Here is a 117,481-nt window from a genome sequence, read left to right on the forward strand (position 1 = left end):
ATCAATTGAAATATATATATTGCACTCATAAAGGTTTTACTTAACTATTACTTCGCGTGCTCTGGGTTTTTTAACACACCAGGAAATTATTCAATGTGTAACCTGCAGTTAATTGCAAAACTTATTTGATGTAATATTCAATCATTTTAATTGATATAGCTTGACTTTGGTCTAATTTCTTTCGCTTCTTATGTTCTTGCAATATCGATTACAATGTACATATAAAAAAGAAGATGTGGTATGATTGCCAATGGGATAATTCTCCACAGGAGACCACAACATAACACAGAAATTATTAATTGTAGGACACCGTACGGCCTGCAACAATGAGCAAAGCCCATACTGCATAGTCAGCTATTAAAGGCCCCGACATATGACAATGTAAAACAATCCAAACGAAAAACTAACGGCCTAATTTATGTACACAAAATGAACGAAAACCAAATGTGTAATACATAAACAAACGATAATCACTGAATAACTGGTCTCATTGACAATCATATGAAATCTCCTTATACTTATATGGTATTAGCCTGAGCCTACTGTAACACATAGAAGTCTCAGTATTAGCTAAACCAATATCGACTGCTTCTATGTTTTTCTTTTGTTTGTGTACAGCACATTTAATGTCAGTACCTGCTCAGTTATGCATGCTCATAAGGAAGCTATTAGACCACGAGATCGCAATGGTAAAGTTGAAATCATCCCTTTGTATATTTAATGGACGCCATCATAAGTTGGTTAACCTATATGGAATATCTGTTTCACAGATGATATCGGATATTCCATATTTTGTAACATCATTCCGTTCCCTTTTCATGAATGTGACCTACCGAATTGGACTCTTTACCAGTTTTGTAATGTAATTTAAAAGAGGGACGAAAGATACCATAAATCGAAAATAAACTGACAACGTCATGGCTAAAAATGAAAAAAAGACAAACAGGCAAACAGAAGTACACATGACACAACATAGAAATCTAAAAAATAAACCACACGAACTCCACCAAAAACTAGGGATGATCTCAGGTGCTCCGGAAGGGTGAGCAGATCCTGCTCCACCCTTGGCACCCGTCGTGTTACTTATGTGATAACAAATCCGGTAAACAGTATAATTTTGAGTTCACATTCATGAAAGGGAAGGGGATTGTAGTTATGACGTAATATGAGCACCTGAGATAACCCCAAGTTTTTGGTGCCGTTTGTGATGCTTATTTAGTCTTTAGTTTTCTATGTTGTGTCTTGTGTACTATAAATAAACTCATCTTGATAACAGGAATAAATTTAATACATACGCCGGACGCGCATTTCATCTACAAAAGACTCATTAGTGACGCTCGAATCCAAAAAATTTAAAAAGTTCAAATAAAGTACGAAGTTGAAGAGCATTACAGACCAAAATTCCGAAAAGTTTTGCCAAATACAGTTAAGGTAATCTATGCCTGAGGTAGAAAAGACTTAGTTTTTTCAAAATATTCAAAAAAATTGTAAACAGTAAATCTTTAAATATAACCATATCAATGACAATTCATGTCAGCACAAAAAGTGTTGACTACTGGGCTTATGATACCCTCGGGGAAATAAATCTCCACCAGCAGTGTAATTATTTGTCTTTTTGTCGTTTTCATTTTAGCAATACATGGCGTCCTCAGTTTATGTTCTATTTATGAGTTCGAATGTCTCTCATGTATCTTTCTTCCCTCTTTTACAAGGTGTGTATTGCGTCTTAATTCAAGTAAACAGTATCAAAATTGTAACTGAAAAGAGTGAATAATATCTTCAGGCTCAATACAAAGAAAAAGAAGCAGACACCTCAAAATAATACCACAAATTTAACTTTCCAACTTATAAAATTAAATAACAGATTAATTAGAATAGTTCCAGTTCAAGGCACAGAAGATGCTTCCCCATTATAACCTTCTTATATATTTGCATAATTATTATAGTTTTAATTGCATATTCTATTCTTATACGCAAACACATCATAGTTTATATACGCCCGTTTACGGGACTTATTATAGTATACCTTTTCTTCCATCAACATGTCGGATAAAACTCAAAAACGCCTGAACCAATTCGCATGAAACTTTACTGAATTATTCATTTCTATTGACGTGAGCTCCCTCTTATTTTTGAATAAATCTCAGCTTATAATTTTCCAAGTTATTTTTCTTTTTTAAATATACAGGAGGATTATCTAAGTTTCGACATACAACAATAACTTCCCTTTTGTTTTTCATGCATAATTCATATGAAATTGAGAAGTTATTGAACTTTACTCTTCGATAAAGCGACGAGCGGGTCATGCGCTAAAAGGGAAGTAGCTTTTCATGCATATCTCACATGAAATTGAGAAGTTATTGAACTTTATTCTTCGATAAAGCGACGAGCGGATCATGCGCTAAAAGGGAAGTAGCTTTTCATGCATATCTCATATGAAATTGAGAAGTTATTGAACTTTATTCCTCGATAAAGCGACGGGCGGATCATGTAGAAGTTATTGAACTTTACTCTTCGATAAAGCGACGAGCGGGTCATGCGCTAAAAGGGAAGTAGCTTTTCATGCATATCTCACATGAAATTGAGAAGTTATTGAACTTTATTCTTCGATAAAGCGACGAGCGGATCATGCGCTAAAAGGGAAGTAGCTTTTCATGCATATCTCACATGAAATTGAGAAGTTATTGAACTTTATTCTTCGATAAAGCGACGAGCGGATCATGCGCTAAAAGGGAAGTAGCTTTTCATGCATATCTCACATGAAATTGAGAAGTTATTGAACTTTATTCTTCGATAAAGCGACGAGCGGATCATGCGCTAAAAGGGAAGTAGCTTTTCATGCATATCTCATATGAAATTGAGAAGTTATTGAACTTTATTCCTCGATAAAGCGACGGGCGGATCATGTGCTCATGACGCAGCTGTTTGTTTCTAATATTTTACTCGCTATAGCTTACATGTGCTAACTTTGTAAAATAAATTTGCTCAGTTTATGTTTTTACTGTGTTTTCTTTTGTATACTATAATTGACTAGTTGTCTTTTTCTTTTTTAAATTTTATTTAAGCCGCAGTGAATCTCGAACAAACGTAAATTACATTAATGCCACATGATAGAATTATGTCTTTGAGCAAGGGTTGCGTTCAATATCGTAATATCTACATAGGGCTACGTAGTTGTTTGACTACTGAATTTGTAGATAGCCTAGCTGCTATCTATACATATTTAGCAGCTAGGCTATCTACAATGTACACGTTAAGTAGTCACACATCTACAAAGCCATATGTAGCTGATATGATATTGAACGCTACCTAATAGACAAGACACTGTCAACCTATCAGAAGATGCTTTATATCTAATCTTAAATTATCCAAAAATAAACTGCTTACGTCATTGTTTAATATTTACTAAATGCTTAACTGGGTTGAATTCAATATCGTAGCAGCCCGGTGCGGTCCAGTTTTAAAATATACTGCGCAGGTCATAAATCTCATGCGCAATACTCTCTAACCTGTGCGTGCACCACCTTCAAAACGGTGCCAACGACTTTGAAACTGGTGCTTACGGGTACATTTTTATGTATATTCATCTTGTGGTTACATTTACTTTAGTTCTAGTCTAAAGACTTTGAATTGAATTGTTTATTATATTTCATTATCTCTGTATCTGCTTTATAGTTTATTAGATCTGTTTATATCGAGTAGTTAACATGCAGATAAAAGGTTCTCTCAAATACATTTTGTTTGATAATTATTACAAAATATTACTCTAAAATCTATTTTAGCTTAGTAGACATGCATTAAAAAGAAATTATCTTGTTTATATTTGAGTGACACGCTGAGATAAAAGCAACAACAGCGAACTAAAATATAGGTACAATTGTATCCACATTTTCCAATTAGTATTGCCAAATAATAAACATTTTACAATTATTGTAACAAATTGAAGCATGCACATGAAAAGGCTTTTGACTGTTCGTGTTTTTTTCGTCGTGTTTGTATTGCAGCTAAATGGACAATATTTATGTCTGTTGTTCTCTTTATGTCTTTTATTGTGTTTGCCGCTCGTCTCTGTCTGATTCTCTTTACCCATACTGTAGACCTACTGTACATGTTTTCTGTTCTATATAAAAAGATGCGGAAAATACAAAAAATGAGTAATTCAAACACATAATTGATCGAAGACTAACCGACAACGGCATTGAATCTAAGCATAAGTCATCAGATTTTTAAAAATTACCAGTCCTTTTCAACTAAATGTAATAAAACTATGAAAAGAAAAGTCAGGGTGAGCGGTCAAAATTTTTTAATTGCTCTCAGGGATAAAACTAGAGAATTCCGAATATCTGACAAAAATTAAAAAATTAAACACGAGACTCAGTAAAGAACATCCTTAATATACAAAGGGAGTAGGACCTGTAAGGGCCGACTTTGGCCTCAAATTTCAAGTTCATCAAACGAAAGTTATTGATCTCTTTTAAAACACTCAAGTCTCTATTTCAATTGATTCGATTAATTTTTGCGAAAGATTTTAACTTATTTAGTCATTGAAAACGCTCTGATTCAAGCTTAGATATGAAAAATCTATCAAATATGCCAAAAAACGCCACTTTACAGATGATTTTGTCAAAATTGAAAGTGTTCATCCTCAACCTTTATACATGCTTTGTATTATCATCAAATACAACTTACATTCCAATATTATGAATGAACACGAATGCGGCCACTTTTTTTTTTTACGGAAAGCGTCTAAAAATTAACCAAAATCATAAAATTTTGAAGATTTCATTAATTTAGCATAACTTAATGATGCCAGTACGCACCATTAGTGCATTGTATTGTCAAAAACAGCCCATATTTGTATAGCAGAAGCGTTTTACGTTCCAAAATATAGCTTAAAGATTCAATTTCACAATTTTGTAAAACTGCTATATTTTGGGGCCAAAAAGGTGTCTTACTGAACCTACTCCTTTGCTAAATATATGTACAACAATGATGTAGTACAAACTCAATCACCAGTTTAGTATGTTGAGGAGGATCGATGGTACAAAATGTTCAGCACAAATTTTGTTTTCATTACAAATTTTATTTATTACACTATTATAGTTGTTACTTTATTATGTGGTACAAAAATCAACAAAAACAATCAATTCATGTTGGCCAAATATGCTTTTCAAATGTTTATATCATTGGAAAAGCTCCAAAGTATCTCTTTTGGTGCAAAATATAAATTATAACAAAGGAACCTAAGCAAAATGATAGTGATATATAAATAAAAACATACTACTAGCAGTTACTGACATGCCAGTTCCAATTCTCAATTAAACTGATTGAAAAGATATGTCATCATCATATACAAATCAAGTATAAGCCCTCCTTTTATGGCTTTAGTATCACATACCATCATAAAATATATGAGACGAACATAATCCGTATCATGCAGACAACTGGATTTTGAATCCAATATTTTAGAAAAAGTATTTCCCCAAAATATTGGATACAATTTTTTGGTCAACATATTAAAATTGAGAATGGAAAAGGGGAATGTGTCAAAGAGACAACAACCCGACCAAATAAAAAAACAACAGCAGAAGGTCACCAACAGGTCTTCAATGTAGCGCGAAATTCCCGCACCCGGAGGCGTCCTTCAGCTGCCCCCTTTACAAATATATACCAGTTCAGTGATAATGAACGCCATACTAATTTCCAAATTGTACACAAGAAACTAAAATTAAAATAATACAAGACTAACAAAGGCCAGAGGCTCCTGACTTGGGACAATCGCAAAAATGGGGCGGGGTTAAACATGTTTGTGAGATCTCAACCCTCCCCCCATACCTCTAACTAATGTAGAAAAGTAAACGCATAACAATACGCACATTAAAATTCAGTTCAAGAGAAGTCCGATATTGTTTGGTTCAAATTTTTAGTCAAACATCGTTGAACAGAATTAAATTTTGCCGGAAGATGAAATAAACAAATAATCTCACATTGGTGCCTGCAAACCAAACAACTCAATATCAATCCAAACAAAGAAACCTAAATAAAAAAAATCAACTAATAAGTGTACATACTCTCAACAGAGAATAGAATAAGGGAACACAAAATATATGCACTCAACATAAAATAAATTATTAGTGTCATAATGCTATGATAGAAAATATTGCTTGGAAGATAATTCTTCGAGTATAGTTTCGGTTGTCTTTCTTGTTGCAGAGAATTCGGTTTGAACGAACAAACTTCTCTTTGAGTTGGTTGACTGTTATGGAATATCCATTTCACATATGATATCGGATATTATAAGTTACATAGTGTGTTAGTGATCTAATATGCTAATACAGGGTCAGTAAATTCCATATGGGGTGAGAGCGAAGGTCACTAGCACACTATGTAACGAATTTATCTTACTCACTATCTTTATTTGTTGAACTTAGACTAAAGTTGGGTTTTTTTTGCTGTCATAACACATCTTCTTATTTTTGTATCAAAGTGTTAAATTTTGTAAGAACCTTCTTCAATTGGTCTGCACTAAAAAGGTAATCGTTCTCTTTTCACGCAAATGACATACCGAATTAGACTACTTACCTATTTTGTTTGATTGTTTTGTTCACACATCGTTGTCAATAATGGAATTTGATACGACTGTCAAAACAGTGAGAAGTTCGTCTAGATTTAAAACCAGGTTTAATCGACTATTTTCTACATATGAAAATGTCTGTACCAAGTCAGAAATATGACAGTTGTAATCCATTCGTTTGATGTGTTTGAGCTTTTGAATTTGCCATTTGATAAGGAACTGTAACCTATACAAACTACCTATAATACTATATTTTTCATTGAGCCTCAACTACTCTGAAACCATACAATTCTGACATTTTTGTGATATGACGTAAACATTGTCTTATTCCCCGTTTATGGACATTATGTTTTCTGGTATGTGCGGCCATCGTCCGTCCGGTTGTCCGTTCTTATGTCCCGCTTCAGGTTAAAGATTTTAGTCGAGGTAGTTTTTTATGAAGCTGAAGTCCAATCAACTTGAAATTTAGTACACATATTCCCTAGGACATGATCTATCCTATTTTAATGCCAAATAAGATATTTCCCAAATTAATTTTCACGGTCCACTGAATATAGAAAATGAAAGTGCGGATGGGGCATCCGTGTACTATGGACACATTCTTGTTACTTCCTTTTAGTTATCAAAGGTACCAGGATTATAATTTAGTACGCCAGACGGGCGTTTCGTCTATATAAGACTCACCAGTGACGCTCATATCAAATATTCATAAAGCCAAACAAGTACATAAATGAAGAGCATTGAGGATCCAAAATTCCCCAAAAGTGTGCCAAATACGGCTAAGGTAATCTACGCCTAGGATAAGAAAATCCTAAGTTTTTTCGAAAAATTCAAACTTTGGTAAACATGCAGGAAATTTATGAAAATGACCATATTATTGATATTCATGTCAAGACCGAAGTGTTGATTACTGGGCTGGTGATAACTTCTGGGACGAAACGTCCACCAACAGAGGTATCGACTTAGTGGTGTAAATAGTTATCAAAGGTACCAGGATTATAATTTAGTACGCCAGACGCGCGTTTCGTCTATATAAGACTCATCAGTGATGCTCATATCAAAAAATTATAAAGCCAAACAAGTACAAAGTTGAAGAGCGTTGAGGATCCAAAATTCCAAAAAGTTGTGCCAAATACGGCTAAGGTAATCTATGCTTGGGATAAGAAAATCCTTTTTTTTTTCGAAAATTCAAACTTTTGTCAACAAGAAATTTATGAAAATGACCACATTATCATGATTATTAATATTAATGTCAACATGCACCGAAGTGTTGAATACTGGGCTGGCGATACCCTCGCGACAAAACGTCCACCAGTAGAGCCATCGACCCAGTGGTGTAAATAGTTATCAAACTTGACGTCTTTGTAACAATATCTATCCCATTTCGAATATTGTTACCAATCTGTGTCTTATATATGCTTTATTAAATGTTCAGTCAACGTACTGCCCGCAAAACTTAAAAACTGTTTTGTTTCAACACTTGGCTACAGTGGAGATCACTTCTAACCTCTCATTAAATCTGTCAGAATCTGTCAGGAGAACTGTTTTAGGACAGTACGTAGAACTGTCAGCCTGACACATTTTAGTCAGTTAAAATCTTTGGTCAGTTCTACTTCTAGAACAGTTCTACAGTTAGAATTGATTTATAATAAATTCTACGGCTAGAATTGATTTATAATAAATTCTAAGGCTAGAATTGATCTATTATAAATTCTAAGGCTAGAATTGATTTATAATAAATCTAAATATATTAAGGCTTCGGCAAAATAGCGATTAATATTATATAGAGTTTTTCTTTTTTGCCGGTTTTATTTCAGAATTTTAATGAAGATAACATGTTTAAGCCCGCCATATTCTGCATGTATGTGCCTGTTCCAAGTCAGGAGCCTGCAATATATCAGTGATTACCTTTAGTTAATGTGTTACAATTTTTTTTTTTTTCGTTCATTTTTGTATATAAATTAGGCCGTTAGTATTAAAGGGAGGGGGCGGCGGCATTTTTATTTGAATTGTTTTATATATGTCATTTCAAGAGTCAGGATGAGATGGTTTGTATAACAAAATTATCTGACTTCATTAACCAAATGTAATAACTTGTTTCCCAATCCACTATTATAAATAAATATGTTTTTAAATTAAACTTAAACTGACAATATTTGCTCGTCATCATGTAAATCTTAATTCATTAAGCCGCACATTGCAGAAATGCAGTTATATTTTTAGGCAAAGAACTAAACACATTTATTATAAAACCAGTTGTTGGCATGACACGGGTTATGTTCTTCTCATATTGTTATGATGGTATGATACTAAACCCCTAACGGGAAGGATTGTGCCTGATATTCATATGATGAAACCATAATCTTTCAATTAGTTTAATTGAAGTCTGGAGCTGGCATGTCAGTTAACTGCTAGTAGTCTGTTGTTATTTATGTATAATTGTCATTTTGTTTAATTTTTTTGGTTACATCTTCTGACATCAGACTCGGACTTCTCTTGAATTGAATTTTAAATGTACGTATTGTTATGCGTTTACTTTTCTACATCGGCTACAGGTATAGGAGAGGGTTGAGATCTGATAAACATGTTTAACCCCGCCGCATTTTAGCGCCTGTCCCAAGTCAGGAGCCTCTGGTCTTTGTTAGTCTTGTATTATTTTAATTTTAGTTTCTTGTGTACAATTTTTAAATTAGTATGGCGTTCAATATCACTGAACTAGTATATATTTGTTTAGGGGCCAGCTGAAGGACACCTCCAGGTGCGTGAATTTCTCGTTACATTGAAGACCTGTTGGTGACCTTTCGCTGTTGTTTTTTCTATGGTCGAGTTGTTGTCTCTTTGATACATTCCCCATTTCCATTCTCAATTTTATATTGTACAAATGACAGCAATTATATTGGAAAACAATGCCTTCAAAATTTTGTTTCCTCTCAATTTATAGTACTAGCATTGTCCTTTTTTTATTCAAAATATTGAATCGTTAACAAATATGATATCTGTTTACGAGTAGTTTTCATACCTCGGACAGACCTGTTTAACACAAATCTTTTGACCGCATCAATCTAAACTCACATTATTTTCTCTTTTTTTCTGCAAATCTATTTAGCTGCACAGTAATTCAGTTATAAGTTTAGATCAAGATGGACTGTAAAATACAAGTTACAGCAATATTGGAAAACAATGACCACAAAATTATATTCGCATCAATTTATAGTGCCAGCATGTCTTTTTTTTATTCAAAATTATGAATCGTAACAAATATCAGTAGTTTTCATACTTCAGACTGAGTTGTGTAATACAATCTTTTGACCGCATCAACCAAAACTGACCATATTTTCTTTTTATTAATGTTACTCTATATAGCTGCACAGTAATTCAGTTATAATTTAAGGTCAAGAGGGACTGTAGTATACAAATTACTGCAATATTGAAAATCAATGACTACAAAAGTTTTTTCGCATCAATTGAGAGCGCCAGTATTTCCCATTTTTATTCAAAATATCGCATCAGAAACATATCAATAGTTTTCTTACCTCAGACTGACTCATGTAACAAAATTATTTGTCCACATCAACCAAAAACTGACCATACATGCCATATTTGCACTTTTTTATGTACATGATGTAAATCTTAATAGCCGCAAAGTAAATCACTTATATTTTTATATCAGGACGGATTGTTGAATTTATAAATGAAATCAATATTGGAAAACAATGACCACAAACTTATGCTCGCATCAGTTTATAGTGCCAGCATGTTCTCTTTTTATTCAAAATTTTGAATCGTAAACTAATTTCAGTAGTTTTGATATCTCAGACTGACTCATTTAACAAAATTATGTGTCCGCATCAACCAAAACTGACCATATTTGATAGCATCAACCAAAACTAACCATATGTGACAGCATCAACCAAAACTGACCATATTTTTTATTAAGTAAATCTTAATATGTATATATAATGCCGCATAGTAAATCAGTTATAGTTACATATCAAATGTATCACGATGGATTGTATAATTCAAATGACAGCAATACCAATGAACACATTGACTACAAAAAAAAATCCACATCAATTTAGAGTACCAGCAATGTCCTCTTTTTACTCAAAATATTGAATCGTAAACAAATTCCAGTAGTTTCGATATATCAGACCGAGTCGTTTTAACAGAATTATTTGACCGCATCAACCAAAACTGAACATATTTACACTTTGTCATGTAAATATATATGGCCTCATTGTAAACCAATAATATTTCTATGTCAGGACGGATTATATGATAAAGATAACACCAACTTTGGACACGATGTATATCATATAAAAAAAATGGTCCACATCAATACAGCGTGCCAATTAGTTCCTCTCTGTATCCATAATAATGAACCGTCACTCAAGTGACTTTTAAACAAAATTATTCAACGGCATCATCCAACACTCACATGACTGATTCATATACTTTATTTTAAAAAGAAAAGTACATGTATGAGAAGTTCTCTTCTTGGAATAATATACTGTTCATGCTGTTTATATAATTTGAAGAAGGCAAAGAAAAAATATTGATTTTGTTTGTAGCCTATAAACGTCCAGGGGCAAATGTTTCATTCATGTTGAGATCGAGTATATTTTTGTGACGTTCCAGACTCCCAGATATCATTTATAATCGTTAATCACTTATGGACAAGTCTGGCTAATTTCACGAAATGTCTGTGAAAATGAACATAGTTTTTTATGTTATGCCTGCTATTATTATACTAAAAGTCCAAGGTTATACTACACTTTTTTCATTGATATCCCATAATTCATCCACTGTACAATTTTCGTTTGAACATTTGTCAAAACAGAATCTTAAATCATGAATGTAAAATCGATGACAACAAGGTAAATAACGATTAAAAATTCCATGAATTAAATGCAGAGTTAAATTTAGGAAGAGATTGTTAAAAACGATGAACTAACTTCTACGTAAACCATGATGTTTATTTAGAATCTTATGAAAATATTTCTCCAATTAGTCGGATAACCTTTCTATCCACTCAGATATATGTACATGTAACGTTTGATCAGTAAACAAGAATGTGTCCAAAGTACACGGATGCCCCACTCGCACTATAATTTTCCATGTTAAAAGGACCGTGAAATTGGGTAACAAATCTAATGTGGCATTAAAATTAGAAAGATCATACCATAGGGAACATGTGTTCTAAGTTTCAAATTGATTGGACTTCAACATCATCATAAACTACCTTGACCAAAAACTTTAACCTGAAACTCACACTTTCATTTTCTATGTTCAGTGGAACGTGAAATTGGGGTCGAAAGTCTAATTTGGCTTTAAAGTTAGAAATATCATATCGTAAGGAACATGTGTACTAAGTTTCAAGTTGATTGGGCTTCAGCTTCATCAAAAACTACCTTGACAAAAAACAACAAACTATAGTTAACTTATATCTATGATTCACTGATTTTGATCACATCTCCTCTTGTTATGACTGGTCAGATCTATAAAATATGTTATACAAGAGTGCACACGATGAAATGTCTCGCCACCTTTACTAATCATTGATGTTATGTTGATAGTCCTAAATATAAAGCTTTATTACAACTGTCACATAAACTTAACATTAACCAAGAAAACTTAACATTGACCAATGAACCATAAAAATCAGGTCAAGGTCAGATGAACCATGCCAGACAGACATGAACAACTAACAATTCTTCCATGCAACAAATATAGTTGACCTATTGCTTACAGTTTAAGAAAAACAGACCAAAACACAAAACTTACACTGAGCAATGAACCGAGAAGATGAGGTCAAGGTCAAATAAAACCTGCATGAATGACATATAGATCATAAAATATTTCCATTCACCGTCTAAATATAGTTGACCTATTGCATAAAGTACTAAAAGTATTAAAAAAACAAAACAAAACTGAAAACCTTTACTTTGACCACTGGACCGTGAAAATGAGATCAAGGTCAAGAAAAGCCTGCCAGCTAGACATGTACACCTTCAATCATGCCATACACCAAATATAGTAGACCTATTGCATACAGTATAAGAAAAACAAACCAAAACACAAAAACTTAACTATAACCACTGAACCATGAAAATGAAGTCAAGGTCAGATAACACCTGCCAGTTGGACATATACACCTTACAGTCCTTCCATACACCGAATATACTAGACCTATTGCTTATAGTATCTGAGATAAGGACTTGACAAACAAAACATAACCTTGTTCACTGATCCATAAAATGAGGTCCAAGTCAAGTGAAAACTATCTGGCAGCCATGAGGACCTTGCAAGCTAGGCACATACCAAATATAATTATCTTATTACATGTTTTTGTACTTGTAATAAGAGAGAATTTAACATTACCCAAAAAAATTATTTTTTTCAAGTACATGAGGTCAAGGACATTGGATATGTGACTGACGGAAACTTCGTAACATGAGGCATCTATATACAAAGTATGAAGCATCCAGGTCTTCCACCTTCTAAAGTATAAAGCTTTTAAGAAGTTAGCTAACACTGCAGCCGCCGTAGCCACTGCCGCCAGATCACTATCCCTATGTCAACCTTTCTGCGACAAAAGTCGCAGGCTCAACAAAAACTGCCACAACAAACTATAATACTTTTATTGTAAATACATTATGCATTTATAATTGATTACATTTTTTCACCATTGCTGGCCCCAGTTTCCAAGTAATATAATTTGATAATTTGCTAACAATAAGTCCATGTCCATCTGATGGGTACTTGTCTGTTCAATTATTATGAGTATTTTCATTGATTGAGGTACAATAAACACTTCTTAAAGATGTATACGTTTAATATTACACCTAAGGCTTTTCTACCTCAGGCATAGATTACCTAAGCTGGATTTGGCCAAACTTAAAGGAATTTTGGTCCTGAATGCTCTTCAACTTACTTTATTTGGCCTTTTTTTACTTTTTTGGATTCGAGCGTCACTAGTACTGATGTGTCTTTTTGTAGACGAAACGCGCGTCTGGAGTATATACAAAATTTAGTCCTGGTATCTATGATGAGTTTATTTATACTCAGTATATAGATATAGTCAATTAAAGTGCCTTAACCAATGTCAAAATGTCAGATTCTGGGTGATAAAATCCTGGGCATAATGCTTAACCATCTGACTAAAAACAAATCTGTTGTTTACCGCTAGTATTTTGATTTGTATGTCTTTATTTTCATGTTCCATTTGTGGATAAAAACATCTTTTTTTTTTAATAAACATGATAGAAGGTAAATCCAGTAAAGTGCTTCAAACACTTGAATTTTATAAAGTGCTGTTTTATATTTTTTATATAGACTTGCATGCAAAATTTGTTGTCCTCTATTATCAATAGTGGTATCCAAGAATATGAATAAATCCACATATTGACTTCTTAATCAAAGAGAGCAGTAAAGAGTTTAACAATTAGTGAATGTTAAAAGCACTAGATTCTCAAACATTTTCATTTTTTATCTAGGATATTACGATTTACTGTCTGAATGAGTGTTTTTCAGGTTGTTTAAAAATATTTTATTTTAAAAAATAACAATATTTACCAAAAAATATTATAACATGTTAAATTTATTAAAAAAACTTCTTAAACAAAACAGATTAAAGCTAACCTACCGCATTTTTAAGCGACATCATTCAACACTTTTTTCTAAAAAGTTATTTGTAAAAAATATAGGGAAGTAACTTTGAGCATAAAAAATATTTTAGATAGCAAAAGTGTTTGCTGTTTCTTAAATGACTGATTAATACAAAACAATTGGTACCCAAGACATTGATAACAATTTAAAATTCTAGATTAAGTCCCTTTATCATCTTCCCAGTGTGTTAGCAACAGCTTGCAGTGCTTCATCTAGATAAATCATAAATCTATGGACATCTTCAAACGAGCAATACAGAGGCGCAGGAGAGATTCTTATTACACTTGGTTTACGTTCATCACACTGAAATATAAAAATAAAATATAACAATAACTCCTTTCAAATAAGATTTGACAAAGTTGATGGTGTCTAAAAAACTTTAACCACACACTGAAACTAAATGTTTAAGAGTATACCAGGATGAGAAAGAATCTCACAGGCTCGACAAAAACAACAGATTGATAGAATTATAGTGAATTTGAAGAAGGTAAATCGAGAAATGCGCTTCTGAGGCAAAAAATCATTTAAAAATATGTTGTTTTCAACTTTTTACATTACTGGGACAATACCTCTGCTGGTGGACTATCAGTCCCCACTGGGTATCATCAGCTCAGTAGTCAATATTTTGGTACTGACATGATTACACAAACGTCACTAAAATTGTCAGTTTATAAATTAATAAATTATTAAGAAACTAATGTTTCCAACTCCCTCAGGCAAAGTTGGCTTTAGATGAATTTGGCTATTTAATTCAAATATTTTTGACATATAGCTCTTCAACGGTTTCAGTACTTATACATCTTTGGATTTCAAATGTTTGGCTTTGAGCGTTCCTGATGACAATGTGATCAAGGTAAATCCAGATAAGTGCATCGGACGCAAGAAATTATTAAACATAGTGTTTTCTATTTTTTACTGCAATGTCTTTATTTTCAATTACTTGAATCAAATTCTGGACAGAAAAGAACCAAAAAATTTAAAAAAGCTTAATAAAACAGATTAATTTTTCGACCAATTTCAACACCATATATGGTTTGGACTGAAAGATGTCAAGATCTTACCACAACACCTCTTTTTTCCAATTCCTCAAACACATGGGTGATGTTGATTGAAAACGACAAAGATAACTGAGCACCTCTTCTGTTTATATCTGCTGGAGTAAGAATATCTACATGGACATGTTTCCAATCCGTTGATGTTCCATCAGCAACATGTTTGGGATCCTTTGGATATTTATTTTTGATTCTCATCTCTAAGTAAGCGGTCAAAAGTTTTGATTTTGTTTTAATCTCAGGCATAGATGTTTTGTTAAATATCTGCAATTATGAAATAAATGACTTTATTATAATACAATAATTTAATTTGGGATGTAACACATCTTCTGATTGGCTGGGTTATTTTGTTATCAGCCCATAGACATAATTTAGTCATGTGACTGTGACGTCAGCAACGTTTTTTTCTGGTTTTCAGCATTTTAAAATGGAATTTAGAATTAAATTATAAGAAATGACTGTAATAATTTTTCTGTCTATTTGAAATAACATAAAAAATGTGTTGCACACTGTCAAATAACCCGCTACAGGCGTTATTCAGTGTGAACCAAATTTTTTATGTTATTTCTTCATAGACAGAAAAAATATTAAAGTCATTCCTTAATTACATCATTACCAATATTCATAAATTATGGAACTACTCAAATCAAAAACTATAACATGGTACTTGTACAGAAAAGGAGTAAAGAACACAAAATATATAGATATATTCTAAATTTAGAAAGTATTGGATAGTTTTTATTATTGCAACAAATGTGACAGGGTTAGAATCGCAATCATTTAACAGAATTTTTCTCAACATTGCAAAAATTAAAATTGCATTTTAATCTAATATGACAAATAAGCAATATTAAATGCACACAACAATTTCTGAATTTACAATAAATATTGTATATGGGGCATAAACAATTAATTTAAATACCAAGGGGAAAATCAAAATTTTAAGGTGGTACATAACACTAAAGGGAGATAACTCTGTAAATTCGGCTAAATGTTTTAATTATGTTGTGTTGTAAAAGGAATATTAAACTTCTTCTTTATGTTTTTGTTAAAGGGTCAAAGTAAATACTTTGACAAATTCTATGAAAAGTAAACGAGCCAAATCAATTTTTGTGAAAGTGTTGGGTACCACCTTAAGTTAAAGTAAAACCATGTGACCAACACAAAAACAGAAATACAAATAACAGTCTGAACTCTGAAATACAGATCACAGAACCAAATATTGTACAATGTGATTCCCACGGATAACAGGAAAACAAACAAAAGTACAACAAACAGTCCGCAGAACTAGTGATATTAACATGGTGTGATCCCCACTAAAAACAGGATTGAAAATATAGTGTTTGAGTTAACAATATACTGTGGATTCATTTATTTTTGTGGGTATTAATTTTCGTTGATTAAGGAAAACCTGCATTTTCGTGGGTATTTAATTTCATGGTTTTGATGAAGTCTACATAGAAGCCTTTATTAAATTTGTCAATAGTTGAACGTTTAATTATGTAGTTCACTTGTAACCATGAAATCCCCAAAAATTGGTATTCAACCAAAATTAATGAATCCACAGTATATTTTATGTAAGCAGATATAATGTACATATTTCATTAAGATACAAATGAAAATAACAATAGATATAGGAAGATGTGGTGTCAGTGCCAATGAGACAAATCTCCATCCGAATAACAATTTAAAAAAAAAAGTAAACCATTTTAGGTCAATGTACGGCCTTCAACACAGAGCTTGGCTCACTGAACAACAAGCTATAAAGGGCCCCAAAATAACTAGTGTAAAACCATTCAAATGTGAAAACCAATGGTTTAATCTATATAAAAAAACTAGAAACGAGAAAAATGTATAAATTACATAAACAAACAACAACTGCTGTACATCAGATTCCTGACTTAGGACAGGTGCAAACATTTGCAGCAGGATTAAGAATATAAACAGTTATAGTTTGTGATCATATGTCAAATATATGTTGTACTTAAATTAGAAAACAGCTTTGTTTAAAAAGCTTAAAATAAGGAAGACATCTTAGAATCAAAATTATGTTTCTTTCTCACCAGAAGTCCAGTAGACAGAAATTCTAGTGAGATAAAAAAAGTATTAGTAACTAACCTCTAGACTTGCTTTTAAAGGAGCACATAAAAGGCCTGGTGTATTACTAATCCTATAGTGATATGCACCTGGAATTGGGTCATGTTCTAAAAATAAAACAAAAATTCATAGCAATTAAAACACAGTTTTTATAGTCATGATAGTAATGAATATGAGAAAACTATAGGCTCCTAGGAGCCTGTTTCACTCCCATGAAATTTTTATTTACAATTGATGCATAAAATAATGCAACCGGTATACGTTTGCTCTAGTTTCAAAGAAAAAAGTCAAAAACTGCATTTTTCCTTTCTGTTCTATTTTTAGCCATATCAGCCATATTGGTTGGCAGGCAGGGTCATCGGACACATTTTTAAAAGCTTCCTTAAAATAACCAAATCATGGGCTGCAACCCAATACATCTGAAAATTTCAGCGCAAATAGATCTGGACCTGATAAACAATTTTGCTCTAAATGCTTTGGTTTCAGAGATATAAGCCAAAATTTACATTTTACCCCTATGTTCTATTTTAACCATTTGGGCCATCTTGGTTGGTTGGCCAGGTTACTGGACACATTTCTAGATACCCAAATAATAATTGTGGTCAAATTTGGTTTAATTTGGCTCAGTAGTTTCAGGAGAAGATTTTTGTAAAAGTTAGCAACGACGGATAACGAATTAGGACGACAGACCAGGTGAGCTAAAAATGACAAAGTTCAACTATCTCCCAAAAGATCTAATATAAATAAAAATCAAAACCCTGACCACATGCACACCTTCAATATATGTACAAATATATGCATGGAGGCATTAGGGTGCAATCAACAGTTTTTTTCTATGACGTCATATTTTGAGGGACCATCTATAATTGACCCTTCGTGGTGTTAATGTTAATGAAGATACTTGTATAAAACTAGATATCATTAGAATCAGGATTTTCTCTAGTTTATAATGAAATAAAAATAAATTGTACTTTTAATAGTACCAAAATGTTTTATCCAGAGAAAATGGGAAAAACATTGCCTAATCTATGCATAAAAAACATGAAATCAGGCCATGTGCACACCCATGCAGACATGATACATGCACATTTTTCATATTCAAAACTGTATGAATTTCATAGGTTTTTACCTGGTCTTTCTAAAAATTTATGCTTCAGGCTACGTTCGCCTGCTCCCAAAAGAGCTACAGTGGGTGCAAATAAGTGTTGCACTTTTCACTGCCAAAAAAAACTGGATGTTTACAGTTTGTCTCCCCTTAAAACATGTGTATTTAATCTAATTTTTAAAAATTATTTTAATCATTCCACCTGTTTTAATTGAAGCTATTTAACTTATTTTTACAATCAAATATAAAAAACATGATACTTTTTTACCAATTATGTTGATAAAAAGGGACTTCCCTCCAAGTCTATTTTTAGTCGGGGAATAACCCCTAGTTTTTTTATACGAAACTGTTTATAGCACCCTTATGTGGAATTACTATATACCAATAATGGGGCAGACAGATGGACAAACAGGGGTAAATCAATATCTCTCTAAGTGTTCTATAATAGTTTTGATATATGACAAGTCGATGATGTTATTATACAGCAGTATGACTTTTCTGATCTTCTTTTGTTGCTACATGACAGACATTTCTTGTGCTCATTTCTGACTATATATCCCTATGACGTAAATTTATTGATTTATGTCGGTACCGAACTTGAAATTCAGGAATAATTGTCTGTTCATGGATTTTTAATTCCATGGTCTTTTGAAATTCAGTATACAATAGATATAGGAAGATGTGGTGTGAGTGCCAATGAGACAACTCTCCATCCAAATAACAATTTAAAAATTAAACCATTATAGGTTAAAGTACGGCCTTCAACACGGAGCCTTGGCTCACACCGAACAACAAGCTATAAAGGGCCCCAAAATTACTAGTGTAAAACCATTCAAACGGGAAAACCAACGGTCTAATCTATATAAACAAAACGAGAAACGAGAAACACCGTATATATTACATAAACAAACGACAACTACTGTACATCAGATTCCTGACTTAGGACAGGTGCAAACATTTGCAGCAGGATTAAACGTTTTAATGGGCCCAAACCTTCTCCCTTTTTCTGAAACAATAGCATAACATCACAACATATAAAAACATACGATAAAATATCAAAAAACGTATGATTACACAAAGAACGAATAAATTTGATCTGCGATATCTGAATACAAATGCACAGTTAATTAAATATTAGAGACAAACAGTCATGACCAAAAGGCTATCAAACAAATTCAAACACACTGAGAAATATTTAACCAATCAATGTTCACTTTAGAAAAAAACCGTTTTTTTATAATCTTGAAGTTTATACAAATGTTGTAAGAATAAGTGAAAAATTGAAGATATTACAAATAATCAAAGCTGGTATACAGCCAAGATCCATATAAATAAAAAATGACAAAAAAGCATTATAAACAGTATCAACAGGTCGAATTAACAAGAAAATACGATTTGAGAGTACTCGCAGTTACTGACAGCTAGTTAAAAGCCAAAACCAATTAATAGTAAAAAATCATGCATCAGAGACTAAAATCGACTAAAACACATCACAGGGATTTAGTATTTTAACGTCATTAATAGTCAAAGAAGACATGACTTGTGCAATGCCAAAAATAAATGTATCGACAGGTAGTAGTATAGTGAAGAGCGACTTCTATAGAAATAAAAGTTAACGTGGCTGTGTCCCCTATACATCTCGCCTCAAAAGATAATGAAATTTAGTTATGTTTTAATTTGCTAATGACAAAATCAATATTAGTGCCAATGTGAACTATATTCAGAGATCTAATTACAATATTGGTACGATAACCCTTACTTATAAGTTTGTTTAAAGGTTCGATGAGTTTACAAGGATCACATAGTGATTTCCTCGCTTTAAGTACAATATTACCATAAAATTTAGGATGAGAAATACCATTTTTAATAAGCTTTCTACAGGTATAGCCAAATTTACTAATCAAATCTTTGTATCTATGAAAGAATTTAGTAAAAGTTTTAAGTAATTTATGGTATCGAAATCCCTGACACAACAATTTACCAGTGATGCATTGATTACGTTCGTTAAAATCTATGACATCAGAACACACACGGGCAAACCGAACGAGTTGCGATATATAAACACCGTATGATGGAGCCAAAGGCACATCGCCGTCTAAAAAAGGAAAATTAACAATAGGAAATGAAAAATCGTCTCTTTTGTCGTAAATTTTAGTGTGAAGTTTCCCGTTTGAAATTGAAATGTCTAAATCTAGAAAAGGACAACTGCTGCTGTTTATGTTAGATTTAGTTAAAGTAAGTTCGTTTGGGTAAATTTCTGAAGTATATTTAGAGAACTCTGGATTATTCAACGAAAAAATATCATCCAGATAACGGTAGGTATTTTTGAATGTATCAACCAAATGTAACAATGATGGGTCTTTACTGAGTTTGGTCATAAACTGAGATTCATAGCAATATAGAAATAAATCTGCTATTAAAGGGGCACAGTTGGTGCCCATAGGAATACCTACTACCTGACGATACACTTTATCGCCGAAACGTACATAAATGTTATCAAGCAGAAAGTTTAAAGCTTCAATCATATCCTCACATTTCCAGTAAGTGTATCTAGCATACTTTCCTTTTTCGTTACAGAAAAAGGCCTTAAACGAGTTACAGCAAATAAAATTACAATGAGATTTTTCGAAAGACCATTTTATCTAATACAAAAACTTTTTCTTTATAAGATTGTGTGGAAGTGTAGTGTACAGAGTAGAAAAATCATAACTGTCAACAGAATTGTAAGGACCATTGAAAGCATGTATTTTATCTAAAACCTCTAAAGAATTTTTAACACTCCAAAAATAATTAATACCATTATTTTCATAAGCTTTATTACAAAAGTTAATAACCAGTTCTTTGATAGTAGTTAGGGAGGTGGTTAGAAGCACTGATAGATTAGTAGTAGAACACTTACTCGAAGCGGAGATGAAACGGAATTTAAATGTTTTTTTGTGTAATTTCGGTAACCAGTACATGGTAGGGACTTTCAAATGTTCGGAAGATGCTTTAAGCTGGGCAGTGGCAGTGGTATGCTTGTTAACGATTTGACTCTCTGTGGTGCGCACTGACCTGAATGTAGAGGAATTTATTATTTCGTTTTGAAGAACTTTCGTGTAGTATATGCGTCACACCACCACTACATTATTTGCTGCCTTGTCTGCCGGTACGAACACAAACCGCTCTGCGAGTACCTTGAGTTTGTTTTTTATTCTAGAAATGGGTATATCATGGTTCCTATTATTAATTTCAGAATTGTTTTCTAAATGAGATATTCGAATATCGACAGTATTCATAATTTTATTCAAATAACTGTCTAAAGATTTTTTATCGGATTTTTCACGTTTGCACCAATTTTTACAATAGGCAGACAGAGCGTCTTTAATGACCTGACGACACTGTTTCCAATCTATTGTAGATGGAGGACGGTATTTCGGTCCTTTCTTTAGAAAAGTTATGACTTCACGGTCATCGACTATGTTGAGGTCTCCTGTGATAACATGACCATAGGGAACATATTTAAAACTAGATGTTTCGCAATCTCAAGTGGAAGGAACATTATTTTCTATATTGACGTCTGTTGTAATTGACGTATAATTGAAAATCAAATTTCTGCTCGGTTTTTTATAAGAATACGAAATAATGGGTTGTTCTATATTATCAAAATATGGAGGTATTAAGCTATAGACAGAAGAGTCATTGAATATGCTAGACAAATTAATAAAATCAATACCTCTATTTATATATTTTAATTTGAGAAAATGTCGTTTACGATTTTCAGGTTTATCAATAATAGGAAAAAGCCTGTGATGACAAAAGGCTGTAATAATACGGGTGTATTCATAAAATGGGCTAAAAAAAGAAATTTTATCACACTCAAGAAAAATAGCATATAATTTACTTATAGGTATCTGACCCAGTTTGCATAATACTTGATGTCTGCCATTATTCTTTATTATAGATAACAGATCAGCAAGTGTATAATTTATACGATGTTTAATACGTTGATTGCGGTTCTTGCGTTTACCATGAGACCTATTATTTCTAAGTCGTTTATCAACAATATTAATGACATCGATATGAGTTTTAGATATGTTCCCCTGCCCTAATATTTTATCATTTAGACCGAGAGGATAAGCTGTTTGAAGTCTTTTTATCCAAAACAATTCGCGAACTTCGCGTGATTTTTCAAATTGCTTGTGTGATTCTCCTGGTTGTTTTTGAACGGTTTCGAGCGGTTGGAATTTTATATATTTCAGATTATGATTATGCTTATCTAAATGCTGATATACTAAACTTTTGAATTTTTTGGGTCTACGAAAGCGGTACAGATGTTCTTGATTTCTTCTGAAATACTCTCGTCCCGTCTGTCCCACATATTGAATACCACACTTAGGTTGGGTTCAAGTTACCACATATATTAGGTTTTGAGTTTTTCAGGTAATATCACAGGAAAAGGAGAGCGAAAAGGTTCTCCCGTTCACTGTTGACCTTATAGTATTTTGTATTTTGAGAAGTTAATCTAAAACAAGTTAGTCATTTTTTGGCATTGCACAGGAAAATTTGTGGATATCCACGTGCATTTTTGTTAAATAATCTGGCTGTAGTGGCAAGACTTAAATTCAGCCTTTTTTTCTTGTTTGTAATTGTTTCACAGTTTGAAATGAGTAAATGAAATATAACCCCCACTACATATACACAAAAAGTAAAATCACAAAAATACTGAACTCAGAGGAAAATCAATTTGGAAAGTCCATAATCACATGGCAAAATCAAAAAACAAAACGCATCAAAAATGAATGGACAAGAACTGTCATATTCCTGATTTGGTACAGGCATTTTCAAATGTAGAAAATGGTGGATTAAACGTGGTTCTATAGCGCTAACCCTCTCACTTTAATAACAGTCTCATCAAATTCCGCTACATTTACATGATGCGTTAAATAAACAGTCACAATTAATAAAATAGTCAAAATATGGGTACATCAGTCATCATCGTATAACAATTTTAATTGGAACAATTTAACAGGACACAAAAACATCTACTATCTACAAACACATGGATTGATTTGAGTGTCTGACGTCAGAAAAATTATATACGTCACATAAATTTGTCGTTCAATGTGCATACAAACAATTTTAAAAAACTATGCAAGTGTGGTATAATTTAAATTATTTAATGGTTACCATTATTCATCTGAAATCTTGTAGAGTACTTATGTCCCCACCAGCCCTCCAGCTTCGGTAAATCTGTGTTTTTGTGTTTCTCATGTATAAATATACTTGCTAATCCACCAGCACTTGAATTTATATACTGAAGAAAAAAAATCAGAGTTTTATAGATATAAGAAGATGTGGTATGATTGTCAATGAGACAACTCTCCATCCAAGTTGCAATTTGTAACATTAAACCAATATTGGTCATAGTACAGTCTCCAATACAGAGACTTGTATCACACCAAACAGCAAGCTATAAAGGGCCCCAAAAATGACTAGTGTAAAACCATTTAAACGGGAAAAAACAATGTTCTAATATGTATAAAAAAAACAAGAAACAAATAAGTTTACTTTGCAATAACACATTTAATGATGACTTTATCATAAATACCTATAAACAGTCAATTCTGTAATTATTGTGAAAATTTTATTTAATTCCAATAAGGGGACAGAATGAGGCTTGCTATAATAAGATTCACATTCTGAAAGTTCAATACATACATCTGTATGCAGATTTTTCTGAATTCACAATATTTCTATGGCTGTAGTGAATTTTAGAAGTCTTGATCTAGCCTACATACTTTGTCTATTTCAATGGAATAGCCCTTAGCTGTTCTGTCTTGCTTTGCTTCTAAACATTTGGAAAACAGTGGGTTATTTTAAGACTTAAGGATGTACGTAGGTGAGGTTAGGTGAAAATTAATAAATTAAGAAGTAAAAGTTGATACTATTAGCTGGTAGAGCATCAATTAAGGATAAAAATTTGTAAGGGTTCCGCGGAACCCAGTGTCTCGCCTTCTTTTGCTGTAAATCGCAGGCTCAACATAAAGGAGGAAAAAAAATCATTAAAAATATTCCTTTTGATTGTAAGAAGCATCTGTCCAAGTTTGGTAAAAATGTAGGATAGTTAATGAATCTAATTAATGTTTTGAAAACTTAAACTGCAGACTGTATGTTATGTTAACTGGAAGAAAATGTAAGTCCCTTTAAAAGTAAAATACAGAAAAAATGGAAATATCTTTTAACAAAATTTACTTCTGGATACTATCTTATGATCATAAATAAGCTTCTGTCCAAGTTTGGTACAAACCCAGCTAGTTTAAGAAAGTTATTAAATTTTTAAAAACTTTAACCACAGAGTAAATGTGATGTTTCTCTGTAGAAAAACTAAGTCCATTTAAAAGTAAAATACGGAAATAATAGATTTATTTTTTTACAAAATTTACTTCTGGATACTATCTTATGATCATAAACAAGCTTTTGTCCAAGTTTGGTTCAAACAAAGGATAGTTTAAGAAAGTTATTAAAATTCTAAAAACTTTAACCACAGAGTGAATGTAATGTTTCCCCGCAGAAAAAACTAAGTCCATTTATAAGTAAAATACAGAAAAAATGGAATTTGATTTTTACAACTTTTTCTTCTGGATACTATCTTATGATCATACACAAGCTTCTGTCCAAGTTTGGTAGAAATCCAGTGTAGTTTAAGAAAGTAATTAAAATTTCAAAAACTTTAACCACAGAGTGAATATTTGTGGACGCCGCCGACAACGACGCCGACGGAAAGTAGGATCGCTTAGTCTCGCTTTTTCGACTTAAGTCGAAGGCTCGACAAAAATAAGCTTAAAATATTAATAGGTCATGGACCTCCTTTTCTAGATATTTGAGATTTGAAATATGGCGAGAAAAGGCTGACTCAGACTTTTACCTTATATTGCATTGGTATTATTAGGTCTCAAAAAAAAGGAAAAAAAATTAAGAATCTTCTAAAATTTTGGTAAATGACCTTTCATGAGCCATTAAGTCTTACATAAAAAAATAAATGGGTGTTATGGGGCAAAATATTTTACATTGTATTGTATGGAAAAACACCAAGGAGTCCGAACATTTGACACAAATTCCAAAACCTCACCTAAGTACATCCTTAAGTTACATTTTAGGGAAAAAATCAAACTTGTTACCAAATCATCATTACCTACCCTAATTTTCTGATTTTTATATGCTGTTTGTAGACTTGTATTTTTAAGCTTCAACATCTGATTTTTAGATTTTTTTTTAAATTGTTTTTGTTAATATTTCATTTCCTGTGATAGATCTCATGTACTCAACAGAGTACATATATATGAACTTGTTCTTATTTTGACCATTTCTCATGCCAACATAAATATCTAGTACAAAACCCACCAGGTACAAGCCGGGCTCCAAGTCAAATGAATGTAAAAAAACAATTTGTATACAGTGAATGATATATAAAATACCAACAACCAAAGTCTATATATCATCTTTTAAGACACAAATTCCAAAACCTCACCTAAGTACATCCTTAAGTTACATTTTAGGGAAAAAATCAAACTTGTTACCAAATCATCATTACCTACCCTAATTTTCTGATTTTTATATGCTGTTTGTAGACTTGTATTTTTAAGCTTCAACATCTGATTTTTAGATTTTTTTTTAAATTGTTTTTGTTAATATTTCATTTCCTGTGATAGATCTCATGTACTCAACAGAGTACATATATATGAACTTGTTCTTATTTTGACCATTTCTCATGCCAACATAAATATCTAGTACAAAACCCACCAGGTACAAGCCGGGCTCCAAGTCAAATGAATGTAAAAAAACAATTTGTATACAGTGAATGATATATAAAATACCAACAACCAAAGTCTATATATCATCTTTTAAGAACACTAACATGCAATGTGAGCCAAGGCTCCGTGTTGAAGGCCGTACTTTAACCTATAATGGTTTAATTTTTAAATTGTTATTTGGATGGAGAGTTGTCTCATTGGCATTCACACCACATCTTCCTATATCTAATGTCTATACCTTACCTTGTAAGAACACAAAAAGACAAAGCTTATACTATAATTTATAAGAACAACAACAGGCAAAGTCTTTGCTGGAATACAAACAGACAAAATCTACTACGTATACTTTAATTTACTGTAACCTTGTGGAAACACAATCCGTCAAAGTCTATACATTACATTAAAAGAACACCTATGTTAATTTCTGTTTCATTTAGTCTCTTGTGGAGCTTTGTCGCATTAGCAATCATACTAAATTTTCTTTTTTATACCAACAGGCAGAATCTACTCCTTACCTTGTAAGAACACATACACATGGGGTCTACACCTTCCCTTGATAGAACACCAGCAGGGAAAGTCTACTTCTTTCCTTGAAAGAGCACATACAGAAAAAAACCTACAACTTACCTTGTAAGAATACCAACAGACAAAGTCTACTCCTTACCTTGGAAAAATACCAACCGGCCAAGTCAATGTCTCTCCATTGAAGAACACCTGCAGGCAAATTCACTTTTTGACCTTGTAAGAACAAAAACATGCAATGTCTACTAAAGCCTTTTACCATGTTAGTATACATAATCCAAATATATTATATCTAACCTTGTAGGAACACCAACAGGCAGAGTCTACTTCTTACCTTGTAAGAACACAATTAGTTAAAAATTGATATCTTACCTTATAAGAACACCTACAGGCAAATTCACTTTCTGACCTTTTAAGAATAGGTAAAGTCTACTTCTTACTTTGTAGGAACACAAACAGACAAAGCCTATAACTTACTGTAAATTCAGAAATTATTGCGTGCATTTATTATTGCGATTTTGTCAATATCAACTTCAATGCGATTTTAATTTTTATGATTTTGAAAAAAGTCATGCTTTATTCTGTTAAAATATTACAAAATGCGAGTTTTAATTATTGCGTTTACAACTCTGTCGCATTATTCGCAATAATAAAAACCTCGCAATAATTTCTGAATTTACAGTACCATATAAGAACAACAACAGGCAATGTCTATGTTAGAACCTTGTATGATCACTAACATGCAATGACAAATGCCTACATCTTACCATGCAAGAACACAATTAGGCAAAAATGGATGTCTTACCTGGTAAGAACACATACAGATGGAGTCTATACTTTACCTTGTAGGAACACCAACAGGCAATGACTACATCTTACCATGTAGGAACACAATTCGACAAAAATCAATATCTCACCTTGTAAGAACACATACAGATGGAGGCTATATCTTACCTTGTAAGAACACCAACAGACAAAGTCTACTTCTTTCCTCATAAGAACACAATTCGTCAAAAATCAATATCTCACCTTGTAAGAACACAAACAGATGGAGTCTATATCTTACCTTGTAAGAACACCAACAGGCAAATTCACTTTCTGACCTTGTGAGAACACCAACAGGCAAAGTCAACTTCTTATCAATAGAGAACACAATTAGGCAAAAGCTCATATCTTACCTTGTAAGAACAAATGGAGGTGGAGTCTATACCTTACCTTGTAAGAACACCAACAGGCAAAATCTACTTCCCAGTCATGTAAATGTAACTCTACATTTCCTGCAGCATGTGCCAGATCCCAACCAACATAACACCCCTTCATTCAAAAAGAACATAAAAAACTGTTATCTTTATTGTCTAAATATTTTTTAAAAGCAGTAGCAGTATTGTGGGGGAAAAAATAACATCAATTTAAATCCTGCTCTGCCAAACATGACATGAGCACAATAAACATTGATATACTGTAAATTCAGAAATTATTTCGTGCATTTATTATTGTGATTTTGTCATTTTACACTTAAATGCGATTTTAATTATTACGATTTTGAGAAAAATCCTGTTTCATTCATATGAAATATTTCAAAATGCGTGTTTAAATTATTGCATTTACAATTCTGTCGCATTTTTCGCAAAAAATAAAAACCTAGCAATAATTTCAGAATTTACAGTTATCACTGGGTAGATAAGTCATGCTACAAACAACTACTTCTATTTTGGTACCATTTCAAGATTTTCATATGCAACCGAATGTCATACTACCAGAAATATTACTGTGCAAAAAACTGATGCTCCCTACACTTATCAAATGAGATCAAACATTTTATTTCAAGAGTTCAAAATAAAAAGTATGCTTGGAGGAACAAATTGAATAAAACATTAAAAAAAAGATTTTATTTTACCTTTTGATGACCAGCTTTTGTTATGGTAAGAATGTCAAAGAATTGTCCTGTATAATACTGGACTCCAGAAAAGCAGACGACAGCTATAGAATCTCCTTCTGCTTTTATCTTATCTAAAATGTCTTCTGTTCTTAATGTATATTCTCCCTGTAAATAGAAATATCTGGATCAAAATAAGTATGTTGTACTGTTATACCATGGCCACTGTCCCAGGTTAGGGGAGGGTTGAGATCCAGCTAACATGTTTAACCCCGCCACATTATGTATGCATGTGCCTGTCCCAAGTCAGGAGCCTGTAATTCTGTGGTTGTTTTTGTGTTACATATTTGTTTTTCGTTCATTTTTGTATATAAATGAGGTCGATAGTTTTATATTGTCATTTCAGGGCCTTCTATAGCTGACTATGAGGTATAGGCTTTGCTCATTGGTGAAGGCGATACAGTGATTTATAGTTGTTAAATTCTGTGTCATATTGGTCTCCTGTGGCGAGTTGTCTCATTGGCAATCATACCACATCTTCTTACTTGGGATTTATGAGGTTTACACTAGAAAACTTTACCAATGTATTGGGATTTCCCTGATGCATGTGATGAGAAGGGTAAATTTAAGTCTTGAAATCCATTGTATAAACGGTATTTACCTAATCGCTTTATGTCCATCATTACAGCTAGACATCACAAAAGTTCCCATAAAATGTTTATGTCATACAAAAAAATGTGTGACACCAGAAAGAAAAAGTGATTATTGTATGTTGTCAGTATTTCAAGTGACACAGATTCTCTATTGAAGCATTGCAGATAGTCATATACTAAGAAGAATATACCTTAAAAAGGCGATCCAAAATGTTAAAACATTGTCTTATCGGGGCCTTTTATAGCTGACTATGCGGTATGGGCTTTGCTCATTGTTGAAAGCCCTACAGTGACCAATAGTTTTTTAATGTCTGTGTCATTTTGGTCTTTTGTGGATCATAAGTTGTCTCATAGGCAATCATACCACATCTTCTTTTTTATATATAGCAATACATATTACTAGTTTTAATCCTTAGTTAATATAAGAGAACAACCTGGTGTTCATTGTTTTAGATTTGAAAACAAAATAAAATAACTACAATTTGACCTACTTTCCTGGGTTCTACAAAGATCATTGATGTTTCCGGATCATACCCATGGAGACGCATTTGACTGGCAAAAGCATACTAAAAAATGAAAATATGGCATTTTAGTCTAAAATGACAAATTGCAATAATAAATGTACACAATAATGAAATTTAATAAGTTGATTAATCTTGAAGTTTCATATTAGTTTATACCTTCTTCGTAATAAAGACCAAATATTTACTGAAAATACTGAATTTTTTGTGAGCATTTATTTTTGCCATTTTTGATGGATGGCCAAAAAATGCAAGCTTGATTATATGATTATTGTGATTTCAGAAAAAATCTGAATACAGATAATATACATCAGATAACAGAGTGAGAATACACCTTATTGCTATTTGTCCACCATTACTGGATATTACACAGGTTTCTATAAAATTTTGACATCATAAAACAAAATATCTGACGCTACAATGGAAAAGTGATTGTTGGATGTGTCAAAAAGTCAAGCAGCCGGATCAGCCGGCCAAGTAGAGCTAATAACGATGAGGTGTATTATTTGCATTACCGTTGATAAAACCCTCATAATAATTTCTGAATGTAAAATATTTACTTACATAATCTGAAGGGAATGCTTTACTCTCACATAAAATTTTATGTCGTGATGGAGTTGGTCTGTAGAAGGAAATCTGAATTAATGGAAATTATTTTAAATGTACATTTTGTACAATGATTATCATGATTATAGTTAAACAATGAGAAGGGCAAATTCCTTTCACAGAAGAAAATCTATTTGAATTGCTTAGTCTTGCTGAAATATATTATTCATTTTCAATTTTCTGCATATATTGCCCAAATTATAATAAAAGTATGAACAGTTCTAAAAATGTATTTATTAGAAAACATTTGCTCTGAATACTGTCTTTTATAACATTTAGAAACTTCTTTCAAAGTTGATTAATACATTGTAATATTCCATGATGATGGCCGGATGTTTGGTAAATTTGTTGATGTCTAAAAAATATTTCATATAATACAGTAATATTTCAGATTAAACCGAAACATGGTAAATGTACATTATATTTAAACAAAGATAGAATGTAAAATATAATATATTGTTTCCAAAATAAAATGTTGCAGGCTTGACAAAAAAATTATACATTTTATGATTATATACTAAATATCTATCTAAACTCACCAATAAAAGATGAAGGTTTACTGTTAGTCCATTCATAATAGCAACTTCACCAGGTTGGCCACCTGTGCAAAAAAAAACCAACTTGTACACAACTAACACTCTGTTTTCAACTGTTACAATACAGTGCAATATGAGAACATTTAATTACTGTAAATTCAGAAATTAATGCGAGGTTTTTATTATTGCGAAAAATGCGACGGAGTTGTAAACGCAATAATTTAAACTCGCATTTTGAAATATTTTATATGAATTTAACAGGATTTTTCTCAAAATCGTAAACATTAAAATCGCATATAAGTCTTAAATGACAAAATCGCAATAATAAATGCACGCAATAATTTCTGAATTTACAGTATCAAATTTGCCTACTGTAAATTCAGAAATTATTGTGTGCGTTTATTATTTCGATTTCTTTTTTTAAGACTACAATGTGTTTTTTATCTTGGCAGTATCATAGATATTGAGAAAAAAACTGTTTAAATTATATAAAAAGTTTCAAAATGCGAATTTAAGTTATTGTGATTTTAACCATATAGCATTTTTCGCAATAATAAAAACAACACAATAATTTTTGAAAATACAGTATTTTATTATGTTATAGATTATTGATAAAACTTGGTATTTTATAACATGGTATTTAATATGAGAGTCACTGGTGAGTCTTATGTAAATTAAATGTGCGTCTGGCGTAATAAATTATAAATCCTGGTACCTTGATAACTCTTTCCTCCATAATGACCCCTTTTGACGCCACCCCCTTATCTACATAATGACGCCTTTTGACGCCTATTTAGAACCTCAGTTGAAATGCTTTGACTACAAAATGTCTGCATCAGACCTAATAAAATTTGCATCCAATATGAAAAGGATATTCATACGAATAATTGACTTCAATTTATTTGATGAAATATTTGTTTCTTGCAATGCATAAATACTTTAAACCTGAGGATTTTATTTTAAAGAAAAAATCCTATGCGAATCAAGCATGTAAAAAAAAAATCCATGGAGGAAAGGGTTAATAAATATATGACATCAAATTTTACCCCAAAGGTTTTATCACTAAGATATAAGAAACTTACCAACAAGTTTAGCCATATCTGAGTCCAGCTTCTCATCACAGAATGCCCAAGGGAGATCACCCTTAGTATGACCTTGGACACCCCTGAAAGTTTAATGTATAAAACAGAATAAGTTAAATGGAATGCTTTAAAATAGCAGGCATGAATAACATGAATAATAGAAAATATCAGTACAAAGATTGTGATTGTTTTCAAAATAAGTTTTTGATTGAGATTTGCATACCGGTAATATTGTTCTATAATAAATAAGATGGATACATTTTTACCCACAATCAACAACTCCAATTAAATTCTTATTACTGTCTGAACAAAGAAAAGCTCATTAAATGTGTTTCTATTACCGTATAGCGGGTTATTTTCGCGGGTGTAAAATTTCACGATTTTCATTCAATAAGGTATACGAAATATTTTGGCGGTTATTATTTTGGCGGATTCAACATTTACAACATTACTTTTGCATGTAAACTTTTAAATTGGCGGCATTTATTTTGGCGATTTTATTCTATCCGCGAAAATAAGCGAAAATTTACACCCTGCGAAAATAACCCACTATACGGTATTGCATTTTGCATTACACCAAAGGCCAAACAAATTATTTTTCTAAGCCCTACTGGAAATGAGATGTCTTTTCAACGCTAGGACTAGACACATATTCTGTTGTACTACTTTTGGGACAAATTATATAAAAAAAATAGAAAACCTCATAGGCTCTAACTCAAAATATGGACAATTTTATGTTAAAGGCGTCTTGAAATCTTTTGACAGCTTCCGAAGTGCTAATTTTTAACCTTTTTCAGCTGGACCAAATCACTACTTTCCTTTAAATTCTGGACCCAAATTTTTTTACAGTGTTATTGCGTCTTTGAAACACATGAAACATGCACTGTAACATTCAATATGTTATCACAGTTTTTTTTTATTTTAGCTCACAATAACGACATGTTTGTTATTTTTCTCTAATAACTTTATGTTTAAGTTAGACCCTTGACTGTACATAATACTCACTGTTTTGCCCATTTATCCATTTCTACCTTAACATAATCATGAGCTTTTTTTGGACACAAACCAAGAGAGTTACCACAAAAATATACACATTCTTCCTCAGGGTCAACCAGTTTCAGATCAACTGTAAATAAACAAATTATAAAATAAAATGAGAATTTAGAAAAATATCCACAATGTATGCCAAGGCTCTGTGTTGAAGACTGTACTTTGACTTATAAATTATAAGTTAAAATGGTTTTTTACTTTTATAAATTGTGACCTGGATCATGTGAATTGAGAGTTGTCTCATTGGCACTCATACCACATCTTCTAATACATGTAACATGTCTAATATGACCTACCGAATTAGACGTATGTACCGGATTTGTTATTACATAAGCAACACGATGGGTGCCACATGTGGAACAGGATCTGCTTGTTTATAATAACTTAATTTTTGTCAAACATACATCTCATGCATGTTCAGAATGAGATTAATTCAACAATAAATGCTTACTATGTTGTAATGTTACACTATTGTTTCAGATAAGGGTGAAGGTTGGTACCTATTAAAACGTTTAAACCTGCTGCAACTGTTTGCAACTGTCCTTAGTCAGGAATCTGATGTTCAGTAGTTGTCGTTTGTTTATGTGGTTCTTCGTTTTTTATATAGATTAGACCATTGGTTTTCCCGTTTGAATGGTCTTACGCTAGTAATTTTTGGGGCCCTTCATAGCTTGCTGTTTGGTGTGAGCCAAGGCCCCTTGTTGAAGACCTGCATACTTTGACCTGTAATGGTTTACTTTTATAAATTGTGACTTGGATGGAGAGTTGTCTCATTGGCGCTTAAACCACATATTTTTATATTACACAATATTTACATGTAAGTCCTAAAATAAGTGAATGACCCAGATTAGCCTACTTGGATAGCCAGGAGAAAACAAGGATGTAATGTCACTAGATTTAACGTTCCGGTTCGCATTCTGACCCAATGTAGCTATTGATTTATACATTCTGCACAGCCAATTTCAGAAAGGTTTTTTCTGCCAATGGTAAGAAAACTAATAGATAATCATATTTTTATATCATATTGTTCAACTATTGAGGTTACAGGAGTTTAGTCCGTCAGAGCTCAGACATAAATAAGTCGGAATCTGATTTTGACTCATAGCTAGTCTAGAGGTCTAAATTTGTAAGTTTTAGGATTTGTCTCCCTTTAGTGCAAGACAACATACGACTTTAATAAGTCAAGTGTTGTTAAGCATGAAATAATTTAAACCAGAACCAAAAAGTTGCAAATGTCGACTCTTACAAGTCGATAAGTTATCAAAATTGGTTAATTTCAAGACCCATGCATATTTATGAAAAGGCCATATCCTGCATCTAAATCAAATAATGACAAAATTGAAAGACAAAAAATGCTTAATTTGTCTTCTAATGAAAAATATGAATCAGAGTCTAAAAAATCGGAGGTAATTTTAATTAACTTTACAATACAACCACCTTGAACCACACTTAATGAGGTAAAACACAAATGAAACAAAGGATGTTCAATTAGATAAATAAATATAGATAGATTAGGTCCTTTTGAAATCTCATACAGGTTTTTGCTGTCTTAGTTGGTGTAGACTTTGGCCACCAAGTAAAATTAAGTTTTTTCATCAACATAAATAGACCTAAACAAGTCTGTCATTTCTGACTTAGATAAGTCTAAAATTGAAAACACATTTTTATAATAAATAAAATTGAGAATGGCAATGGGGAATGTTTCAAAGAGACAACAACCCGACCACAGAAAAAACAACAATAGAAGGTCACCAACAGGTTTTCAATGAAGCGAGAAATTCCTGAACCTGTGACAGAGGCGTCCTTCAGCTGACCCCTAAACAAATATATATACATGTTCAGTGATAATGAACGCCATACTAATTTCCAAATCGTACACAAGAAACTAAAATTAAAATAATACAAGACTAACAAAGGCCAGAGGCTCCTGACTTGGGACAGGCGCAAAAATGTGGAAGGGTTAAACATGTTTATGAGATCTCAACCCTCCCCATAATAAATACATGTTTTGACTTCTTTCAGCATGTTAAGTCAAAACAAAATTCTACTTGTTTATGTCTGAGCTTAGACTATTTACCAGTGACTCAAAGGTGTAATGTGTATTTGAAAGGCAATACCTATTACCTCCATGCAATTCTTTCATCTTTGGATAATTGAAATCTTGTCGTAGTTTGCCCAAGGGATCATTTTGGTCCATAAATTTAGCAAACTCCAAGCTCTCTATAGAAAGTCCTTCCTTCTTTGCTAAGGACTGTAGCATTTCCGCAGGATGTTCCTCGTTTTCCATTTTGCTTTTTAATGGAGGTTTATCCATTTATAACCTGCAGTTAAATACAAAAAAAATGTGCAGCTTTCATATTCATACAATTTTTTTACTGAGTTGATTACATAAGAATGATCTATAGACAATGATAGAATGCTGATGCGTTTTTCAGGACTTTTAAACATGTTAAATATATAGCAACATTCTGAAAACAACTACATGTAATAATGTACAATGATGTAAGATCAAGTAAGGACATAACTGGTATGTGATGACCATCATGTGAATTTCTAATAGGGTCTTGTCATGCTTGTTATATAACTTCAACTTTATATGTATTTCTATTTGAATCCATCTTATGAGTTCAGCTGTTTTCAACTTTTTTTTATAATTTCTTCTAATGTTACACCACCATGACCACTGACCCAATTAGTCATTGTTTTCTTGTTTGAATTGTTTTATTTTTGTCATTTCGAGGTCTTTTAGGAGGGGGGATAGGACATTTAACGGTACTCCGAGATTGGGTGTTTTTAAGCTCAGGATTTAGGGATTAACCCTTACTGGATCCAGGAATTCTTTCTTTGAATTTCGGGACCTCAGGATTTCTTGTTTTTAAGCCAGGGATTTCGGGATTTCCTGTTTTTAAGCCTGAGATTTCGGGATCAGGACCCCTCCTATAATCGCCCCTCTTTCATAGCTGACTATGTAGTATGGGCTTTGCTCATTGTTGAAGGTCTTACAATGACCTATAGGTTTTAATTTCTGAGTCTTTTGGTTTCTTATGGAGAGTTGTCTCATTTGCAATCATACCACATCTTCCTTTTTATATTAAAGGATTGTTTTTAAATTTGTAAAATGTACATGTAACAGTTAAGATAAATACATGCAGATTTACTACTGGGTTAATTCCCTTTCTATTAAAATGGATGTGTCTAGTGTTTACAACTCTATTGAAAGTGGGACCCAAAATATATGTTGACATTTCCTGGAACATTAACATGATTAAGGTTCATGTGAACCCTAGGACTAAAATGGCTGTATTTTCCCTCAAAATTTTCTCTGAGTACAGGCAAACCTATGCATCTGGAAAAGTTTTAAGGCATAGCACGCCCTAGATAAATAGAATTCAAATGCATTGTATGAGTTAGAAAATTCATAACTTAACTGGATTTTGCCGTACACTTTTTTTGTCTCTGCAGAAGACGATAAAATTAACACTGATTAACAAACTGTTGAGTTTACCTTGATATGGTCCACTCAGGTACACAGTTTAAATAACCAGTTATTGCCAGGTATCTATTGTCCATGATGAAAAAAAGTGCACAGCAAAATCTGGTAAGTTTTTATAATTCTAAAACATAAAACATACTTAAAATTCTTTTATCTAGCATGTCTAGGGCATGCTATGCCTGAAATTTTTTACAGATGCACAGGTTTGTCTATATTTCGAGTAAATTTTAGCCACAGAGTCCACATGAACCTTAAAATTTTCATTATATATATATCATCCTATGTTATGCAACCCCCCTACAGGGTAAAGACTTATAGCACCATGCATCATTTGAGCATGAAGGTGAATTTTGAAGCAAAAATTAGCACACCCTAAAAAAAGAGCACATAGGTAGAAGGGTGAAAGTGAATCAGACAAAACAGACCTGCATATGTAAAGCAAAATTATATCCGGGTGAAATTTGATCCTGAGGAAAAAATGTCACAGTAGTTGTTGTTATTTTTTTATCCGGAGGAAAATATTTCCCTGGGATATTTTTTCCTTTGCCGTGAAATTCTATCTGGGTAGTTAACTTATTGAATAGTTATTAGAAAAAACTTATCCTTTACACATACTATGAAATAATAAAAGTGTATTTGAATTAAACCTATTTTGTAAAAAAAAAGTATTTTAACGGGAATTATATTTCACAAATTATCATTGAAAAAATTTCATAAAAAAATGTAAGTAAATATCATTCTTTTAAAAGAAAATTATCATTAACATAAGAAAGAAAACCAGAAATAATTTCAAAGATCATAATTGTGAAATAATATCATGATTAAATAAGGTAAGTGAAATACATGTAAAAGTGAGTTGTTTTCAGATCTCAGTACAAATATAAATTAAAACGTAAAGGTAGAAATATAAATGCATTACTACTGTTAACAGTAATGGAAGAATTTGATTATGATAATATTTTCAACTATATATTTTAATAGTCTCACTCTGGGGATAAAGATGTTGTTGTTGATTATATGGAAATCAGATAAATTATAGCTTAACAATATATTGGAACAAAAGCAATGTTAACAGTTGGATAGTATTTACCTGTGAAATAATATCTGTCTTATTAAATATTCATGTTGTAAGTCATCTTGTTATTAAATGAATATATATAAAAAATAAGATTCAAGGAAAAATTTCACTATGAAATAGATTCAGGAATATATTATATTAATATCTTTAAAATATAAATTGTTCATATATAATTACCTCCCTTTGATAAATTATGCAAATTTGTTCTACCTTTGTGAAACATTTTACAATTAAAGTCAGGTATATATTGATTGCGAGTAACTTACATACTAGTTAATGGAAGTATATTTCACAAGGTTCTGTGAAATATGATACGGCAAATATATACCGGTACATACTATCCGCATCACACAGATAGAATTGCACTCCTGTGGAAAAATTCTACCTGTGAAATACCATGCCTGGAAAAAATTTACCGTGACAAATTATCCTCAGGATAAAATATCACAGAGGAAGAAATAAACCGTTACACATACAGCATTCAGTAATTAAAGCAATATAAAAAGGGGGAGGGCTAGCATATTGTCACAGGCACTTGTTTCTATTGATGAGTTAGTATGTTTAATTCTGACGTTATATTATTACCTTTTCCGTTTAAATAGAAGTTGATAACTGGTTAAATTATGTTGTTTTGTCTTGTCATTCACCTTGGCCTTAATTACTTGATCCGTTTGTGTCCCAAAATGTGTACAATATTGAAGGTCAAACTTGTTTCAACATTATTTACTCTGGGATATCGTCCTTGTTCATTTCCCCACTAGTTTATGCTTTAATTACAAAAAAATTTCTGCAATAGAGATGTTTATTCTAATCTTTGTGTGTATATAATATTTTTTCTTAAAGAACCTAAAAACAGATAGTTGAATATCGGAGAAAACCGGTATACTTCTATTGGTCAAAACAAACTTCAACAAAAAAATGATCCGAATTCGTTACTTTCCCCGTACCTCTGAGTAACTTCAAAACAAATTCTTGTCTCAGCCTGTATTAAAAATATTAAATTATGGGTACACCTCAAAGAATACAAACATATATGGAGAAACATAGACTAACACCTTTGTTTGAGGTATTGATATTTAAGCATTTAATATTTTTCTTGATTTACCATTATTTATAAATTTTATACCACTTGCAGTAATCTTGTTAAATTATGCCAATGGGTACATATATATATTCTACACCAAGGATTTGTTTAGTAAAATCTTACTATACAAATCCTAGGGTACATGTTCTCCTGTCTAAGAAAACAAAGATACCAGGTTTATAATTCTGGAAGCCAGACCCAAGTTTTTTTAGTTCTTAATTGTACTGTCAGATTCCATAAACATGATAAACATGATAAAAGTTGGTTATACATACATGTGTAACGGGAGTGGAAGTTTCCACTGGCTTCGTTTACCCGCTGTCTACCCAAGTTCTGGGATATAGGACAAAGTACGTAAAACTACGTAAATATAAACAAGATCGATGTTTATTTAAAGACATATATGGTTGAACATAGTACGATTACATGAATAGATATACAGCGGTGGCTAGTCTACTTGTCGTATAAATAAAGGTTCCATTTGCATGCCAAATCGTATGAGCGTCTGCTCATTTTAAATCCTTCGTGTAGACTGCCCAGGACCCGGTGAGTGACGTCATACTTATAGTCACTTTGTAACTGAATGTCCACTATATATTGATAACAGAAATGATTTTTTTACTGAAATATCTCTAAATTGTAATAATTTTTCAATCGTTAGACAATTTTTCAAAGTTTTTATGGCTATTTACACAAGAAAATTTAAATGTGTATAAATGTTTAGGAAAGTATTTATCTAAAAATCTAGAGATAAGGAGAAGTTCAAAAATAATGAATACAAATTAGCCACAAATATACATATTTTGAGTGGTATATGGTTTTAAATGGTATATTTAAAAGATCTAAATTGTATTGTATTGGTTCTGTCCTGGCTTTTTATACCATTTTTAATAGTACTAAACAATGTTGTTTTCTTATATCATGTATATTATATGTCTCTAATTTATGTCTAATCATATGTACTTGTATGTAATGTCATGAAAGCTCTTTATAGGGCCCTTTAATTGGAAATAAAATATTCTTATTCTTATTCTTATTCTATAGTTCCTAGGGACAAGGAGCCCGGCCGGGCACGTGCCAGAACAGGGAGTCCTGACAAGGCAAGACACATGTTCATCTTTTGACATGATATGTGGTCATTCCGTCCCTAGGTCAATCCGGCCCAAAGTCTATCCGTTCCCTAGTCGATCCATCCCATGTCAATCTGGCCCTATTTAGATTCGGACCCATAATAAAATAATGAATAATCTATACTGCCTTTGGAGGATTTGTTGGCAAATTTAAATCAGTATAAATGGAAATTAAGTATCCATAATTAATGACATTATTATAAATCGATACACAAAAGCGACAAATTTTTTTTTGGCACTCAAACATGTCAAAGGGTTAATCAATTGATAAAAAATTATACCTAGCTATAGCAGAGACATATTTATATATGTCTCTGGCTATAGGCATGTAAGTCCACACTTAAAACTACCTTGGTTTGCCCAAACTTTTCCCAAAGGCAGACAGTGTATGAATGGTGGGTAGGTAGTTACTCGTTAGGTATTTTCTTTGTTTTTAGGCAAAAAGACAATTTAAATTGAAGTGTTGGACGTTTTTTTAAAGTCTTCATACCACATGTACATGTACCAATTGAATTAAAAAAAATATATTTTCACATCATGACAATAAAAAAGTTTAGGTAGGTAGGGTAAGGGCAAACAAACATATTCTTTTTATTGTCTACATTTATATTACTAGTGGGTGAATTTGTATTACTATAAGCTTGAGTTATTTACCATTTTGTTGTAGGAAATGATGAACAAGGTGCTACATGAACAGCCAGAAGATCCTTATCTCTATTTGATTAAAGTTTTATACAGAAAGGCTGGACTGGATATACCTGCTGTAAGTAAATTTATAACATGTTAAATAGAAAAACAAGGGACATCCAACATTGGCGGATCCAGCCATATAAAAAAAGGGTGGTTCAAACCCAGAGTAAACAACAAAAAACACCCACAAAGAACAAGGAACAGTCTATTGCTGTTCTAGATCTTGAAATCACAGTGAGCTTAAACAAAATCTCACCTCACTGCAATTTAAAAACTGCCTCTAGCACCAGCTTGAGTACATGGAATTATATACTTTTGAAAACTATAAAAATAAAGGTATTATGGGACTGGTATGATTACCAGCTATAAGACAACTTTCTGTCATAGACATACATGTAGAAGTTAGAAACCATAGATCACTGAGCAACCTTCCATTCATCAAAGTGTAACTGGAATACAGTACAAAAGAAATGAATTTTCAACAAAGAAACATCAATCTGACCTAGCATGGAAGTATTATATTGACCAGGTCCAATTTGTTTTCATGGAACAACTCAGACTATCATCTCTGTGCACATGTCATACATACAATCTTGTTATGATTCTTGTAGAATTTTATAATACTTGTATTATGAAGAAAATAATATATGAACAGTAGTTATCAAAGGTACCAGGCTTATAATTTGATGTCAGACTCACTTCTTGTCTACATAAGACTCATCACTGATGCTCAAATCAAAATAATTAGAAACTCTAACAATTTTCAAGCTGAAGACCATTGAGGACCCAAAATTCCGAAAAATTGAAATGAAATCAGTTTAAACAAAAAGATTAAGTAGTCTGCTTACGAAATAATAAACAAAATCAAGTGTGATAAACTACATGTACAATCTGACAATATACAATAATCAACTACATGTAGCTTACCTCAGGTAAAACAAACAGTTTGAACCAATAAATAGTACATGTAATATATATACAGAAAGTATTGAAAGTACATTCATTTATGTTTTTGCCTGATTTTAAACTTCAGTGTAAATTTAGTTAACGTCATGCCAAACAATAAAATGATGACATATGATACCAGTTATCATATGTACTTCGGATGTACTTGCAAAATGTAGTCAGAAAAACTAGACACTTGTTTTTTTATTATTATATGGATTGAAACTTTAATTTTCAGGATATCAGACTTGGTGCTGTGAGGAAAAGTTCTCCTGAAAGATTGGGTAAGTAAATACAAAACAATATAATGCTACATTTTTATTCTAATTTGAATTAAAACATTAAAATACTTAGTGCCTCTTAGTCATTACACTGGTGCCCAATATGTCACCTAAAAGTATTTCATTTATTTCCAGCAACCACCATTAATTGTCTCTATATTTTTTTATAGGAAGAAGAACAAAGAGTCCAGAACCCAGCAGAAAATCCAACACCTGGGCAGCATCAGGAACAGGTAATATGTTATTCATCTTCTTTCATCAATTAACCTGGAGGAACATTGTAAAATTTTTCAATGTGGATTTATTTATTTGCATGGGTACCAGTTTTAGTGGATTGAGAAAACAGTGTGTTTTTCATGAAGATTTGATTTCACAGTTTTTCCAAAAGTCTGCATACACATGATACAAGTCTTATTTTGAAATTTCAAAAGAATGGATAACAACTGTCATAATCCTGACTTGGTACAGGCATTTTCTTTTGTATAAAAATTGGTGGATTAAACCTGATTTTTTAGCTTTATTCATTTATTCTAAAAATTCCCCCAAAAATTTACAACATTCAGTCAGTCAGGAAAAATCTCATTTTACTGGTAAAAAAATAATTTTTCGTGCTTTGTTGTCCTACACAACCATGACAACAACTGTAATCATGGTAATAGAAAGAAGGGCGTACCAACTTTGTAAGAAGTCTAACAGCTATTGAAATCCCCCTTAATTATATGTTTATTCATTGTTATTTGGTTTGTTATTGTCTTTATTTGGTTTGTTATTGTCTTTTTAATTGTATAGATGATAGAGGTTATAATAAGCCATGGTTGACACACAGCAAAAAACCCAAACCAAAGAGTCCAGATGAACCAGAACATGCAAGACCAGGTATATCTTAACTACGTTTGAAAGACATGCAATTTGTGAATAATAAAGTTTGAAAATTTTCAGCAACTCATTTGTCATGTATTCAACATGTTCAAAGAACAAGAAAAAAATTTGAGATCTCATTTAATTTTAAAAATTAGATTGAAAAAGCTGTAAAATGTCTTTGTTAGAAAACATTACTCTTATTCTTTACATTTATCACAGTTCAAAACATTTTGTGCTAAATCTGTATAGCTCGTTTAAAATTACCTAAATAAGAGTCAATATTCAAGTTGAGGTTCATAAATTACAGAAAAAAGGGGTAAAACAGGCTAAAACCGAAATTTGTTCATCGTGTTTCTGTTAACATTTCTTTCAGCAGTGACTTCTCCAAAGTCTAATAGAGTGCATAGTGCTCGCCCACATACTGCACAAACCTCTTCATCACCCAGATCACAAGCACAACAAACATTGGCCTCACCTAGATCACATGTAAAGCAAACACATTCTTCACCCAGAACAATGTCAGAGTCACTGCCTTTAAGCTTTGATGATCTTTTGAAAGTGACTCCAATTTCGCCAGGTTGAATTTATATTTTAAGCATGAGGTTTGCAGGACCAATATATTCATGTATATATCTCTATGTGTAATGTACATGTGAAGACCTGCTTGCTTGATGCAGACCATATGTTATTGGTGGTATGATATTTGCATGATCGGCAAATATTTTGTACAAATTGCATGAAGGATTTATCTTTTTGATGGCTTCATTGAAATTTGGATGCTCATAATCCTTGACCCTCCTAACCAATGTAAAAAAGAAAGAGAGGGGGAAAAATCAGTTCAAATAAGAATGATTTGTATCATACTGGATGGGTATTGAGTTACTGTATCATGAGGGGGGATAGGAGGGGTCCTGATCCCAAAATCCCGGAAATGAAAAAAGGAACTCCAGACATGTTCCAGAGACCTCGAATTTAAATAAAGGAAATCCTGACATCCCGAAATCTGAATAAAAAGATTCCCAGATCCTGAAAGGGTCAATCCCGAAATCCCGAGCTTAAAAACACCCAATCCCGGAGTCCCGATAAAGGTCCTATCCCCCCTCTATCATAGAACTATTACACGTTTTGGATTAAATGTTAATCTGTTTTATATTTACTAAGTTCCTTAAGTTGAACCTCTTTATTTGATAATGGATATAGAGTACACATAATTTGATCCATTGAAAGTTTTTTAGTCTAAGGTATCTGCGTTCTAATAGGTCCATTTGATTTTCGTTGTACTAACTGAATGTGTTGCTTGCAACAGTTATATGTGCATCAAAAGAATCAGAATTATTAAAATTTTTAGGATACTTCAATTCCAAAATTTTGATTTTGTTATAGTTTGAAGACATGACTTTTTACATTGTAATCTTAATATACTACTAGAGTGAATATACAGGCTAATCCTGCAATATGATTGGTTACCTTGACAAGCTTAAGGGAAATACAACCCTATGAGCATAGAGTTAGAACAGACTGATAATTTAGAGTTGGAATTATTCCGGATCTTAGTAGAGAGGATGTGGGCCAAGGGTACAGTAAATGTCATATATTTGCCAGTCATGACCTTAACCAAAAGCTATTTGTCCTAAACCAAATATTTGCATTTTGGACACATTTTATTTTTTGACAGAAATGATTTCAGTCATTTCATTCAGATTGGGTTTCATTATGAGCTCAAATTTCCTGTGAAAATTCTGAATAACTTTTAATGTACACTAACAAAATAACAAAATAACAAAATAACAAAATAATGGTGGAAGGATGTATGGGAAATATTTATCTGGAAATAGGTTGCTTTATGTTGTCCCTATAAATGGCATCTAACATGTCTTCTGTCTCTCTAACATAAACATTGTATCTTGTTCAAAAGAATCTTTATTGTCTGTATTTTAATGTGATCACAGTAACATTTTATCCTTGATTAAGCATTTGTTAATTAGCACATACATTATCAAAGTTTGAAAGGTTTTTTTTTGTTGAATTTTTGAATTTTCTATGAATTAACTAATTTTTGTGAGTGATTAATATATTTGTGACTTTCACATGATGGCTTAGTCAAACTGTAATTTGTGATTTACTCTTATATGGGTACATCAGCAGAGTTTTAGATATGTGAAAATTGATTATTGCAAATTGGCTAGAAAGGAGTTAACATGAAATAACTACATAACATCAGAACAACCAAAAGGTTCATTAAATTAGCTTGGTTTTTCATGTTTGCAGTATAAAATGATGAAATTATGAGAATTAAAACCTCTTTTTTTTTAATAAATTTATATGGTTGTAAAACCATAATCATGGGCATGATGGGCACATTTCTAGTATGACACACTTCTGGTGCCTCATACAACATGCTCATCTGTCAAAGCTATCCACTCAGAATTTCAAAATCAATAAGCGTTCAATTCTTTATTATATAGTATCAATGAAAATAAATTGTTTACAAATGTGTCAAGGGAGATTATCACTTATTTCTGCTATTGAATTACAGCAAGCCGTTCCTTTCATTATTTTGAAAAAGATTTTCCATCTATCACAGTCATAATCTGCAAGTTCAATAAGTATAGCATTTAGATATATCAGAGATAGTAAAAACACCCAACAAAATGAGTAGTCAAAAACACAATAGTGTATTGTTTATTTTGTAACCAGATATTAGATAAGAAACTTTCAATTCAGTTTGAGCCTATTGGGAATTTAAATTCTTTATTTTCACTGTCCTATGAAAATTTATAATAAAATCCTTATTTTTTCTAGCTATATTCTTCTGTGGATTCAGTGGTTTGCATATTGGCTTAAATAAAATTTGTACTTCATAAAACATTTAAATTCATCAGTCTCTTATTTCGATGAAAATGTCCCTTAAAAGTAAATTCACATTAAGGGGATAGACCTTGGTTCAGGGAGATAACTCTTTAAATCATTTATGCTTTTGTTAAAGTCAAGTTTTGTCAATGTATTTTAAGCACTTATCTAAAACAGATTGGAAATAATCATTGTAACCTAGAAGCTTAGAATATATTCATAAAAATGGTTGACACAAACGTACTGATGATTTTAAGAGTTATTTCCCTTGCCCTAGGTCTACCTCCTTAAGTTAATTTTTAAAACTATTGTGTTTTTTTGTTTAAAGGACGTAGACAAAAGCAAGGGTGGAATGCAGACAACAAAGTTGCCGCCACCAGTTTTGATGACCTTTTTGAAGGTCAGACCAAATCAGAAGAATCCAAAGGTCACAGACGAACAGAGACATCTAAAGATACAAGAACAGCTTGGGCTTCCTCAGGACTAGGGGTAATATGACTGTTTTTACAAATTATATACAGAAATTATTGCGAAATATTATTTAAGTAAATTAATTAAATTAAATTAAGTAATTATTTAATTCCAATGGGTGAGTATCACAATAATGAAAACTTGTGTTGGTAATTATAGAACCCAAAATATTTGTGAAAATCTCAAACCTAATATAACTGTTGCAGAGCTGTAATAACCCCCACCCCACATTTCATATAGATAACAGAACAGAGGAGGATCCATTCATTTTTTACAGGGGCAATAACTCTATATATATTTTTCTAACAGATGAGAAACAACTATCAATGATCAATAACTGACACAGTGTGAAACTTTTTAGCTGGTTCGCTACGCTCACTGGCCACAAAGGTTCACATTGTGGCTCGCGGCTGATATTTTATGATATCAATGTGTAGAAAACCTGATAATCTATACATATATATTTTTAACAGATGAGGAACAACTATCAATGATCAGTCACTGAAGAGTTTGTACAAGGGCAATAACTCTTTATAATCTTTTTTAACATGATGGTGCCATGTTTAAAAGTAGCAATTTTAAAGTACCAAGCCCTTACAGAACAACTATCAATGACCAATCACTGAAGAGTTTGTACAAGGGCAATAACTCTGTATAATCTTTTTAATAGGATGATGACATATTTCATGTATTTAGAAGAAGCAATTATAAAGGACCAAGGCCTTATAGAACAGCAGTCAATGATGAATCAGTGAAGAGTGTAAAAGCGCAATAACTCTTTATATATTTTTTGAACAGGATGATGACATATTTAGAAGTAGCAATTGATTAAAAAGGACCAAGGCCTTATAGTACAACTCTCAATGATCAATCACTGAAGAGTTTGTACAAGGGCAATAACTGTATAATCTTTTTAACAGGATGATGACATATTTAGAAGTAGCAATTATAAAGGACCAAGGCCTTCAAGAACAGAGGAAGATCCATTAGCTGGAGAATTAATGAATTGTAAAGAAACGGTCAAACAAAATACAAATGCAGATATGAATAGGTATGGCTGTATATTTTTTTGTTTCATTTGAGCTTAATCATGTTTATTATGCATTTTGAGTAATTGTTTGATGTTAATATTTTAAGGATATAAAATTTTAGTGATGTCATATATATTAACATATAATACATGTAGCTTATGTATATGTTGATATGTATATACAATGATATATATCATATTCCTCACTTTTATGCATATGAATAGAATATATATTTTTCGTCACATTTACTTGAATGAATAGAGTTTGAAAAAAAACTCATTAAGTATATTTTTTCTTTATAAGTAAATATGGATACTTTTTATTATTGTTATGGTAGGATACTTAATCACAAGTTTTATAATCTGTTTAAACAGAAGAAGGTGAGTTAAATCACGACAATACGCTAGTGTAGCTCACATTAAACCTGATTTGACTCTAAAACTACATCTGGTATAAGTTTTTAATTTACACAGTAAAGAGTAAATGTACTGTGGATTCATTTATTTTCGTGGGTATCAATTTTCGTGGATTACTAAAAATTTACATATTTGTGGATATTTGATTTCGTGGTTTCACCACTCTCTGTATACAAAGCCTATTAGAAATATGATATTCGTTGGACTTTTAAATTTGTGGTTCAACTGTACCCATGAAAATTAGTATCCAACGAATAATAATGAATCCACAGTATTTAATTTGCGTAGAATATTTAGTTTATTTACTAGAACCAAATTTAAAACATAAATGTTTATCAAGTCCAAATTAATGAGTCCAATGACTATTTAATTTACTGATTATGAATATAATTAAAGGATCCTATTCTATTCATTAAAAAAGAGAAAAAAAATCTAGCAAAATATAATTTTAGAGTCAAATTCAGGATTTATTTTATGGCTTGTTAAAAACTGCTGTACACATTGCTAGTAATAGAACCTTCCAACATGCTTTGTTTATGATTTCATATTGTCGACATCCTTAGATGAACAAGGCATAACTACCAATGCTATTTATACCTTTGGAAAACCCCTTGTATTGGGTTTAAGTAAATTGTGGAGTGCATTTAGAAATATTAAAGTTGAAACCTTTTAATACTTTTCACTTGCATGGATCTAGTTGATAAAACACTTAAATAGCAAAAAAAATCAAAATCACTTTCCGAATTTGATATTAACATGATTAATGAAAAATATCAAGTATTAATTGATTCTATAAATACGTGTATTGTGTTTATACAGAAAAGTGAAAGTACTCAAACATGCACACCCTCTTTACAATTATTATACATTGTTTTCATTAAGGACCAATTTGTACTTCGCACTTGGGCATATGTAAAAAAACAAGTGAACTAGAAAACCATACATACATGTATATAAACCAATTTCCTTGCATGTAGTCATTTACTTTTGCATAAAAATATGTAGTACAATGTACTGTAAATTTACTTTTAGTATTTAGTACTATTTCTTTACTTTAGAATTATTGTAATATTTAAGTACTTGTATTTTACAATACTTCATTTGTACTAAATATTTTGGTACAGAAATAATACAATATTCCATGTTTGAAAATCATAATTTTTAGAGATTTGAAATAGAAAAACTTTCAAAATGCTGAAAATGTAACGGTAGTAACCAAAAATCTGTAGTACCTAAATTTCAACTACAAATTAAGTACTGTAAAATACAGGTACCTAAATATTACAATAATTTAAAGTAACAATTTGAAAATAGTACTGAAGATTAAAAGTAAATTTTCATTACTTCATATTTTTAGTACAGAAATAGTACCTATGCAAAAGTAGCCGTGTAGTCATTTCATTTGAATTTTATGTAAAAATAATTTATAATCCTGAGCAAATATTAGTTTCAACTTTTTTGTTAAAAAAGAAAGGTTTTGATAAAACTATACTGTTTGTAGTTTGACCCCATTAACCTTTAGTCAAGTTGAAAGCAGTGGTGGATCCAGAAATTCATAAGTGGAGGCCACTGACTGACCTAAGAGGGGGCCCGCTCCAGTCACGCTTCAGTGATTCCCTATATAAGCAACCAAATGTTTCCCAAAAAGGGGGAGCCTGGGACCCCCTCCCCCCCCCTAAATCTGCCTCTGGAAGGTTAAGTTTCATATGAGTCAATTATGAACTTTGTCACACAATGTGATGTAGGCTATCAACTGCAACAGGACAAGCTTAATTTAATAGTTATTTGCATGTTGTGGCGCTAAGTAATATATTTTTGTTTTAAAATGCACATTGAATTTGATTTTAAATGGTTGATATATGTTTCTGGTAGAGAACTCACTGGTTGGAATATTGCACAGAAACATCAATTTGATTTTTCGATGTTTAAATATTTAACATTCATTTACCCTAAATAATCATTTATGACAATTTTATAATGATTTTTCAGAGAAAATAGTAATTCTTATTGAAATTTTAAAAACTAAAATAAAATAATTTAATCTGATCAACATAAAGCCCTTTACAAAATTCATTTCCAGTTACAAAAGTTATCTCTATTTCAAAAATCATTTCCAGAATCAAGAAGTTATCTCCCTTTCAAAAATCATTTCGGGAATCAAGAAGTTATCTCCCTTTCAAAAATCATTTCCAGAATCAAGAAGTTATCTCCCTTTCAAAAATCATTTCCAGAATCAAGAATTTATCTCCCTTTCTGAATATTGTTTAGAATCCAGAAGTTATCTCCCTTTCTATGAAGTAGAACTGCTTTAATTTGCTCCAAGAAAATGAAGCTCAAGGAAGTGTCAATATGATAAAAAAAAAAAGAAGATTTAGAATGATTGTCAATGAGAAATCTCTCTAAAAGAGACCAAATAACACAGAAATTAACAGCTATTAGTCACCATAGAGCTTTCAACAATGAGCAAAGCCCATACGGTACCACATAGTCAGCTGTAAAGCTCCCAGAAAAAAGCTATTTTTAATTGATGTGGATTTAAATATAATATTTGGTGTGTATGCATGTAAACATTACTAATGGTATTTTGTCTTCAAACATATTCGTAATAAAACTCTTAAAATGCTGAAACTCTTTTAAAAAAACCTAAAGTAATGCCTTGTTTCCTATTTTACTTTTTAAGGTTGCTCTGCATTGCAGGTTACCAGTATTTGTATCAGTATACTTCCTAACAAGGGAAATAACTATATTTAAAGGTAGTTTTAAAAATCAGATTCAGGCATTCAGAAGTGAGCTCAGTTCCTAGAACGTATCAGTCAAACAAACATAAATTGTTAAAGTTGATAAAAAGGCTTAGTAACTGATGTTTTTCCATACAGACTATATTCCATACAGCAACCACACAATCATGACAATGAAACTAAAAAAACAAAAGATATTAAGCTGTTAATGACATTAACATCATGCACTCTCAGAAGTTATAAATTGAATAAATTCTCATCGGAGCCTGTTGTTTTGTCTTCATGAAGAAGGAAAAAACAAAACAATTAAAATATTTTGTAGATAATTCTATTACAATAGACCCCTGGAATAGTATACCTAAAATGTCAGCAAAAAAAAAGAGTATCTGACATTATTTGATATATTCAATTGGACAATAAATTAATGTAAATTTATTGAATATTCTGCAATATTGAGTTGACTTAATGTATATACTATATTTTTTATGTTCCCAAATATTTTATTCCTTTGATCATGTTAACATTTTACAGTTGTATTTAGATTTCAGCATTTATTACTAAAAGCAAAGGCAAGACCTTGTTTGTTTTTGTCTTTTTATTTTTACAAGTAATTTTGCTTATGGGGGTAAACATAGCATTTTCTGAAACAGCCCTTACAGATTTAACTTAATCATGTTAATTTGAGTATATATATGAATGCCAACTGCACAGACTCATCCCACTTAAAATCTTCATAAAATTCAAGTAGTTTTGGTTTTTTTTAAATAAAAATAAATAATCTTTCTTTTTTTTTTAAATTCATTTATTTCATATAATATACATGTGCCTTTGTAGCATTTTAGGTATAAATTGCATTTTTGAAAGTTTAATTTATATCCTTTTAAATTTTACAGTACTGGACATGTGCGTGGACCAAAAATAGAATCCAAAAAACATAGACAGGAACTGAACCAATATCTTCAAGAAAAAGACAAGCATTCTGATGATTCTGGTTATCTAGATGAACAGGAGGAAGAGGATGATGCTATTGAATTGTTAGGTAACAGTGACCTACTTTAATTTGATGATATTATTTAGGGAAAAAGGGGATGTAAGAGACATTATCTTACATACCTCCTATACATTTCTTAGAATATGATTGGTTAAAAGCAACCATGTGGAGACCATGTATATTTTATAAGGGGTTAGTAAACATGTTTTAATACAATACATGGTTAATAGGGGGGTAACATCCCTTTGTGAAAACAACATGATGTTATGCAAAAATTTGTAAGGTATTACTGTATAGCTGGTTATTTTTGCAGTTGTAAAATTTTGCAATTTTCATTGAATACGTTATTCAAAATATTTTGGCAATTTGTTCTCTTCGCGAAAATAAGCGAATTTTCCAACTTGCGAAAAATTACTGGCTATACAGTAGCAGATGTGAATGACAAATTTGTTCTACACATTGTGATAGTTATGACCTAATATGATATATATGGGTCAGTTAATTTCATACATGGATTTGAGCTTTGCCATCTCCAATGTTCAACAAATTACAAATTGTCTATTGGCTTGTATGCAAAATGTGGTAAAACAATAAAGTAAATACCCATGCAAATGCAAGTTTTCCCTCATTCCATGAATATAAATAAATGCGCAGTAGTAACTCGCAATAATTGTGTTTAAATGTGATAACTACATGTAGATTGTTTTATTCATTAGATATAATGAACCTTTCTGTCTGTTTTTAGAGGATGCTGATGATTTAAGAAGAGAAGGTGTGACCAATATACCAAAATCAGGCTACAAACTAAGTAAGGTAAGGCACACTACAGCTCAGATGGATTCTGCTTTGTCCACCTGAAGAGAAGGTGTGACCAATATACCAAAATCAGGTTGCAAACTAAGTAAGGTAAGGCACACTACAGTTCAGGTAGATTCTGCTTTCTCCACCTGAAGAGAAGGTGTTGTCACGAAATAGAAGTTCCTTCATAATATAACTTCAAAAGGAAAACAATATTCTGGAATATTGTTTCCACCGGAATGAATATTACAGTCTATATGTTCCTAACAGAATAAATGGTATAGAATATTTGTTCCAACAGGAATAGGTATAATGACAATGTTTTTAACAAAGTTGTGACCAATCGATATTTTAAAAAAATGGATAGAATATAGCTTGGACTATGGTTAATAATTATATATTAAATGTCTTATCGGCAATGAATCAAATCACATCTTCCTATTTTTTATACGACCGCAAATTTTGAAAAAATTTTCGTCGTATATTGCTATCACGTTGGCGTCGTCGTCGTCGTCGTCGTCGTCGTCCGAATACTTTTAGTTTTCGCACTCTAACTTTAGTAAAATTGAATAGAAATCTATGAAATTTTAACACAAGGTTTATGACCATAAAAGGAAGGCTGGTATTGATTTTGGGAGTTTTCGTCCCAACATTTTAGGAATTAGGGGCCAAAAAGGGCCCAAATAAGCATTTTCTTGGTTTTCGCACTATAACTTTAGTTTAAGTGAATAGAAATCTATGAAATTTTGAAACAAGGTTTATGACCACAAAAGAAAGGTTGGGATTGATTTTGGGAGTTTTGGTTTCAACAGTTTAGGAATTAGGGGCCAAAAAAGGGCCCAAATAAGCATTATTCTTGATTTTCGCACAATAACTTTAGTTAAAGTAAATAGAAATCAATGAAATTTAAACACAATGTTTACGACCACAAAAGGAAGGTTTGTATTGATTTTGGGAGTTTCGGTCCCAACAGTTTAGGAATTAGGGGCCAAAAAGGGACCCAAATAAGCATTTTTCTTGGTTTTCGCACCATAGCGTTAGTATAAGTAAATAGAAATCTATGAAATTTAAACACAAGGTTTATGACTATAAAAGGAAGGTTGGTATTGATTTTGGGAGTTTTGGTCCCAACAGTTAAGGAAAAAGGGGCCCAAAGGGTCCAAAATTAAACTTTGTTTGATTTCATCAAAATTGAATAATTGGGGTTCTTTAATATGCCGAATCTAACTGTGTATGTAGATTCTTAATTTTTGGTCCCGTTTTCAAATTGGTCTACATTAAGGTCCAAAGGGTCCAAAATTAAACTTAGTTTGATTTTAACAAAAATTGAAACCTTGGGGTTCTTTGATATGCTGAATCTAAAAATGTACTTAGATTTTTGATTATTGGCCCAGTTTTCAAGTTGGCCCAAATCGAGGTCCAAAATTAAACATTGTTTGATTTCATCAAAAATTGAATAATTTAGGGTTCTTTGATATGCCAAATCTAACTGTGTATGTAGATTCTTAATTTTTGATCCAGTTTTAAAATTGGTCTAAATTAAAGTGCAAAGGGTCCAAAATTAAACTAAGTTTGATTTTAACAAAAATTAAATTCTTGGGCCTCTTTGATATGCTGAATCTAAACATGTACTTAGATTTGTGATTATGGGCCCAGTTTTCAAGTTGGTCCAAATCAGGATCTAAAATTATTATATTAAGTATTGTGCAATAGCAAGTCTTATCAATTGCACAGTATTGTGCAATGGCAAGAAATATCTAATTTCACAATATTGTGAAATAGCAATTTTTTTTTTAATTAAGAGTTATCTTTCTTTGTCCAGTATAGTAAGCAAGAAATATCTGCAAGAATTTTTTTTAATTGGAGTTATCTTTCTTTGTCCAGAATCAACTTAAATCTTTGTTATATACAATATACAATGTATATTCACTTTTTACTACCAACTGATAAATTTAAATAATCTTTACCATTCAGTGATAACAAGCAGTTTTTTTACATCTTAATATTTTATGATGTATTTAAATGAGTAGTAATTGTTGCAAACTCCATTAGAATATTTTAATTGAAATTAGTTTTGGAATAAGGGAAAGGGGGATGTGATTAAAAAATTGGGTTCAATTTTTCTCATTTGAAATTTCATAAATAAAAAGAAAATTTCTTCAAACATTTTTTTGAGAGGATTAATATTCAACAGCATAGTGAATTGCTCTAAGAGAAAACAAAAATTTTAAGTTCATTTGAATACATTCATTCTGTGTCAGAAACCTATTCTGTGTCAACTATTTAATCACAATCCAAATTTAGAGCGGAATCCAGCTTGAATGTTGTGTCCATACTTGCCCCAACCGTTCAGGGTTCAACCTCTGCGGTCGTATAAAGCTACGCCCTGCGGAGCATCTGGTAAAACATGAGATGAAAAACTGATTTGTTTACCACTTTTTAAACATGTTGCATTTATTCGAAATTTGTTTATGAGTAGTGTTTTATTGTTTGCAATTATGATTTGTTTCTAAATAATTGTATATTTTAGATTTTAAGACAAAGACATGAAGATGCAAATGTTAAACTTAATATAAAGTAAGTACTGTTAAGATATCTCATTAACAGGGACAAACCCAGCTATTTTCCAACTGTATGTCCCCATTTAAATGCATTGATCATCAATGAAAGGGAGGGGGTTGCCACTCAGGCACTGTATCAATAATGTAAGCTTTGGTTTTTGCAATCAATCCTAGGGTTTATAAGATGAACAGACGTTCATGAAAAAGGTTACCCAAAAAAAACAGCATCTCAAAACGTCACTGTGGAACCTTTAATGAAAATGTGTCCATGTTTTTAGATAGCAAATTTGACAAATGAAGACAATAGAATATAAGTGCGAGCAACACTAACCCAAAAACTATGGTGCCATCAGGTCCTCCTGAGCATGAGCTAATCTTATGAATGTATGGCACCAACCTTGTTGCTCATTTGCATGATAATGCTTGATTTAAGGTGGTACCTAACACTTTCACTAAAATTGATTTGGCTTGTTTAATTTTTAGAATTTTTTTTCAAAGTATTAACTTTGACCCTTTGACAAAAAAATAAAAATTTCAAAAATTTTGAACCAACTGTTATGTCAGAAAAATTACACTGGTTATATAGCAGTTTGATAAACACCAATTTTGATCATTGAGAAGTTTAATATTCCTTTCACAACACAACATAATTTAAACGTTCAGCTGACTTTACAGATTATCGCCCTGTAGTGTTAGGTACCACCTTAAACAGTCAAAAGTGAATTATAATGCTGATGAAATTGAGAATGGAAATGGGGAATTTGTCGAAGAGACAACAATCTAACCAAGAGCCACCAATGTTTCTTCAACACAGTCAAAAAAAATTCTGATATTCTAATATGTAATTTCTTCGTGTTTTAAAAAAAAGTACATTATGATAATAACCTTTTTAGTATTGATGACCAAATGCTGATACCATAACATTGCTTTTATTTATTAACTTGCCTGTTCTAAAGACATTCAAATTTTTGTTGAATTTGGAGGTTACCAATCAATAGTACTTTTTTGGATAAACACCAAACAAAGCAAAATATGACAAGAAAAAAATATCTCAATTTACAGTAGACAAATAAAATTCTTAGAATAAAACTTAAAACTTAAAATCAGAAGTAATGAAAATATTGAAAACATTGTATCTACTCCAGATCCTATGCTAGATAGTAAGGGCTCTTTGATTAAAATGTATGTTGGAGGGTATGACTGGAAGTTTAATTATTAAATGTGAGTCATGTTTTTTTTTTTAGTATGTGTCTATTACCATTACGCAAAAAATGGTTCTTGGTTGTGGAATTTTGAAAGTCCCTTACTACCCTCCCACATACATTTTAATGGAATAGCCTTAAACTGTTGTGAAAAATAAGCTTCAAGTTTAATCAGTTGACCAAATATGGTATTGCAAATTCAGAAATTATTGTGAGGTTTTTATTAATTTGAATAATGCAACTAAAAAATTACCCGGGTCATATATCTGAATATAGCTTTTTCTTGAAATTACTATTATAATTAATCTCAAATATTTTCCCATTCTTCAATATATGTATACAAAAAAAAACTGAATTTACAGTATTACAGCTGAATACATTGAGTGTGTAGGTAAAGATAATATCTTTGGTAAGTTTGCTTGCTAGCTGAACCATGAAATCATTATTAGGTTAGGTAAACTATCCTCTTTTAAGAGTAGACTAGTCTGTTAGAAAACCAATCTGTATATCCATAGGAGTAGACTACTCCAAAAGGAGGGTAGTATACCTAACTTATAATGACTTCACGGTTCAGCAAACAAACAAGCTAACCCAAGATCCTACATTTACCTACACACTCAGTGTATTCTGCTGTAAATGGTATCAGTATTTTCACTTTACCATGATATATACTTTATAATAGGACATACATAGTACCACCAAAGGGTAATTATATACTTGTGCACCAGACAGTTTAGTTACACTTTCCTCAAATGTTGTTGTCTTTAAAAGGATTAATTCTCAAATGGTGTGAAGTTTTGTACTTTATTTATGGTCTTTAAATATTCAGAACAAATTCAAATAGTTTAAGTTTCAGTGCAAGTTAAACCTGATATAAAACTTATCTTACACCATTTTGAGAATTAATCTTCCAAATTTAACTTTCATGATAATTTTGTTCGATTAACATCTAAGATAGGTAGATCCACAATAACAAGAGAAGGACAAAGTGGGATTAGATGGTTGGTGAAATTCTATCATAACCATTTAAAAATTATTTAATATCTGAGAACTGTAGATTTATTTATTTAGGGGAAAATTTGTATTTTGGTTGATATTTGGGGTGTTAAAAAAGTCTACATAATTATTCAACTTCTAAGAAAAACTTCTTTCCATTGAATATTCAACTTCTAAGAAAAACATTTTTCCATTGAATATTCAACTTTTAAGAAAAACGTCTTTCCATTGAATATTCACATTCTAAGAAAAACTTCTATCCATTGAATATTCAACTTCTAAGAAAAGTTTCTTTCCATTGAATATTCAACTTCTAAGAAAAACTTCTTTCCATTGAATATTCAACTTCTAAGAAAAATTTCTTTCCATTGAAAATTCAACTTCTAAGAAAAACTTCTATCCATTGAAAATTCAACTTCTAAGAAAAACTTCTATCCATTGAATATTCAACTTCTAAGAAAAACTTCTATCCATTGAATATTCAACTTCTAAGAAAAACTTCTTTCCATTGAATATTCAACTTCTAAGAAAAATTTCTTTCCATTGAAAATTCAACTTCTAAGAAAAACTTCTATCCATTGAATATTCAACTTCTTAGAAAACTTCTATCCATTGAAAATTCAACTTCTAAGAAAAACTTCTTTCCATTGAATATTCAACTTCTTAGAAAAACTGATATTCAATGAATATTCAACTTCTAAGAAAAACTGCTTTCATTGAATATTCAACCTCTATTAAAGGAAAACTTTATTCCATTGAATTTTCAACTCCGTAGAAAAACTGCTTTTTAATGAATATTCAACTTCTAAGAAAAACTTCTTTCCATTGAATATTCAACATCTGAGAAAAACTTCTTTCCATTGAATATTCAACTTCGTAGAAAAACTTATATTCATTGAATACTCAAATTTTTAGTTGCATTGATATTTATCCATGAAATCCATGAAAATTGCTGTTCTATGCATGACAAAGAATCCACAGTAAGTTTAAAATTGTTCAGAAATTTTCTAAACATTCAAGTAGTTCAGGAATCTAGTCAAAACTTACGTTTTCTTAATCTCAATCAATTTAATTTTGCATATCTTTCCAGTTCATTTCTTGTTACATAATTAAGCATTTTCTACATAAATCATTCTATGAAACCACACAATCCTTCTCTTAAAATAGTGGATCTGCTTATTGCTATGTTTATGTTCATTAACAGCACTGATAGAGAGCATTAGTTTTTATAATCAGAACTATTGTTATATTATTTTTTCTGAATTTCTATCGGTATTTCAGTCTTAATTATGCTGATATTCGCCCCCAGTACAGTTTTACCGGTATGTATTCAATCGAATGTAGATTATTTTATAGATTTGCACTATCTTAAGGATGTATTTAGGTGAAATTAAAACAATCTAGAATTTAGAATTCAGAAGAGCATTAATTATGGAACAAAAAAAGCTTAAAGTCATAAGAAACGAGTGACCGGTGAAAAATAATGTTCTTCCAATTCTTGAACCAATGCATACAAACATCATAAACTTAGTCTTCTGTGCTCGAATTTATCATTTTTTTTCGTGTTAATTTCGTGTAATTGTCAATTTTTTTTCAATCGGTCAGTGTTGTTGTGAAAATATGGCAGGTAATTAAAGTTCGTGTTTTGAAGCCGAAGTTTAACGATTGTCACCTGTTTGTCAACAGTTGACGAAAAATAAACAAAAAGCATGGAAATTGAGCACGTGTTTAACATGTAAATTCAGATAATAGTTTATTTTAAGGACATCCATGCGTATTGTGGTCACCGGATTTTTACGAGATGGGTCACACTGAGGTCACCTTGCATACGGAAAATATGTTGGGGGAATTACTTGCTGGAAGGAAGCTATTCAAATAAAGTAAACTTCTTCTAAATATGAATAAATTAAAGAATTTTCTTCAGAAAAAATTATATGTACATAAGTTTTATAATGAAAACTATCCATTGAGTTATAAAAATCATATGCATTATTTTTTTTGATTTGAGGTTTCTTATGACTTTAAAATATTGATAGAGTATGTAGCTCCTTTTCAAGATATTTTATTTTTAAAAAGCAGCTGGAAAAGGCTGAAAAGGACTTTCACCTTATATTTACATTGGTATTATTTGGGTCTCAAATCAAAAGAAAAGGAATCAAGAATCGACTGCTTTCATTTTGTAAACGAACTTTTCAGCTATTGAAGTCTTATATGAATAAAAAAATAGGTGTAATGGGGCAAATGATTTTTATGTAGGTGGGGTGGGGGGGGGGGGGGGGGGAGATTAAATATTTGACAAAAGTTCCTAGACCTCACCTTAGTACATCCTTAACTTCCCAAACTTCAACAACTCATGATGGTGAAATATATTCTTATTTGAAAATAAGTCATACCGATAAGTGTCATATTTTATTGTACAAAGTGAAATTTAATTAATTTGTTTATGATGTACCATGTTTCATGAAAATTTTAACAATGCTAATTTATTTTCATCTTGCATGTATGTTATTATTTCTATTAATAAATTTTGAAGTGCATGCATGAATATGTTGTCTACAAGTTAAAAAAAATTGTACAAATTATAATTTGTATATTTACTTTGTACAAATTGTAATTTAATTATCAAAATACAAATTATGATTTCTACAAATTTTAATTTGTACAAAATTATAATAAACTTGTACAAAACATATACACACAATTTTAAAAGTCCTTGGTAAACTGTATGCTATAATTCTAACTGGTGAAAATTGTTATAAACTTGGTATTGAACTATTATTGTTTAAAACAAATGCAATTTTTTTTCATTTGATCAGAGATAAACATTGAATTTGACTTTGCCATATGTTAAGAACTCAAGAAACAATGATTGGTAACCATCAGAATAAACAAACCACAGCAAGAAAAATGTTGCAAATTTCTTAATTTGCACAACCTCAAAATAAATGGTCTGAACTTCCATTCAATTTATAAATTTTGTATGCATATTGATTTAGTGTTAACTCCTTTTTGACCTGATAGTATGAAATATTTGCTGAACGACATAATTACAAATTTCTTGCCAATAAAATCAAATCAATCATTATTTTTTCTTAAACAAAATATTCAAATACTCAAAACTTACTGTTCAAGATCATCAAATAATTAAATCATAAATCATGAAATATTTGCTATGGTAAACAAATAATCACTAAAAAATGGGGACGTTATCACATAATCAAAAACCCCATGAGAAGGCTTCATAGTGCAATGGAATGATCTATCAATTTAACCAATTAGCTGTTCTTGTTATTTATGTTATATTTTTTGCTGATAGAAATAGCTTTTAGTTAGTATGGCTTCAAGTAGCTGTATCATATTTTCTTATATCAGACTTCTTTGTGATATAGATATTTATAGAATGTAGCAACTGTATGTCTTGATTCAGAGTTAATTAGAATTAAAATTGAGAATGGAAATGGGGAATGTGTCAAAGAGACAATTGAAAAGTAGTATCCATATAGGAGCATTTGATTCTATATAAAAATAAGGAGATGTGGTTTGATTGCCAATAAGACAAATTTGCACCAGAGTTTAAATGATGATGATATTCGTAATAAAAGGTCACAGTAGAACCTTCAATAATGAGTAAAACCCATTACATATAGTCCATAAAGACTAAGATATTAAAAATATGAAATAATTCCTGGATTTTCCATCATCCAAAATTTTGAGAGCCATACTGTGAGATACAGTTTGATAAATTAGAAACCAATTGGAATCTGAAATGTCAAATGAATGTAAAGCCATTTAAATAGAGCAGATAACATCCTTAAATCCTTTGTTTAATTTTGATTTACTTATTTGGCGATTGATTTCAAGTGTTGCATTTCTTTCTAGACAATGCTAGATCAGCATCAGTACTTAGAATATAATACTTTAAATTTATTTTTTCAAAATTTTTAACCTCACCCTATGATATTTATGATGATTTTCACATCAAAATTTTGTATTTAATTTGATCTGCAAAATTTCACATTTGAAAATTTGAAAAATCAAAAGCCTCAAGTAGAGAAAAACATTTGAAATAACATGATAAACATACCTGCCAAATTTCACGATTTAGGTGTACACCTGTACTACACAATTTTGATCCCTTGTCACAATAGACCACTTTTGAGTTCATCCGTCACCCAAAAAACTCATCAATTATACGCGCCTTTATGACATCATTTACCAGATAAAGGGGGTGGCCTGTATCCCTGCACGACGACGCCCCTAAACGCACAAATGACGTTCACTAAAACCAGAGTTTTTGACGGAAATGCATCGAACTCGAAAGTTGTCTATTGCATTTCTGATACGGTAGAAGAAGACATTATATATACTTTTATTTGACTTACAGATGACAGATATAATAGACAACCAAATAATGGCAGTCCTTATGATTCTGATCCAGATGAAAGACCAAACACAGGTATTGTAAAGTCAATTCACACATTTCCTATTTTATTTTAAGAGTTATCTCCCATTTTATCAGTTTAAACCACAAAAACTATTTGCTAACACTTGTAATTGGTAATTTCACATATTTCCACTTTTTTAAGAGTTATCTCCCCATTTTATCAGTTTTATCCACCAAAACTTTCCCAATAGTTAAAAATCCAAATTCAAATGCATTGTAAGTGTATATAAATTATAACCAGTTTATTTATTTAAGATTAAAGGGTCAGTCCTTAATGAGAGGATATGAGAATAACAAGTATATGTACTGTAAATTCAGAAATTATTGCGAGGTTTTTATTATTTCAAAAAGTGCTAGTTTAGTTTTGCGAAAACAATTCACATTCTGATATCTGATACATATATCTTGTTCTGAAATAGTAATAATAATTCAATCTCACATTTTTGTCAATTCTTCAAAAATCACAATAACAAATGCATGCAATAACTGGAAATTACAAGTATTTGAGAATAGTTTTGACTGTTTTACAGGGTTAGTTTAATTTTGACTATTCTACATTTTATCAATTGAATATTTGAATACAAATTGAGATTCCCATAGAGTTTTGAAGTAAAACCGAGACAGTGCCAGGATGTTTGTAAACATGTATGCATAAATATGTATGCATTTCATGTTCTAACAAAAGTTCCCGTATTTTTCAGGTATGTCTGGTTACCAACCATCCCCAGGAGACAGCGAAGACGATGAATTTGAAAGTGTATCACAAGTTACTGGCCCTGTAAGTCATTTATTGAATTAACAAAAATGAAGATGTAAAAAGTAAAATAACAGAAATACAGAACTCCAAGTAAAATTCAAAGCTGAAAGTCTGTAACCAAATGTCAAAACCAAAAGCTCAAAGACATCAAACAAATGGATAACAACTGTCATATTCCTGACTTGGTACAGGCATTTTCTTATGTAGAAAGTGGTGGATTTAAACCTGGTTTAATAGCTAGCTAAACCTCTCACTTGTATGACAATCATATTACAGTCAATAAGACAACTATGCAACTGAGACAAATAAGCAGATTTTAGCATAGTTTTGTCACTATTTATCCTTCAAAAAGAATCAAAACCTATCTTTTATAGTTGCCTATAAAAGCCCCAACATCAGAAATGTCAAATGAAATGACCAAAGGGCTTATTTAGTACAAATGGTTTACTTTTGCAAATTGTGACTTGGATGGCGAGTTGTCTCACTTGCACCCATGCCACATCTTCTAATACATTTTTATTATATAACAGACAATAACCAATGACATCTATTTCTTGTTTATTACCATTCACACTCTTTTGTGATTTTACTAAAGTCCCTATAAAAATTTGCACTCCCATGAACATTTAAATTGGCAACCATGTGTAACCAAGTTTTTAAAAGTTATGACCATATAACAAAATGGCATAACTGTGACCACAGTAGATTAAAAAAAAAACAGTTATTTTGAAAATAAGGAGATGTCGTATGATTGCAAATGCAATGAGAAAGCTATCAAATGATGTTTGATTGGAAATATATGAACTTTAAAAGTATCTGCATAATATTTTTTTTTATTTCAGAGGAGACCTGTCTGGAATGTAATGGATTCCGATGGTAAGGAATAGTTTCTGATTGTCATTTAGGAAAAAATATTGAAAATTTATTAATGAAAAAAAATAATCTAAAAATTAATTGTTTTCGTGATGGTATGAACACATGATGAAGGGAAGTTTTATAATGAATGTGGGTCTTTTTTTAGTATGTATCTATTACCAATATGCAAAATTATCTAAAAAATGGTTCTTTGTTTTAGAGATATTTTTAAAGTCCCTTTCTAACCTCCCATATACATATTAATGGAATAGCCCTGAGTGAAAAGTATGTTCTTTTTTTATACCCTTGCCATCATGGGAGGGGTCATTTAGTGCTTCCTTGTAGGTTTGTACATACATTCAAAAATTGGTTTCTGTTCTCTTTAGTTTCCCAATACCAAATTTTATAAAGCCTTTTCATAATTCTTATTACCGTTAAACACATAATAAGTCCACTTTTACTGTTCTTGAGCAATGCCCCTTTACAATGTTATATGCAAGCAGTGGCATCATTTGTGTCCATGGCCACCATATGCAATTCTATATTTAGATAAATATTTTTTTTTTTTTTCATCTTTCAGGTGAAACTTACAACCCAAAAATGTCAAGGACATTGCCTGAGCCTACAAGGTCAAGGAAATCTAACAGTCAGAGGTAAATACCACACAACTTTATACAAATAAGGGATTTTTCTTAAAATTAAAAATAAATACAAAACACATATATATGCATTAACAGAGAATCAGGCAATAAAAAGGAATTTCCAGGGGGAAAAAATATAAAGAACTTTAAAAAAGAAGATGTGATATTATTGCCAATGAGACAACTATCCACAAATGACCAAAATGACACAGACATTAACAAGTATACTGTATAGGTCACTGTACGGCCTTCAACAATGAGCAAAGCCCATACCGCATAGTCAGCTATAAAAGGCCCTGATTAGACATTGTAAAACAATTCAAACAAGAAAACTAATGGCCTTCTTTATTTAAAAAAATGAACGAAATACAAATATGTAACACATAAACAAACGACAAACACTGAATTTACAGGCTCCTGATATGGGACAGGCACATACATACATAATGTGGCGGGGTTAAGCATGTTAATGGGATCCCAACCCTCCCCTGACCTGGGACAGTGGTATAACAGTACATAAGAACGAACTATAAAAATCAGTTGAAAACTACACTATTTTAAAGCTTCCCTCATCAAGAGTTAGAATTGTAAGTCTTTCATTTCTGTGTCTTATAATTTGAAAAATATGTAGCTAAGTTTTGGTTAGAATGATAGTAAATTACAGAGTTATCTCCCCTTAGTTTAAAATTTCTAGTGTATTTTAATCAAATCATAGCTGCGGAACCGTAGCTCTTAGGTCCTTATGTTATTTTTTGACTATTTGAATACCAAAGAGCTACGGATTTTTCCTATTTCAAAACGTTCGGAGTTGCGACCCAGGTTCAGGTCGCACTTATTTCTCCAAAAAATATTGTTTATAATCCATGTAAAACTTGTCAATATATATAGTTCATTTCGTAAGATATTTTTCTAGGATATAACGTACCTATTTATGTTTGAATATTCATTTCCTTAACACTATTATCTAATTATTTCCATTTGTATACATTCTCCGCCTATTTTATTCAGCCATATTGAATCTCGTCGTGACGTTAAAAGAAAATTTGCAATTCCTTGAACATTTAAATTCGAAGTTCCCCTGTACAATGAAATTTATGAAAATTAGTATCCAATGAATATTTATGAGCCCGCAGTAATTTTCCTTCCTCTCTTACAGCAGGAAGTTAGCAGCTACAGTACCAGTAAGGTTTGATGACACACCATACCCATCCAGGTCTGTAGAGAGTGCAGATTCCTTTCTACAAGGGAGAGAAACCTGGTCAGGGAGAACAACAGAACCTCAGGTAGGGGTGAAATAAAAGACAAAATGCTTCTTTAATTTGATGAACATAGCTTATAACTTGGCAATTCTTTGGATTCATTATTTAAGGAATGACTGTAACATGTTTTGTGTCTATGAAGAAATTGCATAAAAAAATTGGTGCACACTGAATAACGCCCGTAGGGGGTTATTTAACAGGGTGCACCACATTTTTGTCGAGCCTTCAACTTTAGTCGAAAAAGCGAGACTAAGCGATCCTACATTCCGTCAGCGTCGGCGTCGTCGGCGGCGTCAACAAATATTCACTCTGTGGTTAAAGTTTTTGAAATTTTAATAACTTTCTTAAACTATACTGGATTTCTACCAAACTTTGACAGAAGCTTGTTTATGATCATAAGATAGTATCCAGAAGTAAATTTTGTAAAAATAAAATTCCATTTTTTCCGTATTTTACTATAAATGGACTTAGTTTTTTCTGCGGGGAAACAAAACATTCACTCTGTGGTTAAAGTTTTTAAAATTTTAATAACTTTCTCCAACTATCCTGGGTTTGTATCAAACTTAGACAGAAGCTTGTTTATGATCATAAGATAGTATCCAGAAGTAAATTTTGTAAAAATAAAATTCCATTTTTCCGTATTATACTATATATGGACTTAGTTTTTTTTCTGCGGGGAAACAAAACATTCACTCTGTGGTTAAAGTTTTTAGAACTTTCTTAAACTATCCTGGGTTTGTACCAAAGTTTGACAGAAGCTTGTTTATGATCATAAGATAGTATCCAGAAGTAAATTTTGAAAATAAATAAATCCATTTTTTCTATATTTTACTTTTAAATGGACTTAGTTTTTCTGCGGGGAACCATTACATTCACTCTGTGGTTAAAGTTTTTAAAATTTTAAAAACTTTCTTAAACTATCCTGGGTTTGTACCAAACATGGACAGAAGCTAATTTATGATCATTAGATTGTATCCAGAAGTAAAGTTTGTAAAAAAAATTACTCAGTTTTTTCTGTAATTTACTTTTAAATGGACTTAGATTTTCTTACAATCATACAATAGTAAAAAGAGGAATATTTTTATTGATTTTTTTCCTCATTGTTGTTGAGCCTGCGATTTACAGCAAAAATAGGCGAGACACTGGGTTCCGCGGAACCCTTACACATTTTTATATTATTTCGAATAGACTGAAAAAATATATCAGTCATTTCTTATAATTTAATTCCAAATTCCATTTTAAACCGTAGATAACAGTGAAAAAAATGATGATGACGTCACGCTCACATGACTAAATTATGTCTATGGACTGATAACAAAATAACGGCAGCCAATCAGATGACGTGTTACATCCAAAATTAAATTATTATTCGTTGGATACTGGATTACGTCAATGTTTTTAAAGGTGAACCACTTAAATTTTTTTATACAACTGTAAAAATATTTTTTGGTTTTTATGATGTTGTTGTCTGCATTTTCGTCATTGTTTGAAGATATATTTTGTTTCAGGATAATAACTTTAGTTAAAGTGTATGGATCTCTTTGAAATTTTACAAGAAGGTTCAATAACACAAAAAGAAGGTTGGGACTGATTTGGGGGGAAATAGTACCGACTGTTTAGGGCCATTAGGGGCCATAACAAGCAATTTTGTTATACCTGCCAATAACTTACGTGCAATTGTATGAATCTCTCCAAGGAAATGATTTTATATTGATAATTCTGTAAGAGACCTTAATCAGTAACATCTATCTGAGAGATTAATACCTATAAATAATCATTTTTACAGGATGAAGAAGTAACTGTACGAGGGTCAGTAAGGTCAGAGTCAGGTGGATGGCAGCTACCCAGATATGAATCTGATACCAGTCTGGCTGAATGGCAATATGAAGGTACGTTATTGAGTAAGATATATAAATAGAATAATGGCACATTTTTTAATTGGCTTTATCAGAAAAAAATATCAAGCAAGCCCCTTAGGGGCAACTGCTAATCAAGCTGATGATATAAAATAGAAGATGTGGTATGATTGCCAATGAGACAACTATCCACAAAAGACCAAAATGACAAAAACATTGACAACTATAGGTCACTGTACGGCCTTCAAAAATGAGCAAAGCCCATTGAACTCTGTATAAAAAAAAAAAAATGCTGTTATTCTTTTTATCAGCAATTTATCATCACTGTAAATTTTTTGGTTGAGAATATGAAGTAGGTAGAATGACATTACATGCATTTTATTGATAAATTGACAGGATAGACTTAAGTATGTGACTTTGCTGCACTTATGCACAAAGTCATTGCCTCATATTTTCGAGTAGCATGTCCTGTCTATGATCTTAATAATATGACTGGTAGAAAATATACAAATTGACAATAACAAAACAGTTACACCTGCTGACATAAGACATTTTAAGGTGGTACCCAACACTTTCACTAAAATTAATTTGGCTCGTTTAATTTTCCTAAAATTTTGGCAGAGTATTTACTTTGACATTTTGACAAAAATATAAAAATTTAAAAAAAAATTTAAACCAAGCGTTTTGTCAGAAAAATTACACTGGTTATATAGCAATTTGACAAACACTAATTTTGATCATTGAGAATCTTTAATAAATTTTTTTACAACACAATTTTATTAAATTGACTAAACAGAGTTATCTTCCTGTAGTGTTAGGTACCACCTTAAATCACCTTACATTTCAATGAAAAACATATTATGTGACTTTTTACTTGCATTCAATGCTGTCATCAACAACAGAATACATTTGGGTAAAAATAATGATGACCATCATATTAACTGTTACCTACTAAGCTTAGTATCAATACAGTTCATGTTGTAAATAAAAGATCTTAAAACAAAGCTCCTGTTTAAAGAAAAACAAATGAAAAGAAAAAGATACCTGAACTCTTTTGAAGTTCATACCTACAAGAGAATCATTTCTTTTAACCAGAAAATTAAATCAAATATTTAGTTTAAGGTGTTACCAAACACCTTGACTGAAAACATTTGGTTCTTTTAATTTTCATAAAATTTTTACAAAATATTTACTTTGGCACTTTAACAAAAATATCTAAAAAACACAAACCAGACATATTATGGAAAAATGGTTGAATAGATAGCAGTTCGACAAACACTAATTTTGATTATTTAGGAACTTCATATTTTCTTTACAATATATAGAACATGATTAAAGCGTTCAGCTGTAAAGTTGTGTACCACTTTAAATTTATTCTAATCATATTTTTGTTTCAGGAAAACTAAAGAAAAACCCCCCTCCAAAAGGTAATTATACACAATTTATGTTATGTTAAATAACACATACTGTGAAAGTACTTTTATTCGTGGGGTACCAATTTTCGTGGTTTTCGTGGGTGACTTTATCCACGAATTTAAGTGTCCAACAAATTAAAACAACCTTTGTCCAAATCAAGACATGTCAGATCCCCATCAGTAGGTTTGACTACTGATATGATATACTGGAGAGTATGTTGAATAACGTCAAAACTGAGAATACTTTAATAGCAGTCACAGAACTACAACCACATGCAGGATTATACCCTAAACTGTACAACTTTTGATCTTTTAATTCTCATTAATAAAAAATTCTGATCGATGAAATTCAGCTTTCCGGTATTGATATGCTAGTATGATAAAGTGTTCATTTGATATCCTCATAGTTCTCGTACATATGGGAAATAATAATTTCATGCTAGGCTTGATGTGTTTAAGAATTATTTGACAATTCAAGATACGTTTATAGCATTTGTTTATATTACTGTTTTCTTTAGGTGACATTTTTATAGCCTAATTAACACCTTTGATGATCTATAATCTGGTAATCACTTTATCATGGGTTAATTAGTATTACCACTACGATTTACACCGGTCAATGTTTACTTTGCAATTCCCTTCAGTCCAGATTTTTTTTTACCTTCGTTTCAAAAGGCTTTAGTTTTTTTATTATTTTTTTTATGGAAAACTAAAATCCACGAATTTAAAAACCCACGAACATGTAAATATTGTTCAAACCACGAAAATTGATACCCACGAATTAAAGTACTTTCACAGTATTTATCTTTACTTTGTGATAAATTATGTGAGGTAAAATAACATTTATTGTAAGGCTCAAATGTAATATTGCCCAAAAAAAATAGATTTTTTCATCAATATTATATATTGTAATTGTTTAAAAAGCTGCATACAGATAAACATATTGATATCAAAATGCAAGTTCTTATAATTTCTATACTGAACAATTCACTAGATAAAAATTGTGTAACCATTCAGGATTTACGGTAGCCATATCCTGGGAGCTCACTTCTCAGTTTTAAAGTAATTAACTTTTCAAAACACTAGATTATATTGATAAGGAATTAATAATGGAATCCAGAAAGCAAACAAAATATGTAGGTCACCTTGCTTGTTTTCGCGGGAAAATATTCTCTCTTGACTTTTTATAGCTTCATCATTGACAAGTTAAAGTTCTCAAAAACTGTTAAAAAGTAGTTAAAATCTTATAAGACTTTAACTGATGGCTTATCATTACACATGTTAAAGAATTCTGAAAAGAAAATTGGGGGTCACTGGGCAAATTTTTTTAAGGCATTTAAATGGATAAAACCAGAGGATTCTGAAAATCTGACAAAAAGTCTAAAACAGGACAAGCCAGCTTCCTTAAATGGACATAAAGCTGTTTTATACCATACTTTGAAACTTTGTACTAAGTTCTGAACAAACCCCTTTTGATTTCATTGCATTTCCATCAACAAGTTTGGATTTGGCGACTATCAATTGTGTTTAAAGGGCATCATCACTTCCCTCCGATGTTGAGCAAGCAGATGAAAAAATATAATGCTATAATACCAATCTTAGTTAGTATAGGGGAAATATGATATTTAATGCTCAACAATTACAAATTTTCTAAAGGTAAATTAATATTACATTTTGTATTTATTTTTCAGCATACTAAATTTGGGATAAAGTAGTGTACGGAATTGAACTTTGAACAAACATACTCCAATGGTTCCAGATTTAGCTATATATAGCTTTAGGATAGAGACATAATATATTGTATTACTTGATTAATTTCCATGGCTTCAGTTTTCCATGGAAGTAACGTGTTGTGGATACGCAATTGCTCTGGAGAGCTTTTTTATTCTATAAAAAAAAAACACTCTAAGACACTGATGTGTATGACGATAATAATGTTTGTATATGTAGTAAATATTTCATGTTGAATTTTGATACATTTTTTTTACAGATTTTATGTATTTTGTGTTGAGCTCTCAAGCATGGACACTCAAAAGCTTTGCACAGTTTACATGTTTTAAGATGTTGCCATTTCAATTTCAAAATTTTTATTCTATCAAAAGGGCAAAATACCGTTGGTTTTCCCGTTTGAATGGTTTTACACTAGTAATTTTGGAGCCCTTTATAGCTTGTTGTTCGGTTTGAGCCAAGGCTCCCTGTTGAAGGCCGTACTTTAACCTATAATGGTTTACTTTTTAAATTGTTATTTGGATGGAGAGTTGTCTCATTGGCACTCACACCACATCTTCCTATCTATAATACTAAAATTACGAGGTCCAATTTATCAGCCATCATCATGTAAAAACGACGTATCAAAGAATTCAACTTTATATATAACTAATATAGTACAAAGGTATAGATTAAAAATTACACCACTCCAGGACCTTTTGTTTTCCACGTAATTAATATTGCCAATAATTAAGAAGTTCCGGGTCGAGTCCGATACCGATACCAATAGTATAATTTACCTGTTACCTAATACCTTATCTGTACGTTCCGCATCTGACAGGCGCACCACCAAACGGTGTATTCAGGATTATACACGGGTCATAATCACAGGGTAACGTTGACACAACTAAATTGTCAAATTGTTACCTATTGTAGTGTTTTAATCAGTAAGACTTTCTAAGATAACAATACGAATACTAAAAATCTATACTGAAAATAGGGCGCATAGGTACAGTTTTCAATTTGTTAGTGGGCATTACGTAAAACAGCAAATCAAAGAATTCAACTTTATTTATAACTTATATACGACTATGCTGTTGATTAAAAAATACTCCATTCCGGGACCTTTTGTTTTCCAAATAATTAATATTACCAATAATTGATAAGTTGGTCCGAGTACACAGTTATCGTCCTTTGATTTTCGTTGTCCACAAATATAGTCCTTAATGTGGACAGTGTGTTACTTGCCAATTTATGTTATACCCCTTCCAAATTTAATTCTCCATGTTTTATGCCTCATATAGCAAGTTGGGGGGTGAAATGACACTGTAAAAAAATTTGGGTCATAAATATTTAGGTAAAGTAGTGATTAGGTCCAGCTGAAAAAGGTAAAAAATTAGCACTTCGGAAGCTGTCAAAAGATTTCAAGACCCCCTTAACACAAAATTGTCCATATTTTGAGTTAGAGCTGATGAAGTTTTCTATAATTTTGATATAATTTGTCCCAAAAGTAGTACAACACACTGTAAAAATGTTATTGAGAAAGCGCAGGTGAGATTTTTTTTATTTACATTTATTGTCTAAAAGAAATGCACTACGAAATAACTGTGTACTCGGACCTAAGAGGTGAAATCAGGAAATATAGAATCTGTACTTTGGCAACTTCCCTGAATGATCTGATGGTGTCAATTTGTCAAATAGCATAAAACTAAAGGATTTAAACTTTTATTTGATAGAATTTCTGCAAAAATGACCAATTTTGGCATTATATGGTCAAAATAAGCATTTCATAGCTTTTCCAATTTTGATGCATAAGTGGCATTTTGACTTTCTATCTGACATGTTTTCATGTGTCAATTTTTGTGTTTTTATGCTTTAATCCAGTTGTATTACTCATTTGTGAACTCTGAATCTACAGAAAAGAAGATTATCTCAGACAATATGAGCAAAGTGTGTTGTATAAATGACCCTCATCTAACGCCCTGTTTGGATCAAGTTAAATGTGAGGAGCATGGTACATAAAAGTTGAAGTCCATAATAAAGACCTCACTAAAATTGTATAAAAAGCATTTAACAATGTCTTTTGTACCTGTTTCATTTCACATAATATCTTTCTTTACCTCTGTAGGATACCATGGGGTTCATATATAAGCCTGTTGAGACTAAAATTGATGCAAGTATTTCACTAAAAAGTGAAAAATCTTTGTATCAGACCATACTGTCTGCTCAAAAAGTTGAATGTAATAGGCTTTTTGTGCTCAGATTTATTGTATCATGTCACCTGAGTATAGAAATGATAGAAAAGACACAAATTTTTATTTCCTATAGCTTCAATATGCATTTTTAAATGTAAATATGTGCTACGGCCTAAATTGACCCTAAATTATTTTTAGTCATACTTGGTCTAAGACCCTTTTAAACTAATATGAAATGTTATTTGTTAGTTTTCTTTCCATTTAAAGTACATTAAGTACATATGTAAGGATTATTTATAATCGAAAAGCTTCACAAATTTAAAATTGCTGGAAAATATTACATCTTCATGTAAGGCTCCCCTTCATTGGAAAACCTCCATTTTTAGGCACAGGCTCATATAAATTTGACTTTTGAAAAATTATGCTAAGTCTGATATATAAAATGAGTACTGTATTGCTTTAAATACATGATGTATTATATATTAAGGCATTTTAAAAGTATTTTTTTGCAATATTTTAATTTTAAAAGCCCCAAATGTTGATAGTTGAAATTTCTCAATTTTAACGTCCAAATTTAACACGTAAAGTTGAATATAGAATTAATCATAGTGTCTATAATATATATCCTATTGCTATGAAACTTTGTAAGCAGTCTTATAATATATTAAGCTTTTATCATACCAAGTTTTATAAAGATTGGGCAATTTTTTCTATCCTATTAGGTCCGAGTACACAGTTATCGTCCTTTGATTTTCGTTGTCCACAAATATAGTCCTTAATGTGGACAGTGTGTTACTTGCCAATTTATGTTATACCCCTTCCAAATTTAATTCTCCATGTTTTATGCCTCATATAGCAAGTTGGGGGGTGAAATGACACTGTAAAAAAATTTGGGTCATAAATATTTAGGTAAAGTAGTGATTAGGTCCAGCTGAAAAAGGTAAAAAATTAGCACTTCGGAAGCTGTCAAAAGATTTCAAGACCCCCTTAACACAAAATTGTCCATATTTTGAGTTAGAGCTGATGAAGTTTTCTATAATTTTGATATAATTTGTCCCAAAAGTAGTACAACACACTGTAAAAATGTTATTGAGAAAGCGCAGGTGAGATTTTTTTTATTTACATTTATTGTCTAAAAGAAATGCACCACGAAATAACTGTGTACTCGGACCAGTTCCAGTTCGACGGGTTCAAACAGAAAGATTTGAAAGCAGAGAAAACTGTGTATCTTAAAAACGGCATGACTTTATCAGATGACAAAACTAATACTAAAATAAGGCTTGCGCATAGTTATATACTTTAGTTCAGTCACGGACCTGCGATATCACGGGTATGTTCTAGTATCTATAAAGATGCAACACATATCTCTCTGTCAACAGTTATTTTTTCAATTCAAATATTCAATTATAGAAATTAAGAAATAAGTTAGTTAATTTTGTTTTTTAGGAAAATATTAAATTAAAAGCCTTTTTTCATTGTTGAAAAATAATCTTTATAAAATGAAAGTTAAAACATTGCAGCCTAACATTCTGAACGTAATGAATTGTTACCAGTGAGATTAATCTCAACAAATTTAATTGTAATATTCCAAGTTACTTAAAATGTCCATCTTTTGTCCCACAGACATTATCAAATTTCCGTCCATTATATCTTGTGTTATAGAATAATGAGTTTATTTCATTTACTTTATTATTTTTGCAATGGTTGTAAAGTTATAGATTCATAACTTAAATTGTATATATAAATGTGTATAATATGAGTATACATTTTGCCTCATCTTATATTTTTATCAGTTAAGTAGAGAATAAAGAGGTAGAATACTAATATTTACTTTTGTTTGTATTTCATTAATAAATATAAACTAAAAATCTAGAAATGTTATGTTTTGATTTTCACATACCTCCTTATGCTATCCTCAATCTTAACAATAACCCTAATGTGCACTTTCTATATTTGTTCTATTATAATTTTTATTATTATAATCATGTTTTGTAGGTTTTTTCTTACAAATCATGTTCTGTGCATAATACGATACACATAAATTTACCAGAATTCCTAATCAGATCTTGTTGAAATTGTCTCATAGTTACCTTTTTATAGACAGTCTGCAAATTTTTAAGTTATGATACTACCTCAATTATTTTTGGGGTTTTCCTTTACAAAGCATGACACTTGAGCTATGTCCCCGTATAACGTTGAAGTTGTGCCGTTTCTGTAGACGTCTGTGTTGTCAATGTCAACTGTTTGTTTAGATTTGCTATTTGTTAGTTTAAGGGGGGACCACTAATGGTCACACAGTGATCTTGGTGTGCAGACAGTGTATTTGTTTTATTAACAGCACATTACCTTTCCATGGAGATTTTAAAATGGCTTCTCTCACTGTAATAGTGCATTGACTTTGGCGGCTTGCATTGGTCATATGTTGAAGTAGTAATATTTAGATTCAAAGATTCCAATTTATTATCAAAATTATATACAGGAAAACATTAAACACAGTTATTAATCTTATATAGCTAGAAATGTTTAACACCAACGAGTGCCCACGTTTTGTTTCGTAAATGTACACATTGTCCGCCTTATTCCCACCAGAGGCAAACGCTATGACTGTGTTGAGTCGTATTATATCCAAAACATCTTTGATAGTTAAAGATGCATTATAATTTTTGTATACCAAAGCAGTTGTGTACTGAGTTGAATATCAAGTAATCTGTTTTACTGTAACTTTTCTCCATTCGCTAATATTTTGCTAAAATTGATAATGGGTGCTTCTGTAGGATTATTCAAATGACTGTTAAGGGTGTAGATCACATGGTTTCTTGAACATCTGCCCAGCTTCACGTATCCACTTGTTTCCAACTAAAACAACAAACTATTTTGTAAGGCTTACAATTATATAGTGAACAAGACAGCGTATGGTTTATAAGTTATAAATTTTGTCTTCTTTGTCAAAATAAAAAATCCATTTGTCTTCCTTGATTATTAACGTATAAATTAGCATGAGTAAGGTGGAACGAACGTTTTAAAAGCAAAACTAGGTGCCAATTAGACGCCATGTCCTGCTTAGGCTATTTATTGTCCATGTCAAGCTCCCATGTGTAAATTACTGGTCTGCTTTTGGTGGCAACATTTTTCTTTTTATCTGTAAGCTATTCATCTTTTTCCCTCCCGTTTATTTCATTTGTAAGTCAGTTTGCAATAACTATTCAATTGACATTCTAAAATATTCATTACTGCATTTTTCAAGCAAATAAATAAAATATAACTATAAGAAAAGTATGTCTATCTTAAAACGTGTTTTTTTTAAAGAGTTTACAGAGAATTGAATGCCAATATCAAGCTCAAGACCATTCATATCAATATAATTAGTTATCAAAGGTACCAGGATTATAATTTAGTACGCCAGACGCGCGTTTTGTCTACATAAGACTCACCAGTGACGCTCATATCAAAATATTTATAAAGCCAAACAAGTACAAAGTTAAAGAGCATTGAGGATTCAAAATTGCAAAAAGTTGTGCCAAATATAAACTTACTCCATTTAGATCCAATTACAACAGGACAACCAGCATGTAATGTTCGTTTATCAGTTTCTCCTGTTGGAAGTAAATTATACCAGAATGCTGCAGCTCCCTTCAATAGATACATTAGTTAAAAGTCAACTTGCATATGGTATATTACCAACACTACACTGCAGCACCCTTCAATAGATACATTAGTTAAAAGTCAACATGCATATGCATATAACCAACATTGTCACACTAGTCTATTTACAAGTACTAATATCTTAATTAATATATAATTGTAAAGAATCAAACATGTCAAAGAGCTCGCTTTCATTCACTGTTGAAGATATTCTGTGGATTCATTGTTATTCGTGGGATACCATTTTTTGTGAGTTTCGTGAGTTTAGATAAACCACAAATCTAAATGTTCAATAAATTAACAATTTTTCTATAGGCTTGTATGCAGACTTTTGCAAAAACACGAAATCAATATCCACGAAAATGCAAAAATTCCTACATCTATTAAAATTGGTACGCACGAAAATAAATAAATAAATGATAAGAAAAATGCTTGTACCAAAAAATAAGCCTACCATCTTTGAAGAGTTTTTATAGATTACCTTAGTGTTTACAACTTTAACGAACAACTTATGAATAAAGTTATACATTACGTACATGGCCAACTAGATTTCGTTTTTCTTTAATTGGGAGGTAGTGGGGGTATCAAAGTCAAGAATATGACAGTTGTGTTCCATTTGTGTTTGAGTAGTTAATTTTGCCATTTGATAACGAGACTTATCGTTTTTGAATTATCCGTTTAGTTTGGTATTTTTTTTTTATTTTACTATAAAAATCTTCAGTTGTTGCTAATTATATTGACTTCCTGTAGCAGAAACGTCACTTTGACTTAATAATCCGGCGGCAGCGTCGATGGGTCAATTATTCATAATACCATTATTAATATTCGTCTGATGTGTAGGAGATTTTGATTTTGCCATTTGTTTAGAAGGTGCATTAAAGCTCGGTATTGTTGTTATTTTACTTCTTACTGATCAGTGTGTAATCTATGGTCAGATGAATCAGGCTCGACAGACATATACACTTTAAAATCAATGTTTAACTTATCAAACCTTCTTAACATATTGTTTATAGCATCTAAGGCAACAAATGAAGTCATTTCGTTTGTCTCAGATTCCAGTACTAACATGACCGCACATGTTAAATGTCGATGTATAAGTCTAAAAATGAGACAGAGGAAGCTGTGTCTGTTGTTCCTTTATTTTATAGTTTATGGGGATACTAGTATGTTAATATATCTGAATGTGAAATTAAATGATCTGCCGTCTTTGATCTTTTTGTTTTTTCAAGTGCCTGAAGGACTAAAACAGGTCCAATATTTCTGAATGTGCACTCTTATTGATTTTATGTTCATATTTACGACTTTATGATCTGGACAGGCATACCAATAAGTTTGTGTGCACGTTGAACTATTAAAATCCCACACCTCAACTTTAACCATGATTCATTGGGGAGGAGGTACATGTGCATGATGTAATCGTATATTTCAAAAATTTTCCCGATGATCTTCATTCAATCAAAAGATCAAAATTGACAGACAAACAGTGCACACATTAACATAAGGATAACAGGAACAACTAAACGTATTGTATGATACAGCATATTAAATCAGCTAACACTATAAATCAACTAAATAAAAGTACGTAAGAAAACCTAGTACATAATGTATATAGATATAGGAAGATGTGGTGTGAGTGCCAATGAGACAACTCTCCATCCAAATAACAATTTAAAAATTAAACCATTATAGGTTAAAGTACGGCCTTCAACACGGAGCCTTGGCTCACACCGAACAACAAGCTATAAAGGGCCCCAAAATTACTAGTGTAAAACCATTCAAACGGGAAAACCAACGGTCTAATCTATATAAACAAAACGAGAAACGAGAAACATGTATATATTACATAAACAAACGACAACTACTGTACATCAGATTCCTGACTTAGGACAGGTGCATATACCTGTATAACAGGAACTCTGGTATTTACTTCTGGAAATACTGTAGCGCCACCTATTTTAACATCATTTAACTGAAATATAAAGATACAATCTATATTTTGAACATTTATAAATAAAGGCAACAGTAGTATACCGCTGTTCAAAACTCATGGACAAAAACAAAATCGGGGTAACAAACCAAAACCGAGCGAAACGCATTAAATATAAGAGGAGAACAACGACACAACAGCGAAACGCAACACACACAGAAACGGACCAAGCATCAGACAAAACACCACGAGAATAACAAATATAACATGAAAACCAAATACATGAATTTAAAGTTTTATAAAGTTTAACATGGTTCTTAATATCAAATATCATCTTAAACGAGAAACAAGAAAATAACTCTCCATCCTGGAATAAACATTACTCGATATTTGTATTTTATAAAAACAAATCTTTAAGACAAAAGAGAAAATTTCAGCGCTCCAATTGTGATCTTTTCATTTCTTTGTAACAACGTTCCAACAATGCCTGCATACGGAATATACTTCTCCGAATTGATACAATATTGCCGGGCTTGTATTTCCTACCAGGGTTTCCGTGATAGAGGATTGCAGCTCATCAGGAGGCTAGTAAACAAAGAGATCCAAATGTTGAAGTTCAAATCATCCCTTCGTAAAATTTACAGACCACACAACGAGTTGGTTGGATGTCATAGGACGTTTCACAGATGATATCGGATATGTTCATTATGTCGTTACTACAATATCCTTCCCTTTTCACGGATGTGACCTACCGAATTAGACTATTTACTGGATTTGTTGAAACACAAGTAGCATGACAGGTGCCATATGTGGAGCCGGATCTGCTTATCCTTTTGGAGCACTTGAGATCACCCCCAGTTTTTGGTGGGGCTTGTTTTGCCTAGTCTTTGGTTTATATTTTGTGTCTTGAAACTGTCTTCTGTGATATTATTTGTCTGTTTATCTTTTCATTTTTAGTCATGGCGTTATCAGTTTATTTATCGATTTATGAGTTTGACTCTCCCTCTGATATCTTTTGTCCTTTTTTTGAAATCTATCATTTATACTGTTTCAATAAGAATACATATACAAACTTACGTAATATAACCAGGTTGCAATTCTGTCACCAGCTCCTCTCAGTTCTGGGTATTTGGTTTCATTTAAATCATCTGGTACTCGTTTTTCCTGGAATATATTTTAAAGGCACGTTTCTTTTAACAAGCTCTACATTATGCAATTGAAAAATCCATATTGTGTTTGAAATACAACAAGAATCTTTAAAATGAAAAATCAAAGATGCACCAGTACATTACGTTTATACAGATTATGTAACCGTTTAAATGGAATTTATTTTTTGGTTTAGAAAAAAATATACAGAGAGACGAACGGATGGACGTATACGCACCGCGAATACTATGTATACTCACTTCGTCAAGTTATTATATGCATATTGAAACTTAAATCTTTAAAAGTAATAGTCGCTCATGCTCTCATAATCAATCATTAAGGCAATTGGATTTTAAATCAGGTCAAAAAGAAATAGTTATCCATAGACGGGTTTATAGATATAAAAAGATGTGGTATGAGTGTCAATGAGACAACTATCCATCCAAGTAATAATTTATAAAAGTAAACCATTATAGATCAAGGTACGGACTTAAACACGGAGCCCTGGCTCACACCGAATATCAAGCTATAAAGGGCCCCAAACATTACTTGTGTATAACCATTCAAACTTGAAAACTAACGGTCTAATCTATGTTAATAATAATAGAAACGAGAAACACTGATGAACCACATCAGTTAAAAAGATATCTACTAAACATCAGATTTTGGTAATGAGCATTTATGAAAAACGAGAAACACTAATGAAACCTATAAACGACATCTACTGAACATCACATTCCTGACTTAGGCCAGGTGCAAACAATTGCAGTGGGTTTATACGTCTTAATGGTACAAAGCATTTACCATTATCTGAAACAATAGTGTAGCACCACACCATAGCAAGATATCAATTGAAATGACTAAATTCAATAAAAAGTCATATTTACACAAGTGAACATACTCTTAACGACAAGACATATTTTTTTTTTTAACATTTTTAATAATTTAAGTATTTATTTTATTTCTGAACAAGCTAATTCAAAAGGCATCTGTTGACTTTTTCAAGGCATTTGTTAGTCAGTCTTTTATTTGTATTTAGACCCGAACCCATGTTATCAGGATTGTCACGAATAGTTGTTTTTAATTGAAGGAAAATCTTTTTTCTGAAACGGCTTATTATTTGGGCAATTTTGGGATTTAGAAACTTCAGGCTTCATTTTTATTCCACACACTTACATTACTGTCATAATGTGGATGGTACATTCCTCCTATTCCGTAGTTAACTATTTGGAATGGTTCTGCATTGTGCATGACAGGCGACCATTGTGTTGCCAGACCTGTTAGTAGTCCAACTCTGTGGGTTGCTCTTTTAACTATTCCAGGTTCGTCTTGTAAAACTGCCCTGGAAATACAGGTTCATCAATGCAATAAGTGTGTAACGATATTTCTCGACAAGAAACAATTAACTATTAATATAATTCAAAGCGAGAGGCTGCGATAGAGACTCAGACATAATATGATCTCCGAACCACTGATTTCCAAAGGAATGCTTGCAAACAACCTTTATTTACCTTTTCACACTGTCAGAGTATTTGAATAGGTTTAATGGCGAATTGAACACATGTTTAAGTTGTTTAATATTACTTTTTTTATAATCTTAAATTTATGTTTTATATTTATGCCGAATTTTTATAATTTTCAGGACCTACCCGATAAGACTTGATGCTGGGTTCGTATTAACATAAGTAACACGATGGGTTTCACATATGAATCAGAACCTGCTCATCATCTGGGCACCTGAGATCACCCTAAGTTTTTTTCGTGCGGTGCATGATGCTTAGTCTTTAGTTTCTATGATGTTTTTGTATACTATTATTTCTCTGATTGTCTTTATTCTTCTTTTAGCCATTGTGTTGTCAGTTTATTTTCGACTTTTCGTGTCCCTTTGGTATATTTCGTTTCTCTTTGAATACTGACTTACGTCTGACTTACTCGTGTTGTATCAATATTAAAACCAATGTCTCCCTCGTTGGTTTCAACAGAAGATCTTTCAAACTATTGGGAAAAAAAACATTCAAAAATGTAATCTTTTCAATTAAATACTAGTCGCTCTAAAGAGCAAAACACATAACTGTAACACTTAAATTTGAACAACTCAAAGTTGACCAGCATACTTTTCATTATTGAAATGAATAATATCACTATCTTTATGGAACACATAGTTATATTACAGTTATTTAAAATATTACTAATTGCATACAAGTATAGATACATGGAGTATATGACAACTAAATCAACACAGGGATCAAAATACTGTCTTCAGCAATTACGTGTTAAAAACTAATTTATTAAGCTCTTAATCGCCAAAATTGAAAATCAGGGATGACATATATAAAAAAAAACTATCAAATATCAAATCGAAACATTTCAAATGAAATGAAGATATAGCATATGACAGGCACAGACGCGGTTTCTAATGTGCAACGGTCATATGAACTTTGGGTGGTGTTATTATACTTTCTTTATCTAAATCTGGGTACTAGAAAACTCAAAATAACAAACGCTCGAAAAAGACCAAGCATCGTTTGAGATATTAGATTATTATTATGAAAATAATTTCCAACGTACCCTTTTCTTGGCCTCATTCCTGAAATATGCTGCTTCAGTCTTTGAAATGACGTCGTGGAAGAGATATATTTCTGGCTTTAAATTTACAATTTCTACTTTTGCTTTATAGTACGGTATAGATGTAGGTTTAAAGAAACAATATAGTCTAGATATTTCACTTAGTGGCTAAAATAGACAAGAAGTTGTATAAAAATTATTAACCTCGATTGAAAATTAAATTAGTTTCAAATTTTTCTTAACATTGTTATATTGTAGAGCATACAACAGTACAAGTGGAACTTTAATGTTGCTGCAAGATGTATGAAACCCACCAATTACTTTAAAAAATGTGTAACTCATTTTCATTTTCATCACTTGGCGTCCGTCGTCCGTCGTCGTCGTTGTCGTCGTTAACTTTTTACATTTTGAACCTCTTCTAGAGAACCACGGATGGAATGAAACCATACATGGCACGAATGTTCCTTATGTGGTGCTGACCAAGTGTTGTTACTCTATAGCCGATCCATCATCCAAGATGGCCGCCAGCGGGGGGACTTAGTTTAACATAGGACCCTACGGGAAATGCATACAAATGACTTCTTTAAGAGAACCACTGAATGGAATGAAACCAAACATGGGATAAATGTTCCTTATGAGGTGCTGACCAAGTGTTGTTACTTTGTAGCCGATCCATCATCCAAGATGGCCGCCAGCGGGGGGACTTAGTTTAACATAGGACCCTATGGGAAATGCATACAAATGACTTCTATTAGAGAACCGCTGAATGGAATGAAACCAAACATGGGATAAATGTTCCTTATGAGGTGCTGACCAAGTGTTGTTACTTTGTAGCCGATCCATCCTTCAAAATGGCCGCCAGCGGAGGTTTTAGTTTAACATAGGACCCTATGGAAATTATATACAATTGTCTTCTGTTAGAGAACCACTGAATGGAATGAAACCAAACATGGCATGAATGTTCCTTATGAGGTGTTGACCAAGTGTTGTGACTTTGTAGCCGATCCATTATTCAAGATGGCCGCCAAGGGGGACTTAGTTTAAAATAGCACCGTATGGGAAATGCATACAAAAGTCTTCTACTAGAGAACCACTGATTTGAACAAAATCAAACATAGCCTAAATGCTCCTCTCCTTATGAGGTTGTGTTGTTACTTTTAGCCAAATTTTATATTTTTTTATATGATTTCAAAAACCCAAGTAGAAACAGGTGACCGATACAGGCTCTTGAGAGCCTCTAGTTTTTTGTAAGTTTTGTATATTTGTCTCGATTGCGATCACCCATATATTATTTTGTTTTATTTCCAACTAAACAGACTTCTTGATTTCTTAACACTTAAAACTCGAATTTGTCATAATTGAGCGAAACTATTATTTTAATTAAGTTATTCTAATGGTTTGAATAATGAAAATTCCTAAATGGGAACAACGTTTATATTTTCTATTACCATCGCCAACGCACAGTTTCATAATTCAACTGAAAAAACTGCGTAGCATTTTTCCATTAATACCATAAGATATGCTTGTACTATTTGGAAATGGCGATTTATATAAATGTAGTAACGAATCATACAGGCTTTAATTATGATTCCCCGTCGTGAATTGTTTGGTTTTTACCAGTGTTATTTTTTTTTTGTACATTTGATTTTATTTTGATCTGTTTGATCATAAAGTGAAATACCAGATTAAGGTAATTATAAAGTGCTGATACATACTTTTCTATTATTTCTACATAACTGTTTATAATGGTCATCATACTCATCTATATATAATGGTATGTCCAATTTCTCGTCTGTCTCGTTTATGTTATTCTTGTAGAATTCATACTCTTTGTTTATTACGTTATGACCTGAATAATAAGTTCATATATAATGGGAACATATATTTGTTTCTTCATTATAATACACCATTAAGATGCTATTAATGTTAATCGGATTGAGAATCCAAGCTGTGTTTAACTTGTTAAATGCGCATATGAGCCAGTAACAGATACTTGTTTATAAAATGTCTTTCTAGTGTCGTACGTCACTCTTTCATATGACATAACGGATTCAGTTTTATATCTATCAACTTCAGTGAAAATAGTTTGAACCCATTTTGTTTGGTCATTGTTTTCATGTGTTGCGTTGAGCATGATTGATCACAACTACAAACGGTTTGCAACAATACTATCTGGTTATTTTGACCTACTTTTTCAGTCTTCAGAAGCTGTTAGGTGAACCATTAAAACCAATATATACCCCTATCCTTGTTTTTTTTTTAACCTTAATTAATTTTTCACAAATTAAGTCGTTGACCCTTTTCTTTTATTACTCAATTTAGATTATGATTGTGTCAGCCTCTAGTATAACGTATTTTTGTAGCTTCAACTGTTATTTATTTACTAACCAATTGCAATCTATCTCTCAAAACTTGTATCATGCCAATTTGAAATGTGTAAAGTCTTAATAGTGTCATGGAAATATGTTGTGGTATACATAAAGGTAACAGTAGTATACCGCTGTTCAAAACTCATAAATCCATGGACAAAAAACAAAATCGGGGTAACAAACTAAAACCGAGGGAAGCGCATTAAATATAAGAGGAGAACAAAGACACAACACTGAAATGTAACACACACAGACACGGACCAAGCATCAGACAAAATCCCACGAGAGTAACAAATATAACATCAAAACCAAAAACATGAATTTGGGATAGACAAGTACCGTGACACGTCTTATCGTAATGTGTATTTACACATACATGTCTGTTTGTGAAACATGAATCTATATTAATTGATTTTTCATTGACATTTATAATATCTATACTCGGTAAACTATAATGTTTCACCCTCCTTTCCTCATGCTTTGACGAAAACATTTTGTTGGATGGAAGAGCATTACATGTCTAATAGAGTTATTGACAAGCATATCTAGACAAGAAGACTTGAATAAGATATACATGTATCGAAATTAATGCATCAATTTTTTCAGAGTTCATTATCTTTGAATTTACGTTTCACTAAGGATCTGCCATTCAATTGTACAAAATGAGGATAAATATGTAAAATATTTTTTTTTGTGCTGCACTTTATATTGACAGAAAGGTTGGCGCGAATTTTATTTATTTTATGATTCCAGTCAACAACCCTATACATGCGAAATTAAAGTTGCAATTAAATTTGGCTATATCTTTATGAATTCATGGTCCTTAATGCTTCATTTAGCAAAAGTGGATAAAATGCAAAGCTTTAAACACACACGATATTTACGAATCATCAACATTTAGTAATGTGAGAAATCTTGAATGTACATGTAATTTATTTATGGGTAAGATTTTAGTTCGTAAGAAATAAAGTTATTTTTTCTAATGTATGAAATAATGCACGGAAAGTATGTACGCCAACCCCACAAAAGGTATATTGGACTTACAATGTATGTGTCATGTATTATCTTACGAATGATATTTGATATATTTATAACCTTGGTAATACTTTTATTCTAAATTTTACTGGTATTAGAAATGACTGATCATTCTTATGAAAGTCAAAGGATCATTTTATATATTCATACCTAACTGGGTAAAATCTGATAAGATTTCTGTTGATCGTCGACGCATACCAGCCTACAAGTTAATATGTTTATATAAGGATGTGACTGACATCAAAAACAGTTAAATATTAGAACTCTGATTTCGTTACACTTATCTCAAGTATAATGAAATCAGAGTTATATATTTTAACTAGATAGTAAGACATAAAGACATAGGTCTTAATCTTTTGTAAAATTGATTTGACTTATCTGAGAAAAGGAAATAGAAAAACTATATAAATAAGAATTTGAATTTACCGTCCTTTGTTATGTAAACAAACTTGCAAAAACCAATGACCAACACATCAAATCAATGATAATAATGAACATGACTAACAGTTTTAAAAGTGATTCTAAAGTTAGGACACAAATAATATAAATTATTCCATATTGCTAAACCTTAAGTAGGGTATCTATATGAAAGATATTTTGAATGAATAAGCATATTCACCGCGCAAAACGTTGCGTGCTTTTACGTGTATAATTTTGATAAAAACGTTTAATTTACAAATGATTTTGGTAAATAATTTCCGTTACAAACATTTCTATCGGAATATTGGCCTCAGCGAATATCAGTTTTCAAAAGTCAATAAAACCACATATTTACCTCATCAAAAGACAGTAATTGTATAGAATTTCTATTTACTAAATTTTCCTTTGATCTTACTGACTAGTAATTACATTCCCAGCACAGTAGAGTGATATGAACAATTATCGCTAGAAACTAAGAGTGCACGTGCCGTTGTCAATTAAATTTACAACGTCGTCAGAGGTAAAACAGCGATAAACATATTATCATCTATAAGTATTGCTTACCTTATCATATATAGTTGCGAGAATCCTGAAAATAGCCATTTTATTGATACTTTCGTCCTGGAAAGAAGTAAAAGGAAGTCTAGCTAATAATGCTTCACACCAAAGCCTTGCCTCGTTTAGCATATTGTTGTCGATAGCAACTCGAATAAGCTTCAATACCTGAGACGGACTAAGAGGTTGACAATGCTCACCAAAAAGAAAACCATCAATTGCTCCTTCAATGTCAAAAAAATAAAACGTGCGCAAGCGTAGTAACGCCTGCGCTGATGCTTGTACGTCGTATTCATCTGGCCAATGTTGAATGTTTTGATTAACTGTCTGATATGTCGTGTTTAAATCTGAAATCAAATATAAATTGTTTTCCTGAAATTCACGTTCAGTTACAATTGAAAAAAATACTTTATTGTTCTGAATGTACAAACAAAAATGTATCTAAAATAATCCCAGGTAGAATGAAACAAGTAAAGTTCTTCTTAAACATGTTGTTAAACTGGACGAACACGTTATATTGAATGGGTAAAATCTTTGTCTCAACTTTCTCTAATTCAATGTATCTTTTTCCTGGCCTGTTGACTATGTTTTTTCAATTAGCATGATGAACGTAGTATTTGTTGACCTCGGTTCTTCATTATGGCGTGAAATTTGCTTGCTTTTTCTGTGACGTCACGAACAAAAAGCAAACATGATTGATTGTTTTCCATACATAGAACTCATCGGTGTGTTATTCATCGGAGAAAAAAGATTACGTTCGTCTACATATCGTTTAAAAATCATTGACATTGTACTACCAGCTTTTGTGTCATACAATATTTTTCTACTTTCGACAATTACATTTTAAAAAAAAACGGCGAATCTCGCGTTTTAAATTAGAAAAATATTTGACGGGAGTTGAGAGATATTTTATCTCACTCGATGAAATGCTATAATCCAGTGGTCTTATATATTTAACAACATTTGCAAGCTAGATTACACCCAATCATCTGTATATTGAGTTTGTTATAATCCAATACACAATAATGTTATTTGACCTAAAACTAATCGTACGTGTGACGACGACATATTAGTGTTAGTTTTGCTGAGTGAAATATTTCAAATAGATCGGCGAAAGATACATGTAGGAGAAGGACATTCTTATTAAGATGGTACCTAATACTTTCACTAAAATTAATTTGGTTCGTTTAATTTTCATCAAATTTTGCGAAAGTATTTACTTTGTCCCTTTAACAAAAATTTAAAAAAAATTGACCCAACCGTTTTGTCAGAATAATTACACTGGTTATATAGCAATTTGACAAACACCAATTTTGATCACTGAGAAGCTTTATCCTTTAAAAACATAACGTAATTCAAACGTTTAGCTGACTTTACAGAGTTATCTCCCTGTAGTGTTAGGTACCACATTAACACTGAAAACGCCATGGCAAACGACGAAATAACCATAGTTACGTATACATAATATTACAAAAAAAAACGCAATGTTTTTTAAAGTCGTTGCATTAACATAGTGATATTGTTTTCATTTAAATTTACTGATATCAAAATTACGAAATATCTAGAAATTAAGGGTTGTACTTTCCTTATGCATGCATAATTATGATACCTTACTTTTGACAAAATATTTGATTAAATTTGTCTTTGGTTTAATGCTTTTGATTTGAAATATTTTTGTTTTGTACATTAGTTAGAAAAGTATTTTTTTTCGAACTCCGAATCTTGCTGACTATTAAACTAATACATCTTAATCCTGTATTCTTACGTAATGTAGCTTCATTGATTATACAGTCTTCACACAGTATATTAGCAAACACAACAGGCCATTTATATACAAATCGTCCAATCAGATGGAAGGCGTTAATTGGATTCTCTGCATATCCCGGATCTTGGCTACTTTGTGTTACCGTTGGCTCTAGGTCATTTAATAATCTTAAAAAGAAATGTTGATACGGTATATCTGTTTCTGTCATTTCTGTAATGTTGGCATTTAAACCCAACATTTTTTTTAAAATGCCTTGTACCAAGTCTGGAATATGGCAGTTGTTATCTAATTCTTCGTGTCTATGAACGTTGCATTATTGTTTGTTTTTGGTGCACTTCTGTGTTCTGTTATTTCGTTTGTTTCGCTCTTATAATTGATATGTTTTCCTTGGTTTTACTTTATAACAGGTTTGTTTTTTCTCTCAATCGATTTATGATTTAGAACAGCGGTATATCACTGTTGCCTTTATTTATCATTGTGTATTATTTCATATCTAAAAGAGAAGAACGATGCAAAAGGAATACTAAACATAATCAGTCGAAAAAACTAATAACACAATGGCTAACAAAGAAAAAGACAAACAGACAAACAAAACACAACTTAAAAAATGTGTATGTGTTACTCCTCATTCAACAAGAGTGTGAAGTATAAACTCCATAAAACATTGTTACTTGTATGAAAATAATGCAATAGTTATCAAAAGTACCAGGATTATAATTCAGTACGTCATTAGTGACGCTCATATCAAAAGTTATTAAGCCAAACAAGTACAAAGTTGAAGAGAAAATGCTTCATATTCAAATGTAAAGACTTAGGGTTTTTTTTCCTTCTTTTTTTTTTTTTTTTTTTTTTAAAATGTTAAATTTCAGCAGTTGAAAACGTTAACCTGACATATGAATGAGATATCGATCGTCTCTCTGTTGAAATCACAAATTTCTTAAAACCTTTACTAAATTTTGCCAGAAATAAAAATATTTGGTTGTGTATGTATAATATGGTATATAACTAACGGAGCTAATACAGTAAGTTTAAAGAATATTAAATTTATTGATGATTTGCCTTAACAATATAAAGGTGTTTTGGGAATATTAAATAAAATTTGTAATGAAATAAAAAAACAAAAAATGTGTTTACGGACATAACGTACATATCATTCATATAATTCATATCATTCATAAAATGATGAGTGCGACGTATTACGCTATTATTCTTGGGGTTTTGGGTCTCGTTCATGATATTAAATATACAAGGCAGTAAGCTCAAAGGGAAACTGTACAAATTGTCTGTCGATAGATACGTTTATTCCAAACAATTAGTGTCATGTAAAAAAGACAACTGTTTCAGTAGTATACCGCTGTTTAATTGTTCAATAATCATAAATCGATTCAAAAAAAATAAATCCGTTTCACAAACACTGAATGATACATGTATGAGAGGAAAACAAAGAAACAACACACAAATGTGTCATTATTTAATCTACAGTAAGCAAAATCTGATAAAGCGCAGGATAAAAGCTGGTATAAGAGTTTTGTCTTTTCTTAAAATGCAATGTGGTTCATTCAGAATTTGATCTGTGGAACGGAAATTCAATAACGGTCAACCAACTCGATATGGCATCCATAAAATTTCACGGTTTGGAAGTGGAACATGATATTAAAAGTCTTATTTATATTATACATTTATCGGCATGTGTTATATGTATACTTGTATTTTGTTTTGAACAAATGTCTGTGGCAGGATAATAACTCAAATGTGTCGTGAGGAAAAGGATTTCTAATTTTTTTTGTATTGTCTATTAAAAAAAATCAATATGCTGCTTCACCTTTGTTTCTTTATATCAGTTACTGACTTTACTGTATAGTCATTGCAAATAAAAACAGTACTACACAAGTAACATAATTCTAATAAAATTTAGTAGCAGTAGTTATTTGATTTAGTCACGTTATACACTTGCTACATTGAAGACCATTCGGCAATCCTCGGTAGAATCCGCTACTCTATGAGGGTACGTAATCGGCCGAGTTGAGACGAATGCATTGAAGACCTGTTGGTGACCTTCTGCTGTTGTCTTTTCTATGGTAAGTTGTTGTTTCTTTGCAAATTTCCCATTTCCATTCACAATTCTACACAATAAGTTACCAAAATATTCAGAGCTATTTGTTTTACTATTTCTTAAAGTAAATAATATGCATAGCTGTAGAATAATTTCCTTGACAATTTGATCAAATCACGATACATTAATGTGTTAGATGGTTTTATATTTAACACTTATATTCCATAATGGTTAGCACAGTCTGATTTTCAGATTGAATACAGTGCATTATATTTAAGACTTCCCGAATAATGTCCTACCTTTGAATTTCGAATGAAACTGATCTCTGATCCACGATTTGCATATCTATATAGTTCTTAAAAGCTGTTAACAACTTCCCTTCCTCGTGAGACATAATAGACAGTTTATATACCGATGTAAATATTTCCCCATGTAGAAGGTTAACTAGAATACAGACATAATAAAGAGTATAAACGAATTTCATCACTGTGAATTGAAGGTCTTCAAATATTCTTTATGACCATAGTATGAATATACAAAAACTAATCCACCCACCATCTGTGTAACACATTAGTCTTGCTCTTTTAGATAATGTGCTGTAATCATGCAATAATGTGTATTTAGTTGGTTTGTTCGCTAAATATCAATCTCAAATATTCTACATATGCGAACGTAAAGAGTTAATAATTTATTACAGGAGAAATGCATGTAAAATGTGTCGGAGAGGAACAATTACTTAACTATGGTAAAAAAAAACAAAGAAAGAACAAGATAAGTACACGTCACAAAACAATACTGAGTTATAAAAATGAGAGGATGATGGATGATTGCAAATGAGATAAATTTCAACCAGTGATAAAATGCAATTAGAAATTAAAAACGAAAGCTCATCGTATGACCGTCAACAATGATTAAAACCCATGATACAAGAATTTCAAAATTAAGAAAATCTGCAATATATTCTCTCATATAAATGAAGTTAAATTGCAGGACCGTATTTACAGAGGAGCATGCTACTTTTCAATCTTTTAAGCATTGCTCCTTTGTCTTTTTTTGATGAAATGCTTACGATAACAATTGCAGCACATTTTGAAAAACAAGAAAAAAACAATTTCTCGGAGGAAAAAAAAATTGAGTTAAGATCAAAATCACGAGAAACAGATGAATATGCTATATTCGCACAGTTTACACTTTGGGAAGTTCCATGGCGGTTGAACAACCCAGTTTAGATCCTTTTGGAGTTCCTCATTTTGTTCTATTTTTTTTTAACTTGACTTGCCTCTTCTTTATATATTACGGTATTTGAACATTGCTCAACTCCTAACGTCTCAAATTATAGTTGTCTAATTTCTGATTGTGTTTGATGTCATAGGAAAAACGCATAATATACAGATAGAACTCCGTCACAATCTCGGATCGATTTGTTATTAGTTTACTGGGCCTTTTTTATAAATCTAGCTGTTTGTTTCTCTCGTTTTAATATTGTTATCTGGGTATCTTAAAAGCAGAATAGTTAATTAACAATTAAAGCATATTGTCAACTATAGTTACATAAATTATATACATGTCACTTGGACTCTGGTTGATATGTATCCCAACGGTTATCATACCACATCTCCCTAATTATATGCAAAATAGGAAAACTAAATTTTATCAATTGCATGCGTCCGAGGCGCTATTTTAGATTCACCTTTAAAAACAACGATTAAATACGATATTTTCAAAGCTTAGTATACTACAGAGCAGGAAAATCGGAATACCAAACAGGATTTTCGAATCTATCGATGGTCAAATTATCACGATGCAAATGGAACTAACAAACAAACAATCAAACACAAATACAGTGTATTGATATATCCTTTCGTGACTTGTTTTCTATTAACACACTCAAATGGAAAAGTCCTTCAATAAAATAATGTAGCATCATTCAATTTCTGTACAATCTTTATTCCGGAACATTACACACATGATATGTTTGGATTTGTTTTAGAAAACGGACGGTTTAAGTTACCATAACAACTTGTTCAAAGATCCTATTTATTATTCAGTTGAATAAGTACGTCAAAGCTACATTGTGTATATCAGTAACTTGAAATTTATTTTTAATGCAAGTTTACACTCACTTGACCGTCTGGGTGAATAGAAATACGCACAGTCCGTGTAAATTACATACGTCTCATCACCCAATCACGCATATTTTTTTATTATAAATGTAATTTTCCATGAAATGTCATTTTTTTATATAGAATTAAGATGTGTGTATGGACTTCTTAAAAAAAAGAAAAGAGCTTTTTTTTATTCTGAATCATAGAATGACATTATAATTATTGACTGTTAGTTGTTTAACGCCCAGTAGTGATCTACGTTAGCCCAAATTATGCATTTCACTATCATAAAGTTTTCAGCAAATCATTTAATATTTATATCGATCATGCGTTTCATAATTAACAAAGATTTGTTTATTAGTTAAACGACATCTGTAACACTTAAGCCCTGTAACTTATCGATAAGTATTTATAAGCATTCTTTCTACATATTTAAATGTTTACATGTTTCAATGATTTCATTATGAATGCTTTAATATGAGAAGACATCCACACATGTATCAAGGACACAAAAGTACAATCATAAAAATACTGAACTACGAAGACAATTCAAAGTGGTAAGTCCCTAATAAAATGGCAAAATCAAAAGCTCAAACACATCAAACGAATGTAGAACAACTTTCATATTCCTGACTTAGAAGATGCATTTTCTTGTGTAGAATAAATTCAACATAGATACCAGGACTACATTTTTTTATATTCGCCAGACGTGCGTTTCGTCTACATCAGTGAATTTCCAATCCAATTTAAAAAGGCCATATAAAGTACGCAGTTGAAGAGCACTGAGGACCAAACTGATGGGTTGAACCTGTGTTTTAGCTAGCTATACCTCTCACTTGTATGACAGTCGCATCAAGTTCTTTTTATATTTACAACGTTGCATGAACAAAACGAGCAGAATGTTTACCATTTAAAAACCTGCTGCATGGTCTATTTGCCAATTCTAATTCCTTCATGCACTTGATCTGTTCAAGGCGGCTAATCTATGAATATAAGGAGACGCTTGCAATGTATCCTCACCCTGTCTCACTTTAATACCAAATTTATGCGAATCGGTCAAATATGACATTTGTCTCACTGTTTTGCTGATTAAACTTCATGTGAGCCTTCTCATAAGGTTTATGGTTGTTTTTATGCCCCACCTACGATAGTAGAGGGGCATTATGTTCTCTGGTCTGTGCTTTCGTTCGTCCGTTCGTCCTTCCGTCTGTCCCGCTTCAGGTTAAAGTTTTTGGTCAAGGTAGTTTTTGATGAAGTTGAAGTCTAATCAACTTCAAACTTAGTACACATGTTCCCTATGATATGATCTTTCTAATTGTAATGCCAAATTAGAGTTTTTATCCCAATGTCATGGTCCACTGAACATAGAAAATGATAGTGCGAGTGGGGCATTCGTGTACTGAGGACACATTCTTGTTAGTTAATTGAAGTAAAGATTAACACATTGTGTAGTACTATGTATGTCTTTGACTGGATATCATTTGTTTACTATAATTGTATATTACTTTAATAAAAAGAAGAATTGTGAGAAAAAATTGACATCCTCATTACTATATTCTCTGTTGGATGATTGTCTCATTGGAAAATTAAACATACCCCATCTTTTTATTGCAAATACTTTTAATTTTCAAACTTAAAAAAAACCATAAAATGATATATATATTCATTTGTAAGGTGGCAAATTTATATTTATAGACCATTATTACAACCAGCTGTCTCCATGCAGTGATAAGTACAAAATAAAATAGAGATGTTACAAATGTAAAATATTCAAAAGTAGACTATTTAATATAATTGTCAAACATATATTATGTTTAAATATATAAAAAAATCATATGTCCAAAATTTTCAAACATATGCATTGTTTATATGTAATGTTTATGGATTTAATTTCTTTTGGGGCTATAATGACAGATTTGAATTATTTTAGCAATAACAACTTGTTTATCAGGTAAGCGGATCAGTCAATTATAGTATAAAAAGGTCACCAGGTAAAAAACAATTGTTTATTATTCTTCTTCTTTATAAATAAAAAAAAGCTAAATTATAATATTCTCACATTCATTAAATTAACATGAATTAATTATGAGAAAAAAAGGGTATAATTGACAATGAGAAAACACTTCACAAGAGACTTTGTGTCACAGTACGGCCTTTAACATAGTCACTTTAATAGACAAAATCGTCGAATTAAAGATATTCCATTTCATAATTATCGGTTAATTGAAAAAAATACATTCTTATATTTGCCAGTATGAATGCAAGCAAAGAGCAGTGTTGATAGACATATATCAGAACGGTCTACAAAAACGAAAAAAAAATTTGAATATAAATAATTAAGAAATAAATATCAAAAATTGCCGTTTATCTAATAATGCTGGTTAACCACATGTTGATAAATGATGCTAGGCTATTTATAAACAATCTATAAAACCTCTTATTACAAATTAGTATGAAGGTTGCCATTCACTGAATCGTTTTACACGACTGCACTGCATTATTTTGTTGCTTTTAATATACATGTATTTTTAAAAGATCTCTGAAATTATTAAAAATATGTTTACAACGTTAACGTTATTCGGTTCAGGAAATTTCTTGGAAAGAAAAAAATTACAGGATATTGCTAATTTCGCATTTTATGAGCTTAGAGATAGTTTATCCTGAGGTATTTTGTGAAAATTAATCACACAGAGTCGAATTCCTCAAGGGCAGAAATAAGATCATTTCATAAGAAGAACACTAATAGTCTATATTTGTAATTGCTAGCAAATAACGGAAGGCACCTCATCCCCCTATTGCAATGGTAACGGCAGCCATTTTGAAAATTCCAACGGCAAAAGGGGCATCTTTTCATGTCAATTAACATTATTGCAAAGTTTCATTGATTTTGAAGCATTTTGACTGTTTCCGCCATTTTTGGAAATTCCAAGGTCAATATTTGTGTGAAGTTTGTTTCATTAACTTCGGAGCATATGTATTTTGTTGACTTTTTGCTGTGTTCATGGGAACGACGGACATCTTGAAAATGAAATACCCCAACTGCAAATCTGCACACGCTGGTTAACATTATGGTAAAGTTCCATTACAATTGGCTTATACAATTCCGATATATAAGCTGGTCAACAAAAGAAAAATTAAGAAAAAAAGAAAGTAGAATAACAATATGTCACCCGAGCTCCGTTAATGGTGTCATGAAACATAATTTAAAAGGTTTTTCACTATACATGCTGAAAAATATCTCAAAGACGTTGTTTATTTTGCAGTGCATATTTATCTATGCAATGTATGAACTCTTATACTGGCGATTCATTATATTCGTTAAATACCAATGATCGTGGGTTCTAGGTTAACCATGAACTGAAATGATCAAAGACTGCCAAATTTCTACAAGCCTTATGAGCAGGGATTGGCAAAACCACTAAATCAAATATAAACGAAAATGCAAGTTTTACGGAATTACCGAAAATTGAAAACATAAAATATAAATGAATCCACAGTACTTAAACACGTTGAATTCTGAAATTTAATCAAATACAATTAATGAAGTGAATTGATTGACTGTCAATGGTCAAGTGTTCTACGATTTATTTCTAGACAACAAAGCTTTATTAAATTCAGTTTTTTTTTTATCATTTGAAGCTTAATTAAACTAAAACAGACTTAACTGTGAGAGTCGATTTAAAATTTAAAAATCGTCAATATCGACTATTTTTGGGGTAATTTCTTCCACCAACACCTTAAAACTAAAGCACATTGAACCAATTGGTAATTGATCTTATTCTAATTGTTTCTACTAAAGTACTTAACGAATGCAGACGACGGGTCAAATTAGTGAATCAAACTTGTAGTTAATTAATAACAGTTTTAGCTTACTATGAACCTTTTCAGTGTGACTGCAATTGCAGATGATCATGTATTCATACATAACATTTGTTCATAACAAAATAATGCAGTCTGAATTCTTGATGTAAGGGCTTTCCAACGAGAGAAGAAAATAGTTTACTACTTACATTCTGTTTCAAAAGAGATTGTTTGTAACTGCATTTGCACTGTGCACTATGATGGCATCTTAGCATGACGAACAAGAATTCGATTATATATTATAATCCATGTTATAAAAAATATATAACATATTTAAAAAAAAGATGTTAAAAGGTGGCTCTGCCGCTCATCTCGATCTTCAAAATGGTTATTGATAAATACAGATTTTGATTTGAGTCATGAAATGGTTTCCATCTTATCAGCCTTTTCATAGATCCGCGTGTTGTCAATTATTGTTGTTTGTTTTTTTATACCTATTATAAATCTTATCGATGTCAGACAAATCATGGAATAAGTAATAAGAATTCGCATTTAGTTCTTCCTTTTAAAGTCATCCTTGTTAATAGATCTTTAATTGCTGATCATGATCGCTGTTTATAGCTTCTAACTATTATTAAAAATTTCGAGATTATGTGTTTAATAATGAAAATCATCATTCAAGGATGATATCTCTTTGATGCATTATCAACTGGTTATTTTTCATTTTAGCTGATTTTGAACCGGTGGTAATCTTTGCAATTAACAATTTTATCAAAAATACCAAGCTTATAATTTTAACACCAAATGTGCTTTCGTCTTCGTCAGACTCGCCATTTCATAAGCGCATGAATTAAAACAGTTGGAATGCCATATAAAATATGAAGTGGAGCCTCGAAAACAAAATAAAACGCAAAATATAGCTTTGAGGTCATAGGCAAGCGCACGAAACTCACCCAATAAAATCAAAGCAATACTATTAAAAGAGTAATTGTTCATTTATTTCACCGGATAACTAGTTCAATCATCCAAACTAAGTAAAAAACATAAAAATTGCAAACCAATGTGTATAATATGTTATATTGCAAAATTAAACATATTTAGTTTAAAGGTTCCTTAATATTCCCCCAACATTTAAAATATTTGAGTTTCTTTGACAATGCATCTCTTAACTTTCTGCTCATAGCAATATAGATGACGAAATTAGAAGCACAGGCAAATACAGTGCAGAATTTGAGTACCTCTGTGAGAATCTTTACAGTTTCAAGAGTCAAGTAACTACGTCTCCATGTTATGTTTAGTAAATAGTTCACTGTTTCACTGTATGGCGTAATTCCCAATATAAGAGCAGGGAACTCGTCATGCAAAGCATTTACAACGCTGCCATCACATAAAAGATATTCGTTAATGTAAAGAAACAACACTTGGTCAATAACATTGTTACATATTAAAAAAGTTGCTATTTTTGTAATTCTCTTCCGTAAGTTGTCAATCACTACTGCAGATAGTTGTGTAATGATATTATCCACGATTCTCTGGTAAACTCTAACCAACTTTAAGCTCAATGTCTCTCCATAGTTCTTGTTGATGAATATTAGTCTATCTATTCGTGAATCAATAATTGGTATGTAACTTTGTAATCTGTCAGATGCATTAAAACAAGCTGATTCTGAAAAGTTAAAATCTGACTTTAATTTCATTAAGAAATTATCTTCAACATCGCGATAGCATTCTGATGACTTCTTGTGTATTTCTTGTCTGACCTTGCTCCATGCTATGTTCTTTTCGGCTAAATCGGAATAATATGTCGTAAATATGATAGTGTTGATATACAGTCTTGGTATCTCTGACAATAGAAACACTGTCATCACGAAAACTGTTAATAAGCAAGACATTGTTTCGGATTTTGAGGCAGTTGTATGCATTTTGATTTTTCGTTTTTTACATAGTTTGAATATGATGCAAATAGTAGATACGATCATAGCTAACATACAGAAAAATAGAATAACACTATAAAATATAGGATGAAAAGTCAAAACGTACTTTTCTAAAAATGATACTGGTTTTGACAATATACACGTGCTGTCATTCTTGTCGGAGTAAATACTTACAACGAATAACTTCGGCATGTTAACTACCACTGAAAATATAAAAAGAGAATAACAAAGAAAAGTGGACTTTTTGATAGTGACGGTTGTCCTACACCATACTGGCCAAACAACTGCAATTATTTTTTGAATTCCGATGGAAGCTGTTATCAAAATGGAAACCATGTGAAAAGTTTCGGCCAGTTGGGATAACCAGTAATGTCCTAAGCAATATGGATATTTAAGACTCACTATTTTCTGTACTCCGCTCATCGAAAATGTTTTGTTTGAATTCTCACTGTCCAACCATATCGCAAAATTGCTGCTTTTATTTGAACTTACAATTTCTTCATAAAAATGTTTAAACAGTGGCTCGAAGCCATAAATGCAAATCGATGTTAATCCATCTGCAATTGCTAGTCCTTGTAACAGAATAGTTGAAGGTGTTTTAATTTCTTTATCAAATAGCACAAGTAGTATGACTGTATTCATTAAAAATGCTACGTACGAAAATACCGGCCCAGCAAAAAAATTTAAGGCAAAAGGAATCCTCGAATATATTGCAAAATACATTTTGCAATCACTTTCACGATGTTGTATTACCGTTATAGCTTTTTACTATTTTCAATCTGATTTTATAATTAAAATATTATTTGATATTTCCATTCGTTGTATGTTGTTATATCACTCGGGGATAGTGACATATCACGTAGGATGAAAGAGATATTAGAATAATTAGGAAAGTGCCTTTTAGGTATATTCGTAATATACTGACAAACGTCAATAAAGCAACAATAGAAATGTTAACTTGCGCATTTAAAAAATAAAATTTGTATAGGGGCCTTTAAAAGTGCAACGTGTGACAAACTTTATCTAAGGGCAGTTTAAAAGAATGGTTAGCAAGGAGTTTCCTTTAATAATTCTTGTCTCTGTACAAACGAATAGATGGAATATTCAGATATCACTTGTTTTATTTTATCAAATTTCTATGAAAATTGACTAAAACAAATGTCGTGCGTCCGAAATTTCTTTTACGGAAGTATCTTCATTAAGACTGCTGGAATCAATATATTGTAAGACAATGGTTTGTCTCATTTAATAGGAGTAAATGACTATATGGCAATATGGCATTATGACCAAAAAAGGCCTAAATAAATATCGCACTTTGGCAAAGGTAAGCTTTGCCTACAGTAGTTTGACCCACAGTTTCTGAATACTTTATAAATTTAACAACATATTATTTCAGAAAACTATGTTGTAAATCATGATAGTTCCGGAAAACTGAGTACGAAGAATTAGATATCTCTCGTAGATCAGCGGTATTGAAAAGGCCTCGGTGGTCAAAGTAGTTCTACAACTTTAATCACTAGTCAGTCAACCCTGAGGTTGTGAGTTCGATTCACGCCTGTGTGGGTGTACTCGACACCAATCTTAATTGACTAGGATTGTCAGTTTCTTTCGAAGTTAGTTGGTTTTGTTTAGGCACTATGGCTTCATCTGGCATCAAAAACTGGCGGTCACGAAAAAGCCAAAACGAACGTGGCGCATGAGAGATACGTTAAAACACCAACAATCTATCAAAAAGAGGTATCCAACAAGTTCATTTACAGATACGGCATTTAGTGTTGTTTGTTTTTTAAATGACAACTAGCATAAAATTAGTAGTCATATTCCAAATTTCTAATACTTTAGAAAATAAACATGATAAACAGAAGTGTTGCATCTTTAAAGTCTTTCAGTATTCAAGCTCACTGGAAATTATTCAATTGTTTTGAATAATAATTACATTTTTAAATGATATGACTGGAAATTTGAATGAAGAATTATGAAATAGTATTTACTTTTACGCATATGCATTTTCCCAAGGCCTTAGTTACTGCAAGTTTTAATTTTCTAATGTACAATTCTAATTATACACCTCACCTAATGTGTCATAAAGTTTCTGTAAAACAATAAATCCTTAATTGATTTGTCATGTTGAAACGGCTAATATCAAAACTATTCAACATCACTTATCATTAAAGTAGTCATTAAGAACAATTCAATTGAATCTATTTACACAACCAAAGATTGTACTATCAGGTAGAATTTCGAAATGACACCATTTTATTCATTTGTTTGTACTCTTTGTCATATATCATTGAGCATAAATCTGAGAAATAATAAAAACAAACAAACAAATGATTGTACTCTATAAACACGCAATACATAACTATCTAATAACAAATTCTTTTATATTTGGTACAAACAAACGTAGAAGTAGAAAATCCAATGTAGTAATAAAGTCTTAAGACCGTACTTTGACCTATAATATTTTACTTTTACAAATTGTGACTTGGATGCAGAGGTGTCTCATTGTCCCATTCAGTTTCTTATATCTATTAAAATAAAATATATGTGTATTCCTTTTTCCTTAATCCATACACAGTATCGTTTACTGAAGCGATATTTTTAGATTCAACTTCATCGGAAATGTTCAAACCAAAATAATGTAGAAAGCAAACAAATAAAAGCAACTGAATGAATGATAAGCTATATAAACCAAAATAGCCAAATATATTTTCATTTGTTTCAACATGGTTATAACTTAACTCAACTTGTCTCTGAAATGGTTTGTCGTTTTATTTTTATTTTGTCTTTCTTTTAATATACCTCTTGTAAACAGTTCCTTTTCCAAAATCTTGTTACCAGCAGAAGAATCATAAAGATCTGAACTTGTTTAAAAATACATCGACTCCATTCATTGAAAGTTATCTTTTTTAATATTGTATCCTGTACCAAGTCAGTATAATAGCAGCTATTATCATAAGGGCTGTTTAGATGTATGTTGGAATTTGTTTTTGATGCAGTTTAGTGTTTCTGATGTTCCGTTATTTACCTCTAATGGTGTTTCCCTTGGTTTTATTTTTTTAACACGGATTTGTTTAATCTTAGTCCATTTATGGATTGTTTAAGACGTGTACTACTGTTGCCTTTATTTAAGAAGAAGAACAATTAACATATTCTAACTGCAAAGTTCATCCAACCTTAAAGTTGTAATAAATACGACTCAGTTACTTAATGAACCATGGGTTTCAATTGTAAAACTTCGGAGTACCAAATGTGTGCTCGAATCACAAAATCCAACAATTTGATAAGCTGATTTCTGATTCTGAGTAATATAGTCGTTCCACAATTGCCATTAAGTAACTTATTCTTAAAAATTAAAACGTAGGTATCAGGAGCATGGTCCTTATCCAATTAAAAGGACGTAAACTATCTATCAGTACATCGAATAACAAGTATTTAGGGATAATTCTTATGAAAAAAATTTTAACATGGTAAACACCAAGTACATAAAATAATAAAATAAAACACAAAACAAAACAAAACAAACAGCAAACAAACACACAAACAAATAAAGGACAAATAACAAATAATAAATAACACAAAGAAGAAAAGAAAAAGAAATACAAATGAAAACATAAATATATATAAAGCATGGAACAAAAAAACAATAAAAACCAAAACAAAAAACAAAAAAAAACGGAACATTAGGGAAAGAAACATAACACATAAAAAAATAAAAATGCAGGGAAATATATCGACACCTTTATTTGATTGTAAAACAGAATCGCATTATCTCTCTGGTTATGTATAATGAAATAAATCCCAGACCTGTTATTGTTAATATATTGTGGCTACTTGTTTTGTCTTACAATATTAAACTATTGTTAACTAATCAAATTGGACACGGTCGGTCGTGCTTACATAAAACATCATTAACGTATGCCATTCTTGTGTGTATCTTATTCCAGATATTTTCATGTTAATATTTCTAATCGTTGTAATAAAACAGTTTTCAACAAGCTAAAAGATAAATCAATTTAGGATAATTGTTAAATGATCGGGTTTTATAGTACAGAAATTTTCAATATTTTCACATAAGTCGATGTATTTCTATTTATAAACTAACAGGACACATTGTATTCTGAAATTACACAGAACATGTAATATTCGTGTATGTTATATAGATACATCCAGGCATTTCTATCTCCTTCTTTATTTCAAATAAAGTAAAATATCTGTTGTTCAGCATGTGTTTCCTTCATTTGATCAATTATGTTGTTTTTGTGAAAGTTTGATTGAATACCGAGTTGGATGACAAATCATGAACAAATATCGCAAAGAACAGTATAAAAAATGTATGGTTTTCTTAACAATTGATGCAAATATGGAACATCGGTGATGAATGTTGTTACAATGATCGTTACATATGAAGATCGCACGGTCTCTTAAACATCTGTCCAGCTTCACGTATCCATTTATTTCCAACTGAAAAAATATAATAGAAGAGCTTTAAATACGTTTTGAGAATTTGGTGGTTCATTGGTAGGACTTGTTTACTATATTTAAAACTGATTTATACTTTTACTCAACACACTCGGTCTAGCTCTATATATATTAATAAGAGTCATTTAGAGCTTGATATGCTGGAAACAAGTACACTTCTAGTTGGGTTTATTTTGTTGTTGTTTGTGCTTTATTCAACTCAGCTCCTTCTATTCATGAAATGCTGATATCTAATTTTAGAATGCCAAAAACCTACATGGTTTTGCAATATGGTACATCCATGCATAGGTTCAACTATAATATTGTTACAATGTAAAACAAACTTTAAACACACGATACAGATGACCTCTTTGTGTATTCATGAAATGAAATAGCTAGTAAAGTGTTGATTGTTGTTGTGTGTCTTTGTAGATATTTTTATATATGTATAGCCTTTTTAGGAATCAGTGGTTTGTTGTTGGTATGTTCTGTTTTACAGTCCCATGTCTAATAGTTAAGTTATAATTTTATTCTTTTTATTTAATGATACGTACGGTTGACTGAGCCTCAGATGTCTTTTGTGAATCAACTGTTTCATCGTTTATTTTCATATTCAGAGATTTTAACAATAAATCAATATGATAGAGGATAACGATATGTTTATTCTTTGTATCAGAAATGTATGATTGATACAAGAGTATCCAAATATAAACTGTATGTGATAGATCGACGAATATTGGTTGAGTTACATGTATAAAGCTCACATAAACTGTAATACTGTTACTTTTGGTGTACGTTTTAAATTTGTTCTGTACTTTGACCTTTATAATTTTGACGTTTTTAAGATAAGGAATTCATCTTTATATTTTTTTATTCCCTGGGTTCTCTGTAATTTTTATCTATTGTCCAATTTACTGTTGATACGGATTTCAATCTTATTGATCACCATATATCATATGTTGTCCCTTAATATCAATAGATATACTGTCATATACAATACCTGTACCAAGACAGAAAAATACAGTTCTTTGTTATTCGTTATATATATTAGTTGATTTAGTCTAAAGTTTGAATTTGGCAGGTTTAATGGACTTCGCCCGTTTTTTAATTAAGAAATAATTGATGCAATCTACACTTTATTGTAGTTTTGTAGTATTTAGGGCATTTTCGAGACAACGGCGTCACTCAAAGAACATGCTTGGGGAAAACGCTAAGTCAATATACGCATGTGCATACAAATGTTATTGGATATAGCGCATGGGTTTATTCACAAAACAAGCACGTCAATGCACAGTTAATAAAATATTAGGGAAAAACATACAAGGCAAAAAAGCAAACAAAAAAGTCCAACCAAAGCCATGGCTAAACACCACCGAAAATAATCACTTTTGAAAAAGCCGGTTTTCATAATATCTACAGGTAAATGAAAAATATCACTTTCGTTTTAGGTATACTATTTATGTGTATAAAATTCTGCCAATAATTAGGAATACCAAGTAAGTTATGTCATATACATACATAATTTAACACTGGATACAAATTGGGGTGAATATCAACAATAAACTATATACAATTAGAGCTAGCTAAAACTTCCCTGTACAGATTTAAGGAGAATAATCTTGATGTTCTACTTTTTTCATACAAATGAAAGTACCTACCCCATTTGGAACCAATTACTACTGGACATCCTGCGTGTAAAGTTCTATTATCAGTTTGCCCCCTTGGAAGTAAATTATACCAGAAAGCTGCAGCTCCCTGAAAAAAAACACAGTTGTCTTCAAAGAGGGACGAAAGATACCAGAGGGACAGTCAAATTCATTGATTGAAAATAAACTAACAACGCCATAGCTAACAAATAAAAAGACAAACAGAAAAATAATAGTACAGAAGACACAACATAGAAATTTAAAGACTGAGCAACACGAACCCCACCAAAAACAGGGTTTGATGTCAGGTGCTCCGAGAGGGTAAGCATATCTTGCTCCACATATGGCACCCGTCGTTTTGCTTATGTTATTACAGTAGTTATCAAAGGTACCATGATTATACATTGGTACGCCAGACGCACGTTTCGTCTACATAAGACTCATTAGTGACGCTCTATCTAAATATTTATAAAGCCAAACAAGTACAAAGTTGAAGAGCATTGACTTCGTTAAATAGTCTTAATCGATATGTCACATTCTTAAAAGAGGCTCTACAGGTTTTTTTTTATCCCTATATTTCTGAAGCTACAACTTTAATATTATCTCAGTACATATTCAACTGTTCGGCAGATTGACGATTACAAGTCACATAATCTGATCTGTTTTCGGTGTCTATATCGGCTCATTAGTTTAAAATTGTTGTTTTTTTAATCAGTAAACAATTGTTACAAACTGTACTTTTTATATGACCAAGGAGACAAAAGATACCAAAGGGAAATTCGACCTAATTCATTACCATATGAGGAGTCTTTTATTAACTTCGATAACCTTAATTTATACAATTATCATTTTAACTTATCCCGTGATTATTTTTATATGTGCCTGCACAAATCTTCGGTAATTTTGGTTATGTAATTAAAAAAAAACATATTTATGATATTTGGTAATATTATTAATTCGTATATTTTAACAAATTTGATTCGTTTAGGGAAAGTCACATGTTAAACTATATTTCCGAAGGTACAGAGAAAACGGCGGATAGCAAAAAGCATATTGCACAGAGCATATTGCACGGGTATTTTTAGAATATCTAAAAACGTATTTACTTTGTGACGTCATGTAATGAATTTCAGGATATAGTTAAACGTTTTGAAACAAATGATATATCTGTGATCGATTATTTGACGAAAAAAATCTTCAAATACATAAGATCTCAAAAAAAAATTATAAATAAACAGATAAATAAATAACAATTAATATGTTGTTATTGTCAAGGAGATATGATTATAAAATTCATACAAGATCAAATGACGATTTTTATACAAATATGCATAATGGTCTGAAATAAATAATATAACAAATATAGCCTTTGTATGAGGTCAATACAGAATATAACGACCCAAAGAAGTATATCGACCTCGGACTTCGTCCTCAGTCAACATACTTCTTTCAGGTCAATATATCCTTGTATCAACCTCAGGCTATATTTTTATAATATCTAATTCGATAAAACTGCTGATTTGTCTTTAATTTGTATGACTCATATGTCACTAGATATAATGCATTCCACGTTCAGCAGTGATGAATGAAAATTTTAAACGGTTTGGTCTGTATTTTCGACCTTTTCTTCGTGTACGCATAACATCTATTCCTCCCTTGTTTACGTTGTTTTAAAATAATGATAGAATAAATCAGCAGAAACTGTAATGGTCAACAATAATAAGGAGGATCAAATGCTTACAAACTTATTACCTTTATGACAGGAACTCGGGTATTTATATTTGGAAAAACTGTAGCTCCGCCAACTTCAACATCACTTAACTAAAAATGAAATATATAATTAAACTCATCATCGATACCAGGATTGCATTTTGAATTTGAGCCAGACTTGCGGATCGTCTGAAATAGACTCATCTTTGACGCACGAATAAGGAAAAAGTAAAATAGGCCAAATTAAGTACGAAATTGAAGGCCATAGGACTATGGGTTTGCCACTACACCAACCTTAAGGTAATCTATTCCTACGCTAGAAAGGCCTTACTATTCTAAAAATTTGAAATGTATTAAACAGTTAATTTTTAATCATTACTATATCAATAATAACTCACAGAAGTGCTGCAGTAAATCTACCTTTTTGCATATAACTATGGTTACATCGGGCAATATGGTTAATCATTTAACATAAAAACCATTTTTAAAAATAGGTTATGCACGCCAGGATATACATACTAATCCCGTAAAAATGTGTTCCTGTTAAAGTCTATAAACGCTACTTAATATAGATTGTTATATGTATTATTATATAATCGTGGACAAGATAACTGGTTAATTTATATGAGAATTTACATTTTTGTTTTGGTGTCATTGGATTATTGTTTTAAATCATTATTTCATTTTAAAATGAATGAGCGAATTGACATCATTTGTATTTTAAAGATGAGACACAATCACGGTAAAATTCATTCTTTTGATTAGGATTCTGTGGGTAAGGTGGACATGAATGAAGCAATAATTAAAATGTTCAATAAATTCAGTAAATAGGCTCATATGCAGACTTTTGCATTTAATAATTTCATATCATGACTTTCAGCTAACATCTAGAACTTGACAAGAAGGGTAGGTTGAGAACAAAGCGTAATGACAAAAGGGGCGAATTTAGCTTCTATTGTGCGAACTTTCCTTTCCAATGTAGCAACATTACAACAGCAGGTGAACATGAAAATATATCTCAGAGGTGGTAAAACATTCCAGTGCATCCGCCCCTCATGTCAAAATGCTGCTTTTGAACTCAAAAAGTAGGAATAAACAAAGACAGTCAATGACAATTATATTTATATTTTTTTTTATTTTTTTCAAAGATAACAAATATTTTATTCAATCATTTTCTGATATAAAAATACCTAAGTAGCCAAGGGACTGAATTTTCGGTTCTCCCTTGGCATCGTTTGGTCTTGAGGAAAAGATGATAATCCGTCGGAAGGGGACGATAAATGACTGACCCGTGTTAAGAAATAGTCATATCTCTTCTCGTTGAAGACACCCTTGTAGATTACGAAAAAAAAATCAGACTAATGCCGCCTCAAGGCAGCACTCGCACCCCAAAGTGGAAAGGGATTAATATGATTGATAAAAGTTGCAATACTTGTTTCCCAATGCACTATAAATAAATATGTTCAAACTAAGTAGCCCATATCGCATACTAAGGGACTCATATTAACAACCTCGCTTGATCAGGGAAAAGATGACAATGATATTTAAATTCTTAAATTCTAAACTTTTTTGTTATTTAGGCGCTTCAGGTTTGATGATGGGCAAATGGATATATTTGTCTACAATCAAAATTTAAACAAAACTTGCATAATATAGCCACGTGGCTATTCTGTCTCCAGTTCCTCTGAGTTCAGGTAGACCATTTGCCTCAACTACACTTCGTAATCGTTCATCCTAAATGAAACAGAAATCATTTATTATTATACACAAGTACAAAATTGAAAACAACACGTTTAGTAATTTCATGCGTCCGAAGCGCTTTTCTGGATTTACATTTAATTAACTATTGTCAGTGTATATTTTAACACAAATTTTGTCTATTTTCAAATTTCAAAAATCTTAATAAAGTAACCGATCTCCTGGTTATAACATACCAATGCTACCAATGTGTCTTAAACATAGGGAGAAAACAACGCACCCCTGAACGAGCTTTATCTAGCCCCTAAAATATAACTTATACTAGTGCAACGAAAATGGGCTCATAAAGGCCACATGTTCCTGATTTAGGACCGGCGTAAACATTCAGCGGGGTTAAACTTGTTTTGTTATATCTCATACCTTCCTCGAGCTCTTGTCAATGTTAAATAAGGGCTAATTAACAAAATCAATGTTTATCTAGGTATATTGGGTAATAAATACAAATTACCGAATTCAATGTATCAAAATGTGGATTATACATCCCGCCTATTCCATAATTCACTATCTGGAAAGGTTCTGCATTACTTGAATTTGTTGACGATGTTGTAACTAGACCTGTTAGCAACCCAACTCTTCGTGTTGCTCTCTTGACTATTCCAATGTTGTCAAACAACCATGCTCTGTCAATTAAAATTGATTTGATTAACTTAAGGTGAACCAAACCGTATTTAGCTGGCTCGTTTAATTTTCATAATTTTTTTTTGGTAAGAAAATAAACATTGACTCTAAAGTTTTCACAAAAAAATAAAAACTTCATAAAACTTATACTAAACACTTGAGTCTGAATAAAACATTCAGCAGAACTTTAAAGAGTTCTGTACTACTACTAGAATGACTATTCAAGAAAGTTTTGATTGAACCTAGCATACTTTCATCAAGTAAAGGTGGTCATGTTTGTTTTCACGACACGATATAAGAATACTTTCAAACTTAAATTCTGAGCATTACGTAAGACCTGTTGGATCTTTCGAGAATATTTTGCTAAAAAGATAATTAATAAAAAGACTGAAGTGATAAAAAAAAAAAGATAAAACCCTTACATCAGTATAAGTGGTCACTCCGAATTCCCGACCAATACAAAATTGGTTGACAAATCAATCGGTTTTAACTGCACTTTCGGCTATATAACGACGGTCAGTTTTTATCGGTTGGAAAGGCAGGAAAGTCCGTCAAAACCACAAACCCGTTGCAGGCAAACTTGCAATCCTCGGCAACCTGTGATTACTTTAACAATGTGTTATAGTAGTCTCAGAGTCAATTTACATTGGAATTTAACGCACCTGTTATGTGTGGGGTTCGACTGCATACCATAAGTGTTAATAGGTCTAACTTAATGTAAACATATATATATTAATAGAGGATTGAGAAACAAATTATTGCAACTTATATATAAGGGTACGATTGTTGCCATATAGCGGCATAAGCCTGCTCTTTTTTGAAATCTAAATGGGTGTTTTTTATATTCAAAAAGTATGGCTCTCTCTTAACACGCTTCGGCCATTTATTGTCTCCTTCCGATGCACTATCATAGTTCCTCAAGACCATACTCGCAAATGGTGTCAAGGGAAAGCCGAAAATTCAGTCTCCGGGTGCGGGAATTTTTCGTTACATTGAAGACCTGTTGGTGACCTTCTGCTGTTTTTTCTATGGGCGGGTTGTTGTCTCTTTGATACATTCCCCATTTCCATTCTCAATTTTATATGACAAACTTCGAAGATATTTGAAAATCTAATTAATTTGACTTACGTTTGACTAACTCGTACTTTGTCTGTTCTAAATCCTTTGCCATCGTCGCCTAATACAACTGACCTTTCAAACTGTTTAAAATATAGTGTGTTATATCAGTTGTATATTAAAATTTAAAGTTACAATTTAAAAGGCGCAGACACAACGATTTTGCATCATTGACTAATACGATTAATATTAGACGTTTAATGAAGGAGACGATGCTCCTTGTGTGGATGGATAAATGTTGGAGAAAAAAATGTCTTCTTATATCAACTACTGATTTGTTGATTTTTGTAAGGGTGCGTGTTTTCTGAAAAGTTTGAACTGTCTTCTCTGTTGGAGCAGCTGGAATTTGATTTTTTGAAATATATTTTTTTTTATTTCATATATTAATTCCTATTTCAATAATATGACATTTCTATTTAGTACGTTAAACTCACGTAAAAAGACATAATTCTGATTGAAGGTTTTTTTATTTCTGTACAGCATATCATGCGTTTCAAAGCCGACGTACCTTTTTCATTGCCTCGTTTCGAAAATGAGCTGCTTCATCATTGGATATAACGTCGTGAAATAAATATATTACTGGTTGAAGATTAACAAGTTCTACTTTTCCTTTATAATATGGTATTGATGTGTTACTTAGATAACAGTAGAGTTCTGATAGTTCCTTTGGCGTCTACAACAAGAAAGACAACTCGTTTACCAAACTTCTTCATTCATCAATTTGTAAAAATTTCTTCTGATATCAATTTGTAAAAATTTCTTCTGATATCAATTTGTAAAAATTTCTTCTGGTATCAATTTTAAAATTCGTATACATAATAGTTTAATCTATAGTGTTCATAATATCACGTGTTCGTCCTTCCCTTAACATTTTTTAATATGAAACCAATCTTCTTTTGTCCTTGGCTATGCAGTATTAACAAAATGCTCAGTAACCCCATTATTTCTATTAATTTAGATTTTTTTTAAATACACGTCTGGTAAAATACTATTACATATTTTATTCATAACCACTTTTCACACATTTTAAAACTAATTTCTACGAATACTGCACAAAAACAAGTTCGAAGAATAAATTTTTCAGCAATAAATCGAAACTTTCAATGCTTAATTGAATCGCAGGACATGCTGCACGGATTTATTCCTATTTCACAATATTATTTGATGAATCATTCATGCATTATCTTTTGAAAAAGACGTCATTGGTGAAAATGCTTTAATTATGAAATGGAATAAGCAAACATCGTGTTATTGCTGTATATCAAAATGAAGAGAGAGCAAATGCCAAGAAATAAACGTAACAGTAGTATACCGCCATTCAAAACTCATAAATCCATGGACAAAAAACAAAATCGGGGTAACAAACTATAACCGAGGGAATATAAGAGGAGAACAACGTTAACGACACAACACTAAAATGTAACACACACACAGAAACGGACCAAGCATCAGACAAAATTCCATGAGAATAACAAATATAACATCAAGAAACAATTCAATTATATGAGATTAATGAAAAAACAAACAATGTCAAACATTAAAACGACACAAGCACAAACACATTAACAAAACATCACCTAAAAAACCGGAGGTGAACTTTGGTGCTACAGAAAGATGCGCAGTTCCTCTCTACATGTGACGCCCGTAGTGTTGTTAAATGTAATGTTCGTTAATGTTATCTGTGAGTATCTCATTAATGTGAATTGGCTCTGTATGAGGGTCTGGTTGGGTTAACAATTAACAGAAAAATGGTCCAATTCTGCAGAGTAATGGATAGAAAATATAGGGCACTAAATATAAAGATTAAGGAATATCGGGCAAAAATCACAAGGAAAAGAGGAAATTATTTTAAAGTTTACGAATACAGAAAGGAAAAACCATACTCAAAACCATACATTTTACATACATACCTTTCTATTCTCCCTGCAAAGCTGTTTATACTGGCTATCATACTCGTCCGTTATCAATGGTATATCAGGTGGCTCGCTTGTCTCGTTCACATTATTTTTGTAAAATTCATACTCTCGATCAATTTCGCTGTGTCCTAAATAATACAGACATATGGCAAACCATTTCCACTTTCACTTCTTAATGCAAAAAAAGTTACGAGGTTTTAAGCTTTATTTTACCTAATTAAATGAATCGTTTTACAAAAGTTTTCGAAATATCTTAAAAAAAAAAAAAAAAAATGTAGGAGGTTTGTGGGCTTGTTTCTTTCTTCCTTTTTCTTTCTTTCGTAAAACCATTTACTTTTTTTTCATTTCTCCAGTCTTTATTTATTTTGTTTTTTGTCTATTTTCTATATTTCAGAACGGCAATTAGCATTTTTGCCTATCTTAATTTTTTTTTAAATCTATTACTCGGCAATATTTGACAATAATTATTATTCTCATCAAAATAGAACAAAGAATTGTGTCCTAATTTCTAATCTGCTAAATACATCCGTTTGTAATTAAACGCAAATTCGTAATAAAAACTTAAATAATTCCCTATATAAAAATCCGGAGATGTGGTATGATACCCAATACGATAACTATCCATCAGAGACCAAATGGCGTTAATTTAAGCACTTTAGCTATGGTCCTAGGGCAACGTACAGTCTTTAACAAATGTACACGTGATGCAGATGGTACAGGAGATTAGAATACAATAGGAACTAGGTCAAATCGTGAATACTAAGGTTTACTTTAGACAACGCTGTCCGCCTCGAGCGCTCAACATTAGACACATATTTCCGCCACGACCTGTTAATTATAGGCTAGACAATACTTGGTCATGTTTTATGAAGATGAAACGCCTAAGGCGTAGCTGAAGGGTTTAAAATCTTCATCAAACATGACCAAGTATTGTCTGACCAATTTAGAACATATACACACATTTGAGGGACATAACAAAATTAGCATCTCATTATAATAATTAAATTTTGATACGAGCTCACTTTAGATATTGACTTCGTTAGTAAAAGGAATGTAAATTATTGAAGGTGGTACCTAACACTTTAACTAAAATAATTTGGCTCGTTTAATTTTCTTAAAATTTTGATAAAGTATTTACTTTGACCCCTTGACAAAAATTAAAACATTTCAAAAAATTTGAACCAACCGTTTTATCAGAAAAATTACATTGGTTATATAGCAGTTTGACAAACACTTATTTTGATCATTGAGAAGCTTAATATTCCCTTATGAACACTACGTCATTAAAAAGATCTGCTGATTTTACAGTGTTATCTCCCTGAAGTGTTAGCTATAGGTACCACCTTAAGGCCATTTCAATAAATGGAATGAATGAGCAATGAGGATAAAAAAAATTCTTCAAAATCTCAGACGTTTTCTGCTTCAGCTACAATTGAACTTTTAAATTAAGAATTCCTTCATTATAAAAATAAAGTAGATGTTGATAATATTGGCTTGACATGATTGAAATTCTATCAGATTACTTTTAGAGCAGTTATGAGTCTTTGAAGCATGCTCACAAAGGTTCTTTTGTTGAAATCATTTTCATATTGGTCAATTTATTTTCTTTGCTTCGACCAGCTTTGGAGGAGATATAATTTAATATATTATATTAAAAATCAACACAGAAGTTTATTTCCTAGATCATCTCTCCCCAAGCATCATGGCAGGCATTGTCATTACTAAAAACCAATAGATGTATTCTAATCTGAGGAACAATTCGACATTTTAACCAAAAAAATCAACTAATGATACTAACGATCCACCACAAAGTAATATAAATAGAACCATACCAATAGTAAGCAAATACATATAAAATAGAGGTGGTATGATTGCCAATGAGACAATTCTCAACAAGGGACCAAATCGACACAGAAATTAACATCTACAGGTCACCGTATACGGCCATAAACAATGAGCAAAGCCAATACCGCATAATCAGCTATAAAAGGCCCCGAAATGACAATGTAAAACAACTCAAACGACAGAACTAATGGCCTTATTTCTATTACAAAAATAAACAAAAAACTTATATGTAACACATAAACAAACAACAACCACTGAACTACAGGCTCCTTATGTCATGTTCTCAATACTAGATATCATTTCCCATTTAGAAAAAAAAACACTTGAAAAAAGAACCTATTATGTGTTGCTCTTCCAGCTACAAAATGTATCCAAAACTAAAGATGTAGAACATATTATATCATAATCATTTGGTAACTAATGTAATTACTGTCTCCTCCATGCCCGTCTTGAACAAAAAAAAAAAATTAATAAAATTAGAATAACACTTCTTATGCTCAGTAAATAACACCATATAGGAAAAAAATAGAACAACATCATAAGACACTGTCAAACATCCAAACATACTATCCACACTCATCTGTGTCAACACTTGTAAAAATAATAAAATCTTGTAAAAATATGTTTTTCTTATAAAATTGTATAATTTTTGGATAATGAAAAAAAACATCAATCGATATTGATTTGCAATCGTTTCAACATCAGTTTTTTTTTATATAATGCATGAATTAGGAAAATATCAAATCTTTACAGTTGTGTGTTTCAATGAAACAGCAACCTAACAACATGACAAATTGAAAAAAATATCCTATGTGTTTCTTACCTGACTGAGTTAAAGGAACCAAAATGTTCGCTGCTCTCCCATGCATACCAGCCTACAATACATACAAGTGGAATATGGTTAACAAAACTCAAATTTATATAGTTGAATTTCTATACATATGGACCTTCCTATGTTCAAGAATTTGATAACAATTGAGTTGCAGTCCTTTAATCCGAGTTTCCCTTTATTATGACTTTTTTTTTATTAAGAATCATACATATATAGATGTATGTGTATGTGGCCCATACACAAGGGCCGATCTGGGGTTTGCAGAAACGTACCTATATACTTTTATATTATGTTTTTTTAGTGCCTGTATAAGCATTATAGGGAAACATTTTGCGAAATATTCAAAATGCATCCGAAATACTCAGTAATCATCTAGTAATTAAATGAGCTACTATTTTTACAGAACGGAGTCGGCCAAGTTGTCAAGTGTTAACTGAATTCTGACTGTCTGTTGTAAACTAAGTTTAATAAAATCTCATAGTTATACACGTACAATCGTACGCTTGATAAGGCATGAGTACATGTAAGAGTTGTAATCATTTTAAGATATTTAAAAAAAAAATGTATTCTATGTTATACATATGTCTAACCTTATTGAAAATAGTTGCCAGGAGCCTTAAAATTGCAACTTCATTTACATATTCGTCCAGGTGTGAAGAAAACTGAAGTTTGCGTAATAATGCTTCGCACCAAAGCCTTGCTTCATGTAGCATATTGCTGTCGGTAGCTATGCGAATAAGCTTTATTATCTGGGACGGGTTGAGTGGTTGACAATGCTCACCAAAAAGAACACCATTGATTACTTCGTCGATATTGAAATAATAGAAAATGCGCAAACGTAATATTGCCTGCGCTGACGCCTTAACATCGTAATCATCTGGCCAATAATCAATATTCGCATTAACTGTTTGGTATGACATATTTAAATCTGAAATAGAAAACATAAATATAGTTGATCTTTTTTTAGATACAAACACTGTTCTGTGCGTTTTTCTGTGAGTTTGTTTACTCTAAATTGTCCGGAGTTAAAGAGAAGGGTTGAGATCTCACAAAAATCGTTTGAACCCGCCACATTTTAGCGCCTGTCCCAGGTTTGGAATCTCCAGTCCTTGCTGGTCTGTGTGTTTTTCTTAAATTTGATTTATTATTCTAGATCTGTTTCGGTGTTTAATAAGTCTGGCGTCCATTTTGCTTGACTAAAATACACTATTGTTAAGGGGCTAGCCATAGTTCGACACTGGATCCCAGATTTTCTTGCAGCATTTAGGACACATTAGTGACATTTGGCATGGCTGTTTTCTGCTCTCTGATCGCTATAGGTTCAGTTGTTAAATTTTCGTTGGCACATTATCTCTTCTTTTAATTTTTTTAACGATCTAAAAATAAACAGTTTATACTTGATATTGTCTAGAAGCAAAAGTTGCACGACAGGGTTTATTTCATTAATTCATTCAAAGTTGATAGAGGGTGTATATCAAACTAAAAACGATAGAAATGCCAACATCTAGTTTAAATTTAGGAAAATAGCTTTTATGTGTCACTTCAAAAGATAATGAAACTAATTGAGGAAGTAAATCCTTTTCTTCGGCTATGGTTTGCTAGCTTCAGCCTGGTTATGGAAAGTCTTATCAAAATATTTCTTTAACAATCAAGACATATTGTTTTTATCCTTTTTATTAACCAGTTACCGTAATTAGATATAGAAAGATGTGGTGTGAGTGCCAATCAGACAACTCTCCGTCCAAATAACCATTTATAAAAGTGAACAAGTATAGGTCAATGTAAGGCCTTCAACACGGAGCATTGGCTTACATCGAACAATAAGCTATAAAGGGCCCCAAAATCACTAGTGTAAAGCCATTCAAACGGGAAAACCAACGGTCTAATCTATATTCAAAAAAGTGAAACGAGAAACACGTAAACGTTTTAATGGAACCAAACCTTCTCCCTTTTTCTGAAACAATAGCACAACATCACAACATAGAAAAACACACGATAAAATATCAATTGGCAGGCTTAATAAAAAAAACGTAAATTAAGTTTAGTTCTCTACCTTTTTAAAATCTAAGGTTACACTCAATTGACCTCAAGTTTTGTTTTGTTTTGTTTTGTTTAGTTGTTTTGTTTGATGATTTTATTTCTTTGAAGCTAGCTGTTCATTTCCTATTGACTTCCTAATTTGCTGATTAAAAATAATTTATTATTATTGCTTGTTCATCGATTTTCACGGTGTTTGAAATGCTGTCACATGTGCAAATCTGGCGAGGATTTTATTTATACGTAATCAATATTTGATATTATTTGTATTTTACTGTGATTTGCTTTTGTGTATAATATAATATATGCATTTTTTTTATGTCAGGTTTAAATGTTCTATAAAAAGCATTTGTTGCACTAGTTTTGTCTACTTATTATAAAACATTACATAGTGATATTATAACAAATCTTATTACTTTGTACTTAGCTGTGTTATTTCAATATATGTCGTGTTCAAGTTGCGATTTTGTACAGGTTATAACTTGTATAATGCAAAAATACAAGTTATAACATGTACAAAAGTACCTCATACATGTTATTACCTGTACAAAATATTGCTTAAAAATTGTTTTAACTTTTTACTAAATAGAAAACTAAGTATATTTTTCTTTTATTGCAACAGATGTTATTAACCTCAATAATATTTTCATAACTTTTTTTATCATACCTTCATGTTAGTGGGTTTTTCCTTTTTTGATACAGTTAATGTCCAGGGGTCGGTATTACGAAGCATTCGTCTTAAGACCTGTCATAAGATTTTCCTTAGAATATGTCTTATGATCCCCTTATGACTATATATGGACACATCTTTATAAATGTGAGTGTCCACTTTGAAGGCAATAGTAAAATACTTTCATTCTAGTTGATACTAAAATACATAAGAGGAAAGCCAGTATATATGTGTCTACAAATAAAATTGGGAATGGAAATGCCCCCTCCCCCTATTAACTATTATATAAAGTTCATTAATAGAAAATTGTAGAGAAATCCTATATAAATGATTTAGACCCGCGAACCCCCTGAAAACACATTTTTCCAACATAAGTCATGAAATATATTTCTGAAACTTTGTGATCATTGTCCTCTACAGAAAAAGACACGTGCTGGCCTATTTATTGTTGTTCTTAATGCATTGGTGAATTTAAATGTATGTTTAACTTCATTAAAATTTATCTTAAATTTTGTACAAGTTAAAACCATTTTTAAGTAATATTTTGTACAGGTTATAACAAGTATGAGGTACTTTTGTACATGTTATAACTTGTATTTTTGCATTATACAAGTTATAACATGGACAACATTTTTGTATATGTTATAACCTGTACATAATCGCAAGTTGTACACGACATATACATGTAATCAAGTTGACACAATGATCAGCAGAAAGTCGGATGTTCTCTCCGGGCATTCCTGTCTTTCTCAACCAATAAAAACTTCCCGCCATAAAATAGTACAAAAACGTTGAAAACACCAATATATAAATCAATCAATCAATCAATCAATCATATATTAAGTACATTGTTGTCCAACTCACATAAAGCAGCTTCATCCAATTCACAATCTTCACACAGTATGTTGGCAAACACAACTGGCCATTTATATACAAATCGTCCAATCAGATGGTAGGCGTTAATGGGGTTCTCTGCATACTTTGGATCTTGACAACTCTGCGATACTGGGGGTTCAAGGTCATATAATAATCTGAAATACATATTGTTCTCGTTTGAAATGTTTTACATTTGTCAATTCGGGGTCTTTGACAGCTGACTATGCAGAATGGGATTTGCTCATTGATAAAGTCCGTGCGGTGACCTATAGTTTCTGAGTCATTTTGGTCTCTTGTGGAGAGTTGTGTCATTGGCAATCACACCAAGTCTTCCAGTATCGGGGAAGATAGAATTAAGATGTGGTATGCATGATTGCCAAAGAGACCAAATGCAAAAGTTAGGTAGGAACAAATACTATATAGGTCACCGTAAGTCTTTCAACAATGAACAAAACTCATACCGCATATCAAGCTATATAAAGTCCAAAAAATATAATTGAAAAAAACAATTCAAACGAGAATAATTGAAGGCCTGATTTATGTACAAAACAAGAAACAAGAAACAAAATTAATATGTGACCATTTGTATATATATAGTATATTAACAAACCCCAATTACTGAATTACAGGCTCTTGACTTCTAGGCGAATTAATAATTTATATGTTGGCTTATCATACTATTTATTTTCGAGGCTACCAATTTTTGTGGATTGAGGAAAACTTGCATTTTCATGAATATATGATTTACATGGTTTTGCATACGTCTGCATATATTCCTATATATGTTGCAATTCGTTAG

The 117,481-nt window shown here is 31.5% G+C and overlaps 4 protein-coding genes across 6 annotated transcripts; 1 reads left to right on the plus strand and 3 right to left on the minus strand.

Moving 5' to 3' along the window:
* Window positions 1-13,201: 13,201 nt before the first annotated feature.
* LOC134691086 (kynureninase-like) lies at window positions 13,202-38,412 on the minus strand. Its single transcript, XM_063551300.1, has 13 exons — window positions 38,292-38,412; window positions 35,260-35,456; window positions 33,091-33,211; window positions 32,086-32,168; window positions 31,007-31,068; window positions 30,426-30,497; window positions 29,832-29,906; window positions 28,709-28,855; window positions 28,027-28,125; window positions 23,666-23,792; window positions 17,413-17,498; window positions 15,304-15,558; window positions 13,202-14,545 (listed from the first exon to the last, which is right to left on the minus strand). The coding sequence occupies exons 2-13, from the start codon at window positions 35,447-35,449 to the stop codon at window positions 14,414-14,416; spliced, it is 1,449 nt and encodes a 482-aa protein (XP_063407370.1). The 5' UTR covers window positions 35,450-35,456; window positions 38,292-38,412; the 3' UTR covers window positions 13,202-14,413.
* Window positions 38,413-38,604: 192 nt separating this feature from the next.
* On the plus strand, window positions 38,605-69,892 carry LOC134691087 (uncharacterized protein C8orf34 homolog). Of its 3 annotated transcripts, none has more exons than XM_063551301.1 (20): window positions 38,605-38,772; window positions 40,588-40,683; window positions 41,794-41,839; window positions 42,007-42,069; window positions 42,626-42,712; window positions 43,071-43,274; window positions 45,876-46,036; window positions 46,939-47,069; window positions 51,097-51,242; window positions 51,940-52,007; window positions 54,523-54,569; window positions 58,033-58,073; window positions 61,136-61,207; window positions 61,897-61,973; window positions 62,795-62,828; window positions 63,388-63,460; window positions 64,605-64,731; window positions 66,494-66,596; window positions 67,961-67,990; window positions 69,670-69,892. In XM_063551301.1, the coding sequence occupies exons 1-20, from the start codon at window positions 38,710-38,712 to the stop codon at window positions 69,675-69,677; spliced, it is 1,677 nt and encodes a 558-aa protein (XP_063407371.1). In that variant the 5' UTR covers window positions 38,605-38,709; the 3' UTR covers window positions 69,678-69,892. The 3 variants fall into 3 exon arrangements, with proteins under 3 accessions (XP_063407371.1, XP_063407372.1, XP_063407373.1); XM_063551302.1 differs by lacking the exon at window positions 58,033-58,073 and adding an exon at window positions 56,438-56,460 and having other exon boundaries at window positions 38,624-38,772; XM_063551303.1 differs by lacking the exon at window positions 43,071-43,274 and having other exon boundaries at window positions 38,628-38,772; window positions 69,670-69,891.
* A 7,228-nt stretch (window positions 69,893-77,120) lies between these two features.
* Window positions 77,121-85,671, minus strand: LOC134690040 (prolyl 4-hydroxylase subunit alpha-1-like). Its single transcript, XM_063550011.1, has 8 exons — window positions 85,549-85,671; window positions 84,715-84,766; window positions 82,876-83,009; window positions 81,164-81,328; window positions 80,517-80,590; window positions 79,772-79,937; window positions 78,527-78,613; window positions 77,121-77,491 (listed from the first exon to the last, which is right to left on the minus strand). Exons 1-8 carry the CDS (start codon window positions 85,669-85,671, stop codon window positions 77,381-77,383), a joined length of 912 nt encoding a protein of 303 aa, XP_063406081.1. The 3' UTR covers window positions 77,121-77,380.
* Window positions 85,672-101,549: 15,878 nt separating this feature from the next.
* On the minus strand, window positions 101,550-114,021 carry LOC134690041 (prolyl 4-hydroxylase subunit alpha-1-like). The gene is made up of 10 exons (XM_063550013.1): window positions 113,690-114,021; window positions 113,091-113,142; window positions 110,417-110,550; window positions 109,015-109,179; window positions 108,519-108,589; window positions 107,221-107,392; window positions 106,653-106,748; window positions 105,057-105,125; window positions 103,317-103,413; window positions 101,550-101,661 (listed from the first exon to the last, which is right to left on the minus strand). Exons 1-10 carry the CDS (start codon window positions 114,017-114,019, stop codon window positions 101,597-101,599), a joined length of 1,251 nt encoding a protein of 416 aa, XP_063406083.1. The 5' UTR covers window positions 114,020-114,021; the 3' UTR covers window positions 101,550-101,596.
* Between the last annotated feature and the right edge of the window lie 3,460 nt (window positions 114,022-117,481).

Source organism: Mytilus trossulus, chromosome 11 (genome assembly GCF_036588685.1).
Source record: "Mytilus trossulus isolate FHL-02 chromosome 11, PNRI_Mtr1.1.1.hap1, whole genome shotgun sequence".
NCBI lineage: Eukaryota > Metazoa > Mollusca > Bivalvia > Mytilida > Mytilidae > Mytilus > Mytilus trossulus.

Coding starts and splice junctions, on each gene's coding strand:
- LOC134691086 (XM_063551300.1), bottom strand. CDS start 35,449: ATGGATAAACCTCCATTAAAAAGCAAAATGGAAAACGAGGAACATCCT. Junction 30,498..31,006: donor TAAACCTTCATCTTTTATTG/GTGAGTTTAGAT, acceptor CCATTAATTCAG/ATTTCCTTCTACAGACCAAC. Junction 15,559..17,412: donor CTTTAAAAGCAAGTCTAGAG/GTTAGTTACTAA, acceptor TCATAATTGCAG/ATATTTAACAAAACATCTAT.
- LOC134691087 (XM_063551301.1), top strand. CDS start 38,710: ATGGGTACACCTCAAAGAATACAAACATATATGGAGAAACATAGACTA. Junction 42,070..42,625: donor CTGGGCAGCATCAGGAACAG/GTAATATGTTAT, acceptor TTAATTGTATAG/ATGATAGAGGTTATAATAAG. Junction 42,713..43,070: donor ACCAGAACATGCAAGACCAG/GTATATCTTAAC, acceptor CATTTCTTTCAG/CAGTGACTTCTCCAAAGTCT.
- LOC134690040 (XM_063550011.1), bottom strand. CDS start 85,671: ATGCTAAACGAGGCAAGGCTTTGGTGTGAAGCATTATTAGCTAGACTT. Junction 83,010..84,714: donor ATCAGATTTTACCCAGTTAG/GTATGAATATAT, acceptor CTTATTATTCAG/GTCATAACGTAATAAACAAA. Junction 81,329..82,875: donor TATGTAGAAATAATAGAAAA/GTATGTATCAGC, acceptor TGTCTATTTTAG/CCACTAAGTGAAATATCTAG.
- LOC134690041 (XM_063550013.1), bottom strand. CDS start 114,019: ATGTCATACCAAACAGTTAATGCGAATATTGATTATTGGCCAGATGAT. Junction 107,393..108,518: donor AAAGTACGAGTTAGTCAAAC/GTAAGTCAAATT, acceptor TTTAATTGACAG/AGCATGGTTGTTTGACAACA. Junction 101,662..103,316: donor AGTAATTGGTTCCAAATGGG/GTAGGTACTTTC, acceptor ATATTTTTTCAG/TTGGAAATAAATGGATACGT.